The sequence below is a fragment of the Corylus avellana genome, chromosome 8, assembly GCF_965113065.1.
Source record: "Corylus avellana chromosome 8, dhCorAvel1.hap1.2, whole genome shotgun sequence".
Taxonomy (NCBI): Eukaryota; Viridiplantae; Streptophyta; class Magnoliopsida; order Fagales; family Betulaceae; genus Corylus; species Corylus avellana.
In genome coordinates, this window is record NC_142497.1 from 1,621,702 (window position 1) to 1,764,650 (window position 142,949).

General features: G+C 34.8%; 12 protein-coding genes, 1 non-coding gene and 3 pseudogenes across 19 annotated transcripts in view; 9 read left to right on the forward strand and 7 right to left on the reverse strand.

Annotated features, from left to right (window-relative positions):
* Window positions 1-291: 291 nt before the first annotated feature.
* Window positions 292-8,038, reverse strand: LOC132163582 (uncharacterized). Its single transcript, XM_059573921.2, has 12 exons — window positions 6,589-8,038; window positions 5,909-6,111; window positions 5,617-5,814; window positions 4,943-5,014; window positions 3,898-3,993; window positions 3,522-3,601; window positions 3,264-3,339; window positions 2,823-3,033; window positions 2,086-2,282; window positions 1,548-1,653; window positions 1,214-1,303; window positions 292-1,095 (listed from the first exon to the last, which is right to left on the reverse strand). The coding sequence occupies exons 1-12, from the start codon at window positions 7,106-7,108 to the stop codon at window positions 362-364; spliced, it is 2,583 nt and encodes an 860-aa protein (XP_059429904.2). The 5' UTR covers window positions 7,109-8,038; the 3' UTR covers window positions 292-361.
* Window positions 8,039-15,076: 7,038 nt separating this feature from the next.
* On the reverse strand, window positions 15,077-21,537 carry LOC132163506 (MIF4G domain-containing protein / MA3 domain-containing protein). The gene is made up of 8 exons (XM_059573815.2): window positions 21,303-21,537; window positions 19,906-21,022; window positions 19,613-19,802; window positions 18,211-18,314; window positions 17,979-18,081; window positions 17,564-17,871; window positions 16,388-16,693; window positions 15,077-15,663 (listed from the first exon to the last, which is right to left on the reverse strand). Exons 2-8 carry the CDS (start codon window positions 20,962-20,964, stop codon window positions 15,310-15,312), a joined length of 2,424 nt encoding a protein of 807 aa, XP_059429798.2. The 5' UTR covers window positions 20,965-21,022; window positions 21,303-21,537; the 3' UTR covers window positions 15,077-15,309.
* Window positions 21,538-22,944: 1,407 nt separating this feature from the next.
* Window positions 22,945-34,814, forward strand: LOC132164328 (sm-like protein LSM7). The gene is made up of 6 exons (XM_059574820.2): window positions 22,945-23,026; window positions 30,026-30,125; window positions 31,557-31,638; window positions 33,484-33,555; window positions 34,262-34,314; window positions 34,534-34,814. Exons 2-6 carry the CDS (start codon window positions 30,123-30,125, stop codon window positions 34,621-34,623), a joined length of 300 nt encoding a protein of 99 aa, XP_059430803.2. The 5' UTR covers window positions 22,945-23,026; window positions 30,026-30,122; the 3' UTR covers window positions 34,624-34,814.
* A 6,164-nt stretch (window positions 34,815-40,978) lies between these two features.
* Window positions 40,979-42,719, reverse strand: LOC132163960 (serine/threonine-protein kinase UCN). The gene has a single exon (XM_059574347.2). The coding sequence runs from the start codon at window positions 42,598-42,600 to the stop codon at window positions 41,335-41,337; it is 1,266 nt and encodes a 421-aa protein (XP_059430330.2). The 5' UTR covers window positions 42,601-42,719; the 3' UTR covers window positions 40,979-41,334.
* A 10,569-nt stretch (window positions 42,720-53,288) lies between these two features.
* On the forward strand, window positions 53,289-56,519 carry LOC132164635 (uncharacterized). Of its 3 annotated transcripts, none has more exons than XM_088519340.1 (3): window positions 53,289-53,407; window positions 54,909-55,395; window positions 55,501-56,519. In XM_088519340.1, exons 2-3 carry the CDS (start codon window positions 55,003-55,005, stop codon window positions 56,149-56,151), a joined length of 1,044 nt encoding a protein of 347 aa, XP_088375466.1. In that variant the 5' UTR covers window positions 53,289-53,407; window positions 54,909-55,002; the 3' UTR covers window positions 56,152-56,519. The 3 variants fall into 3 exon arrangements, with proteins under 3 accessions (XP_088375466.1, XP_059431158.2, XP_088375465.1); XM_059575175.2 differs by having other exon boundaries at window positions 55,048-55,395; XM_088519339.1 differs by lacking the exon at window positions 53,289-53,407 and having other exon boundaries at window positions 53,824-55,395.
* Window positions 53,712-53,775, forward strand: LOC132168330 (small nucleolar RNA snoR101). The gene has a single exon (XR_009438844.1). It is a non-coding gene; the product is annotated as a small nucleolar RNA snoR101 (small nucleolar RNA).
* Window positions 56,520-64,470: 7,951 nt separating the features above from the next.
* Window positions 64,471-67,292, forward strand: LOC132164624 (AP2-like ethylene-responsive transcription factor PLT2). Its single transcript, XM_059575160.2, has 10 exons — window positions 64,471-64,511; window positions 64,618-64,814; window positions 64,898-65,276; window positions 65,381-65,463; window positions 65,565-65,573; window positions 65,689-65,777; window positions 65,861-65,934; window positions 66,092-66,142; window positions 66,229-66,305; window positions 66,554-67,292. The coding sequence occupies exons 2-10, from the start codon at window positions 64,673-64,675 to the stop codon at window positions 67,276-67,278; spliced, it is 1,629 nt and encodes a 542-aa protein (XP_059431143.2). The 5' UTR covers window positions 64,471-64,511; window positions 64,618-64,672; the 3' UTR covers window positions 67,279-67,292.
* A 1,889-nt stretch (window positions 67,293-69,181) lies between these two features.
* Window positions 69,182-72,035, forward strand: LOC132164626 (uncharacterized). Of its 2 annotated transcripts, none has more exons than XM_059575163.2 (2): window positions 69,182-69,288; window positions 71,122-72,035. In XM_059575163.2, the coding sequence occupies exon 2, from the start codon at window positions 71,138-71,140 to the stop codon at window positions 71,693-71,695; it is 558 nt and encodes a 185-aa protein (XP_059431146.1). In that variant the 5' UTR covers window positions 69,182-69,288; window positions 71,122-71,137; the 3' UTR covers window positions 71,696-72,035. The 2 variants fall into 2 exon arrangements, with proteins under 2 accessions (XP_059431146.1, XP_059431145.1); XM_059575162.2 differs by having other exon boundaries at window positions 71,089-71,987.
* Window positions 71,953-75,095, forward strand: LOC132164625 (uncharacterized). Of its 2 annotated transcripts, XM_059575161.2 has the most exons (3): window positions 71,953-72,014; window positions 73,431-73,450; window positions 74,253-75,095. In XM_059575161.2, the coding sequence occupies exon 3, from the start codon at window positions 74,279-74,281 to the stop codon at window positions 74,840-74,842; it is 564 nt and encodes a 187-aa protein (XP_059431144.2). In that variant the 5' UTR covers window positions 71,953-72,014; window positions 73,431-73,450; window positions 74,253-74,278; the 3' UTR covers window positions 74,843-75,095. The 2 variants fall into 2 exon arrangements, with proteins under 2 accessions (XP_059431144.2, XP_088375435.1); XM_088519309.1 differs by lacking the exon at window positions 71,953-72,014 and having other exon boundaries at window positions 72,862-73,450.
* A 107-nt stretch (window positions 75,096-75,202) lies between these two features.
* LOC132164627 (A20/AN1-like zinc finger family protein) lies at window positions 75,203-79,292 on the reverse strand. Of its 3 annotated transcripts, none has more exons than XM_059575166.2 (3): window positions 79,209-79,292; window positions 78,988-79,072; window positions 75,203-76,136 (listed from the first exon to the last, which is right to left on the reverse strand). In XM_059575166.2, exon 3 carries the CDS (start codon window positions 76,121-76,123, stop codon window positions 75,614-75,616), a length of 510 nt encoding a protein of 169 aa, XP_059431149.2. In that variant the 5' UTR covers window positions 76,124-76,136; window positions 78,988-79,072; window positions 79,209-79,292; the 3' UTR covers window positions 75,203-75,613. The 3 variants fall into 3 exon arrangements, with proteins under 3 accessions (XP_059431149.2, XP_059431147.2, XP_059431148.2); XM_059575164.2 differs by having other exon boundaries at window positions 75,203-76,139; XM_059575165.2 differs by having other exon boundaries at window positions 75,203-76,163.
* A 4,784-nt stretch (window positions 79,293-84,076) lies between these two features.
* Window positions 84,077-88,972, forward strand: LOC148583958 (serine/threonine-protein kinase Nek6-like). The gene is made up of 13 exons (XM_088519262.1): window positions 84,077-84,491; window positions 84,672-84,738; window positions 85,442-85,507; window positions 85,676-85,722; window positions 86,003-86,048; window positions 86,149-86,229; window positions 86,310-86,352; window positions 86,439-86,488; window positions 87,220-87,301; window positions 87,392-87,441; window positions 87,562-87,635; window positions 87,725-87,776; window positions 87,853-88,972. The coding sequence occupies exons 1-13, from the start codon at window positions 84,373-84,375 to the stop codon at window positions 88,726-88,728; spliced, it is 1,653 nt and encodes a 550-aa protein (XP_088375388.1). The 5' UTR covers window positions 84,077-84,372; the 3' UTR covers window positions 88,729-88,972.
* A 205-nt stretch (window positions 88,973-89,177) lies between these two features.
* LOC132164584 (tyrosine-sulfated glycopeptide receptor 1-like) lies at window positions 89,178-91,485 on the reverse strand. The gene is made up of 2 exons (XM_088519261.1): window positions 90,834-91,485; window positions 89,178-90,743 (listed from the first exon to the last, which is right to left on the reverse strand). Exons 1-2 carry the CDS (start codon window positions 91,483-91,485, stop codon window positions 89,293-89,295), a joined length of 2,103 nt encoding a protein of 700 aa, XP_088375387.1. The 3' UTR covers window positions 89,178-89,292.
* Window positions 91,486-98,059: 6,574 nt separating this feature from the next.
* LOC132163247 (serine/threonine-protein kinase Nek6-like) lies at window positions 98,060-102,490 on the forward strand (annotated as a pseudogene).
* Window positions 102,491-102,990: 500 nt separating this feature from the next.
* On the reverse strand, window positions 102,991-105,168 carry LOC148583959 (receptor-like protein 2 pseudogene; annotated as a pseudogene).
* A 9,315-nt stretch (window positions 105,169-114,483) lies between these two features.
* On the reverse strand, window positions 114,484-123,233 carry LOC148583960 (receptor-like protein 2 pseudogene; annotated as a pseudogene).
* A 6,062-nt stretch (window positions 123,234-129,295) lies between these two features.
* Window positions 129,296-142,949, forward strand: part of LOC148583961 (uncharacterized) — a 16,779-nt gene continuing 3,125 nt past the window's right edge. Inside the window, exons 1-14 of the mRNA XM_088519066.1 lie at window positions 129,296-129,393; window positions 129,573-129,639; window positions 130,341-130,406; window positions 130,575-130,621; window positions 137,339-137,465; window positions 137,552-137,594; window positions 137,681-137,730; window positions 137,837-137,918; window positions 138,009-138,058; window positions 138,180-138,253; window positions 138,338-138,389; window positions 138,466-138,735; window positions 142,004-142,223; window positions 142,466-142,583. Coding sequence (XP_088375192.1) covers window positions 129,308-129,393; window positions 129,573-129,639; window positions 130,341-130,406; window positions 130,575-130,621; window positions 137,339-137,465; window positions 137,552-137,594; window positions 137,681-137,730; window positions 137,837-137,918; window positions 138,009-138,058; window positions 138,180-138,253; window positions 138,338-138,389; window positions 138,466-138,735; window positions 142,004-142,223; window positions 142,466-142,583 — 1,352 coding nt within the window. The 5' untranslated portion in view covers window positions 129,296-129,307. The remainder of the gene's footprint in view (window positions 129,394-129,572; window positions 129,640-130,340; window positions 130,407-130,574; window positions 130,622-137,338; window positions 137,466-137,551; window positions 137,595-137,680; window positions 137,731-137,836; window positions 137,919-138,008; window positions 138,059-138,179; window positions 138,254-138,337; window positions 138,390-138,465; window positions 138,736-142,003; window positions 142,224-142,465; window positions 142,584-142,949) is intronic.

Genomic DNA, 142,949 nt, shown 5'->3' on the forward strand with positions numbered 1-142,949 from the left:
GGATCAGCCATAGTAGAGGCCGAATCCCATGTGATTTTATTTCGATGTTTTTCAATCCTTTAGATTGCGAAGATGTTGGGTAAACTCTCTAATATTCAAAAAGAAAGCTTTTTGGGATGATTTATGGTTCTGGACAGAAACTGAACCATTAGCAAAAAAATTACAAAGAGCACTAGCCCAGCATCCCACAATCTCCTTTTCTCAATTTCTACATTCTATAGATTTTTTCAATAATCAAAGAGCCTCAAATCAACATTAAACTAGAAATTTGAAGAAACAACTCTTGAGAGGTAACAAGAAGAGGATATTTATTATCTAAGCAATTTACATGGACTTCTCAGTCAGTCCAGTACATAGATTATTAATCATGAAATTTGAAATAAGCAGTATAATATTCATCCCTGAAGCTCAGTAAGGGTGCCAGAAGAAAATTCCTCCTCACCCCTGTGGCTACAAAGCTCATAGGATGATACTCACTAATTCCCTTGCTCAACACAAAGCTAGCAGCCTGACTAAAATCATCTGATGATGATGAGTCTGATTTGCAGCTGAGCTTTACGCTTTTGCCTGAATTATACACAAAGCAATCCTTGTTGCTTTCCGACTCCAAGGATACCGTTTCAGCCTTTCCATCCAATCCTGCAACCAACCGGAAACCAGAAGAGCCGACACCACTAGGAGAGTCTGAAATTCCAAGGTCTTCATCCTTTCCTTTGTGTACTAGAACCATTCCAGGAAAATCGAATGGTTCTAGCATGACTGATTCGCCAACAGCATCATTTATAGTCCAAAAATTTCCAGAAGAGTCATTTAAGATGAGTCTGAAAGTGGCATGAACAGCAGAAGCAGTGCCGGATTCTGGTAACTTTTGCATTGCGATCGATTGGTTTGAATTAGTTAAGACAACAGTTGAATCTCCAGACTTTTGGGACAAGGAAACCAGATGAGTATTATAAGTAGCAGGGATTGGACTAATCCAGTCTGAAAGAGAGTTGGCTGACCCTCTTTTGAGGTCCCAGTCGTCACTCGTATGACCCGCTAGCAGATATGGGCCATAAAGTATTGCCTGAACAGAAGCATGCTCTGGCCGGTCATCTGAAGTTCATTAGAAAGACATTGTCAATAATATATCATCCATACCAATTCTTTTCCTGATTATTGAAATTATGCAGGGATGTACGAACTGCTCAAGTAGATTATCCCATGAAAATACCTTGAATAGCTTCTGTTCTCAAACTAATGGGCAGCTGAAGAGTTAGTTTGTCACCAGATCTCCAGCTTCTAGGGACTGATAGGAAGTTACCTGCATCAGGATATGATTAATCAAGAAACTCTATCAATCTATATCTGAAGTAAAGAACTACAGTTCTTTTTCAAGAAACTCTATGGTTTGCACCAAAAATACATTATGCAGGTGAAAAGGATCAAAATAGTTAGATAAATACAATTCCCAAAAAAAAAAAAAAACTGCTAAAATATGCTGGGTCCCTTTTTTCTTCTTTTCAAGAAAAGCTAACATATAGTCTATAGAGAGAAGAAATTCACACCTGGAGCCGGTAGAGGCAAATTCTGACCATTTAGTGATGCCTTTGCACCGGCTGTAGACGTCCAACTTGGTATCCGCAAGTTCAAGTTAGATAAATGGCTCGGTCCCTGCATATCAGATCCAGTATAAAAGCTATTCATACCCATGCTGAAACCAAATAAATACAGTGAGCACTAGCAGAAAGAGAAGCACACGTCAATACGAACAGTACTTGGACCAATGACACCTCTCAACTGGAGATCAGACAAAAGAAACAGCACATGTTCATATGTGTTCCATGTTTTCCAGAACTGCCTTCAGATCCATGTTTTACTACCACTAGATCAAAGCTTGTCGATAGAGGGTAATTCCATACTAGAAAAGTATTAAAATGGTGCAATATAGTATAATCATATGATAATTAGCAATTGTGTGTTCCTTGTCCAAGTAAGTGACATCAAAGGGTAAATATATTCAGCAGTGATTTCTTGGGTACTATAATCAAAGAGCAAAATTAACTTCTATGTGGCTTTTAAGAGAAATGTATTCTTAACCAGTACCTCCTTCGAAGAAAATGTCAATGTCACTTGAAGGTAAGGATCCCATGAACCAACAGGATCAACCTTCTGATTGAGCAAACTTTGTCCGGATTTCCAATCAAGTGAGCTTGAGATATACTGGATGATGTACAGACCAGGAACTTCTCCTTCCTCTTCAAAATAAATGGAATCTCCTAACTTTGAGAATGATTCAATTCCTACAGAAGTAGCATGAAAAAATACTTATCAGATGGATGGAGTGCTAAAGAGATGCAACATTAATGGTTACCACTCAGCATTCATAACAGAGATCAAGTAGAAAACCAGGTTAATTGTTCAATCAAAACAATTACAATGTGAGAAAGCAAATCCTCAGATTCCATCAAATTAAGAATGTGGTGAAATCAAAAGGAAAAAAAAAAAGTAGACACCAATTATGTTAAATTATTAATTAAATGATTAAATTCATCATTTCTTATCAACTTAAGCTTTTGGGATAAATAATGATTTAATGTGGTATCAAAGCAAAAGTCCCGAGTTCAAACCCTAATTCCACAGTTTACCCCCATTTTAGTTAAATATTCTACATATTGGACCTCATTTGTTGAGGAAGAGTTTGAGCCCACATGTGAGGATGAGTGTTAAAGTATTAATTAAATTATTAAATTCACAATTTCCTATTAACTTAAGCTTTTGGGATAAGTGGTGTTTTAGCACATTCTAAAGCAATAAATTTGAAATTGACAATCAATTCACACCTGTGCCATAGCAACACCAAAATGACCGATCTGTTGTTCCCCATCCATGGTAACTTACAGCCTTGGAAACTCCACGACCTAGTGGGAGCATGTAAATCATCACTCCAGGATTCGTTCCTCTTTGAATGCTTAGCACGCCATTTGTCAAGGCGCGCTCATAATAGTCCGCATATGCTATTTCCTTGGTCCATGTAAATAGGTGGCGAGAGACCTACAGAATCAGTGAGACATGGTAAAATACTAAATTCCCAGTTGCCATAGTAATGTAGCTTGAAAATAAGAAAGAAAGAAAGAAAAGAAAAAGGCCATACACACAAATCCGTGATATCCAACATATGATGCAATTATTTTAGTTAGATTGCTAATTATAAATCAATTTCCAACAAAAGGACCAATCAAAAATTCCATCATCACTATAAAGGGGAAAAAGAGAAGGCATACCTTCAGCATGTTATAAGTTGTACAAGATTCTTCATTCTCTGTCTGTAGAGTGCTTGCCAATCGCTTGGGGTCTGACCTGCCAGGCGCAAGGGGAGCAAAATGATACACATCAGAAGAGAGTGTGAAAGAAACTAGCAAAAATCATGTAAAAAATAAAATACACATAGGATTTGAAATAACTGTTCTTATTCACTCAGTGTACCATATAGAGATTCACACAAGAGTAAAATGAATAGAAATATGAAGTACTAATATTACCAGAACTCATCGGCTGATGTGCCTCCTGTTGCATAGCTATGAGAAGAGTTGACAATTTCCATGAAGAACGTCCCTATTGCCTGGCACACCATAATTGAATGAACATTATAAATTGGGAGATAAGTTCATGACCATATGTTTATCATATGAACCTTCAAAAGAACAAAAACTAACCCTAAATGGCAATTAAAAGATCAAATTCTTTTGACAACAAAGATGCAAGACAAAATGAGTAGGAAGAAGAGAAAGGTCATCAACAACTCGTGGATAGGGAGGGTAAAAAAGCATATTGTAATTACGCACGAGCACTAGAAGTGATGCCAGGATTGCTGGATATAGTTGTTCAGATGATCTATATTTATATAAAGCAATTTACCTTATAAAGTGGATCACCAGTTACTTCATACCGCATTTGAGATCCTATAACAATTGGGATATGTGTATTGGCATGAAAACCAGATATGTCATCAGCCTACAAGCGAAAGAAATAAACTTTTGTTAAATAATAGTAAGTATGAAAATCAGAGTTTGAAGTAACTTGGAAACTTCAATATGAATCAATCAAGCATAAAATCAATGTGGTGTTCTGAGAGAAGAAGAATGTGTACAATAATTCATCAGTGAATTTACTACCATCATATTGCATTTTAATTTCTAGTAAGATATTAAAGATTACTACTTACATTCCTAAATAAGTATCAAGACACAAAATTGGACAGTCTACGTGCTACTGATGTCGGTTATGGTCACACGTAATTGGCTCCAGACGTGAAATAAATGATAGGCCGGAAATTACAGAATATTTTCCACTGGTTAAGCTGGATTAGCCAGAGAGGACTGATTCAATTTGTTTATGAAATAAAGTAGACAGGATAACATGGACGACACCTGATCATCTGGATTGGATGTCTAGAGTATAAATAAAATTGATTTTTCCTCCATTCTTTTTTCTTATTTTTTTAAACCATTAGTAAGCTATTGAGAAGAATTCAAGTAGAGGCCCTCTCTCGTTATAAATAAGAGTTAGTTGACAACTTTAAGAAACACACTTGAAGTTAAAAGAGTACCTAGAACAAAAGGTGAAGCAACAGTACCATTAGACCACGACGCCGCTGACTATCACTCTAAATCTGAATCCTATATCCAATTCTTGCATTATGTGCATACTATTTGCAACAGATTACAGACCATAATTTATTTTATGCCCAAAGGTAGTAAGAAAAGGATCCACTAATTATAAATTTAAAGTTCAGAGTGCTCCTAATAGTGTTTCTGTACTAAAGAAAGAGTTAGAGATATGGAACATTACTTCGTTTTCTCCAAAGGAGAACATATTAGTTGTTTTTATTTAATATTTGCCAGAAGATCATTGAAAATCCAAAAAATCAACCGAGCATCATTGAACAGAAAATAATGGTTACCTGAACTGCAAGTAATCCTAGAAAGCATGGTTTGTCAAACAGGTGAGCCAACAATAAATGCTTTGGATCTTGCTGCACATAGGGACATGAAGGCTCAGATCATAACCCAAAGTTACAATGATACGAGTACTTTGCAAACCTACAGTAACAACATGCTAAAAGGAACTTACTAAAGAAAATCTAATCAACTAGAACAAGTCACAACTTGTCACCATTCACAGCATGCAAGGCAAACTTCTCTGGTAATGATGGTAATACTCGCCACCATTCAAGACAGTTTCATTTTCTTTATGACTAGCTAGTAGATCATATATTTAGATCTTTAAATTGGCCAACTATTGGAGCATAACGTGAGGTTATTTTCGTTGAATACAGCAGTTACTGCAGGGTGCTATCATACCATAGATATCCAAAATTTCCACAATAATTCCCGATTCAAATAGTTTGTAAGATACATTTTCCAAAGTCGAGAAGAAATGCATGGCATGTGGTATGTGTGATTAAACAAGATTTCTGGAACGGCATACTTAATAAAAGTTCGCAAATGGCTTAACCATCTGGCCATTTCTGCATATAAAGATATCAACCAAATTCAATAGAAGGTTAATATCATGCAAGTAAAGTGGAGTATCAGCGAGAGGAGCTAACAGAACCATCTAGATAAGTTTACTTACAGTTATTCTGTATAACTTGTAAAGGACATCATTCATGCCACCAGTTTCTTCATTAAGTGATAGATAGTGCCTTTCTACACTGTACTTTGTAATCACATTCTGAACACGGTTGTAAAAATACTCAACCATCCATGTCATCATTTTTAAAGCTTGAGCATTACTAGCAAATGTGTATTGATCCAGTAGGCCTGCCAAGATCTGTCAAAATATACAAGTTGAAAGCTGATTGCATAACCTTTTTAACGCCAAATAAATCAAATCCATCTAGTTAAAGAATTGAAATAGAACCTACCTTGTGAATGGTATAATACGGAGCCCAAACAGGTTTTATAGCTTCATAACGATCAAAGAATTCAGATGGAAAGGCAGAAAGGTATCCCGTGCCCATTTTCTCCTGACAGTCAGATAAAGTAGATAGTACAGCTGACATTTTCTGTTTGAGAGTATCATTGTGAGTGCTAGCCCACATTAGTGCCGATGCACTCAAGTAATGCCCTTCAAGATAACAAAAAGCAAGCTATTCATTATAAACCATCAACATTTAAATTTCAAGAACTAAAATTGCAGTAAAACATCTTTTCACTTTGTTGAAAATAAAGGATTCGTGAACAGGAGTAGCCTAGAATATAGAGGAATTAAGCATAAAAAAAAAAAAAGAATAATAAAAAAAAAGAAGCAAATATGTCTAATTTTTTTTAATGAAATGAACTCATATGTCAGATTCTTCCAACAAAAAGCAAAAATGAAACTAAATAGGGCGGCCTGATTACTGTATGTGGAATTATTAAACTTCTTGAAGACTTTTTGGTTTCTTTCTTCAATTTCCTTGCAATTAAAGTAGTCTAATAATGATTTTTCTCTACAGGAAAGAAATAGAATCTAATAAAATACAATCAATTTGCATAGACAATGAGCAAAACAAAAGATGTAGTACAAAATCCATGATTTAGAAGATTCACAAGATAAACTAACCAACAAAATGTCCCCGAAGCTCAGTAGCCGGGTCTTCCCAGCCCCCATATGCTTTGCCAGGTGTTGGCAAACCAGCCGTCTTCCTAAAGCTCCAAACCAATCTATCGACATCCAACAACAATAAATACTCCAAATTTGTTTGCTGCGCTCGCCAATGCAGTGAACTCGAATCCAATCTCACATCATGCAAAGACACCTCCTTAAGAAAATCCCCGGATTGTTCAATTCCACCCTTATTTTTCATTTGCCGATACATTGCTTGCCAACTGTACCCATCTTCTTCCCTCAATGACTTTCTCGGCAGCAAATTCGCCCAAGCAGATTCATCAGTTGGGGTTAAATGATAGTGTGAAAACATCTCTTCCCTCCACGTTTCATTTTTCGATGATAGGAGCTCGTATCGAAAACCATGTGATGAGAGCTCAGTAGGAATGTTTGTACATTCCTTGCCCATGACACAACCACATAACACAAAGACTAAAAGCACAACCAGCATTTCAAAGAACACGAACGCCTTCATCCTTATTAAAAAACCTCAGATTAAAATACCCCAAATTTAGTCAAATTGAGTACAACAAAAAAAAGATGATCAAGTAGACAATCTGATGTCAAATTCAACTAAAGAGAATCCAATATACATTTTGCCAAGAGTCAGAAAGCAAAAGCCTGAAACTTGGATGAATGCAATTGGAACAAAGATTAAAACTGCAAAAACCAGGCAGTATCGAGTTCAAAATCAAGAAAAAGGAATCAAAACATTCACTTCCAACCAAAACCCAGAACACAAAACCTCTAAATTCAGTGAACCCTGTGAGGAACAGACACACTTTGACTTCAAGCTAAACTAAAATAGAATGAAAGCAGTCACTGTAATTTGTATAAAAAAAAACCCAGAACAGAAAACCTCTAAATTCACTGAACTAACACAGTCCAAAACACACCCACATCCCCAAGATCGAATTCAATCTAGAAAGGAAAAAAGAATCACAGGCAAAGCTTGAACAGTGGAAAGCACAATCACATGTGAGGGTGAGAGGGTCTATATATAGAGGCACGCCAAGCTATCAAGTCAGCAAAGCAAGAGTCCAAGAATTCCAGCCATCTCGTGAAAGGTAAGGTGTCGTTTTCTGCGGTTGTGGCTTTGACCGAGAGAATCGCTTGCACATTGATATTTTAAGGCATATCTATTCCTGAAAATACACAGCTTTTTCTTGATTCGTTGTTGAATTGAGTGGCGTTTGTGAAAGCGAGAATTCTGAAGAAATCGCCATTATCTCGCTCCCAGAAATTTGAATATTCTAGACAGGATTTGTAGAAGCTCATCTCATCAACAACTGAGACATTGAGATAACGCTTACCAAACAAAATCTCTGCCTCTCGGAGCTCATCTAGCTGAGTGGCTTTAAATAGATTCCGTCGTGATCTTCGCCATCTGGATTAGCAAAAACGCATCAACATTACTATAAATTCAAATAAATTTGTTTGCTTCTTCTAAGCTGTCTTCGTCCTCTTTGTATTATTAATCTTAATAAAGGGGAAAAAAAAAATTAGACTAAACATGCCAGCTGAGCATATATATATATATATATATATATATATATATATATATATTGAAGGGAATATTCTCAAACTCATTTAAAATAGTGTCAAGTATCTATAAATATTTAAAACACACGTTAAATTTAGTCTAAGTTAATAAACTGCTATTAATAATATTAAGAATTTAATGTGTATTTTAAATATTTATAGACATTTGACACTATTTTAAATGAGTTTGAAGATATTTTCTTTAAACTAGTTTGCAGGAAATTTATATATATATATATATATATATATATATATATGTTAAAATGCTAAAACAATACAAAATAACATTTCTATTTTAAATAGGGCAGTAACCCAACTGATTATTAAATATTTTAGAATATCAAGTGTTCTCCCAGTGTCTTCATGGTTCTAGAGGATATTATTTTCTAAAAAAAATAGAAAAATTGTTCTTATTTTTATTACTTGCTTTTTAGAAAATAATATCTACATACATACGATTAAAAGAACACCGAAAAAACACCTAATATTTACTATAAATTAATATTCAAGCTCCACTTATTTGGTTTGATTTTAATTACTAGGTGAGCTGGAACTTATTATTGAATTAAATAATTTGTTTATAATTAGTTCATTTATTTTCAAATGAACACAATCTTGTTTATGAATTACTCAATTAATAATTTTTTTTATTTGTTTATAAATGCATACTGATTATTATTATTAATTTTTTATCATTTGAGTTAATTAAGTAATTAACTTGAATCTTAAACTTAAACATACACATAAATACATTTGAATATGCATAATCATACATGTACCTATATCAAGATTCACAAAAACAATAATTTAAACTATATTTGTCATATTATGAAGAAAAATCCTAATCTTTTAAAATAATTAAGATGTTTTCATTACAAAATTTAAATAATACTATAAAAATAATATATAAAAACCGTATATAAGTTCATCTCTTTACATATCAATAAAAAGGGAATTAAAATCCTCTCCATTCCATTTGAACTGGATATTATCCGCTCATTTGAACTGGAGATGATATGTTCTCAATAAATGCGGTTATAGTAAGTTATCATACCATTTATTATAATGAAAATGATAATGATGATGAACAGGATTAGACCGCGTAATTTTATTTTTCTTTCAATTTTTCAAATGAATTTATGATGACAATCGATTAATGCAAATCATTTACAAACTAATTACAATACAACTAATTATTTTTAAAATTTACTAAATCAAGATCCTCTTTAATTCACTTAAAATTTAGAGAAAAGTTATTTTATAGTAAAATTTTTTTTGTTATCCGGCTCATTTAAACCGGAGAGGATATGCTCCCAATAAATGTGGATATAGTAAGTTATAGTACCATTTATTATAATGAAAATGATAATGATGATGAATGGGATTAGACCGCGTAATTTTATTTTTCTTTCAATTTTTCAAATGAATTTATGATGACAATCGATTAATGCAAATCATTTACAAACTAATTACAATACATCTAATTATTTTTAAAATTTACTAAATCAAGATCCTCTTTAATTAACTTGAAATTTAGAGAAAAGTTATTTTATAGTAAATTTTTTTTTGTTATCCGGCTTATTTGAACTGGAGAGGATATGTTCCCAATAAATGTGGTTATAGTAAGTTAGCATACCATTTATTATAATGAAAATGATAATGATGATGAACAGGATTAGACCGCATAATTTTATTTTTCTTTCAATTTTTCAAATGAATTTATGATGACAATCGATTGATGCAAATCATTTACAAACTAATTACAATACAACTAATCATTTTTAAAATTTACTAAATCAAGATCCTCTTTAATTAACTTCAAATTTAGAGAAAAGTTATTTTATAGTAAATTTTTTTTTGTTATCCGGCTCATTTGAACTGGAGAGGATATGCTCCCAATAAATGTGGTTATAGTAAGTTAGCATACCATTTATTATAATGAAAATGATAATGATGATGAACGGGATTAGACCGCGTAATTTTATTTTTCTTTCAATTTTTCAAATGAATTTATGATGACAATCGATTGATGCAAATCATTTACAAACCAATTACAATACAACTAATTATTTTTAAAATTTACTAAATCAAGATTCTCTTTAATGCACTTGAAATTTAGAGAAAAATTATTTTATAGTAAATTTTTTTTTTTGTTATTATATCTAATGGTACAAATTCATAACCATAAAATAACCCATCTCCATTTCGAAAGGTCGACAAAAAAATCAAGAGGATGATGCAAAATATCAAAACCAATAAGTATACTTTAAGCAAAAAAGTAGTGGTAAAAAACAAAATGTTATCCTATAACTATCTTACTATACTTTCTTTTCTTTTTAATAAAGATTGATTCAAAAGACTAGAGAGAGAAAAGAGAGAGAAAAGACTGTGGAAGCACAAGTTTTTTTGTATCTTTTATGGTCCGGAGACCGATGTTTCAGAATGTTGGATGCCTCCTACCCAAAAAACTACATAGAAGTCCGTTTAGTTTGGAGAAAGCCACTCAGACATTTGTTTTCTTATTCTTGTTCTTGTTTATTACCAGCTTTTTGAATAAGAAAATTTTGTTTTATCTCAAGGTAACGATAGGGCCTCACATGGTTGGAATCACAGGATAGATTATGAATTGTTGTTATACTAAAATAGGCTTTGGACTCACATGGTACTGTGGACCATTACTTTGCAGTCTTTTTCTGGGTATGCACACTCATGATATAGTGAGAGTCATGGTCTAAAACAGAAGTTCGATCTCACTGCAGGAAATTCTCCTGTGGTTACTGAGAAAGTCTTCCGAGATGCGCAAACCCGAGCTTAAAGGGGTTAATAGTGTGACATAAACAATTTTCCTAATCATAATTATAAAAACAATCAAGATGATCATGTGTCGCACTCTTTAACTCTAACCCTCTCAGCTCTAGCAAAGATGTACTAGATGTTGTATTTAGTTCCTTCAATGAGAACTTTGTTTCTTGAGCTGGAAACTAGGTTAGATTGTAAAACATGCTTGCTAGAATAAGTTTGTTGGTATATATATATACTTACCTTTACTCTTCAACTTCACTTGCATTGAAGTTAAGAAAGGAGACCTTACTAGTTACCAACCCAAAAAGCATATGCACGTGCCATACAACATCCAATTTATGACCCCCCGACATATTTCATTAGCTTTCTCTAAAAGTTTACAGTGACTCCCCCCCTCCCACCTCCTGCCTATGTCCTGAAAAGTAATATTCCATGCCATGTTAAGGCGCATGCTGCTTAAGCATCTGAATTTCTTCCTGTTTTGATATTGTCGCCTAGTTGAACAAGAAAGCTAGCTGCCAACAATTATGAACAAATTATTGACTTTGTTTGTACAATGGTTCAACACTAGGCCATAGGGTTCGAACACATGGAAGTGACAGGGCCTTTGGAGCAAGTCTAGTCGGTGAATTCGGATTTTGAATGATTTGCTGTCTGAATTGTTAGTAACTAGAACAGTAAATGTGAATAAAATCTTATGAGATTAACTTGTTCATGTAGTATGGCAGGCCGCTTGAGATCTGGTCTGTAGGGACTCTCTCATATTTGTTGTCCAAATTGCTAGTAATCCGGACAGTAAAATTGTTGAGGTCTCGATCACACTTTGATCAGCATTTTTTTCTCCAAACAGATCATTGCTACTTTTGCTGAAAATGACAGTTGAATTTTATGTTACCTTCTTCTTCCCTGCCCTCGTGGTGGGACAGTGTTGAAATTTTCTCTCTTTACTGGTGGCAACAAGCATGTAACATTGTAGTGGCATCCAGAGTGTGTGACCAATTTTTTTAATGGCCATTAAGAAACAAGTTGCATCATAAAAGTCTGTCATCTCATAGAGAAATAAAAGCTGTCATCTCAGCTAGGTATAGAGAATTCTTGCTTTATGCTTGGTTGTTGGGAAAATGGTAAATATATTGATATGTAACTCAAAAGAAGAAAATAGGAGATAAAGCACACTGGGCTGGGATGGTGTAGCATTAAGATCAATTAGGAGTTAAACCTTTCAATTTACCTTATTTTCTGCTTAAGTGGATCTAAATGGCGGGTTTGAAACGGATTCGGCTAAAGTCTAGTTCCAGTTGGAATTGGACATGTTGGGATTGGGACGTATGTCCTATATCTAAATCTCAACGATTCCAGTTTCAACCAAGGATACAAATAAGGGAGTGAAATTTCAGCTTTGCTTGTCTTCATTGATGATTTTTAACCTATACCATACAATGAGAAGGTTCACTCTTAAATGGAACAAGCAATAGAAAAATTAATTTTTAATGTTGCAAGTGTAAAAAGAGATTGGCTTGGAGCGGCCCTTTTTTCATTTCATTTCTACAAATTAACTTGGAACGAACAACGCCAACTTACACTTTGACTTTAACTTATTAGATTCAGTAGTAGGTTCATTAATTGCACTTGTTACATCAAATGAGAAAGAAAAAAAATATCACGGTCTTGTTTGATAACGCTTTTTTTTTTCCGGAAGTTCTTGTACTTTTTAGTAAAAAGGCAAAAGTATAAGAGAAATGGCTCCTTAAATTTCTCATAAAATCCTCTCCATTTTACCTGATTCAAAGGAAGGAAACATACAGCATGAACCCCATTAAAATATAAAGAGGTAAGTGATGTTAGGTAAGATTAGTTTGGTTTGACTTGTATCTGTCCCAACTCCCACCTAAAACCCAGAGAAACTATTTTCTCATTTCTTTTTTCTTTTGTCAATTATTTTAAGGAACCAAAAGAATGATTATAATATACTTTCATTCATCTTCTTCATGCCGGAAAGTTAGAGAACCTTTTTGAACTTTTTACTCATTTCTTGCTCACAAGAAACAGGGATTGGCTGAGTCTTTTCCAAATCCTTTATTGTTATTTTTGTTTTCTTATGTGCAAGTAGACATGATTATTTTAGTGTTTATTTGAGAAGGGAAAGAAGCTTATCCAGCCAAAATTGACTAACAAATATTATATTTTTACTATGACATACCACAAATTATAATTTAATTTCAAAAATTATAAAATTTGCAATTTACTTCTTAAAATAAATTTAAATTTCACATTTAAATCATTATGTCAATTGGATTGATACAAATCTAATTCGATAATGCAGTTGATCGCACGATTAGACACAGTTAACAAACACCTACAAAAAGGGTGAAAATAGTTCGGAAGCTTGCTGGAGTTTTCTAACGGAGGAACTTTCCGATACTTAAGTTAGGACAAAAATAACGTGAATCGAATCACTCTAAAGAATAAAGCTAAAATTGTGTATGAAATTGGTTACACAACTGTAACTACAACCGTTGATAAATGACCCAATCTTGATTGATAGAGGTGGACCTTCAATGAGATGGAGAAATAAATGATAAGCCATTATAATAATCTAATTCAGTTGCCCCTTTATTGGGCAATGACGGTTGTGACAATTGGTCCTACTCCTGTCATTCAAGATGCATATTCCACCGTCCAGATTAAAGAAGAGAGTTTGATCAATTTCTAGTGATCCAATATGGCCATGATATTCCCTAAACCAACAAGAGGTGAATGGCATCATTGTCATATAATAATGATAAGATTAGGACCCGAAAAGGATGATTTCTTAAACTTTTGGAAACATCTTTATAAAGATCTTCAACATCCTATTCAAAGAAAAGGAAGGAAATAATTGAAAAAGATAAGAACAGTAAGATTATTTGGAAGTTAGTTGTGAAACAAAATTGGTTGGTTTCTATAATTTTCACAAGCATAAATAAGGACCACGACCTTTCGTGCAAGTGGGTATTCATGGCTGATTCTGGACAAATAGATAACACTTGCATCACAGAAGAGGAAATCTCTCTTCTAAGACAAGTAGATTACTGAAAAAGACTCTGTTTTTTCAAGTGTTTGCTTTCACTCCAAAATACTTAGGCCTACCAATCTTCTTGTCTTTTGTGTTTATGAAGAGAGCAGCCATAGTGGTGACATAAGACAATGATAGAAAAGATTATTATACAGTGAGAAGATGATGTCTGGTTCAAATAGATGTGTGCGTCTTGTATGAACGTCGAGATAGGAAGGATAAATCGTTGGGAGATGATGCTTTAGCATTAATGCAGGAAAAGTGGGAAAGGTTGAAGTGATACGTTATGCTCCTGTCGTTACTGCTGTGGACAAGAGAAAGAGTCGTCATCATCCTATAATTTTCCTATCTTCATTATTGTTCGGCAAACTGAAAGCAAACAGGAACAGCCTCCTGGGTTTTGGATCCCTGCAATTCCTTGTCAAATCACTTTTTACCATAACAAAAGCGGGCAAAATGGTGGCCTGCCACCTACCAACCTCCACCAGTAGTTGGCGGCCACTAGGTGGCAAAGAAGTTTTATTTCCTATCATGTTGAGTCGAAAACCGGAATCGTTTTCAAGAAGTCAGGGTTCCATCCCAACTTAACATTGTTTTATTATTATTATTATTATTATTATTGATTGCTTATTTTTCTGAATGCAAAAATATTTTGGAGAGCAGAGGGAACAATCGATTAAACTACAGAAGATAAGGATATGTCTTGGCTAATTTGATTGAAGCTCTTAACAAATCCTTATAATGCAGCTCCAAATAACTTACAAACACATTATGGGAAATTTTAAATGTTAAATTAGATCAAACAAATCTTGAGTTGCTTTAAGATTACAAGATGGCAGGCAAATTAGCCTTGTACAAAACAATAAAATGTAGTAGTCTGCAAAAGCAATGTATCCTGCTCAAATCGAATCCATAAACACCAGATAAAGTAATCCCATGGGTTAGCACGAACCTCACAAGGCATGACGCCTGGTTCTTTCTGCATTACCTAATCACTCGAAGTCCAGAAAGTCGATGGTTAAAGAAAAATGACAAACGCCATCCTCAAAAAACATTCTACCTCTATTTCAGCATTTCAGCTCAACTTAAAAAGTAACAGCAACCTTTGCATATTAAAATAGGGGAATTTGTAGAGAACTGGACAGTAAAATTACAGCGAATCAAAAATATTCAAAAGACGAACAAAAATTGACGGTTCTCTAATGACAGGATTATATAAATACACCATACTCAAAAGTTTACTGTGGTGTTGTCTCTGGTGCAGCATAACATTTCCCTTATTCTCTCCTCTTCCGCTTCCTACGTCTGTCATCTCTTTCACTCTCATCTGAACTTGATGAATCTGATTTGGACTCAGAACTAGCTGTGTCTGAGTCCGAACTATCAGATTCATCATCTGATTCAGAGTCTGAGACAGCTTGTTCTTGTTGCATAATTAGGCGTGGCATATTCTTCAAGTACTCACGTAAGTTTTCAGTGATGCCACCAAGCCCAATGGATGTGAAGAAATTAATTGCAAACCGTGTGTTCTTGGGATTATCCCTCGGGAAGATAGATTCAAAGGACTCCTGCATTGTGGGATCTGTAAGACGCTCATTCAGCAGACGGATGCCCAGATGCTCTGACAATTCCTGCACCAGAGACAACACTACAGTAAACTTAACAGCTTCCAGAAAAAATGGCAGCAGACATTAACACCCAGAAATAATTTAAAACTATCCAAAATCATAATTTTTTTTATAAATGAGGAGCTAGAGTGAGAGTTCACGTATTTGTTCAAGAAGGAGAGCGTGAACTAAACAGATGTGCATTGTAATAACCTGGATAAATCCCACTGGATTAAAGTTTAACAGAAAATATAGCACGGAATAGCACGAAATAAAGTCACAAGAAAATAACAAGGACTACATAAGCCGACATCACTACATGAACCTGGATTCATAATCCTGATGACTGAGTTGTCATGAGACCATTAACCCCACACATAAGCAAACTTCCCAATTATTCTAATTTACCTACACGACACCATTAGAATTTTCTTATCCTTAGCTTTTTTGTTCTTAAACTACATAGCACATGGATTGGTTATCAGACCAATTGATGCCAACATGACCACAGGGCGTTTTAAAACAGCAACTAGTGGAAACAGAACTTCTCTTCTAAGATGATGATAATTATTTACACCATCTCAATTTAGGCAAATGTCCAATGTCAGATGCCTCGAGCTCTTTTTCAAATCGATTTATATTTCCATGTTTCAGAAGGGAAATGAGATTAGCAACATACTATAACGGGATGCCTAGGAAAAAAACAGACAAGAGGGTGTACAATATTGAAATATGTCTCTTTAGTTACCTGAAATAGAATCTTAATAAATATACGAGAAGAAGATGTGGTATCCTCCTCTGTTAAGCGTATATAGGCTAAGACAGGCCAAGGCAGAGCATCTGTGCCCAGTAAATGTGCAAAAAATTTTGCCACATTGCGCAGTTTATTTGTTTCAAGCCGGTGAATCATGGAATACTGCTGGACGAAGCACTTCTCAAAATTTTCCTGGTGTACTTTGTTGATCATGCAGAATCGCTGCCCCAAAAGACCGTAATACCGGAGGTATGTTCTCTCCTGACTGCAGCATTCCAAGAGCATAATGCACAACTCCATCTGAATATGTCATCAAGACAATTATAACTCTGCTAGTAGTATAGAACTAGGTCCCAAATAAATTTTAGAAACAATAAAACTCAACTAGGAACTTAATTTACTTCTTGCACATTAAAGAACAAATTATAGGATAACATATAAGGCATTTCATAAAGGTAGATCACTCGACTCCAATTCAAGAGATCGTTGATTTGCATGTTACCTAGCAATAAAAGTGGGTTTGTCAGACCTCATATTTTTGGATGAAGTTTATTTTAACATATTTTAGTCCAAAGTTTTTAACAAAGATCATGAGAGATGGGACTGGAGTGGGATTAATGAGCTACAGCCACTCACAAGCCCACTGACCACCATGCAAACCAAGCTTAAGCATCTCCTAATGTTCAAATTGAAAACGAGCTGGTGTCAAGCCCATGCGAGTGTCAATGAGCCAAGCCCAAGTCAAGCTGAGTTCCATGTAGCAAGTAACTGAAGTACCCAAACACCAAATAAATTCAATTGGTTGAGGGGGCAGGGATTACAAAATGAAAGCCAAGAATGATGGCTTAATCAGGATATGTAATCATATTTAGTAATTTGAAATGTTTGGAGAGTACTTAAATTGAATCTAAATCATCTTGGTTAGTCATTCGTTATTCATTTGATCTGCAAAGGGGTGAAGAGAAGTTCATGCTGAAAAGAAGACTTGAGCATAGCTCCTAATTGTTATTTTTTCATCTAACCAACTAGCCAAGTACTTCACTTGCAGAAATTCATCAATTGTAAACAAACACTCACTCTACATTTATTCTTTCCCTAACCATCACAAATAAGGAAATACCCGAATAAGGTGACTTTGTTTATACAGCAGGAAAATCTAGTACCACTTACCTCTTGACCTGGCTCTAGTTTAATTTTTAGGAGCTTATGTCCAGCCTCCTCAAAATCAACACTAGACATAATAGTGAGGTAGATGGTCCTCCGAAGATTGACAAGGTTTGTCTCGGTTTCGTCCTTTATCTTCATCTCCTCCTCATCCTCTTCCTCGGATTCATCATCCTCCTCCTCATCATCATCATCATCATCTGATGCAGCATCTGAAGCGTCTTCATCCTCAGACTCTTCACCCAAAAGCGTTTTCCTGAGCTCTTCATATCTCTTCTCATTCTCAGGGAAGTTTGGATCCGCCTTGAATATATCTGAACAAGGAGGAAGATTAAATGAAAAAATTAAATTAAATTAAATAATATATAAGTATAGGTAGACCAATCAAGAAGCAGAAGACAACAGATAGCACAAGGCATACCAAGGGTAATCTCTGGATTTATTTCCTCTTGGAGAGAGAGCTCATGGGTTAACTGATCTTCCTGCTCTACAAGATCCAGTTCTGGACGAACAGCTGGATACCCCTGCAAACAAATACATCACAAAGGGCATCTTTATCCTGGCTATCCTTGGACACTAATATGTCATACCAAAACTCCAGAAAGAAAAATAGTAACAATAATGATAACACCATAAAATGAAAAGTAATTTACCTGAAACTTCGCTTTTCTTATTGCAAAAAGCCCTTCAATCAGAAATTGAACCCGTTTGTCTATCTCCCCTTCATGAAGAATTCCACGAAAACGCTCAAATATTCCTGTTAAATTACAAACCATGAGAACAGTAACTAGAAAAATTTCCAGGAAACAAACAAAATAAAGAGGATAGGAACATTAGGATATATATCCACCAGCACTTTCTCATGCAAACCTTGTTAAGCCATATAACATAATGATCCAAAAGTTTTAGATAGCAGGTTGCTTATTATTTATTTTTTATTTTTTTTATTTTTTTTAACGAGAAACTCCTCAAACCCAGGGCCACTTTGTATACCCATCCCTGTCGGATAAACCTCAGACCCATGTAAAACGCCCCTCTCCAAGGAATCTGGTAATACTCTGGCTTCACTGATGGGCTAGCCCTAAGGGGATTCAAACCTTAGACCACATAAACTCTCTGTTGACTTTTGTATAGAAAAATTAGATGAGAAGAAGAAAAGAAAATGAGGTACTCAGCAATACACTCACACTCTGCACCATATAATACCAGACCACCATCAAAAGTTAGATATATGCCACAGCCATGAGTGGCAACTATTCCTGAAAGTACAAAATAATACCATGACATTGTTTCTCGATCTTCATGACAATCGTTAACTTGGTATTGTCATGGGTAACATGGAATGGCAACTTCTTAGTCCAACCAAAGACACATGATTGATCAGGAAACACTGGCTCAGCCAATGATATTAAAATCATAAACAGGGATCAGACATAAACAGACTTTTTTTTTATTAGTAAACTATTTTTTTTCTTTTTTAAAAGTAATCGAGATATCATTAAAAGCATAAGGCACCTCATGTACACAAAGTACAAGAGAAGCCACCTAGCTAGTAGAGGCAATTTATTAATAAACTATACACATGCACAGAAAATTTTGAACCTAAGACCTCAACTTCCACCCCATTCTTACAATATAAGGAGATGCCATTTGAGCATTGACCAGAAGTAGATTCAAAATTTAGGACAATAACATATCTCTGATCCAAAATTCAATTTTTACATCTATTCTCATCTGTGCTAGTACTGTTGTACAGAATACTCCAAAAAAAAGTAGGTTCATAGATGATTTAGGACCCCGCTTATGACCTGGAAATATTTTTTTACCCACTATAACTAACATGGCCTGAAATATAAGATAAATTGACAGCAAAGAATTAGGGGCATTCCAATTGAAAATTTTCTTCTTCTTCTTTTCCCCCTTTTTCTCACCTTGGTAAGCAATAACACAGCTCCTCCCACAATACCATTTAATTGGAGAATTCCATGATTCAATAAAGATAAATAGAGCTTCATAAAATAAATATATAGTTCATAATTCCAACAGCATACCCACCATGCAGGCCTTTGGGTGAAAGATCTTGCAAAATTGATCCACACTCTGTGACAAATCCAACAGCTACCTCAACACTGTCATCAGTTGGATTCTCAAGCAGCACTGTGAGCAACTCTAATGCAATAATCTCATGAGCCACTTGCTGATTCACGAGATGTGCAATAAATTTAACAGCAGCTAGTAATTGCGGCTGAACAGAAAGCAAACCAATAAAAAAGACAATTAGAATGAAATCAAATTGAAAACAAGCTCCACAGCGGCCAACTGTCAATCAAAACAAGGCAGATACACACCTTGTCATTACGCTTATATGCTCTCTTGAGCTGCAAAATAATCCTTCTCAATAGAAGATCGCCCACCTCAGGAAACTTGGTGTTGACAACAGCAACCAGTGCAGCAAACACATCTGTGAAGCCTGGGGATGACATCTGCGACTTCATACATGACCGGCAAAAAAGACCCCTTCCCCGGATTAGATTCTCTGAGAAGAGCTCTGGAATTATATTCTTTATATTAGCAGCGTTGACCTTATTCACAAGTCCATTTATACTCTTCCGAAGGGCATCCCATGTCAACCGCTGATATTCAATACTGCTTTTGTCTTCAACCTCTTTTATCATTCGAGCCAACTTAAATGGGGGAATGTAAACTCCACCACTCTTACCCAAATTTGATGAATCAGCATTTACATTTCCTTCTTGCAATTTTGGCTGATTCTGAGGTTTCGAATCATCAAGTACTTTGCCATCTCTATCCCTGTTCTTCCCAAAACTCTGACCATCTTTTCGTTGTTCATTCACGTCCTTATCTATTCTGCGACGGTCCTTTTTTCTATCGCCATCCTCACTGTCCCGCTGCCTATGCCCATGCTGATGGGATCTCTCTCTTTCTCGCTTGCCTCTCAACACTCGCCTATCATCTTCATCAGAACTTTGATGAGATTCTTTCACCTTATCAGCATCCCCACTTTCTCGACGTCTATGCCTATCCTCATGTCGATGGGTTCTCTCCCTTTCTGGCCTGCTCCTTTCTCTCTCTACTAACTCACCATCTTCAGCAGAACTTTGACGAGATTCCCTTCGCTCTAGATGCTCGCTTCGCCACCTTCCATCTCTATCCCTAACATCCTTCCCATTCGCTCTATCCCTGTTGTTATCATCACCACTACGCTCATCTCGTCTCTCATGCTGCTTTCTACTTCTTTTATCAGAGTCCAACAAATCCTTACCATTGCCTCTTTCTCTATCTTTATCATCACGTATACGCTCATCTCGCCTCTCATCACGTTTATGTCTAGTTCTTCGCTCAGAATCCGAGGAATCACTCTCATCACTACTGTACCTTCTAGCCATACTAATCTAAAATCTAATCCACTTCCCAATGCACGCACTAATACTCCAACCTATATGTCTGCAATGCAAAAGAAAGAATTCATTACACTGCCACAAATTAAACTAAATAGCAAGCAAAGCTCTAAAACTAAAAACCCCACCAAAAATTCGTCAAAAATGATAACAACAATGAACCTAGAAACAACCTAATCGAATTAGAAACTAGTAAAACCACTTCACAGATTCGAATACGTCAAAAATATAAACCCTAGTTCATAATCTCATCAAGATCATCGACAATACTCCTAATCAAGCTAAACCCAAGATGAACAATTGAATCTTCAGGTTAAATTACATACCTCAGGCTAGGGTTCGTGAGACCCCAAGTTGACACAAGTCCAATAAAAGGGGAGAGAGAATGGTGCTTCGGCTTTGAGAGGAAACAAATTAAAGGAGTTTCTCCGATTCGACTTGGTTCCGCCGAGAAGCAGCTCAGACTAGCCAAATAGGTGGGTTTCCGGTGAGGGTTGGCGACTACGACCGAAACCCTTTAGTACTTCCTTTCTGCGCTAAATGGGTTGATTTCCGTTTAGGGATTCGAAGATATTTCCAATAAGATACAGGAATAAACTTGTCGGTTTCCCTCTATTTTATGATTTTTAACCCACATTTCGTGTAAAGGTTAATTTATGTTTAAAAAGTTAATTTACGAAAACGTATTTACTTATACATCCCTTTTATTACTGCTTTCGATTTCGAATGTAAGATATTGACTGTCCATTATGTTTAGTAGTTTCGTTTTAAAATATAGATAATAAAAATAAAATTTATAAAAATGCAGTAAAAAATTTTCCATTTACAAAAATAATGTTTTAAATTATCTTTAAAATCATATGTCTTTAAAAATGTATTATTGTTTTCTATGCAAAAAACGTAAAATTTATGCGTTTTCAAACTATAATTTTTTTTTTTTTTTCAAATGCACTAATGAACGTGACATTTTTTACAATTTTGTTTAGAATGTGTATTTGCCTACGAAATTACAGGACCAAACGAACCGTGATCCAACAATGTAGTGATCATTAATACATTAATGTGATCGCCCTCTAACCATTAATACTGTACATTTTTTATCTTTTCAAGTTGAGTCACGATGTTCTTCCACGGTTCGACCAACTAAGTAATTCCTTTTATGAGCTATTTGAAAAAGGATTATAATGAATTAAATAAAAAAAGGGAAAAAATTGGTGAATTTGCCAACGAACTCAAAATGAAAATACAATACAAACAATAAAGGTCAAAATTTCTTTCTAAGGTAAGTCTTTTTTTTCTTTTTTTGACATTCGCAAAAGGGGAGAAAAAGGTAGTGAAGGATTTGAACTAATGATCTTTAGCTCATAAAGCGTGGCTTTCAACTGATTGAGCCACCTCTTAAAAGCTACGTCTTATTTCTTAAACGAACGCTCCAACTTTTTTCTTTTCACAAAATTATTGACTTGACCGTCCAAAACTTTCTATTGGCCCGAATTCAACACTACTCCAATAGTTCGCTCTTTGTTTTGCTTGAGACCCATCACCCAATTTGACTACGCAGAATTTGGTATCATCATTGCTTATCTAAAACACAATTTAGATGTTTTCAAAACCTAAATAAATAAATAAAAAACACGTTTTATTTAAAAATACAGAGAAACTAATCTGAAACCAAAAGTATTTTCCTGTTTTTCCTCAACTAAAATAGTTCAATTTTTTTTTTTTTGGTTTCAAAAATAATTTTTTTAAAACAGCAAAATAAAATAAAATAAAATAAAATAAAATAATAAAAAAAAGATAAACTCGTTGGTTGCGTTTTGAGAAAATAATTTTTTAAAAGTGATTTTTTATTTATTTATTTATTTTTTTTAACAAAAACCAAAAGAAAACATGTTATTTCAAAATAGTTTATTTTAAGAAAATAATATTGCACCAATTATTATTATTATTTTTTTAATACCTAGGAACTTTTCATAAGAACATTTAAGGACTGTCCTTCGCTCTGCTGAGGAACGGAGGCGACGCAACAGTTTCCACTAACGACATTAAGGTATTTCTGTTACTCTCATGTATGTGCTTCGTTTGGTTGCTGAGAAAACGAGGTAAAATGAAATAAAATTATAAACTTAAGGTTAATGCTGTTCCAATTTCCCAAAATGGGTATAATTCTAAACAGGTTTCGTGTGGAAATCCAATGGCTTTTGGTAATGGTTACGCTATATTATGTTGTGTTAATGCACAAATCAAACCGTCTTTTTTGTTTCGATGGAAACTTAACTTGGCATCTAATTGTCTGTTTCTTGGAAGTTGCGGTTTCAATTGTAACATTTGAAGCTTCGGTATAGTTGTTTATGGTAGATGAAACTATGAACCAGTATCTTTAAGCTTAAGGAAAAGTTTTCACTGATATATTCTGCCCTTGAAAAAGAATTATTTTTTTGTTTTCAATTTTTAATTTTTTGTAACGGTAATGATTCTTTGAGAGGTTTTCTGTGAAAAATATGCAAGAAGATTTTCATTGGGAAGTTTGTACTTGATAAGTTATTAATGGAAAACAATATGAACTTGAGTGATTCGATATATGAATTCAAGCTCAGTTAGAAACATTTAGGAATTTGAGTGCTTTGTTGGGTGTTTGGTGCTTGAGGATCGATGGGTTTTCAGTGTACTGTCTTATTACTTGGTCTTTTGTTGGTGGCTATTTGATTCGAGTCTTCTGCTTGGGAATCAATGGTTAGTGTCGGATTACTTGGTTTTGATCACCTAATTGGACCAAAAGAGAGGGAAAAAAATGTTCCAGACTCTTCATATGTGTCTCTTTTTTTTTTTTTTTGTTGGATAAAACCTTCATTTCTCCATTAAAATCAATCAGTAGATACAGATTGCTCTCCCCGGATAGTCTCGAGATACAATCAGGGATTTCTCCCAGCCACTGCCTTTTAAAACCCATGCCCGCCGCCAATTTTGCAAGATAATGAGCTGCATAATTGGCATGCCGTCCCACAGAATTAATCTCCCAAGACAAAAAATTGTTAAGAAGAATTTTAACATCTGAAACTAAATGGCCAACACTGCTCCAGTTTTCTTCTCGCGCGTTCACTGCAGCCACGACATTAGTTGCATCGCCTTCCAAACTTATCTGCTGCAGTCCCATTTGTTGACAAAATTCCACTGCATTAAACACAGCCATAGTCTCTGCAGCTGTAGAATTTGCACCCCCTTGCCGAAAGCTGCACTGGGCAGCCACGACACTTCCTTCATGATCACGAATGACCACTCCCATGCCAATTCTTCCGCATTTAGAATTTATTGCTGCATCCCAATTAGCCTTCAACCTACCCACAGGAGGTGCTTTCCACTTGTCTTCGTTACAGGTTTCTTGCCTTTGCTGCTCGTGGCATTCTGTCCGTGTAGCTTGCCCATACTCCTTCACAGCATTGGTTACACGCACTAATAGCGAGTTTGGGTGCCAAAAATTCCCCCCATGAAGCACCTCATTTCGTCGAAGCCACAGTTGCCTTGATAAACCCACGAACATCTTAACTTCGTCCTCATTCCCAATTTGAAATACCCCTTCCACAATATTAATGAAATCTGGCCCCTTCAAGGAGCTCTTCTGAAATTTTTTGCAGCTAGCACCCCACACATCCATAGCTGAAGGGCATGCCCACAATATATGAGTAGTTGCCTCCGCCTCCAATCCACACATCGGGCATAATGGGTCCTCTATAATTTTTCGTTTCAACAAATTAGCCCGAGTTGGTAGGATATCTTGACAAGCACGCCACATGAAGTTTTTCTCTACATTTGGGACTTTCAATTTCCAAATCAGTTTCCACACTTCACTCTTATGCATGCCCATTGAACATTCTGCCTTATTTCGGTCTTCCATTTCTTTGGCCAAGTGATAGGCGCTTCTTACTGAAAATATACCATTGGACGTACCCCGCCAGATCAACACATCCGCTTGATTTGTAAAGCTGGGCGGAATTGATTGAATGGCTTTAATCTCTTCCTTGCTGAAAAGAGTTTCAAGAGTATTTGAGTCCCACCAGCCCCGGTCCTTATCAATCAAGGCAGAAACCTTTGAGTCACCAAGACCTGAGTTTGGAGGGGATTGTATACAATAGCTGTGCGATAATGGCACCCATTTATCACCCCAAATGCGCGTCCTCTCCTCGTTTCCAATCCGCCAAAAAAGACCTTCATGTATAATACTCTTTGAACTAATAATACTCCTCCAAGCATATGAAGGTTTTGATCCGATGGAAGCAGCCAACACCTCACACGTTGGAAAATATTTGGCCTTCATGATCCTTGCTACCAAGCTATCTGGTGACTTCCATAGACGCCATACTTGTTTTGCCAAGAGCGCCTTATTAAAGCAACCAAATTCTCTAAAACCCATTCCTCCCTTCTCCTTGTTGAGCCCCATCCGCCCCCAACTCATCCAATGAATGCAAGAATTGTTTGTTTTTTGACCCCACCAGAACTTTTGCATCAAGGAGTTAATAGTAGAACATAAAGCTTTTGGAAGCAAGAAGACGCTCATACTATATGTCGGAATGGCTTGCACCACCGCCTTTAATAAAATCTCATTTCCAGCCAACGACAAAAATTTTGTCTTCCAATCCTTTAGACGTTTTTCAACTCGATCAATGATAGACTTAAACTCCTTCATCCGTGACTTTCCAACCAATGCCGGCAATCCCAAATAAGTATCATATCTTTGCGTCTCCGGAATAGCTGGGAGAGCTAGGATGGCTTCCTGATCTGCACCCGTCGTGTTTCGACTAAAAAAAATTGCAGTTTTGGCCGCATTCAACCTTTGACCTGAAGCTCGTTCATAGAGGTTCAAAATATTAGTTAAACGATGCCAATGGGTAGCATCAGCTCTGCAAAACAATAAACAATCGTCAGCGAAAAAAAGGCGGTTCAGTCGAGGTCCCTTTTTCGAGGTTGGAACGCCCCTCAACGGACCATCACGATCAGCTTGGGACAACATTGAGCTGAGGGCTTCAGCACAAATTATAAAAAGATAGGGCGAAATTGGGTCTCCCTGACGTATACCCCTAGAAGGAGTAATCGGTCCCACTGGGGTGCCATTGACCAACACTGAGAAATGGGCAGTACACACACACATCATAATAAGCTGGATCCATCTAGTTGCAAAACCCATCCTCCTCATCACAGACTCCAAAAAACCCCATTCCACCCTGTCATACGCTTTACTCATATCTAGCTTAACAGCCATAAAACCTTTCTTTCCGTACATTTTAGAGTGCATAGTATGAAGGGTTTCATACGCAGCCAATACATTATCCGTTATAAGGCGCCCCGGAATAAAAGCGCTTTGAAACGGTGATATAATAGCTGGCAACACCTCTTTTAACCTATTAGCCAATACCTTCAAAATCAATTTATAAATGACATTACAAAGGCTAATAGGGCGATAATCAGACACACACAGAGGGTTTTTAGATTTAGGAATCAGAGCTATATACGTAGAATTCAAATCTTTATTCAAAATTCCAGAGTTTAACGAGTAAAGCACAGCATTGCAAACCTCCGTTCCAATCAAAGCCCAATTCTTTTGAAAGAAATAGGGATTAAAACCATCCGGGCCCGGCGCCTTTAGGGGGGCCATTTGATGAAGCGCAGCACAAATTTCAGCAGCCGTGAATGGTCCCAACAGCTCCTGGTTCATTTCCTCTGTGACTCGTCTATCGATTGCCTCCAAGCATTTCCCCCTGTGATCCGGATTTTCAGAGGTAAATAAATCCCTGAAATACTCCACAAAGGCACCACCAATAGCTTCTTGAGACTCCATACGGTTTCCGGCCAGATCACACACCATTCGGATTGTATTTGAATTACTCCGTTGTTTTGCACAAGCGTGAAAGAACCGAGTATTTTGATCTCCATTACACAGCCAGTTCACCTTCGATCGTTGTTTCCACTGCAGTTCCTCTTGCTCCATGAGGGAGGGAACTCTTTGTTTCATTTTTTCAATTTCTGCCACGTTCTCCGAACCCTCCTTAGTATGTAATTCGGCCAGCTGGGAGCATAAAGTTTTAATGTTTGCTGCTGGCCCCTTTTTTTTCTCCTGCCACTTCTTTAGTTCTACACGGCATCTATCAAGTTTTCTATGTAAATTTTCCCAACATTCAGCCCTTGGGTACTTGATCTTCCATGCAGATTTTATGGTCTCTGTGTAGGTCCCCTCCAAAGCCCATGCAGCATCATGAATAAATTTACGAAATGGTTTTCTCAACTGTTTTGTGCTATGCAGCGTTACGAACAGCGGTAAGTGATCAGAACAAACAGCTCCCTCCACCAATACCTCAGCCTGAGGAAATAGAGAACACCATCCTTCATTCGCCACCGCTCTATCCAATCGTTCTTGTATAAACTTTTCGCCAATCCGACCGTTATTCCAAGTGAATTTTGGACCTCTATAGCCCAAATCCACTAAATCACAATCTACCAATGTGGAGTGAAAATCATCCATTAATCTCCAATGTCTACCATTCCCACCCCATTTTTCGGACAAAAATAGGATCTCATTAAAATCACCTACACAAATCCATGGATTGGGATCCATAGTTGTGAGGTATCTAAGTAGACCCCATGCTTCTCTTCGTTTACTCGCTTCCGGCTGGCCATAAAACCCTGTAAGTTTCCACCATCCCAACGCTGAGTTTATGAAAACTTTTGCGTTAATATGGCGGCAACTATAATTTTGGATTTCCACATTAACATCCTCTTTCCATAGTAAAGCCAAACCACCACTTTTCCCCACACAATCAACAACTAACATATTTGGAAAACCCAACCTACTCCGAATCCGCTCCATCTTATTTTGTTTAAGAATGGTTTCCATGAGGAACACCATTTCGGGTTTCTTTGCCTTTACCATCCGGCAAAGGTCTCGAACTGTCCGGGGGTTCCCAAGCCCCCGGCAGTTCCAACTCATTATGCTCATTGCGGTCGGCGGGGCTGAACACCAGCCGCCGCCATTCCCGATCCGATTTCCTTCTTGCTTAAACCATCTTCAACCTCCTTTCTTGAGACTATTGATTTAGGACTATTACGCCCTTTTTTCCCCGTCATATCTCCCGCTCCCTTGCCTCCTTCCGTCTTCCTTTTCCCCAAATTTTCCGAAGGTAAAGGTGACTTGACCTGTGAAACACCACGGGCTCTCCTCTTCCAGGTAAGAGTTTTAGGTTCTTTTCCCGGACTATTGCGATCAGCTATAGAGGTGTTTGCCATATTTTTTTCCACGTCAGCGATTGTAGGACCTGGACAAATACTGCCTTTACCTCCAAACCCCACGTGACTTTCAAAACAAACCCCTTCTTTATAACTCTGCGCCACCTCATCAAATATTCCCCCAATTAATTTCTCTCCCAGTTCTGATGCTCTACCAAATAAATTCGGTCTCTCTCTCTCCCTTCTCCCACCTTCAAAGACGCCTTTGTAACGCCCTCAACATTTAAATGGGCCGTTACTTTTTTAGCTGCACCGGATTCTTTCCCCGAAAAAAGATTTCCTCCATGATTTCTGGAGTCATCATTAATGCCCTCTTGATCACTTGCCTTTCCCATCTCCATCGGATCTTCTCTCCTTGGTGCAATATCCACCGTTGGATTTGTTGGCCGGCTTTCCTCCTCCGGACCCGCCGGTGTGCCATAGAATGCTCCACTGTCTTCACCGGATCTTGTCTTCGTCACCTCCTCAGCCATACCCTCCGTGTCCCTCCTATGATCATCTCCAGTCTGTGATTGATCAGAATCCATTCTTCCGTGCTTCATCTCTTGTCCTCCTCTGTTTCTCCGGCCAGGTGGCGGCACCCTCAACCATGGGCCATATTCGGTTGCATCTCCTGAATGTCCAGGTCCTGGCCTTTTCATACACCCAGCCCGACCATGGAGGACAACAGCACAATGGAAGCAAAACCGTGGGATACGTTCATACTGGAAAATGATCCAAACCGAAGAACCCTCTATTTTTAATCTCCTACCCCTTGCCAGAGGTTTGGTTAAATCAATTCTGATTTTTACTCGCAGGAATTTTCCCCATCCAATGCCATCTTCATCAGTTCCTACATCCTCTACAACTCCAACCGTGGAACCTATCTGTCTCCCAACTTCATCTCCCATGCATGCAAGGGGTAGTTTATACATTCTCACCCAAAAGGCCACTTTCGCAAAGTCAATCTTTTCTGGAGGCGTAACACCATCAAAATCTGCTATAGAAAAGACATTACCTTCAATCACCCAAGGGCATCCCTCAAGGATTCGCGTTTTGTCCCAGTAGTGTTCAAAATCTATCAAGAAAAGATTCTCTCCCACAACTTTGAGGGTTAACCTTCCTGTTGGTTTCCACCATCGGATCAGTTGAGATTTGACAATCTCTTTGCCAATAAACCTTTCAGTGAGCAGCTTCCCCACTATGCAAGATTTCCCTCTGGTTACGATCCCAGACAGCGCATCACTCTTGATTTCCACCTCCACCTCCTCTTCCTCCATCAGGGATAGATTTCCCCACAAACGAGAAAGGTCTTCTGCCATCTATGCTTCAGCCATAATAGGACTTCTTAGATACTGAAATCACCTTCCACAGCCGCCTGGACTAGGAAAATATTTTTCTTCTCCTCTAGGGTTTTATAGACCTAGAGAGACGTTTTTTTTGAGTAATGTTAGACGTTATTGTTGTGTCTTTTTTGTGTCGCTCCTTCATATGTGTCTCTAAAAGTATGCTCCAAGACCAATTGTGAAAATTTTTCCTACACCAACTCTGTGTTCTATCTCTCTCAGTTACTAAATAGACTGAGGTGATTGTATTTTTTCAATGAAAATAGAAAACACCGGAAAGAAAGTCACAAGAGAAGTATTACTATGTCTTTGTAACATCGTACAAATCATTGCAAATTAATCTGTTTTGATTTTGGTTCTTGCAGTCATAAAGTCATCCTTATTCTTAACTACTAAGTATTTATTTCACTTATGTTGGTCATGCTTGTTTAACAACGGATTTGTGGTTACAGGTTTTGGACTGGCTACTCTTGCCTTTTAGCATTCTGCTCATCCAATTTTAGTCTCATTTACTGGAAGAATTAAGCAGAATTACTAAAAGAGTATAGTATGGTAAGTTTTTATTTCAATGCCCTTCACTATTACCTTGTTGAACATGCTCATTTAGTCTGTGTTTGAAGTTTCAAGGTTTGAATCCATCCTTATGATTAAGATACTAATTGTGGTCAAGTAGTAAGTTTAGACCCTTCTTAGCATTATGCATGTTCTTCAGTATTTTGTTGACTGCAAGACCTGTAACAGATGCTGCTAGTCTAGAGCCTAGAAAGCAATTGAGTCTTGTTCAAACAACTGATCTAGCTAGCAGCAGTGAAGAAACCATGAAAGTTAATAATCACTCGAGCATAAAATGACAATACTTGTGAGTCATGATTCAATATCCAATGTGCAAATTTTAGACGTTCAATGGTTATTAACATCAGGCTAACAAAAGGCTGTTGCACTTTTGCCACTGTGCTCTAGGTCAAATGGGATTTCCTCCTATAAGAACAAGATGGAGGTGAAGTCGTGGGTTCAACACCTATTAGGTTCACGTATAACATACCATTTCTTTTTGGACAAAAAAAAAAGTGTGCTGTCTCATTTCTTCCATGAGTATGATAGAACCAATACTGGATGACAATTACATATTTGAATGTCTGATTTTAGATTGGCAGACTAGAGCGCTTAAGTGTTAAGATAGCATTGCCCAAGAGTGGGCTGGATTCAAAAATTTATACCGGGCTTTGGCATAGCTTACTATTGTCCATTTTTAGATATCATAAATTTGAATATGACATTGAAACTGTAGAGATCACGCAAACAATCCAACAGTCATTCAAACTGCAAACAATTATATATATACTAATTTAGGGCTGGGCTTGTTTCGGTCTAAGACATGCTAATATATCTAAGCTTTAGCCTAGTCAATTCGTTAATGAGGCCCTTAAATCACTTCCATCTTGCCTTGTGAACCTGTAAAGTGTGTTAAAAATTTGTTCCAGTTTTTAATTGTTTAAAATTTATACCAGAATCCAGCATACCTTACGGTGTCCTGTTCGGTGGATAAATGATGATATTCATGTTAAAGAAATTATTGACATTCGAACTCTAGACATCAACTAAAAACTTAACAGCTACCTAAGCTCCAAATAGTTATACATATTCTAATTAAGTGCTTGTTTTGGCTAATATGTGCTCATATGTCTAAACTTCAGACTAACCAAATTGTTTAATAAGGTCTTTAGATCATTCTTATCTTCCCTTGGGACCCTGTAAAGTGGTTTCATAGTCAAGTTTTAAGCTGTGTGAGTTTCAGTAGCTAACTTACCAGGACTATTATTGCTACCTCTATCAGATGCACAAATTGAAAGTGGAAAGTGATGGTTTCTTCCATAGTGACAATGGCTGACGATGAATTGATAGAGTTGACACTTGACTGCTTATTGTGTTCGCTTATTGCCTACCCTGTTGTTCTGAAAAACATGCTATATCTTTTTGTTGCAGTCAGGACGCAAAGAAACGGTTTTAGATCTTGCCAAATTTGTTGATAAGGGTGTCCAAGTCAAGCTTACTGGTGGACGACAAGGTTAACTGTAGTCTCTTTAGTTTATTACTATTTATATTTTCCAATTTGAGTTATTTTCTTATGTTTGTACTAATTATTGGAAATAAGATTGAAGCTGACACATTTTGTATATTGCATTTCATAGTATCTGGTTCAATGAATTTTCCTTCCAATTTGGAATCCCAAATTCTGCTATATTTTAATCCTCGTCAGGACTACAACTTCTGAATGTTAGAGAAGAAACTAGTTGGCTGGCATGCATTCACTGACCCCCAATGCTTGGTTGGGTTCCTGAAAATCAATATGAGCCTTATGAAATATAGATTCCAATTCCAGTAAAGCTTAGAAGTTTTGTGTTAGAGTTGATGTTGGTATAACTGAAATCGCAATTGACTCTGTTTTGGAAAAAATTTCGTCGAAGTTTAGTGTTGGCTCTAGAATGTTCTGTGAAATTGAAATTTATTGCAAACAAATACTATTCAGGTATACCACATATCCTCGTGAGTATTCAACATAAAAATTGACATTTGCATTATGAGTTGTAGACTGTGCATTTTACTGGGTGTTACTTAGAAAGCCAGATTAGGGGCTTCTCATGACTTATTATCTGTTTTCAAGTTAAAGTGCTCCTCTTTAGATGGTTCCAACTAATGCTGCTCTGCCAAACATACATGGAATGGAAACTGGGTCAAGAAGAGGAAGAAGCTGAGGGAAATAATAACAATATCAATTGGTATTTAACAAACTTATGTGCTATTGGGTGTGGTCTGAGATGGCACGGGATATGAAATTTGAATTCCTCAGATAATCTAAATGATTAGAATGGATTATTTCTCTTAAGGAGTTTAAATGAGAACTAGAATGAGGTCAAAGATTGAAAAATGGTTTTCCATTTAAAACTACTTGCTATTAATGGCTGTACAATTCTATGTGATTCTTCATTTTATGTTAGACTGATTAAAATTTTAATAGATACAGTGAAAGTATTGGGCACAATTTTGTATGATGCTTTCTGTTTTTAGCTCCACTCCTGTGTTCTATGCTTCTAGGGGTTTGATTTGATAGGCTTAACTGGATATCACAGTTTCCTTCTTTCTGCTTTGGGATACACATAAAACTTGAAGATGGAAATATGTTCTGTTAATGCTGGAGCTTTAATCAAACTTTTACCTCTATTTTTTTGTTTGCTATGTCTAAACCCTTCTGTGTGGAATAACTGTTATTTGTTTGTTTCAACTTATTAGTTTTCTTTTTTCCTTTTAACTTCACAAGCATCAATAACCCACTTTGCACACATACATGTAAACACATTTTTTCCTCCACTGACTTTCACAATGAGATTGAACTTATGTCCTCAAGTTTGTGAAGCTTTATGCTACATATTTAATCTTTATTCCTGACATAATTTTTCTACTTGACTTGTTTTGGGCGATATAGCCCCTGAGAAAATTGCAGGAAAGACCTTTTGTGAGTGCTTAATTGTTTCAGCAGATATATTCCATAAAGCTTGAGGAAAATATCTTTGTATAGTCAATTAGCTTTGAGGGGAAAAAATCTCTTCAATCCCCTCTCCCCCCACTTTTTTTCAGAAAAAAGAAATAAAAATCTGGAGACAAGCAGATTATCTTTCTGTGCCCTGTATATGCTTTAAGTCGTCAATAATGTGATTAGCCCAGTGATGCAACAAGTTGTAGAGAAAACTTTTTTATCGTATTTTTGTTTAAAAAGTTTGCATCTGTTAATCTGTTATATATTTCGTGGACTTTTCTAGTAGTTATACAGTAATTATGTTCTTTTGGGTTCTCAATTTGACTATGACTTCATAATTATTACCTGATTGAGCTATATATTTATATTTTCTTACAGTCACAGGGACCTTGAAAGGTTATGACCAGTTGCTGAACCTCGTCCTTGATGAAGCCATAGAATTCTTGAGAGGTATAAACTTCTTTCCGCACTCTTTCGAGTGTGTTTGCCTTCTAGCACATAAAGCATACACTCCATTATCTCCATTAAGATCTGCCATGAATAAATTAAGTAATAGCACATAAAATTTTCAATTAATTATTGCAACTACATACTGTTTATCAAAGAGGCCAAAAAGGGATGACAAAGTACAAGGAGCGTCTACTTTCTACAAAAACAGGTCATTTAGAGCCCATTTGTTATCACGTTCTGTCGTTCTGCGTTAAAAGCACACTTTTAAATGAAAATGTGGAAAGCGGGTCGTTTGGCAGTAATTTCAAAACATTGGTTTTAGCAATAAGCAGGTCAAAAGGCATGTTTTTCTCTGCACCACTAAGAGAGATGCTTTATTAAAAGCACGTTTGAAAATCAATTTCTGCATTTCCGTGCAGTGGTTTTCATATAGTGAAAATGAGTGAGTTGCCTGCAATATCCTCACATAATCCAAGAACTACAAAAAGGACTGGTTTTAAAGCTACTCCCCTCAGTGTTACCATGCATAAACATGCAGATCATGCATTATAGTGATTAGCATTTATTTTTTAGCTCAGTTCCCTTTTCTTTTTTTTTATTAAAAAATTACGAATTTGGGTGCTTTATTGACACAATTATATGTTGCTACAACCGTTATTGCACTTCTGCTGAGCTACTTGATAATGTTACTGTGTATATGCTGCAGATCCAGATGACCCTCTTAAGACGACTGATCAAACTAGACTCCTTGGCCTAATAGTATGTTTGCTTTTAACTTATAGTTCTCAAACAAATTTTGCAGAAAATTTTAATTACCTCTGAAGTTTTTAATAAAACAACTGTAACCACATTCAACTACAGCACTCCCTTGGATCCCTTGTGGTCCTTGTTCTTTTGAAAGCAAATGTAGATAGGAAACGACGAGTTCTTTTGACGTTGAGGATAATTTCATTTTTTTCACATGTTATGCTACTGCAGGTATGTCGGGGTACGGCCGTGATGCTTGTTTCCCCAACTGATGGTACTGATGAGATTGCAAACCCGTTCCTTCAGCCGGATGGGGTGTAGTTAATGCCATTGTTATCCCTCAAAGTGATTTCCATAGAAATGGATAGTTTCTTTTTGGACTGATTGCCTTACAAACAGGAAATGCCTATTTCTCTCACATTTGTTTTTGGACTATATACCTTTGTTTTATGGGGAACATGTGAATCTTTACTATATCATATAATATGCAAAGAGTTGTCTATTTCTTAGAAGAGACATGCTAGTTTCCAATGCATGGATCTATTTTGTACACCTACTAAACCCTAAGTTGTACGTGTCTGTTTTGGTAGAGTATGGCTCTGCCCCATGCTTCCAAAACCTATATTTGGTACCATCAAACCTCCAAGGATCAATTTATTTGAACTTCCAAGAATCCAAGACTAGCAACTACGGATCTGTACACGTGATTACAAACCAGCCCACCATTCAAGGTCACAAGATTTGTTGCAAGATTTTTATTTTTTTATTTTTCCCTCGAGGTTAGAGCCTTGAAAGCTTCAACTGCTTTCTTGTCTGTTGCAACATGTCCTGGTAAGGGCTTGCTCGCCAATCAGATGTAGATCAAAACATGTTAAGGGTGTACTCATGTCTTTGGCAAATATACATTAACCTAGCTTGACCACCAACTTTTACCTTTTACCTTCTCTTTTTCAGGTCAGAAAAGTCATCGATGTCCCCTACTCTCCCTTACTGTCCTGATTATGCTAGGCATTGATTGTGAGGAATCACTAATACATATGGGTCTTTGTGTCTGCTTTTTTGAGTTAAAGCATGGTTGGAAGTGAAAGCATTCAATTAGTTTCCCCAAACCATACATGTTATCTTAAACATCGAAGTTATACCTCTCAAAAAAAAAAAAAAAAAAAAAAAAAATTCAAAGTTATACCTTTGCAACCGACCATAAGAAGGAAAATGTTTGGGGTATTATAACTTTTATCATCCCAAATCCCAATGGCTTATCTAAATTTCTATTTAAAATAGCTAATTAGAATCTACTTTTTCTATTTTAGCTAGTTACATTTTCAAAAACATCAAAAATCCGCTTATCTATTTTATTAAAATAATATTTTTAATAATAAGGCAAGCAAGAGAAAGGGCGAAAGAAATGAATAAAGAAAGATAGGGAGGGAGGAAAAGAGAAAGTAATTAAAAACTTATCCACTGCAGATGAAATGCAACATGCATTTGGTTTGAAGAACCAGTTGAAGATTTTTTTTAAATTTTTGTTAACCATTTTACATAGATATCCAAAATGCATATGCCATTACAAACCAACATGGCATTTTATGTAGCACTCTCATGCTAGTAATTATCATGGTAAATATTAAGTGATTAAGTGATCGAACTTACAATCTGACGTAGCAATTCAAGTGATACTGCTACATCAACTACAATCAAATTTAATTGTTTAGTGTTTGATATGATAAGTGATTAAGTATCGGGTAGAGTAATCACTAGTAATGCACTAGTTTAATTGTACGAAACTAATAATAAAAATTATAATTCCCTCGTCAATATAAAAATAGAAAAGCCCCAACTACCATCAGAAAGTAAAAAGTTAATTGGCTGAACAAATATATTTAATGTATATAATATGAAGAAAGGATGAGTCAAAACAATTATGGTGGCCAATATTGGAAGGTATCTTCAAAAGTACCACCGTCCGTCCACGTTTGGAACAAGAGAAAAGGAAATGATAGATTTATTCATTAAAGCCTAAATTCCGCAGAGCTCCCTTGACCATATAATAATTAATTCAAGAAATTCCATGTCGTTAGATCGAAGACCACAAAACAGTGCAGAAAAACCGAAGCTTCATCGGAAAAGAAAGATGCCACGTTGAACGTCAAAAAATTGAAGCAAAACGACATAATTAAAAAGACATGGAGGATAAGGATTCCTATGCTCGGTCATGGTCAGAAGTAAGGAGGGACATATATGCTATATATATATAACATATTCATCCTCAAAAAGCCTTTCGTTTCTTTGTGATTTTGCTTAATGTGGTCCTGGAATCCCGTCAAAGGATATTATTGTTCTTTTCATTGCTTGTAAGTTGTACCCAAGGGCTATTGCTGGTACAATGGTAAATTATCAAGCTGTCATTTCTTATATATACTAAAAAAGACTTAGTTTTCTTCTAAATTGGGTTGGAAGAGCTAGCTTTCCGATCTAATATAGTTTATAAATTTGTCATGTGTCTCTTAGCATGTGACAAATACATATTTTTTTTAATAGCGCACGAGAAGTGCATGCTTTTTCAATAGAATTTTTCTCGATTTTTTTATGCTGTTAAAAAAATATATGTTTCTTAATTACATGCTTAATGGATACATGTCAATTTTATAGACTAAGTTAGAGGAACTTTCTTAAACCCAATTTGAATAAAAAAAAATTATGTCTATACTGAAAAGGCCTATGTTTTCTTCTAAATTAAATTGGGTCGGAGGATATCTTAAAGTATGTGATTCTCATATACATTATTCGAAAATGTATGATGAGTCGATGACAAAGTTTAATAGATTGAGTTCAAAGAATTTCCTATTAAAAATTAGTAAAGGGTTTGGATGGTGGTCAAATTAGCCATTCTAAAAGGGAATATGATTCTAAATCTCAATTTCAAATAAAATGAAATTAATATTGACACGTATTTTAAAAGTATGATGATGCTCATTGAAGCTGAAACATAACGTGAAGTTACATGCAAGGCATGCACGTGTCCCACAGCTTTCAAGGGATCACACTTTACTTTCTTTGAACAAAGTTATCCAAATGGTTGGAGAGGGAGATGCAAAGCGACCCACATTACAGCTCTTTTTGTCACTGTTCTAGTACCCCCCTCGGCCCTCCCTCTCTGTTGGTAGGGAATAATTACTCTCAAGTTTTTTGGGGCATCCCTTTACTCATAAGGTAGTAGAAAAATTTATAATACAGAAAGAGCACATGCACATGGGTATGCATGGTACCTCCTTTTGTTGTTTCTTGAAGAAAGGGATGGAAGTAAGTGGCTCTCGATTGCTTGCTATCCAAAGGCAGACCAAATTGATGATTCTCTGTGAATCAAGGGGGTCATTGTGCTTGGCAAACTCCAATAAGCCAAGGCGTAGAGGAAGAAGACAAAGGGTACATTTGGATTCTAGTAATCAGGTTGTCACGGGAAAAACATCGAACATGTAACTAGCCTTAAATTTGCCGACAACTCGCATAATTTTGTTCATCTTATTGCCTGCTAGGGAACCAATTCCGCCTTCCCTATAATTTCAGCACCTGATTCTGCACACTGGAACGCATGCAACTGCATGCAATTAATTTATATATTGTTGCCAAACTTGCCATGTATATCTATAGCCTTTGTCTGTATATATATAATTTTTTATGGATTCGGATCCTCACAATCCCGGTCCAAAGAGGAGAGAGCAGGAAGAATTGTTTTAGGGTTTAGCTCGGACGTACAGGAGAGTCTCTACTCACATACCCTGTATCCAAAGAGGATGGGATACGGGTAATAACAAGAATTCCCAATTGTAGAGGATCATTTGCGTCCTATTTTTACTGCCCCAAAAAAAGAAAAAAAGAAAAGAAAAAAAAGTTTTCCTTCTCACACAAGTCATAAAATGTCCATCAAAAGTTAAGAAAGAGCCAATAATTTATTTTCTTTTGAGAAGAAGTCATTATTATTCATTTGGGTAGAATTGCTTTAATTTAGGGATTTTTTTTCTTCAAAGAACTTCAAAAGGCAACTTCAACACGTAATTAATCATGTCAATTAAAGTAACCTATAGACTGATACAGGGAGGGTACTATACCCTCTAGCTTGTAGCTTACTGATCAGCATAATCTTATCTGCTAATTTAATCCTATTGAAAAAAAAAATGTAAAACAAAACAAAACAACACAACGAAGGGTATATACATATATCAAAATCGTTGCTCCAATTACCATAGGGCAAGTGACAGATTTACCTGTTCTGGGTAGTGTAAGATATGCCTATTCAGAACAGATAAGCCATACACTTAACCTCTTTGTGAAGTTGTCTGAATTACGTACAATTCGGACAACAAATTTGTTGATCTGCATTATGAGGAGAATAACAGATGAAAAAATATGACCAAAAATAATAATAACAAGAACAAAAACAAAACTCTTACTACTATAGTTTTGTGGAAGATATAGACCGAAGTATTTTAAATATTAAAGGTTGTGTTTCCATCAACTTTGCCGTAAAAGGTAAGTTGCTAAGGTTGATAATCTTTATGTCAAATCGTGTAAACCACGTGCTGATGCACGTTTCAACTTTCTCCTAAATTCTCAAATTCTAATCACCTGTATCCTTTCAAGATTTTTATGTCTCCTTTGCCTTGTTAAATAGATGAAGTGATTGCTATGAAACATATTTTTATAAAATAAAATCAGTATGATGATTATCTTAAGATATTTAGATTAAAAAAAAAATAGCTTTATATTTAAAAATGATTAAGTTTTTATTAAAGTTTTAGAAAGAATAGTGTTGAATTATTTCTATTTTTTTTTTAAAAAAAAAAATTCTCATTTATTTGGATACAACCTAAAAAAAAATCTTTATTTTGAGGTGAAAATAATAATAATAATTATTATTTTTTTTAATGACAAAGAACATTTTTAAGATATGGCCATTTTGTGTACCCACTCTTGTCAGATAAATCTCCGATCCGTATAAAGCGCATCCTATCCACACGAATCGAGTAATACTCCAGCTTCGCCAGTAAACTGACCCTAAAGAATTGATTGCACTCAAAAGGATTCAAATCTTAAACCTAATGGCCGGAGTGTCACCAAAACCAAAACCCTTACTACTTGAACTAACCCTTTGGGATTGAGATGAGAAGAAGAACTTTGCCGTCAAAAGAACGAATCTAATATGATTATTTATATTTTAAGCAAAATGAAAAGTATTTATTTTATAGTTTATTGTACCTAATTGTGCACGTAGCATCATAATTTGACATAATATAACAATATATAAGAAAATTATTATGCAAAAGAAAGAATCCTCATCACAACTCATATAAATTCTTTCTTCTTTTCAAGACTGAAACCATTGATAAATGAAAAATATATAAATTACCATCATCAGCTTGGGGAAAAAAGCTTCAATGGCAGGGTGGTCCATAGAAGATCAAGGTCTGTTGGCACTGAATATCATGATTAAAAATGAGGTTAATATACACCTTGACCTACCCGATCTTTGTTTCTCTTACATAAAAAGTTGAGCAATAGCAATTGTTATTTCTGTGGCCGGAAAGCTGCCATAATTGCTAATTGGGCAACAAATATGAAAGTTAATATGTATTTGGACCAATAACCTCCCATCATTATGCCCCGTAATTTAAGAACACTCTGTCCCGTAATCATAAGAAGCTCATCTTTTTGTATCGAAATCTGTAATTACTAATTAGTGAGACCATCAAAATTAATCTTTCAAAATTAATTTCCACCTACCTTTGTTTTCCCCCATTATCATATATTCATATAAAGATGATTTTTTTAAATAAAATAAAATATTTATCGAATTTCCAGCAAATATTTGGTCACATCGTGTAATTTTCAAATCTGTGAATGTATTTTTTCTGACTACCTTTTTCTCTAACTTATTAAGGCACTAGCATGGGCACGTGTCATAGGACCACCAACTTAACTTTACCTTGTAATCACTTTAGTTAATAGCTAATTGATGTATTACCACTCTTCACGGATCAAGCAGTGTTATTATAATTATTATTATTATTATCTTTTACTGATAAAATGATGTTGATTTTAAATTCTTGACCCTACCATAATAACCTTTTTTCCTTATTGAACATGTCTCTACCGTGGCAGCCAAGGCATCAAACTCTACTTATATTATATCCAAAAAAAAAAAAAAAAAAAAAAAAAACTCCACAAAAATTAAATAAAAAGAAAGAACAAAGTTTCCTCAAACCGGTCTAATATATGAAATTCTTTTAATTCAGTCTATATATTAAACTATGATTCCCGCATATATGTTTAACTTATACATACATTTTTAATAAAGCATGTAATTTTTATATTTTTTTTATTAAAAAAGAAAAAGAGTAATATTATTTATTAGACTGTTATATAACTGTCATATATCTTAATAATGTGACAATGAAAATCAACTCAACACATGTAAAAAAAAAAACCCAAGTGTTTGGTTTTTAGCATTCTAATTGTGTAGCAGTCTATTATCAATATGATAGACTGAATTTGAAGAAATTCTTTAAACACAGTTCGAAGCTTTAGCTTCGTCCAAAAACAAATTGATTATCATTTTCTTTTCAACCAAGCAAGGATTTATTGAGTTAATTCTACAATCAATTGCATTGCAAAAAATGTAAAAAATCAATCATTTTGTACACTCCAAGAAATGTACAAATCCAAATTAAAGAGGCATAATTTTGTGTCCACAAGGAAAAGAAAAATTGTCTATTTCCTACATTTCCTTGCAATTTCTATTCCAGCCAATAGCGGAGCGTGAAATATACGCGCCAAGCACGCGAACAAACTCAGAAAGGTGTAACCGTATGAACAACTGTATAATACAACTCTAGCTAATCATAGCTTAGCGCCAACTAATCTTCACTAACGCCGTTTTCCACGTTCTACCGTTATTTTTTTATATATACACAAAAAATACAGAGACGAAACGGAGAATTTAACTCTTACACGTGCGAGTCCCCGCACGTGGGTGTACTAGAACTCGGACATGGAAACGGTCCTGTGACGCTCTGATGACGGTGACGGCGGGATCGACGGCGGAGATCTCAATTTGTTGAAGTAGTCCCTGATGTCGAACCCTCCGGTGGAAGCCGTCGTTACGTTGTCCGTCAAGACCTCGTCCTCGTCCTCTCTGGACGGAATAAACGGCGGCCGTAAGACTTCCGTCAGTAGGTCCCACCTGAGCCCGCGGAAGAACTTGTGGTCCTTGATCTCGCTCGAGCCCCTGAGGTAGCCCAATCGCCTGGTGGGGTCCTTCTCCAGCAACCGTCCGATCAGGTCCGTGAGGGCCGTGCGCTCACCGATGAACTCGGGGGCTTTGAACAAAACGTTCCGAAACGTCTCCTTGCGGTTCTTGCCCTTAAACGGCGTCGTCCCGTAGAGCATCTCGTATGTGAGCACGCCCAGAGCCCACCAATCAACGGCGAACTCGTGGCCGTCCCCTCGCACCACCTCGGGCGCCACGTACTCCTCGGTCCCCACAAACGAGTGGGACCGCTCGCCGTTGGAGAAACTCGGTCTGCGTCGACTCACCGGGCTGACTCGTGCTGACTTGGCCTTCTTCAACCCCTTCTTGTTATTATTCTTGTTTTTGTGGTTACTCTCGGGCATGATGGATATCCAGCGTGGCAGGTGGCTCCGGTGTTTGCGGCGGAACTCCGGTGGATCCTCAACGGCCTCGGAAGTGTAAATGACGGTTTTGACCGTGGAAGGGGTGAGGCTACGAGAGAGGTCGAAGTCTGTGAGGGTCACGTGACCGGAGTGTTGGATGAGGACGTTCTCGGGCTTGAGGTCGCGGTAGGCGATGCCCATGCGGTGGAGGTGGTCGAGGGCGCAGACGATCTCAGCCAAGTAGAAACGAATAACGGCGGGGGAGAAAACGCGGTCGTTTTGACGGTACCGGAGGACGTTGAGGTCGCCGCCGGGGCAGTATGGGACGGCCCAGGCGAGAAAATCCGGAGAGTCGGAGGAACCGAGGAGTGAAGGGAGGAACGGATGGGCCGGGTCGGAAAGTCTGGACAGGACCTGGATTTCCCACTGGGCCCGGCGCTCCGCGTCGAGCTTGGTTTGGAACGAGGCCTTCTCGACAACCTTGAGAGCGAACGGGCAGCGGGCAGCGGGATCCGCAGTCCGGTCGTGGACGAGGAAGACCGTGCCCATGGCGCCTTTACCCAGGACTTTGATGGCTTTAAGGTTGTCCAGGTCTAGCTCCGGCGAAGGTTGTGCTGGTGGTAAATCCATTTCTTGAAAGGAAGAGAAACAATAAGAGAGCTAGAAAACAGGTTTCGGAGAGAGAGAGATGGTTTAGAGCGTTGGTTTTTGGCTTATATAGGCCGCTTTCTCGTCTCTCTCACTCTTTGTTGTTGGTTTTTTTTTTCGCGCAGTATGTGCGTTTTTAAGTGTGACTGATTCTGATTGTTATTGTTTTTCTTTTTCCTTCTTCTTTTTTTTGTTTTTGTTTTTTTGTATTTTTTCTGACGAGCAACAGAAAAAACCTATTATTACACAAACTTTATACTATGCTGCCTTTTAATACCTGGGACACTGTGAATGAGGATTTGTGGTAATTTTGATGAAAGTAGAAGGCTAATTGTGAAGATTTATTAAGTTTTATTTTTTTTTTCCCTCGCTTGACTTGTTCCTTTCTTCCTTTCTGTTCCTCTTTCTTTTTGCCCTTTTTAGTTTTGGTTTTGCTTTTCCAACTTGTCCCTTCAACTAACCCCAAAAAAATAGCAAATTTGAACATAATATTACCACATAATTTGAAGTTTGAATTATGTGAGAAGCTGTCAACCTGACTTCTTGGAGGATTTGAATTAGGATTCTTAGAATAAGGGGGAAAATTTCTGTCGAGATATAGACATAAGATTATATAGATCGATATTATCAGACCCATTTAGTTAAAAAGGTCAAACTTCTTAATCTAAACCCGTATCGAAAATTGCGAATCTTACTTAAAATTGATAGTTTGTCGAGAGTATCTTCTAATTTATTAAGAGTTTGTTTAGGATTTGGATTAAAAGTTCTATTAGTATTTGGATTAGGAGTTCTAAGGATAGATATCATATATTATCCTTTAAAGTTGTAATTTCATTTCAATTTTTCTTATAAAGCCTATATAAGAGTATAAGACCCTACATTCAATAAAAGAAAGATCAGAAGAATAATTTTCTCAAATTTTTTGACCTTCGAGTGGAAGGCCTAGGATTCTTGACCTAAGGTTACTCAAATTATCTTAAAAATTTCTAACACTTTCATCACACTAACAAAACATTTTTAACTAGTAGGCATAGGGACAAGAAGGAAAAAAAATAAAATTAAAAAAAGTGGATTTGTCCGAGAATTTGCTTTAATAATTGCAAGAGTATGAAAAGAAAGATAGAATTAGAAGAAATAAAGTCAAAAAGGGAAGGAAAAATATAAAAAAGAAATTGGGAAATCACATTGTATATACCAATGTCTAGTGCAAATCAAGTAGGCCAATTGGACAATAACACTACCAATTTCAGCAATGCAATTGTCCCTTGTGCCTGTACCATGACAAGCATGATTGAATTAGTCTATTTAAGAGGTAGTGCCAGCCATATGGAGGTTCAAGTGCAATGATTTGGCTAAAGTAGACCCTATTTTTCTACAAAGTAAAGAAATAAAGCCCCACTTTTGTAGCTTTCAAACAATCTATTAATTTTGTTGTCTGAATTGTTAATAATTTAGTCAATAATTATCAAAGCGTTTTTAGAGTAATGTTATGAATAATTTTTTTTTTTCTTTTCTTTTCTGCAGTGCAACTGGATGGGCAGCATACAGGGCAACAAAAGCATCCAATCGTAGACATTAAAAAAAAAAAAAAAAAAAGTTCCTAGCATTACTTGAGTTTTTATGGGGTCATCTATCTGAACAAATCTCAGGAAATCACTTACTTCTTGTAGCAATTCAAACAGTAAATTACTGAAAATTTGAATGCTTATTCCTAATTTGCTACAAGCGCTTTTTGCTATCCTATATGCTGCCCATCTAGATGCATTGCAAAAAAACAAAAACAAAAAGTTCATAGCGTTACTCGGGTTTTTATGGGATCATCTGTCCGAACAAGTCTTTGGAAACCACTCATTTATTGTAGCAATTTGAACAATAAACTAATGAAAATGTGAATCTTTCTTCCTAATTTGCTACCTTGTAGTCTTGTAGCTTTGTTTTGATTAGAAAAAGAAGAAAGAAATAGAGCACACGTGTAGGAGATAAAGAAAAGATAGCATAGAGCCAAACAAAATGACAAATACAATTTTCTGGTACGGTTAATCACATGGGGACTCCCATAATCTAAGGAGAATGCGAACGTGCACCTAGGGTTTGTTGTTGGAATGTTGCCAAATTTAATTCAATGTATAGAATATAACCAGACTTGATTTATTACATTAATTTTTAAAAAATAAATTTATATCTTCAATTTTTTTATAAGTCCTCATGTGTGATGCACTTGTAACTTAAATAATATGGATTTGACTTTTAGTTAGCCCAGTCTAATCAATGATTAGTTTGCTTTTAAGCAAGTTGATGAAATTCAGGGAAGTGTTTGGTTGAATTGAGCTTTGCCTCACGGATTAAGGAACTATTTTAGTTTACTTACATGCACCAATATCTTTTGCTAATATTTCTAATAGATGAAGCGTATTAAACAATTTGGGTTTGGCTTAAGTCCAGTTTTAATTAAAACTAGATCCGTGGTGATTAGGACATGTGTCTCACAACAAGTTACAAGAAATACATGTTTCAATTCTAACACGTCTAGTTTCAATTCTAACAATTTAGTTGCCAATTCATATTTGATTTTGAATGCAATTGGGAAATAGCTTATTTAGGGGTTTTGCTTGGATCCAAGGAATTTGCCCGGTTGGGATTCAAACACGTGTCTCATAACAGGACATACAAGAATATGTATTATAATCTGATCAGCAGATCCAAGTCTAATTGAAACTGGACCCAAGTCGAATCCTTTTTCTGCCCTCTTTTTCTAGTAGCAAACCAGAATATTGAAACCAATTTTCATAAATTAGGGTTCTACCAAAGAAACCTCTTAAATATCATGAGTGAAATGCTAATGGTTTAGAAAATAGGCATTAATTACTAGAGTAATAGCATGCATATTTAACACAAAATACTGCCAAAGTACCAAGTAATCATGGTTTCAAAAATAATATAATGGCACCATATGGTAGTAATTAATTAGGGGATTCAATAACACACTAGTTTTTGTAGCATAGTCTTGACTTTTTACCTTAATGAAAAGTTGAGCTAATGAGTGTTTGATATTGTTAAGAATTATTAGGATTTTACCATAAATATAAGCAGTTCAATAAATTTTTAACCATCCAAATTAAACTGAATACTTTTAACCATATATAGTTTTTTCAGCGAGTAATCTTATGCCACGTGTAGCAGACATAATAATTATTGTTTCCTCACCACATCAATTTAAGAAACATATCTGGATTTCCAAATCTCCCACTTAAAATAATGACTTAAAGTGAAAATAGTAACATGAAATCATTAGTCCTTAAAGTGGGACTATTTCCAAATCTTAATTACACCGTGTAAGAACTTGTTAATAAACAATTATTCGGAGAAAATATTTATTATAAAATAATAAACCATACTTTTATTCAATTTTTATCTTATTTTGCTGATGTCGTATGATTAATAAGCACTTACTAAAAAAAAATTAATGACCGATTGTCAATACCCTGTTAGCTAAATGAGGTAAAAGTGTGATGTGTAAATTTTGAATTATTATTTTTTCTTTGAAATGATTTTTTTTAATAAAAAAAATTATCCAATTTTTACTTTTCATCATTTTTTTTCCTTGATTGTCTCACGTGGCAAATAATGTGACCTAAGGAAAATTAAGGAAAATAGTTTTTGCAAATAGCATTACTTTAAGAAGAAAAAGAAAAAGAAAAAGAAAAAAAAAAAAAGAACAACTCACAACATTATAATTAATAAATGTTGGTGGATGGGATGCATGTTAGGTGGTGCTGGTGGATCAAACCCTTGATAACTTTTGCTACAGAAATGGAATACATTGATGCTCCAAGCTATTTCTCGAGAGTATCTTATTATTCTTTTAATGCTTTTTCCAATCTTTCGTATTTCTCAAGTTTGATCATATTCCTATTTTAGTCTTTTAGAGGACACCAAATCCAGATCAATTAGTTGCATCCATCTTTAGAGATTTTTCTCCGATTCGTAAACAAAGTTTTCTTTCAAATTGAGTTGGAAGAAATTCTTTCGAATCGTTTGCGTTTTTAAAGGAGCATATAAAAAATTGCAGCAGTCCAAATAGTTAATGCTGTCAAATCAAGCGGGAAAAATTAGAGCAGACATGGGCAACTAGTGAAAGATACCCGAGCGACGCTTAAAATGGTGTCTGTTTGGCAAATTCTGCTGCTCATGGTTTAGCCGCTCTAGCTTTATGACAACGCCAAAAGAGAAATTCACCGGGTACCAATTACAAAAATATTTGTTTTGTCCAGTTGCCTTTACTCTGGAATTCCCCATCACTTTGCCTGAGCTCCCCCACCCCACCAAAAATATCTAACATTTGTGTGCAGACAAATATATTGTCTTTTTCAAATCCATATATATCTTTGTTCTGTAGTAAGTTACAACCACATCGAAGGATAGATGCTAGACTTTTTCCCTTATAGTAATAATTAAATAATAAAATTTAATATTCTTTATAATTTTAAGCTTTTAAGATAAGTTAAAGAGCGTATTAGAATATTAATTAAATGATTAATTTTTATTTTTATTTTTTATAAACTTTTGAAATATTAATTTGAATGAGGGAATAATTCCATAATAATTGCTTTTTAAAATCATACATTTCTGAAATGGACATGTATAACTCATCAGATTGATCTATCACATGTAGCATTCAAGTGTTGATTGCTACAGATCACAAGCATGGATGAAGCTGTGGTCCTACTTGCAGAGCTGTTGTCGAATGACTCAAATGGCAAATGTTGAATTCCTGAGGATGACACAACAAACACACGAATCCAAACGGGATTCGCGTGAACCGACACATGAATTTGTAAGGAAATTGTAATACTCCAAACATTTTTTTGGCTTGGATTCGTGCGAACCGACATGCGAGTTTGTATGAAAGTTGTAGTATTAATTTCAAACGTTTTTTGTTTCAAAACAATTTTTAAGAGAGAATTGATGGCACTTTAAGCCAATTATGTGGGATCAACGTCTATATATATATATATATATCATTGCAATGGCTGTAAATTCAAGTAATCTCACTATCCTTGGTAATGCATTGAAGATGATGATTTTGGGTACGGAGCAGATGATCAATTATGATCAATACAATCAAATAATATATACCACATCCCATTTGGTAAGATGGAGTCTCAACATGTGACTTTTTTTCAGTTTTCGTAGCCTAAAAGGCCTTGTAATCATCAATTAACCTACTCTTTCTTGTTTAATAATTTTGTAGGATGATTACCCACTATAAACTGCTTCTAGTCAGTGATGTGCCCCCTAAAAAAAAAAAAAAAAAAAAAAAAGCTCTTTGACAACAACAATCTGACTTTTGTTGGTGATTTAACATGGAATTAGAAAAAAAGGACATGAGTTTGAACATTGTTTTCATAATTCACCTCTTGTTTCAATTAATATTTCACGTATTGGATATCGGGTCTCGGTTTTTTTCTTTGAGGGAAATGTTAAGCTTTAATAATTAATTTTTAATCCGGGTTAACGAGTGCTTCACAGCTCTTAATTGGAAGAGACATCATGCACGCTTGTTCATAGAATCTCTTGTGGTTAATTGCATATTCCCTTTAATTAGCTTTTAGACTTTCCTGTATATATAATTAAGGATGCTTATAGGATGGATTAAAGTGGAACAGGTAATTTCATGTTTGTTTAGGAGAAAGCCACCCAAATAGTCATGTGTGCTATAGACCATGGCATGGAAAAAAGCAAAAAAAAAAAAAAAAAAGACATAGTCATGGTACCACCACCATATTTGTATTATTCAATGTTAATATATAAATGTTGTTTCACTTGTGTGTTAGGCCAGCATCACCTACTATATACAAAGGATTCTTTGGAAAAGGATCCACCTACCTAAAACCCCATATATTCCAACTTTAGGTTACACAAAATCTTGCACACTATTTTCTTTTTGGCCATCTTTTGAGCCTATGTTGGAGACAGAAAAACCCCACCAAGGATTTTTTTATTTTTTATTTTTATTTTTAATTTTTTAAAACCCTCTTCATATTTACTTTTGAAGTTTCATAAAATGTGTTCCTGTCGGCCATCATTAGGTGGGAGAAAATGTAAGCTTCCACCTAAGATCAAAGTAAAAGGAAAGGAAAGGAAAAAAAAAAAAAAAAAACCTACTAATTATATTCCTCCACCCATGTCAAAGTTTGGAACATATGTACTTTAAAGGAAAAGCTATGTATACTTTGATGATGCCCTTGTCGGCCATGATGCCACCCTCTAAAAGAAATCCTCTATTTTATGATTTGGAAATTTTTGTTAGAGTATCAAAAGGGGAACACTATTTCTTTAAGAATAAGGAAAAGAGGGTCACTATGTGTATGCCTATAGTGTAAATTGCTCTTAAAATTGATTATCTTGATCGCATCTCCCTAAAGAATTCATTTAAAAGGTGTAGAAAAGATATCGATCTTATTGTTAGCATTTTTTCAAAGATTCTTATTATTGTAATGCCCCAATTTTACATTGTTTACGTAGAATGAGGGAATTAGAAAGGAGTTTATGAGTGCTAAGTGTTAAATTAATGATTAAGTGATTACATTTACCTTTTCCTATCAGCTTAAACTTTTGGGATAATTGGTAATTTAACATAGTATCAGAACCAAAGGTCCTGGATCGAACTTTAACTCTGTCCATTCACCCCCAATTTAAATTAAATATTTCACGTATTTGGTCTCATCTATTAAAAGGAAGTTTGAGCCCATACTTGAGAGAGAAAGGGGGGGGGTGTTAAAGTACTGATTAAATGATTAAATTTACCTCTTCTTGGACAAGTGGTAATTTAACACTAAGTATTCATATATTGGTTAATTTCTTACTAGATGAGATCACGAGATTGTGCTTTATAAGCAATTTTAGGGAGCTCAAATTGCAATTTGATTAGTTTTTTTGAAGTAATAGCATAGATGCTAGAAACGCTAGATGAGATTACGAGATTGTGCTTTATAAGCGATTCTAGGGAGCTCAAATTGCAAGTTGACTAGTTCTTTTGAAGTAATAGCATAGATGTGACTAGCGTTTTTCTTGGGTCATTACAAATGGTATTAGAGCAACCTAATAGCACCAAGTATGTCAAGGATTTAAGGAGGTAAAATTATAAGACCACAATCTTATATTGAGAAGATGATTAGTTCACATAAAGTGGGTGGATTATAAACGAAATCATGGGTGCCAAGTTCCATTTTGGTTCCTTATTATGTCATATATATTGTGCTAATATAATTAAGTGATTATAGGTAACTCCAATTACAACTTAATTAACTATTTGAAGTGGTAGCATAGATGTGATTAGCGCTTTCCTAGTTTCGAGTTTATGTGAGAAAACACTCAGGTCGTCTCATCTAGTCAGGCAGGTGCTTGACCGAATAAATAAGACGACTCAAGTGTCTCCTTATACATAAGATGCCTATATTGTACGTAATACGAATAGTTCATTGCACCCCATCGATTCCATTGAATCAATCTTGATAAACTATTACCTCCACATGCCTCCCAACCAATGAGGCAATCATCAAGCAGATTCTCACCTCTTTGATCAAAAGCAACAATGGAGGGAGGCATGGCATTCTTGGTGAGAAAATGGAAGTGGGTGCCACTGTGCGTCATGTGGTGATTGTGCAGTAGAAAGATAAGGTATATGGATTGGTGGGAACCAAAGCTAGGGAGCACAATCGTGCAGCTTTTACGTGCAAATATACTCAAGATCAATCGCACACACACACACGTATGCAATTCCACAAATGAATAATAACATAAACCCTAGCTAGCTCCTTCCCCATCCTTTTCTTTGTCTTTAATGATGCAAGAAGAAATTGCAAATTATACATTCATCCATCATGTGGGAAAATTATTTTTCTATAATAACTTGTTTGGATTACTTGAAGGCTCCTCCAATGATGGTTAAAGTTAGCCATCACCCCATTTACATTACTTTTTCTTTGTGCTCAAATTGGTGCACCATTTTTGTCAGCAGCAGCAAGGGACCTACCGCATACCTGTAAAAATCCACTTACCTCCTTATTTGTAAGAAAAATCATCACATATATTATTATTCATCATGGTCGGTCTTTTTGGTTTTAGGATATAAACTTTTTCTTTAAATTGAATTTGATGAAATTCTTTCAATTCGGTCTATCAAATTGACACCTTTTTTTTTTTTTTTTTTTTTTTTTTTTTTTTTTTTTTAAACTCTAGTTTGTTTCAGCATAAAATATTTTATATATGTTATTGTGTTGGGCATGACCAAAAATATTAATAGTTAAATAAAATTAAAAAAAAAATTCAGTTTACCCCCTGAAGTTTCAGGAGTTTTTCAATTCGAACCCAAATATTTAAAAATTGGCAATGTACCTCCTAATGTTTCAAAACTTTTCAATTCAGACCCTCTGTTCTAATTTCCGTCTTTTTTTTTTTTTTTGAGAAAAATTTCCGTCTAATTGGACGGAAATCATCCCAAGTGCGTCTCACGTAGGATTTTGATGTCCTCTATTTCAATTTTGCCCTCATTAAAATCTATGAAATTACATAATTACCCTCATTAAAACTTATGAAATTGAGGGTAAAGTGAATTTAACCCAATAAAAAATCTTTTCGGTTTAACCATAAAAACTTCTTTAGTTTTAGAAAATAGTTTTAAATTTCGTAAACTATTTTTCAAGTTTGAACCTCTCTTTTTCAAACTGTCGAACTACCGCCGAAAGTTACAACCCGTTTTTCGCCGTCACTCATTTTCCGCACAAAACTAAGGACAAATTGAATTGCCCAAATTCGACTTGGTTTTAGTTTTGCAATTATTATAATTATTATTATTTTCAAATTTAATTTCCTATCTTTTGTTTTGATGTTTTTATCATTGGCATCCTTTATGGAGCCTTTTGATCAGATTCCGACTACTATCAATCGGGGGCCCGTTCTTGATGGATAACCAAAAATACTGATGTTAATAAAGGTTGTACATTTGTATCCACTACGTGAAAAGGGGTGGAATTTTGCTTTTTTACTTTTTTTATTTTATTTTATTTATTTTCTTTTCAATTATTATTGTGTTTTATTATAGGCATTGATTGCCCAAACGAATTCAAGTATAATATGATTACAAAAGATTGCCAGTGGTTATGCATATAATGAGGACCATATGTATTCTTATGATGGTATAATTACTATTAATTATTACTTTAAATTCTATTATACCAACATAAAGCAATGATATTATTAACCTTTTTGTTAACACAATTAATCCTCTTTGACTTTTGTGTGTGTATATATAGCGGTGTTCACGCAGTTTTTATTAACCGTTTTGTAATCGATAACTGCTTTAACTGCTAACTGTATTAACTGTTAACTGCTTTTAAAAGCAGTTAGTAAAAATCGCGGTTAAGCGGTTAGAGCATCTCCAGCAGTGTAGTTAAAAGGGAGATATTAGCTACATTTAGCTATTTTTGTTTTTTTTGTTCCAACATAATAGCTTCATATTAGCTATTATACCTTAACTGCTACAGTAAATATCTTCATATTGCTATTCACTGTAGCACACTAGATTATTGAATATAATATTATTTTCACATTATTTTCTCTCTTCTCTTTTCTCTCAACGTTTCTTTATCTTCTCTCTTTCCTGTTCATGAATTTATGATACATATTCAAGTCTTTTGAATCACTAAAAACTCTATAAAAAAATTTGAATAGCATGCATATAATTGACAGACTAAAAATGAAAAAATAAAAATAAATAAAAATAACACACAGGTATGCTGTGTGAATCAATTCTATTACAATTTACAATATGATGCAAAAACGGTCGCGTATAAAAAAAAAAGATTAAAAAATAATATTTAATAAAATAAAAAATGAAATAAAAAATCTTTTGGAGTTGGTATTAAAAAATGAGTAGCTAAAGTAGAGAATTGTGTTTTTTGACTAGGTAGAATACCTCTTACTGCTGGAGATGCTCTTAGCGGTTAGTGAGTTTTTGAAAACCACTAACCGCTTTTTTAATATAATATACATATATTTTTATTATATATATATATATATATATATATATATATAGCGAGAGAGAGAGAGAGAGAGAGAGAGAGGTGCAAAATAAGCCAAAAACAGAAAATTGGATCAAAAGAAAAGAAAAGAAAAAAGAAAAGAAAAAAAAAAAACCTGAAAAGGAAAAAAAACAAAAAAAGTGAAAAAAAAAAACATTTAAAGTGAGCCCAAAAAAAGCTTAATTTTCAAATTTAGCCCAAAAAGAAAGCCCAAAAAAAGGGTTAGTAAAAAAAGCAGTTAGCTGGATGCAGTGAACTACTAACTAGGCGGTTTGCGGAAGTGGTTAGTAAAATATACTAATCGCTTAAGTAGTTGCAGTTAGCGGTTTTAGCCACTAACCGTTAACCGTAACCTCATGATCACCCCATATATGTTGGGGGAGGCGAAATGGGCCTTCTCCTTGGATTTTCAGCAAGCCTTTTTGAAAAGACAATTCTATTTAGGCCGGTTTTGAAAAACTTGCAGGTCCAACTTGATAAAAGGGATGTCAATGTAGGTTTTTTTTTTTTTTTTAGTTGTCCACGTGTCCAATCCACACGGAGCCCTTCTTTTACTTCTTGTTCTCTATCCCTCTTTACCCTCCACACTTTCTCACTTTTCTCCTCACCTCACTTGACCCGCCACAAACGGAAACCGCCGCCGAAGGCCAAACTCTAGCGGAAAAATCAACAGTTTCCGCTCTGGGTTTGGCTACTCAAAGAAAAAGGTAAAAGAGCTTTTCTCTTTTTCCCGATTTCAAGATTGGATTCCGTTATTAACTTATTATCATATAATTTGAGGTTTATAGATGAATTTGATCGAATTATATTGATGTTTAAGGGATGTTTAATGTGGGTTTTTGTGGGGTTTGATAAAACCATTTAATTTGATGTGCCGTGTCTACTGGGTGTTATTGATTGCAAATATAATTTGTTTACCCTAGTGACCAATATGTGTATGGTGATGTTTGACTCTTCATGCTTATGCTGTTTCCATTTTTTGGTTGTGGGTGCAAAGTTAGTGCACGTGATGGTTTACACTTGATCTCTGAACTTCAGGTAAGTTCCATGTTTGACAAGCACATCTACTGATGCACTGTCTTTGCACCACTGTTTTTTTTTTTTTTTTTTTGAATACTTCCTTTGTTTATGTGTATGTCTGTGTGTGTATATATGTATGCCTATGCATGTCGAAGTGAAGACAAGATAAGAAAAATGGAGAAGTGAGGGGTGGAGATCATTTGTTTGAAGTCTGGAGTTTGGGTAATTTCTTTACAAGTGCAGAGATTAGTAGAAAATTAGATGTGTGTGTGTGTGTATATATATATTATCTGCGTTAATTGTAGGCTTGTAGCAATCTACCCTAAGCCATGTTCATTTGCAATACCCCCACTAAACTACAACTTTCGCAATCAACACCCTAATTTGAGATTGATTTGTTTTGTCCACCCACCATCTGAAGTGTAAAAAACAAATTAATGGGGGTGGGGTGGACATTGATATTTTATGTGCACTACTTTGTTATTTTTTACAAGTTAATATGACTCACCTCCCCACTTGCCCTCTAATTTGTTATTTCTTTATACTGATTTAGATGCTGGGTGGTCCTTACAAATTAATCTCGAATTAGGTTGTTGGTTGCAAAAATTATAGTGTAATGATCCCAGAGTTTGAGATTCATGGTTATAATTAACCCTTTTTATCTTAGGCAGAATTCACCCATGATAAAAAAAGGCCATTAGAATAACATAAAAAATTTAAGAGCCATCATCATGATTCTTTTGTTTTAAAAAAAATGTGAAGCAAGATTTCCACTTTTTCCTAAATATCTTACCTTCTTTTGGTCTCATAAATCATATTTCAGTTTATTTGTTGAGGTATTACAAACAAAATTTTGTGAAATTTGTGGTTTGTGAAATCTTGTGATGTATATGTACCTTCTTTAAATTACTATTGTGGAGATATTTGGGGAGAAAAGGAAGAAAATCCTTCGAAGGTACTATTGGTGAGACAAGCACATATAACATCTCTTTGTTTCATTCTAATTGGCTAACCAGATAGAAGAATGTGAGATTCCCTCCATTTCTATTCTGTCATCCGAATATTTCCCTGCAAACATTTTCTATTGATTACCTTTCCATCAAGCAATACATAATCTGTTTGATCCAGAGCCTTACTTTTCTTGTAACAAGCAACTGTTGTTTATCTTCTATGTGTTTTACCATCCAGATAATAGAAATGGGTAACAAGAAAAGACTAATGTGGATAAAAGGGACACAGTAAAGTGGACAGAACGGTGGGAACAACTTGTTTGGCTCATCTTATGATAAACAACTGCTGTTTATCTTCTATTTGTTGTGACATGCAGATAATAGAAATGGTTAACAAAAAAAAGACTAATGTGGATAGAAAGGACACAGTAAAGTGGACAGAACGGTGGGACGACTTGTTTGTTGATGCACTTGTGCTACAACAAAGCATGGGAAATAGAATAGATAAGAATTTCACAACAAAAGCATACGATAATACTGTGAAGGAACTACGTGAAAAGATTGGCAAGCCATTTGAAAAAGGTCACTTGAAGAATCGCTTGAAAACTCTTAAACATAATTTCCATGAATGTTATGACATTTTCAAGGACATGAATGGTTTTACATGGAGCCCAGAGACAAAAATGTGGAATGCAAAGCCTGAGGTGTGGAAGGCATTGATAAAGGTTTGTTTCCTGGTCCTAGTTTCATTATATTATTATATATAATTCTTATATTTATAGGAACTGATTTTCTTTTTATTTTTATTATTTACATTTTTAAAAAAATAGGCAAAACCTGATGCCATAAAATGGATGACTACACCCATTAGCAACTACAATAAGTTGTTGTTGCTCTTTGCAAAAAGAAGGGAAAATGCAAAGGGTTTGAAGATGGATGCACACCGAGGTAGTGCCTCAGGAAATGAAGGCTTATGTGATGATATCAATCAAGTGATGTCACAGAATGAAATTACTCTTAATCTGGAGGACTTGAATGGTATGAATGGTGGTACTAATCAGTTACCTCCTCCTGTTGAATCAAATTCTCAGTCAGATTCTCGACCACCTTCTCAATCTGCTACATCATTGAAAGGCAAGAAACGGAAGGCACCAAGGGATGAATTTGAGAGAAATATTTACCAAAAGAAAAAAGATGTTTTTGAGAGAGAGTTTGAAAACATAAGGGAAGCAATACTAGATGTTGCACAGGCGATTAGGGAGGGGAATGTTATTGCAGAAAGAGGTCGACCGCGTGTGTATACAGAACAAGAAGTTTTCACAGAATTGGTGAAAATTGGTGTTGATGTGCACTTGCGCTATAAGGCCTACACTTTCCTTGTTGCAAATGCTGGAAGGGTGAGGGCGTTCTTTGGTTGCCCAGCTGAGGAACGTAAGGAACTTTTGCTCCACATGATGCATAGTCCCCCAGAAGAATCTTAATGATTTTCCATGGTTGTTGATGGGGCTTTTGTAAATGCTGTGAAGGCTGGCGTATGGTAGTACTCTTTGATGACTTCAGAACTCTCTAATACAGCTTAGGATTTTTCTTTTCTTCTTATGTCTCAGTGTGGGAGGGAAATATATTGATAAGTAGAAATCAGGTTGATTTGTAAGTTCAGTTGATGTCTGTACCAGGCATTGAATAGGATACGGTTGTAGTAGCTTTATCTATTTTGATCAATTGTTCTCCTTCTTTACAGTAGAACCGGATACACCACGATATGTGAGTTCGATGTTAGAATTAGCTTTTATAGGGGTTCCTTGTATGATTAATAGAAAATAGAGTCCCCTTGAGTGGCTCATTTGTATGTGTTTGTGTCTGTGTCTGTGTTTTGTATTTTTCTTGTCAATAGTTTTATAGCAAGTTTTGTATAGGGAGGGGATGGGGTTCAGAACCTTGTATATTTCTCTAAATTGGGTTGGATTTTTTTTTTTTATACTAATTTATTTCTCTTGCTCATTTTTAATAAATTGTTATATGTGAGTTTTATTTAATGGAGAGTAGTTGGAGATTGTATTGGTTTACTGGGCTTTCAGGGAATGAGATCATACTTCTGGGCCTTCTTAATGGGATTGACAAACTGTCAAGAAGAAATCAGCTTGAAGGGCTTTCTGATCAACACGAATTGGACTACATGGTTGATTTTATACTTTTTGTGTATTGAAGTTGCTCACTTCGCGCTTTTAGTGAATTATTTTACTTATAAAAAACAAATTATTGAAATCTCATGTGGTTTACCGAAGTTGATTAAGCTTTTCATTTTCTTAATTGATATGTGAGTGATAGAGGATCTTTAATCAACCCTATCCTTAATCATCAGAATAAGATTAGTTAGTTTCGTAAGGAAAATAATCACCAAGTTAAACCTCAAACCGACCTCTACTTGAAAGCCGACGACAAAGTAACGAAGTAATGCAAGCTCTCACCAATGGAGTAAGAATTTTTTTACTTTATATCGCATTAACAAACAAATTTCTTCATTTTTTTGTGAGAAAAAAAATTCAAAACATATTTTTACTTTATATCACGTTAATCAATTTCTTCATCATTTCTCATTTCTTTATTTTTTTGTGAGAAAAAAAATTCAGAACATATTTTTACTTTATATCACGTTAATCAATTTCTTCATCATTTCTCATCTCAAAACTCTCTTCTAAACACAACTCGCAACTTTCTTGATACTTGAGGGTAAGGAGCTGCTACAAATGTTTAGGGCATGATACCCACGTCCAATTAGTGAACCGTGCATGCATGGTTCTCCTTATTATCCAAAAAATGTGTATGCCAACACGAGAGTAATTGTTGTAAGAATAATGCTATTTTCACTGATATGTTATTTCAATTGTATGACAGTCGTGCATATAACAGTTTACTAAATAGTATTAGTCTTAATTTAAATTTTGAGTAATGGGTTTTAATGATTGTGGTCACAAGTTTGTATCATAAACAAATTATTTTCCAATAAAGATCCGAAGTTGTGTACTCATCAAAAAAGAAAAAGATCCGAAGTTGGGGTTAACAAAGAGAAAAAATCCTAGTGAATCGATGGATGAACAAAGTCAAATTTGAGAAAGATATTTTGCTCCCTCCAATCTAGGATCCTTGATTGTCAATAACATTTCTAATGCATACTTTATTATTTTATGTTATATGCTTTGCAGAAAACAAGACAATGCCATGCACATGCCCTCTAAATATCCCTTTCTTTAAATAATCACACACATAATAATCGATCATTCATGTTCATTTTCTGTGGAAATTGAGAAGCTAGCTCCCGTTATCGAGAGTATCCAAGTGCATGGTTGTCTAGATGAACACTTTTTTTCTTTCTTTTTTCTTCTTAATAATATTAATATTAATATTATTATTGTTATAATATTCCTAGTACGACTTATATAATACCACTTGGTCTATAGTGGCAGACATTTTTTCTTCTTTTTTTTTTTGAATGAAGCTTGGAGACGTGGCACCCAACACTACTAAGCACACCAACAGGCCACATGCCTATCGGCATTACTGTTGTTTGGAACTTTGGATGCTAGCTCTATAACTAATATTCTTGATGGTTAGTTTGGGCACCTGATGAATCAATTACTCATTAATTTCTTTTAAATTTTAATTGAGTAATCATCTCAACATTTGTACGTACCCAGATGAAAGCACTTATCGTTAACGTACGTTGTTGGTACTCATGAAATTAATTAAAGCTCATATTATTATCTAGTGCTTTGGATATAGACTGTTTATCTACTTCTATTGTTGTACCAATAATTATCGATCTCTTTTGTGGCCACTTAATATGAATAAGTGAATTCATTAAACATGAGCATTAATGTATTTGTGTATTTTAAGATCATGTTAAGTGATCTTCAAGAGATTTGTTTGTTGCTTCATTTTTGAATTACTTTAAAGATTGATAAACTACACTTATACTCCCTTCAATTTATCACTCAATTTGTAATGTATCCTACTAATCTCCTACTCAATTTACAATGTCCTTCTTCCATTAAGATTATTTGTTAACTTAGATGCCAAGCATATCACACGACCCACACGTGATGTAAAATGTCCATTTTACCACCATGAAATTTTTAAAAATATAACTACACCCTTACTTTAAAAAAGAAATATGTTTTAGTGTGTGTATATATATATATATACCAAAAGGGTCAATTAATATGCATCATTTACAACAGGCAGCGCAATTCATTCTCCTACCAAGCATATATAACAAAAAGCTGCAGTCTAGCTCCCCCTTCTATTGCGCGGATACTCAGTTTCTGTTTCTTAAATTAATGTGTAAATAAATAATAAAGGGTGTGCTTGCTTCACTGCCTAATTAATTCGCAGTCTGTTGGGGCTTGAAGATATATATATATATATATATATATATCGAGGAGGCCAGGTTCTTAAGTATAGAATAAGAATGTCTAGATTGGTGTGATTTAGGGCAGTGAAGCTACCCGCCGGCCGTCTTGGCTATCTCAAAGGCTTGCAACTTTAATTTATGAAGCGCAAACGATGGTGACGTTACCATGCATATTAGGGCACCCTTGTTTCAAGATGAGATATATATATATATATATATGATGATCAATTTATGTTGTGGAAAACAGGAAACCTAGGTACCATATTATCTAATATCTATTGTTTGCGTTCCATGTATGGTTGACAGATGGAAAAACAAGCTAGGCCGTTTGGTTAATTACTACCTGTTTTTAATCCTAGCCGTACTTAATTAAGAGGAATTAACACTCCCCATTACATACGGGCTCAAACTCTCATTTATTTCAAAAGTTTTTGCTATGAAATTATGTTAAATCATCACTTATCCCTAAAAGGTTAAGTAGGTCTAAGAAATGGTTGATTTAGTTACTATTCTAACACCCACTTTAACTAGAAATGTTACACATTTCAAAAAAAAAAAAAAATTTGCTCCCAATGATGTGTCGCAATCCTAGATGTAATCTATTATTTTGGTAAATGTGTCACCATCTAATCATGAGATTGGGACACATTATTTGAGAAGCAAATAAATTGTAGAGAATTTTTTTAGAAAATGTAACAATATTCCTCATGGTGAAATATGGCAAAATTGATGATTAAGTCATTAATTACTTTGTTAAGACTTAAGAGGAATGGAAACATCATCAGTTTTGCCATACTGCACCATTAGGCATGCAAGAAGTTCCTCATGGACCACCCCGTTATGAGAAACCATAGAACACCCGTCTACCTAATGGGAGCATGATATACTCCGTTCAAGTGGATCATCTCCATTTCATAGAGCTATTTAGCGAAAAATGTATAAAAATTGAGAAAAGATTACCCTCATATTTTAAGAGAAAGACAATTATGTCTCACCCTTATGCCTAAATGGTTCTTCTAACTCCATTTCATTTGAAATAGAGATGATCAGTTTCTAAGTGAAATGAAGATGAACAATTTCATTATTCAAATTATAAATTCTACAATATTTAATGGTGTACCTAGTACCACGTGATCATTTTAAAATTTTAAATAACATTAATTATGTTAACTATATCCCAAAAAAATTAGTAAAAACTATAATTAAAGCTTCACAAAATCACACACATAATATAGTTTCACACATCATACAACCATTATGAGACTTGACACATACATAAGCTAAACTTTGTCCTTTTCATTTATGTGAACATATTTAACAAATTTGAGCACATATAACAAGGTAATAAGCTAGAGTAGGTCAGGCAATCCCAATTATATGGAGTTAATTAAAAAGAGTCGATATAATGCTGGCATTGCCTCATCCTTGTTGGTATATAGAGGGTTTTGGGCCATTATTTTTCAAATCTATCCAATAAATTAGCGTGCAATATCCGGAATGTGTCAATAACATTGCCGGCAACTGATCCATAATGAACAAAAGTCAAGAGTGCCAGACAATGTTCCAATCTTTTTCACTGTATATATATATAAATGTTTCTAAACAACAACCCTAAACCCTAACCCTAACCCTAACCCTAACCATAACCAAAAACCAAGTAGCTTGGGTTTGTAGAAGAAAACAAGGGGTTCGCAGAAATACATTTGCCTTTCCAAGTGCTTCAGTTCGAGGCGACACGAGCACTTTCCCGGCGGTTCCTCCCACCTCTTGGAAACTCTCAATTTTCTATCTAGATTCTCGTGAACTCCTTTGCCCCAAAATACCCTCATTTCTTCATTGCATTTACACCTCACTTTCCCAGTCTCCAAACGATACCAAGGAAACATGGATTGCATTTGGACGATAACATCATTTTTTTATGAATATTCCTGATATTCTAAATCAAAAATATTTGAGATATTAGTATTTACTATAATTTTCTTACGAATTAGGTTGACGGTTACTATGTTAATATGCTTTTTAATAGCTGATTGACATGATAAATATCACATGGATTGTCGTCCCCAAGAGGTAGCTCAATCGGCTGGAACCACGCTTAATGAAGCGGAGGTCACTAGTTCGAATCCCCCTCCCCCTTCCTTGTGCGGACATGTCAAAAAAAAAAAAAAAAATATCACATGGATTGTCATATCAGTTTGTAAATGTAATAAATGTCATACAAACTAGTACTACTATCAAATGACAATTTAATAATTTACATTTTAGTGGCTAAAGTAGCAAACGTCAATGTCACATTAATTTGTTATAAAAAAAAAAAAAAACTTGTAATAAGAGTTATAATACATTTAGAAAAACTTCATTTAATTAACACATTAGTTTTTTTAGACTCTCATGACTCCTATATTTTTAAGTGCATACTTCTTGACCTGATTATAAAAGCTGTTAATGGAGTCTCTAAGGAGTAGCTCAATCGACTGTAAATCACGCCTCATGAAGTGAAGGTCACTAGTTCGAATCCCCAATTCCTCTTCCCTTGTGCATGTAAAAAAAAAAAAGAAAACCTGTTAATGAATTGAAAATTAATAATTATATATTAAAAATTTAATAATAATTTTTACTACCATAAAAGTACTGTGGGAGTAAAAATGTATAATATATGATAGACAAGGCAATGTGACAACAGTAAATAAGGGTGTTTTATTTTATTTTATTTTAATGAGAGTTAAAGTTAAACGACAGAAAGGGGGCAATATAATAATAAGACTTAAATACCCATTGGCTTCATGGTCATAGTGTGGTCAAAGTTTGATTTCTTGGTTGTGGAAGCATGCAAACCGGATAATTGGTCCGCCTGGCAGCAGCTTTCAAAGCAGAAGAGGCCAAAAGCCGGAAAGGAACTGACACGTGTCAGTCACATTCCTCCGAATTTGGTCTCTGAACCTGAAACGACGTGCGGGTTCTTATTAAATAATCTCTTACCGCATATGGCCGGTGGCGAATCCCCACGCATAACCCCTGCAAATGCATTTTCGTCGTTCAAGAACAAAATAGTGAGAGTGAGAGAGAGAGAGAGAGAGAGAGAGAGAGAGATTCATGGCTTCTTGGTACACTTTCCTTTCCTTTTCTTTTCTTTTCTCATAATTGCTGGAGGTTGCAGAGTCAAATATTATATATTTTTCTCTCTACAATTTGTTTTAACTTCTTTGTTTTTTATTTTTAATTATGTTTATACAAATTATGGGGTTTCTTCTTCTTCTTCTTCTTCTTCCGATGATGATGATTTGTGTAGGGTTCTAATTGTTTAGAGGTTTTGCAGTTGAAAAGGTTTGAAGAAAGCGTGAGACGAGGGTTGTGCCTCCTTAATGTGGTGCAGTTTAGTCAACGTAGTCTTTTCTTTAATGTACAAGAATTTGGCGGGAACTATGTCCATGCATAGATATATATTATAATGACACAGGTGATTTGATGATTTGTTTCTTTTGTTTTTTGTTTTGTTTTTGTAATTAACTGTTTTGTTTATTCATTTTTGTTCAGATTCTTCGTTTTGGTTCCCTAGTAAGTACATGTATAGTCTGAAAACCCTGACGAGTTCAGTTTGAAAATGATGACTCAAAGATTCATTGCCCTAAAAGAAAAAAAAAAAAAAAAAATTGATCCCAGTCTGTCTAAAATTCAGATATCCAAAACCCTGAAAAAGAATAAATTCTTGCGGCAGATATAGAAATTTTTAATTAAGTACTATCATGGATGCATGCGGCTGGTACTCTTTTGTATTTGCAACTGCTTTATATATATATATATGTGATGAGACAATTGTGGGTGTTTATTATATACATACATAACACACATGCCAATAAAGACACATGCATGCAACTGAGATACTTTCTGTACAGGGCCAACAAAAGTAGCAGATGAATGAAATTAAGCAACAATTTTATGAGAATAATGGATCAATAGATTGAGTATTTTATTTAATTGCTAGATCATTTCAACGATGCACATAAAAACATACCTAACTTTTGGAGAAATCATATATATATATAATGTTTAGCAAGCAATAAGACATGACATTGTAGATGTGATAAGATAACTTTTTTAATGGTGGGTTGGAGACATTTTAGTAATTGGTTAGGTTTTTCAATATTTTCAAGCTTGGACTAATTGTGTGACTGGATGACAGAAAGCATTATACAAGTTTCTAGTGTAATGGACAGGAGATATAACATTATTTATGTGGATGAATAAGTTATAGAAAGACATTTTTATATTAATTTTAATTTGCTTTCACCTTTTGACGGGTGCGAAAATCGATTAGGTGGTCAACAGATTTCTACTTGGGGGAACCAAACGAAATCCTTCAATCTTTCTTATAATCTCTCTTGGTATTATTATTATTTTTTTATATTGGACAGAGTTTGGTGTTATTTGAACAAGAGTCATTCTTACTCTTTCTCCAGTACTTTAATTATTTAATATGTCGGATTTTCGATATATAATATTGCATGTCCGTACACATGCATCTTTAACACATGCAGGACTCGGGGATCCACAAATTGGCTTCTTTGGTGAGCACCCATTTGAGAGAGAGATCTTCTGTACGTGGCTAATGGGTTTGATCGTCTGCTTCTCTAGCTGATTTGGACTTAATTAGAAGATAATATAGAGAAAGAAATAAAGATCGAGAGAGGTCAGTAGCTTTACGTAGAGGGTCAAATATTTGAGACTGAGATGATTTGCAGGGTGTGGGAATGCTGGGCTTTGGGGAGTCATTTGTTGCACAGAACGAGGTCGAGAGTTCCAATGAATCAAGTGGGTAGAGAGAGAGAGAGAGAGAGGTGGGGTTGGATTTTTCCAGTTGGAATTGTGGGTTTGTCTCAGTACAAATTAAAACTAAAGAAAGTTCAACTTACAGTTTAGTATGACACTCGTGTCCTCCATAGTATTGTTTAGATAATAATATCCACAATGACAGGTTTTATTTAAGTATTTAATAGACTGTTATATGAGTAGAATAACTAAAAATTAATATCTGATTTTTTATTTTTTAATATTGTTAAATTGTATGAATAATCCTCTATCTATAATTATTAAGAGTGAATGAAGCGTGCAATGTTAGTTGAATAGACAAAAGAAGGGTTGGATAAAATAATATAATATTGTTGTTATTATAATAGAAAATGAGCTTGTTTGAAGCGTTGGGATATGGTGAATAGAGTTAGACCGCCCAAAAAAGACCTTTGCAAAAGGGGTTAGAAAGGAGGAGATAGCTCATTTGAGCAATTTAAGTACTATGTACCTTACTCAAGCTTTTCTCTTTTCAGCCTCTTCTCCTCCCCCTTCTCCTTTCTCCTGAGCATAACGTTGAGTGAGAGAGAGAGAGAGAGAGAGAGGGTAAGAGGGTACTCCTGACTGCTGCAAACCCTAGGCTTGGTTAGACGCTTAAGAGTTCTTCCTCTTCCTACATGTCTTTTCTTTTCCCTAAATAGTTATTTGCTCCATGTGTATTCTAATTCTGTTTTGTTATAATTACTTGCAGGAGATTCTTGATTTTCAGAATTAAGAACAAGCATATATTGTAATAATCAAAGAATATGGGATCCATGAATTCAAACAACTGGCTTTCCTTTCCTCTTTCTCCCACTCATTCTTCCTTACCACCACATCTGCAAACAACTCAATTTTCTCTAGGGTTAGTGAATGATCATAGCATGGTCAACCCATTCCAGACCCAAGGTATATATTATTCATTTTCCTCTTCCTCCTTCTTCTTCTTCTTCTCTCTCTTTTTCTTATTTTGTAAATATATATATATGCAGAGTGGAATCTGATGAATACCCACGGCAGCAGTGAAGTTCCAAAGGTTGCTGATTTTCTGGGGGTGAGCAAATCTGAGAATCAGTCAGATCTTGTTGGTCTGAATGAAATTCAGGCAAATGATTCTGATTACCTTTTCCAAAACAACAGTCTAGTGGCAGTGGAAAACACTGCTGTAGTAGCAGCAGCCACCTCTAACAATTATGAATTTCAAGAGAATGCAAATAGTTTGCAGTCGTTGACATTGTCTATGGGAAGTGGTAAAGGGTCGACTACTTGTGAAACAAGTGGAGATAATAGTGCAAATACTGTCGAAGCTGCCCCTAGAAGAACTTTGGATACATTTGGGCAAAGAACTTCAATATATCGTGGTGTAACAAGGTTTGCATTTTCCCTTGCATCTATATATTCATAATATAATGCAATGTTTCTTTGTCTTGAATCTTCACCATATATACATGGGTTTTTTGTGCAAATTAATATAGGCATAGATGGACAGGAAGGTATGAAGCTCATCTTTGGGATAATAGTTGTAGAAGGGAAGGGCAATCAAGGAAAGGTCGCCAAGGTAAACCTTGAAAATCTGTTTTTTTTTTTTTCCCTCATCCAATCACCATTTCGAACGTTACTAATTTCATGTTCTCTTTTTTTGCATCTCTTCTCTTGCAGTTTATTTGGGTGAGTAGTACGGTTCTCTCTCTTGCTCACTTCTTAATTTGATACTTTATTTGTATTTTTTGAAAAGAAAAAAACATTTGCTGAACATATAGTTTTATTTATCTATTTTGTGTAGGTGGGTATGACAAAGAGGAGAAAGCAGCTAGGGCTTATGATCTTGCTGCACTGAAGTACTGGGGAACATCCACCACTACCAATTTTCCAGTAAGTTAATGCTGCCATGCCATGTCTACGTACATGTTAATGACACAAAACTATTGTAAACTGATTTGATTGGTGTGTTGCAGATCAGTAACTATGAGAAGGAATTGGAGGAGATGAAGCACATGACAAGACAGGAATTTGTCGCCTCGATTCGAAGGTAAGAGATGGGAATTTATTAATTTGCTCAAATTGTACAGATTTTATTTATAATTTAGTACAATTTTGCTGTTTAGAACAACCATGCAAAGTAGAAGATAGGACAATTATCATCCCCACTAAGTTCTATTTTTTCTTCTCTTGGTGATGCATTTCAGAAAGAGTAGTGGCTTTTCTAGGGGCGCATCCATGTATCGCGGTGTTACAAGGTTCTAAAATCTCTCTCTCTCTCTCTCAATTATAAAAAATCCCTCTCTCCCTCTCTCCAAGTTCTCATGGGAACATGTTTAAGCAGGCATCATCAACATGGAAGATGGCAAGCGAGGATTGGGAGAGTTGCAGGAAACAAAGATCTTTATCTAGGAACTTTCAGTAAGTCATTATCTCCATGCACTCATTGGAACTTTAAAATCAAATGTTACTACAAATAAATTTTTTTATGAACTTTTAGTTGTCACATCTAACTAACTATATATAACGAATTAGTAATGTTATTTAGTAGATTTTTATACTGTACGACTGCAATAACATAGCAATAAAAATTAACCTTTAATCAACAATAATTTGGTAAAAAGACGATTAAAAAGTTAATTTTCAATATCATATCATTTTTCTTAAAGGTACTGAGGAGGAAGCAGCAGAAGCATATGACATTGCAGCAATAAAGTTCAGGGGGCTTAATGCAGTCACCAACTTTGACATGAACCGTTATGATGTGAAGAGTATTCTCGAGAGCAACACTCTCCCCATCGGAGGAGGAGCCGCCAAACGGTTAAAGGAGGCTCAAGCCATTGAATCTTCAAGAAAACGGGAAGAAATGATCGCCCTCGGCTCCAGCTTCCAATACGGCAGCTCAAGCTCCTCTAGCAGATTACAAGCATACCCTCTAATGCAGCAGCAGCAACAGCAGCAGCCATTCGATCAATCCCAACAGACTTTACTAACCTTACAAAACCCTGACATTAATTCTCATCATCAGTACACGCAAGACCCTTCATTTCACCAAAGCTATCTCCAAACGCAGCTCCATCTACACCAGCAATCCGCAGCAGCTTCATATCAAAATCCCCAGTTTTACAACGGTTATCTTCAGAACCATCCGGCTTTGCTTCAGGGTTTGATGAACACGGGTCCTTCGTCGTCTGTGATGGAGAATACTGGAGGATATATGGGGAGTGGGTTGTCAATGGCTTCTAATTCCACGCCGGGAAATGCAGTGGGATCGGCGGATGAACTTGCGCTTGTGAAGGTTGACTACGACATGCCCTCTGCGGGTTATGGGGGGTGGTCGGGGGACTCAGTTCAGGGATCGAATCCTAATGTTTTTTCAATGTGGAATGACTAGGATGTTTGGCGGAAATCAAGGGAACAATTTGCTGGGTTTTTTTTTTTTTTTTTTTTAAAAAAAAATGTTTTAAGTGCAATAGGAGTTGAGTTTGAAAATTCAAACCCTAAGGAGCAAGGCTATGGGTTTTGTTGTGTTGTTGAGGGTTTTTGCAGCTATTGACTTACTGAAAAACTGACTCTAATTACCCCCATGCACAGACCAAATATGATCTAGAGGGTCCTCTTTTACCATGTCACTTTATGAATATGAGTTGAAGCATGACCCAAATTTTGTATGCAAGAAGACCCTTGCTATATTTCTTCTTTGAATCCCTACTGTATTGTCATTTTTTTTTTTTTTATCATTTTTGTACTTCATTTTACCCCTCATAAATTATTCAATTTTAGTTCTATAAGTCCTTTCCGGGGATGAGAACTATATATATAGGATTTTATTTATCTATTTATTTTTGTGTCAAAATGCTATTTTCTTGGCTAGTAGTAGTTGGAAATTCAATTTTAGTTGCATTTTGGTGCAATTTTAGTTTCCACTAAAAAGTTTCCATTTTGACTAGGTTTTATTTTTAAATTGGGTAAATTTCGTTTTAATCCCCTAAACTACATCCTCATTTACATTCACATCTCTAATTTTTGACCATTAATTAATTGCATGCAACTTGCCCCTAAGAACTAACATTTTATTTGGAGTTGGATCTCAGATCAAATTGTGATGTTAAATATAGATGGAAAATAAGTCTCGTGCATGTGGTAAGTTGCAACGAGTTTAAGTTTAAAGGTGTGAGTGCAAATAAGATGATAGTTTTGGGTAGGGGGCATAATTTACCTTACAATGGGAGAAACTTCACTTATTTCGTCAAAATTATTGGAAGTTGCAATGTGGGTGTTTGAATATTTTAGCCCCTTTCAATCATCCTTCTCCATTTTTAGATTTTATGTTAAATCATAACGAACAAAATTAACCAAAATAGGCCCCATTCATATTTTAAAATAATTTGAAAAAAGACCCACAACGACGTCTTGGATCTTAACTCATTGTGTTGATGTGGGTCATCGATCTTTTTTTTTTAATGTTTTTTTTTTTCTCACTTTATATATATTTAAAATTTTAATTTTTAATTAATGATATATTTATATTTTGTAGATATTACAGGAATACGAGACATTTCACTTGTTATTTGTTTGAATTAGCAAAAAGCCCTAACGGTAGGAGAAGTGAAAGTGTCTGAAACGTAGGGGAATTGAAAGGGTCTGAAACATTGAACACCCACATTGCAACTTTTGATAATTTGGCGATGAAATTGCAAAACCCTTGACAATTCAAGGGGGCTAACTAAAGTTTTACCCCTTATTATATATGGTATTACGTATATGTTACTCTGTGTCACGTGAAACTTGTGTGACTGATTTTGTTAACTTCAACAGTTTAATCTAACCCGATGTATAACTCGAAACAAAATGATAGTTCATAAAAGCGAATTAGTGTGTTAAAATTTAGAAGAATGAGTATTGCAAATATGGTGGTGCATAATTTATGAGGGCAAAGTGTAATTTACCATTTTAAATTCAAAGCCAATAGATATATTATACTCTTTACTTAGTTTTTAGTCCTACAAACTACAAATTCTTATAATTTAGAAGAAATTCTACTTGGCCCCATCACATTTTTCATAGTTTTATTGGTATGGGAAGAATATATTGGACCAAGATTAGAGCTTGGGCTGGACCTTTCTTTTTCTTGTTTCATTGTCAATTTCAACCGACCCAAGAGTTCAAAATACCAATAATAATAATAATAATTGAACAAAATGGCTTGCAGTCTCTGCAGTGAATTTGTTACTGTTCCTCCAATTCCAGCCTTACTCAGCTTGTACTTTTAGGACAACCAAAGTCCTTTAATCTAAGCGTTATTACCCAGTTGCATCGAAAAACACCTCTTCTTTGTCCCTCTGCGATCCCTGGACCTTTCTTTCGTTGTCTGCGACAGCTGATTACCGCCGAACTCTCTGAGGTACTCCCCGATTTATAATTATCTCTCTCTAATTTTTATTTTTTTTCTTGTTTGGGTTTTCATTTTAATCTCTATTGTACTTTCATTTCCTATCTCTCTCTTATTTATTTATTTTTTAATTTTTTTTTAAAGTTGTTTTCTTTTTTGTATAAACTGCAATTTAGTTCAAGAAGATCGAAAGCATACATTTGTATATGTCTATGGATTACAATATTGATGGGTTTTTTTTTCTTAGATAACTTGTGCTATTCAAGTTGTTGACTTTCTCTGTTCTGTTTTATGTTTTTTATATTTTTGCTTTTTGGGTATTTTATTGGTGGGTTCTTGGGTATCTGTAAGACCAAAGTGTAGGTTCAAAACGAATTTGAAGCTAGGTGATTGCCTTTATAATCTCTGTTGATGTGGATGAAATAAATAGATGATGGGTTTCTGATGTTTTTCTGAGATCCATCTTGGATTATGAATTTTTTGCCATAATTTTGTTTGTTTGGGGTCCTGAGGATAGAGGAAGGTCTCTACCTTCTGCGCTTCTTGTTCTGTACTTGAAACAATTGAATTTGATATCTTTCCTTCGCAAAACAATAAAGGAGAATGCACTAGAAATTGGTTATGATTAGCTTTCTTACTGATTCATAGATTTCTTGTTGTGTACTAAATACCATGTGATTTTATCTATTGAAAAAAATTGATTTTGTGTAGAGTTGTTTGGTTTCTTGATTTAGAAGCAATTTTCTTGTTTTAATTAAATGAAGAAAATGGGAAAAGAAAGATATTTACTGTCTAATATCCAACAATAATAGTATTGTAGTTTTCAGCCAGAAAAAAGAAAAAGGAAACCGTAATACTATCCTAATGACTAATTAGTTATTTATCTTTGGATAGCTGCATTTGATTCCCCTTTTGTGCTTAAATTTCACGATTTTTTTATTCTTTTTTCTCCTTCTAGCTAGGTGCTTTCTCTTGTATACTTTCTGTGTACTTGGAGTGCCTTTAACTATGTATATGCATCTTGATTACTTATAAAAAACTTTAAAGTAGTGGTTCATGATCAGATTGTATTTGTTGATTGACATGTTATTGAATTCGTGTTTAGAATGATGGTTGCTGTTCTGTCATGTTATGTGTATAATCTGGATATTCCAAAGTGAAAGTGTGAGTTTCCTCCCAAGCACTGATAGGAATAGTGTAATTGATCAAAGATAATCACCAGGACGGAGGCAGAGTTCGGTATGGATAGGGGCCAATTACCAAAAAAAATACCTTATAATTTTTTTTTTTCTTTTTTTAACCTTAAAATTATTATTTTTTCCTTGAGATGGGGGGACCATGGCCTACACCGGCCACCCCAGCTCCGTAACTGATAATCACAGACTCACAGTTGTGCAAGTGCCTCTGGTTTGATAAGCTGTATAGCTACGACTTCTCGTGTGTTCTTTTTATGTGCCTTCTATAATCTGAGCTCGGAGAAGTAAGAGAGCTTCTGAATTGATAATCTGCATATCTACCAGTTCTTCTGAGTTTATTGGGTGTCTTTTTCTTTCAAGGTTTTCTCTTTCAGTTCCGTTTGAGTGCTAAAAGATTTGAAACTGCAGAACCAAATGGGTTGATTTCTGGCCTTTGATTTATAGAGTACACACATGAGAAAAAAAGAGAGAAGATTTTCCAGGGATTGTAGGCTCCCCTATGACAAAAGTGTTCTGGCATTCATTTGTTTTCCTTCTTCTACTAGAAACCAAACTATCCCTGAACATTTGCTCTTAGGTTTTCATTAGTTGGCTAACTTTTTGTTTCTTTATCTAGGTTTTCATTTGATTTCTTTTTATCTGGGTGAAGAGTGACAAAGAAGGTAATGGTTAAAGCGTACGCTCAAGAATACGTTTACAAGCACCCGTGGGAGCGGGTAACTTCTGCATCTTGGCGCAAGTTTGCTGATCCTGAGAACAAGCGTACGTTATCCCACATACTTGAAGTTGACACATTGAACCGAAAGCTTGATCCTCAATCTGGGAAGCTTTACACCACTCGAGCAATCACCATCCATGCCCCAGGACCATGGTTCATTCGCAAAATCATTGGTCAAGATATCTGCCATTGTGTTGAATCAACGGTTGTGGATGGTCAGTCTCGGTCAATGCAACTTTCTACACGCAATATCAGTCTCCAGAAGTTCATAGAAGTGGTGGAGAAGATTCGATATGATCCTCACCCAGATAATCCTGATCGGTGGACTATCTGCCGGCAGGAGACTAGCATTCAGATTAAGCCATTATCAGCACTGGCATCAATGGCAGAAAAGGTGGAGCAACGATGTGCTGAAAAATTTGTGCAGAACAGTGCTAAGGGTAGAGAGGTTATGGAGAGGATCTGCAAGTATCTGGAAGCTGAATCTGGTGGGATTGCTCTCTAAATCAAGTTCTGGCTCTTAGGGTTGTAAGCCCTTTCACAGTATAAAATAACAAAAGAATTTAAGAGTGTCGCACCATGGAGAGTCAGCCTTGATCTTCCCTCTGGATTTGGTTGAAAATTTTGATACCGCTTAAATGTAACTTTGTGACTTTTTGTTCAGGTGCATTTTCCATTTCTCTTTTGGGATTCAGAACTATCTGGTGGTGTGTACTGGGAAAATAGGTTTATGATTAGTTAATCTGTACTGTTTCATACAGCAAATGGACTTCATTGGAAGCCTAGGGGCTGCCCTATTCTTGGGTCTTTTTCAAGCTGCAATGGTAAATCCCATAGCCGCTGCATTCCTATCTTGAAGTAACTTTTGAACTGTTAAGACTGAATTGAAATCCATTAATGGGAATTATGCTGTGATTAACCATAGCAGCAATTCAGTGGGTAGTTCCACTTCTGCCCTAGAAATCGTGGGGTACAAACTACAAAACTTGGCTTTGGGGCAAGCTTGGAGCATGAATTGGACTTTCATTGATTCAGCTATATTATTTGGAGAAATGTTAGAAATCACACTTTTATTTCACTTTACTATGATATGAATCATATGATAGGATCAATGAGTCATTAGATTAGGACTAGCCCCTGTTTAAAGGAAAAAAAAAAAAAAATGGCAATACTAGATCAACAAAGTGAGATAAAAATTTTGAGTGTATAACACTACTCTATTATTTATGCCAAGGACTTGGATTATCCAACAAAACTTGTTGAAGCATATAAAAAAGACCAAATATAATGGTAACTTAATCCTGTCCAAAAGAAAGTTACATATACATTTTTTTTCTTTTTCCTCTATGTCATCTTCCTCCTTCCTTGGTGGGAGCTTTGGAAGGTTCTGACTATTTGTGACATTTGATGTCCTAACACTAAGATGATCTTCCTTCAATAGGATTTTGCTCTTTTATAGAAGAACAAGAAAGAAAAATGTCAAACAATAAAGTATCTTTATTTATTTATTTAATTTTTTTTGTGAAGAAACTTCGTTGTGTTTGCTTTTGTTTAAAGTAACTTCAATTATTATTGTTAGAATTAGAGAATCTTTGTTTTTAACAAAAGAGCCCCTTACGCTTTAATTTGCTTTATCTCATCCTTTTATTTAGTTGATAAAGTTGAGATATTCGTCTTCTATCAAAGGTAAAGAGACATAGCTTTAATTGTTTTCAATATGATGTAAGCAAATCATATGGCAAATCAATATTTTTTTTATCGTTGTGATTTAAGTAATTTATTTAGTAAGGTTATACCTTATTAAAATCATTAAAAGTTGTAGTTTCACTCAACTTTTTTACTAGAAGTAGCCAAGTAGGTGCATCTCCCTCACTGCTTATTGTCTTTATAACCCTTTGTTTTAAAGAAAAAAAGCAAAAGGAAAAAGACACGATTTGTTTCTCAAAAGGAGCTTCTTTCCTCTGTATTTCACACTTTTACAAATCCTGCAACTCTTGCTTCATACAGCTTGTACATTAGGACTGCCGATCGTTGACCTTGCATAAAAGGGTAATCTCGTCTCACATTAACATCCCATTTTGGCAACAAAACTACATGAAATGCAGGGAATTAGTGTATATTCTTCGTTGCCCAATGTATTTATGCTGACATGCTGAGCATATTCTTTAACATTCGCTCTTCTTTTTCTCCGACTTTCTATGAGATCTAAGGGGACTGCCATTCACTCTTTGCAACCGCAGGAGCTTATGAGTATTGTGAGGTATGCTCTGTTTTCACTAATGCATTTCCTTAATTAATTGCTTCTCTGCTTTTCTGGGTTTTCATTCTGTTCTCTGTAGTTCATGTATTTTCTGGTTTGCTCCAATTTGACTGTACTTAGATGTTGTAGAACATCAAACACAGAAAGTGTCAGTTTGTGTGTGTGTGTGTGTGTTGCTGGATGTGTGTTGGCCGGGAGTGCGGTCTTAGTCTTTAAAATGAGTGTGGAAATCATCGTGCAAAGAACTCAGAATTTGTTGTCACTGGAACAAACTGTGACGACATTGATCCTCACCATCTTGATTCATATATATATATATATATATAAACGATGGGTCTTTACAGAGCTTGAATTCATTTGAGATTTTGAAGTAGGTGGCCTTTGTTTCTTTGCGGGGGGAGATTGTTAATTGGTCTTTAGTAATTGTAGGAATGCTTTTCAAAATAAAAAGCTTGATCCAAGGAATATAATATTAATGATGGCCCTCTCTTGATCTGATGCTAGATTTCGACTGCTTGACTGGTTTATTAAAAGGAGGTTCTTTTGAGTTCCCTTTAAGACCCATCTTGTATTGTGAATTTTGGCCATCTCACTGTTTCTTGGAGGTACTAGAGAACGGTTTCTGGATACATAAGCTTTTAAGCATTTTTTTCTTGCAAGCCAGTTTTTATGGGTAAGTTCTATTCGACGATTGTATCAGTTTCTGTGTTATGGATCTACAGTGTCTTCGACCACTAGGCTATACCTAAAAATCTGGTATTTACTCTTTCAGTTGTAATCTAAATTAGTGTTTATTTATCAGGGTGAGGGCAAAAATAAGAAAACATCATGGTTAAAGCATACGCACAAGAGTACATTTACAAGCACCCATGGGAGCGGGTAACTTCTGCATCTTGGCGCAAGTTTACTGACCATGAGAACAAGCGCATACTGGACCATATCCTTGAAGTTGACACGCTGAGCTGCAAACTTGACCCTATATCTCAGAAGCTTTGTACCACTCGTGCAGTCACCCTCCATTTCCCCGGACCGTGGTTCATACGCAAAATCATCGGTCAGGATATCTGCCACTGCATTGAATCAACAACCGTGGATGCCCGATCACGGTCAATGCAACTCACTTCCAGAAATGTTGGTCTTCAGAACTTCATAGAAGTGGAGGAGAAGATCCGGTATGACCCCCACCCAGATAATCCAAATGGGTGGACCATTTGCAGACAGGAGACTAGCATACATATAAAGCCATTATCTGCACTGGCATCAATTGCAGAAATGGTGGAGCAACGATGTGCAGAGAAAGTTGTGAAGAATAGTGCTACGGGTAGAGAGGTTATGGAGAGGATCTGTAAATACCTGGAAGCTGAATCTAGAGAGATTGCTCTGGAATCCTAACTTCCACAGTTTGTAGCTGAGAACCTGTCCCTAACAACTGAAAATAAAATACTGCCATGAAAGGGTATACTTGGAAGGCAAATATGCATATGCAAGAATGGACTAGTAGCGTGTTTTAAGTGATTGATGTAAAAAACCATGTAAGACACGCTATGCTAGTCAGTGTGATAAATAAGTTTGAAGAATATCATCACGCTTTTTTCAAATCAGCATTCTTAGCCCAAAAAAGAAGAAAGATAAGCGAGATGAGAACTGTTGTCCAAGGCCAGATAGGAATAAGAATATCTTTTTCACGACTAATGGCTTTAAAGAAAACTTCAGGGGAAGCTCTAGCAACCACACAATTCATACAATTATACATCATCACAATATAGGTTCCCCAGTGAAATTCATAACTAAGAATGCAATGGATAATTTACAATGCTGCCACAGGAACGTTGACGGATGTTGTCCAAACCGTCTGAGAATTGCACAAACTAGAGAGAGATGCCATAAGGAAACAGAATAGACAAATTACAAAGCTAACCATGACAATGTCCACCAAACCAGCATAGATTAAACTTTAGACACTGGAGCCAACATATAAATTCTCGCCAATCACTAGAAATATAGAGTTCTTCAAAGTGCAGAGATGTCCTAATGCCATGCCTCCACCAGCAAATATAACAATATAAAAGGACACCAATAAGACATGCAGCAAACTTGAAGTCATCTCACGGATGAAGATGAGAATCACTTTTCAAACACATGGCAACTCCACCCCCATCAGATTTAGATTTTATCAAGTTTCTCTGCCTTGACAACCGGGTTGGCTTTAGCTATAGCATCACGAGCAGCAGTGCGATAATCAAAGGGGCAGCCATGTTTGTCCGAATAGCGATGTACCGCACAGAAAAGGTTACCACACCGACAATTAAATCCTGTTAAACCAACCCGCTTGTTACAGCTGGTGCAGCGATTTGGACCCTCCTTCGGCTTTGCCTCGCTACTCTCCCCTAAGCCAAAACCAAAACTAAAGGATGGCTCCACAGAGACGGACTTCGGCTCCACTGAGGTGACTTGCACCTCCACAGCAGCAGCAACAGATTCATGTTCATTACTGCTTGATGATCCATTCACGATACTTGCAGCAAGCTTAGCTTGGTCCTGTTTTAACATCATATCCTTGTGGCACTTGGAACACATGTTCATGGTAGCTGCGCTTCCAAAGAAGCCACAGTTGTTAATGCACAAAATAGGACCTTCAGGGGCAGCTTGGCATCCTGTCTCATCGTGGTCCATGTTTTCAAATCTCCTGCTGCACCAAAAATCACTTGAAAATCTAACAACAATAGCAAATTAACAAGGGTAAGAGTTCATCTGGCTACATCCTCTATATGCACGAATATGAATAATGAGCACAAAGATAAAAGCATTTTAAATCTAATTCTATTTTAAATAAATTGTGCATCACAAATGGCACACGTTTTAATTAAACAAACTATACATAAAAAAATATTCTTAAGGAAAATTTTTACCGCCTGATTCCATTTTAGTACCTGGATTTTCAATTTTTCTTACATATACGCAGTGCTTTCAGACTGTTCTGAAAATCCTTCCTTCCTGTTCACTTTCTTTCACTAACAGAAAAATTATTCTATGCAATATACTCTCCCAACTAAATTCGTCTTTTCTCTCTCTTCCCCACAACCTCTCTCTTCTCTCTATCCCTTCACTCTCCTCTCAAACTCTCTCTACCTCTTTCTCTCCTCTATCAACCCACTGCCACCCATTACAAATCAAAAACCCCAAAAAAAGGGATTGTCAATAAGCAACAGAAACGACATCCATACCAAAGTCCCCTAAGTCTAAAGTATGGAAATTGGCATGTGCTAAGTAAGGAGAGATGGTTGGATGCAATGAAGCCATTATCTCTAAACAACTAAATACCCAGAAACCATTCTCCCACAATCCAACACCTATGTCATCAACCTAATAAGAGAGCTATTTTTTTTATAAGTAAATATTAGCTATTTTATTAGCCTAATAAAAGAGCTAATTAAGTTTTAAGTTTCTAAGGATGGTTATGGGGTTTGAAGAGTCATTAAGCACTGAGTTCAAAATTACAAAATGGGTAGTTCACTTTTTAAAATTCTCATAATTAGTCACTAAGCCAAATGGATTGTTCACTCTCTAAAACTCTCATAATTGGTCACTCATGAAGTCAATCAAGAGAACTAACAATCCATTTTCAAGAATTAGATAAGAATTTCAGTCTTTCAAGTGCCAAACCTAGAAATGGAACATTTTTTTTTTTTTTGATAAGTCAAAAGGATAAGGGGGATAAATGTAACCTTCATAGGGATGAATCCAGGGGAGCGGGATTCTCCCGAACATGACCATTTTTTCCTTTGGATGAGCATATGGAGGTCTGAAGCTCCTTTGAGCGTGGCTTCTTCACGCGGACAATAGCCTTAGGGAAAATCCTCACTATGGATAACCTTTATAAGCATTACATCATAGTGATAGATTAGTATTGTATGTGCAAAAGAAGTGGGGAAACTACTTATCACCTCTTTATTCACTATGATATTGCGAGAAACTTGTGAAATTTGGTTTTTAAGATGTTGGAGTAGAGTGAGTTATGCATGCCTATACGGCTGGTGGAGCTCCTAGTGTGTTGGAAAATAAGGTTTAGTCGGAATGATGTTAATGTTATTTGGAATGCAATCCCTTCTTGTTTAATATGGTGCATTTGGCGAGAAATGAATGCACGGAGTTTCAATTATTGTGAGAAGACGATCTACATTTTGGTTTTCTTAAATCCCTCTTCGGGTGGATCTCTGTTAACGTCCTTCTTGATGTCTCAAACTTTGTATATTTTTATGCTCTTTGCAATTGTTCTTGATATTGCTTGAGTTGCACCCTTTGCAAGTTTTAATAAATTTGCTTTACTTATCAAAATAAAAATAAAAAGGATGGTCAACCAAAAAAAAATTCGAGTACAACCTAGGTCCCTCTAGACTAAATTCTTGCCTTTAACCCTGAGTCTACATAACCTAAGAAAGTAATCTTAAAGAATTCCAAGCCTCTACAAAATGGGTTTTCTAAAAGCATTCAAGACAATGATTGGAGAACTAGTTTCCTTAAAAGCCACGACCTTTTTTTTTTTTAGTGAAATTATTGAGAAAGAAGGGATCATGCCTTCTTCCTTATCCCTCCCTCCCCCACCCGGCCTGATAACTATAAGTTCAAGGCTTCCCTTAAATAATCTCTTTTAGATACAGTCAAGATTGACAAAAAGGTGGGCAGTCTGAAACTAATCACTATCCCCATTATTTGACCCAAAACTTGTCTAATCAATTAACTTCTTTAAATCAAAACCTAACCCTACTGATACAGTTACCATATTCACATTTTTTTTTTACTACTTAGAAAGTGTTCAAGTTATGGATCTAATGGGGGAGGCAATAAAAATCGCATCTTTATCTGTTGGTATTCAAACATAGCAATGTGCACATACATGAAAAACTATTAAATACACATGCATCACATTTAAAAGTCACAAAGCTCTCGGTGAAACACAAGTTTTCTAGCATTACACGAGTGGCAGTTATCTAAGAACCCAACTTCCAAATGATTTCCTATATCTTCCTCAGTGTACCCAAGACTATATACGCATATCCCATATAACACCTTTAAACTTTTACCAAAAATAAACAAAAACTTCACACACAATACTCAAACAAACAAGCCCGTAAGTTCTATACAAACATGTATCCCATATTTACGCATATATGTACAGAAATACTGGAGGATCATAGCACTTCATTAGAAGACTGAAAACCAAGACCTTTTGAACGCAAAACGCACTTAGTTTATGGAATTAGCATCGTCACTAACGACCCATTTGAGATAACGATTTGATTTTTCTCTTCTGTGCCAAATAACGAACATTAAAATCTCAATTTTCTCTCCAAAAAGCAACTAGATGTGCATTTGAAAAATTCAAACTTTAACCACAACACTTGAAAATTTGAACAATTCCACAATCATATGCATCAAAGACCCCAAAATTACATGTTTTACTAAGACCTTAAAAATAATCAGCAAGGAGAAGCTAAAAAAGCAAATACACACACAAACACAAACAAAAAAAACCCAACCTGCTCCCCAGGTGGGCACGAAAATCCTCAGAAATGAAACCTCGGAGACCGATCTCTCACCTCACGGTCGCATCGGATGCGAAACCTGCGTTCAAAAGAAACAAAAATAAGAAAGAAAATAAACGATTCGAATCATTAACGAAAAGAAGCAACAGATCCAAGCGATAACCAGAACGCGAAATCGGAAAACAAAAGCTAGAGATCGAAAACCCTAACCCTACCGGATTTGGGATCGGCTAGGAGAGAGAAAGCAAAGCCGCGAGGAGAGAGAGAGAGATGAAGTTTTGTTTGTGTGTCTCTGTATTTTTGTATTTAAAAGGGCTTTTCGTTCTCTGCCAACGAACGCTCTTTACTGATTAGGGGAGACGTGGAGGGCCCCCATTGGCCGCGCGTGTTTCCCTGACATTCCCGGTTTGTCCCTTTTGGGAGTGCTATTAACGGTTCTGCCAGCTTCGGGCACTACTAAACTCACCCGTGAAAACAAGCGTGGGGAGGACGGGCCAATTGGCATTGAGGTGCGTGATCATGTCGTGAGGATATTAGGTGTGGTGGTCGGTTATTCATAGTGAAAACGTTGATTTTTTTTTTTTCTTAACAAAAACAAAAAAAAAAAGAAAAAGAAAAAGGATTTATTCTAATCATTTTGTTTCTGGTAATCTAGTCTTGTTTGTTAAGTTTTTGACCAAACTAAAGAAATCGAAAACAATCTCATTAATCAAAGTTTGAAGATTAAAAAACTTGATGTATTGTTATTATTCTAAAAAAATGTCTTTTAATTTCTTTTTTCTAAAAATTATATATAAAAAAAAAAACCTTCTTTTTTAAGTAAGGCTGTGTTTGGCAATGGAATGGAAAAAAGGGAGTGAAACGGTATTGTAGCAGATTTGATTGATATAAGAGAGAAAAAAAAAAAAAAAAGAATATTTAGTATAAAAAAATGAAAAAAAATTGTTTAGTAGTAATTTTTTTATTTGAATAATAATAAAAAATAATTGATACGATGTAAAAAGTAAAAATGTTGGGGTTAATTTTGAAAATAATTTTTTAGATTTTTGGGTGCAGTCCGGTCCAGCCCTTTGCCAAACACAGCCTAAGAGTTTTTAGCTTTGTGGGGGTAGTTTAGGGTAATTAAAATTGTATGCTAACATAAGAGGTGTTATGTGAGGTCCAGCCCAGGTGAAAATTTGGACTTTCGTCTCAGCATGTTGGGCCCATGACTACTTTATTTGGGCTCGAAATCAAATAGACCACTAAGTACATGTTGGGCTATAACTACTATCTTTGGGATGGGTTATAATTTGTGTTGCATCCAAATGAGGTGTTTTGGGTTTATCTATGAACTGGCTAAGTACATATACTGTATACGACAAGTCTGGTCTGGTGATAGATATCATAAGTCGCCAATAGTATATACTATTCAAGTGGTAAAGATGTTCAGAACAAAGCACCAAAACAATGAAAGATGTTGAAGCATCCAACCCAGAAAAGAAAGATTTGAATAATTTTTTTTATAAGAAATGCAAAGGGAAATATGAGCAGGTAACTTGGTTGTTTGTCTTTCTTCTGCTTCATATTTGCTAAAATAGGAACATTCTTGATTCTTTTGGGCTGTCTCCTTGGATCATTTATGTGGGCTTTATGGGTTTAATCATGACATACATCCTATGATGAGTCCTATCCCTATTCCAACCGCAAAAGAAATCACCATCATCCAGTGTCCTGTGGGGATGTGACCCCCAAGCTTCTTATTTATTTATTTATTTTTTGGGTTAAATACATTTTTAGTACATGTGGTTTACACCAAATTTAAATAGTCACTTAGGTTTTTAAAAGTGTCACAAATGATATCTGTGGTAAACAAATAAACCTACTTGGTACCTCCATCAAGATTATGTTAAGTTTTATAACTGAGTGTCATGTCACCCTTAATACTTTGCGTGATACTTGTGGTTTCAAGGCACCACGTGGCGAGGTACTTGAATTTTTAGGTGCCACGTCATATTTATAAAAAAGAAACCCAAAACAAAAAGGAGAGCTGGGGTGGTGAAAGAAGTGCCCCCTTTTTAAAAGGGGGCATTTTTCACCGGCCACTAAGCGCCCCCTCTTTTAAAAGGGGGCGCTTCATTCCAAACATCTCATTTTTGAGGTGTTTTTTAGTAAAAAAATGTCCCAAACTTAAATTCTAGTCGCCATAAAAACCAATGAGTCCCAAGTGCCCCTAATCAAGCGTTACGAAATCAATAGGGACCTTTTTTTGGCAAAAAATGCCCCAAATGACCATGTCACTAAACCCTTTTTTTTTTTTTTTTTTGGTGGTGGCCACCCCAAGGGCTAAACCCTGGATTTTGTTTTTGAAGGTTTGGCCCTTGGGGGTGGCGAACCACCCCCTTGGCCCTTGGAGGTGCCCAAACTACTCCCTTGGGCCTTGGGAGTGGTTCGGCCACAACAACTCTTTTTTTTTATTTTTTACTTTTATTTTTTATTATTTTTTTAATATGACGTGGTAGCCAAAAACCTAGGTACCACGCCACGTGGTGTCTTGAAACCACAAGTACCATGCCACGTGTAAGGGGATGATATGGCACTCCGTTAAAAAAACCTAACAGAATCTTGACGGAGGTACCAAGTGAGTTCATTTGCCTACCACAAGTATCATTTGTGACACTTTTGAAAACTCAGGTGCCTATTTGATTTTGGTGCAAACCATAGGTAGTGGAAATGTATTTAACCTTTTTTTTTTTTTATACAATTTTTTTTGAAAATGGAACCTATATATTTGTCATTTAAAATTAAAAAAAAAAACTTGAATGAGAGGCTTGCTTGCTCTTTTGAAAATCAGTGTCTTACACTTTAGCGTATATAATTTATTCAATGATTATATATATATATGTGTGTGTGTGTGTGTGTGTTTGTGTCTACTCTATGATTGTTTATCAATTTGGTTATCTCTTAAGTAATTATAATTTAACTTAAAAAATTTAGGTTTATGAATCACAACGTTAAAATTAAAAACTATTTATTTATTTAAAATAAAAGAAGTTGACATTCCAAAAAGTAATACACCGTTGGATTTTAATGAAGAAACTTCAAATCTCAAAGAGCGCCCTTTTAAATCTTTAAGGATTGTAGCTAAAAAACATCATTCTAAGATTCTAGTTGTGGGAACCTAAGGGTTGCAAGTGAAAAATATATATTTATTTTCTATTTTAAATTGTGTATGTTATATTTTTGATTTGGCCCTTACGTGTATACACATCATCATTGCCTCCGATATCACATGTTGGAGAAATAAACACCCAAGGAATAATAAGACTATTAATATATCATGTTCGGGCACCACTTAACTCAAAAATTGAAGTTGTATTTTTAAACTCAATTATATAATATTATCCGCTCACGAACTTTTTTACGCTCACACATGTATACTTAATAAGGTTTATAACCAAATGCAGATTGCCAGACAAGGATCTACTAGCAATTATTTCTAAGCAGACACATAGTTGGTGGCTATGTTTGATGGACATGAGCCATCTACTGAAACTACTGAAGAAAATTTGAAGCTGCAAAGAGAGCAGTAGAGAGACGAAAACCGGGTTAAAGATCAAATGCAAGCCAACAATTTGCCAATTTCAATCTGTCTAGCGTTCTGGTTTTCTAAAGCTGTGAAGGAGTTTGTTCTTTTTATAGAGAACTCCTCTCATGCGCAATTTTATGTTTCAGCTAAAATATGCTACAATGGAAATGTCTTTCCATGCCTTTTGACTTGGGCAATGACCATTTCATGTAGGAAGAACAGAAGCCAGGTTACCAAACTATGCTATCCCAACAGTCTCCTTGGAAGCATGGAGACTTAATTTACACCCTTTTGGATGGTGTGTTTGTGTGAATGAAAGTGACCTCAATACCACAACTCCTTCAAATTTTAGGAAAAATTTGTAAAATTGGTCTCTAGATTTGTGCTTGTAATATGTTGATGCACGGATCATCACTGTGTCTTTAGGCCGCCCCTGGGGAGGAGCTCCATCTCCTTCCAAAAATGACAAATAATTTTATGGGGTATGCCTACATAACAAATAACTTATCTACAAATTCTAGCTATTTTTTCGTCCGGGTCACTATGAAATTACGAATATACTCTATAAAAAAAAAAAAAGAAAAAAAAAAAGAGCAACCATTGGGGTGTTCCGACCACTCCTAAACCCACCTAGTTCTTTTCTTTTTTTGTTTGTTTGTTTGTTTGTTTGTTTTTTTTTTTTTTTTTTAAATAATTTTTTAAGGTAAATTTATAATTTCATAATGATATGTTAGAAAAATGGCCGGAATTTGTATGGGAGAGTTATTTGTTACTTAGGCTTATCACATAAAGTTATTTATCACTATTAAAATCTCAAAGGAGTTATGTGTCCCAAGCACAAACCCAAGGACCAGTTTAGCAATTTTTCCAGGGTTTTATACAAATCAACAATTCTATGGATTGCAAAGAACAACATACTCCTTGTACTTATTTTAACTAAATTGCTCTGTTGTTTTTTTTAAACCTTGATATATTTAATTATATTTGTGTCACATAACAATCAATACCACAGATAATAATTTATAATCCAAATCATTGTAGGGATATACTCTGCTTGATATGTGGGTCCATCCATGAATCTTGTATCCTTTCTAATCCTCTAACGAGAGGACTTGTTGATGGGATTTGTCCATATTTAGCTACTGTCCGTGAAATGGTTAAAGCAACATTAAAAGCTAACATTATGCAACTGGACTTTGGCCAATTTGGAGCAACATTCTATATATTCTAAGTAGATCTATAGTTGTTGAAAAGTCAAAATCAATTGAAAATTTTTCAGTTATGAGACAATGACATCCCAACAACACTGTAGTAAATTAGTAATGATTTCCCAGAAATCTCAAAATGAAAGCAATGCTTGCTTTTCTTTTCCCTTTTGCTTTTACCTTAAATTTTCTCTCCTGTTCAAATTTTAATTCACATTTATGTTTGGTTGTTTTCCTTAAATCCACCTCTGCCCAACAATCACAGTTTTCTTGAGCTTTCACAATCCCAATAATTCTCTTGGTAGTTTTTGTGTAGGTGATCTTTAAATAGTGTTGCTTGGTATGTAAATGCAGAGTTCAATGCTCTTATGTTTTTCATGGCTGTTGCATGAATCCTTTTTATGACCTCTGCAACACCCAACTTTTACTGTGACATCTTTTCCTGCAAAGAGTTGAGATTTCTGAAATGGTATTAAATTCAATTTAATGACATGGTGGTCTTGTATACATTTATATGCTATGCATGGTATGGAGTACCCACTGAACAAGGATCCAAAGATAGCCATTTCTGGACTTCTGCTACTTTCTTGAGCTTTAAGGGTGCTCATGGAGATTAATGACAAGGAAAAAACATCAAAGATGGATGATTATGAAGTGATAGAGCAGATAGGCAGAGGAACATTTGGAACTGCATTTCTAGTTCTTCACAAATTTGAGAGGAAGAAGTAAGAGAAAATCAATTTCAAAAGTCATATTCCTTATGTTCATTAAGATTTCAAACATGTTTTTACCTCAAAAAAAGCTTTTCTTAGTAACATCTTTACCAACTTACACGAGTTCTAATTCTGAAGTTAGATTTTTGGTTTTTATCTACTGTCTTATTATTATTGCATTGGTAATTTTAGGTATGTATTAAAGAAGATTCGATTGTCTAAACAAACAGAGAAATTCAAGCATGCGGCTCATCAAGAGGTTATCCTTCTGAATAAGCTGTATGCCAGTATAAATTTTTGGCTTTGAAGAATGAAGTTTTGGTTTCTGGCAATCGTGTTCCTATTATATTTTTCATCAAATTGAATTCTCTGAAATTCTCTTACATTTTAGCACGTTTATGTTTATGTTTTCTCTGATATCTTCTTCCATTCAAATTTCAGTGACTGCAATAATTTACTTTATAGTGTAGTTGAGCTTTTAGTAAGAAGACATAATGCGAAAGTAAAGGTGTAATTGTTTCTTGATCTTTTAAGTCTGGCTATGAAAAACCATTCTTTAAGGAACTCTGTTCTGTAGCATTAGCCCCAGGCAACGGGAAAAAAAAGGGGTATTATCATGCAGGAAATTTTCATATTGACTATTCTGTCAATCATTTTAGAGAGAGAAAACAAAAAAAGTTTTCTAAATTTAGAAAAAGGGAATGAATTTAATCATTTTTGTGGTCATGATTCATTAAGACAGAGGTATGAGCTTATAAAACAAATCATGTTCAAGTAAGGTCCTGATTCAATCATTTCTATCTGAAAAGAAAACCAGATTGTTTTTGTTTGTAAACAATTAAATTTCTATTTTGAGAAACATCTGCTTGCTTACTTAAATCCAAGACTGTTTTTTGGTAAGTTACTTAAATCCAAGATGCATACAAAAGCTATGTAACTTCTGACATTTGGTCCTGCTGCAGATGAAAATAATAGCACAGCTAAATAACCAGTATATTGTGGAGTACAAAGATGCATGGGTGGAAAAGGTAGTCTATTAGCAAGATGTTAGTTCAGTAATTTTACCCCATAATCAGAATTAGATTAAAATTTTCCATTTTATTTGCATGAATGTAAGAAAACATTATAATTTGAAAATCATGTCCTAAGAACCCTGAACCTTATTAGCAGGTTGGTTTTTGATTCATGTCTTACAGGAATGCTGTGTGTGCATTGTGACAAGTTACTGTGAGGAAGGAGATAAGTAAGTTAGCACTACTTAAAACCTTGAACTTAGCATATTAAGTATCTAAATTGCTGGATTCTAAGCAAGTTGAGGGCCATTGCTCATTGGTGAAAGAACTTTGACATGGAATTATCATTCATCCCACTATTTCTTTTACTCTTGCCTTATCTTCTGAACTCCTTTTTCCTGAGAATCTAAAGCAAAGCTAATGCTGGAACTAGAAATTCTTTTTTGAACTTTCTACTCAAAGAAGCCTGTATATATACTTTTCTGTGACTTTCTAATACTAATCATACAGGGCTGAGATGATAAAGAAAGCTAGAGGAACATTTCTTCCAGAAGAGGTAGGGAACATAAAATAACTACATGAAATGGAAGTCCCTTCATGGAATTACATATGACAACTTGCACCTGATACACAAAATCTTTTAAGTTTTAATCCAGAAGCTCTGCAAATGGCTGACCCAGCTATTGCTAGCGGTTGACTACCTCCACTCCAACCGTGTTCTTCACAGAGATTTAAAGGTACATACCTCTAGCTGCTATGAGTTATTCTGAGCAGAATATTTGCTGCAGTAATTAACTTTTTTATCACCTAATTTCAGTGCTCCAACATATTCCTTACAAAGAGCAATGACATAAGGCTAGGTGAGGAGGCATTTACATGAATTTTTACACACCATATTTGTTTTCATTTGTCTTTGAACAATGTTTATCCCACATTATATTTACAGGTGATTTCGGACTTGCAAAACTACTCAACAAAGATGACCTTGCTTCCTCGGTAATGGTTGAATTTCCTCTATGCCCCAGTGGTATTAGTGAATTGGCTGCAATGTTTGATATTAAAGTAGCAGTTACAATGATAATTGGTGCATCCCAAGAGGAAATACATTTAAAAAAGTCATACTTGTTTGACAGGAGATCAAAATAAGAAGTAGAATTGATTGAGCCAAAACGGATCAAGGTTTTGACCTACTCCTTCCTCTCCTTTGAGAGCTCACACCAAGATGGATCATGGATATTGAAAATTCTGGATTTAGACCCCAAGTTGTTAAACACACAATTACCAAGAAAATTTCCACAGTGATCAAAACCAAAATCCAAGAAAGCAATAAAAAAATTAACACAAATTTTTTTGGTAACGAAGTGAAAACTTTTTGAAAAACTCTTTAGAAGTAGAATTACTTTGAGGGCCAGCCAACACCAACGGAATACCCTAAACAAGACTTTGTTATAGATTGTTCTACTTACAAAACCTTTGTAATTCTGAAGATTCAATCTTGTAACCCCAGTAAACGAAACAGTTGTCAAATGTGGAAAATCACCACATTTCAGAGCTTCTTTGAGAGGTGTTTTTGGCTATTTAACTAGACCGTATCACTGTTTCTACTAATGATTCTCTTCTTACCCTAAGAGCTGTTTTTTCAATAGTTAATTTTCCTACAATTGAAGTTCTTTTTGAAATCTGACTGCTCATATTAACATATTTATTGTAATCCATATACAATGTAGGTTGTTGGCACTCCCATCTACATGTGCCCTGAGCTTCTGGCAGATATACCATATGGATACAAATCGGATATATGGTCATTAGGTTATATTTATCTTTTGACATTATTCACTAGTCATGTCTAGCAACCCAGTGGTATTACAACTCCAGAAATAACATTGGCTAATGTGACAGGTTGCTGCATGTTTGAAATAGCTGCATATCAACCTGCATTTAGAGCTCATGTAAGTGTTGCCTTGACCTATAACCATTGCATTTTCGACACGATGGAGTTGAGTATTGAACTATATATTTCAATTGCTGGCTAACAAGTAAATTGGATTATTGACAAATTAATGTAACAGGATTTGGCAGGACTTGTTAACAAAATAAACCGATCATACATGTCCCCACTTCCAATTGTGTATTCTTCTGCATTGTAAGTGAATGTTATGATTTTTTTTCTGCAAGTATACAAAAGCCAATATACAGAAAGGAATTATACAACTAAGATTGGATGGAATGCAGGAAACAATTAATCAAGAGCATGTTAAGAAAGAACCCTGACCACAGACCAACAGTGAGTTCAAATTGCCAACTCTTGTCATATCTTTCTGAAAGCAATGTCTTTTCCTGAAACTTTCACCACATTTTAGGCTGCAGAGCTGCTGAGGCATCCCCATTTACAACCATACCTTGCTCAATGCTCCAATATATCACCTGTTTTTATACCAGTGAAGTCTGAGTGCAGCAGCAAAATTAGACCAAAAGGAACCCAACTGTCTAATAAAGTTAGTGTTGGAAAAGACATCAGAGGTGGAAAGGCAAGGCCATCAAAGAATTTGGGAAGTGTTCAGGTAGGAAAAGCACATGCATTCAGTAAGGCCACAGCAAAGGAAACCAACATCTGTGGTTTTCTTAAAATTGAAGTTGAGACAAGAATAGTAGATTCCACTAGCTGTGCTGAGAAAACATCAAAAGCAGTAAAGGGTTCTAGAGTTATCTCTAATTCTGTTGAACAAATTGGAAATGCCCACTCAGAAACAGCCTTGGTGCATATGTTGTCATCACGTGCAGATAGGAAACACGGGTGTACCTCTAAGCCAAGATGCTCTTCACATTCTACAATAAACCTTAGCTCATATCTGACAAATGCTTCCACTGAAAATGCACCATTAGAAGGTAAAGTCACACTTCCGTGTGAAAATGGTCTAATCTCTAGTAAGCAAACAGAGAAAGAAGATATTTACGAATTGAATGGAGGTTCTAGTGACATCTCATCAATGAGTACGCTGACTTTGGATCATGGTGATGAAACAAGGATTGAATGGGACCCCCAAACTCAGCAAAGAGCAGAAGGTCTGGAGTCACTACTAGAGATCTGTTCAGATTTACTAAAACAGGAAAAGCTCGAGGAACTTGCAGGAGTGTTGAGACCTTTTGGTGAAGAAGAAGCTGTGTCATCAAGAGAAACAGCAATTTGGCTGACACAGAGCCTATTGAATATTCGCAAAACTGGCAGTGCAGCCTAGCAGAAATGTAATTTCAATGGTTCTTCACTTGTATTCTCATTAAGTAGACAAAATTTCTAGATTTCAAAAGCTAAGTTCACTTTCATAATCTGAAAATCATTGTAAAACATTTTATCCTTTAATTTCATTTTTAATTTAACCCTTTGAAATTCCTAAACTCATATGTTTCTTGATGGATAATGAGATCGACTTAAATTTATAAAGCCAATCAGTCTACTAATCAGATGCCCTTTGATAGTTGGAAATTTTGGTTGAATTGGAGGTTTAGAGGAGAGAATGATAGAGCATACAAGTGAAATTGCATTCCTGAGGACTGCATTTTTATTATGCTTCGGAAAGCCGTACAACATATAATGACCAAATAAGTTATGGCTTATCATCACGGATCAACAGTAAATGGCATGAGAAACAAAGTAATCAAGATTAATTAATTTTCTCCAAGACGGTGATCATATTGAACGCAAATTGGAAATATGAAAACAAACAAAACCTTAATTTATACAAATTGAAACTCAGGAAACCAAATTGATGACAGACTCTATAACGACCAATTGATAACAGACTCTACAGCGACCAATATGCAATTTTAAAGAAAAAGATTATACACCTATCTTTTAGGTCGTCCATGAATTCAAAATATGCAACTCTCCACTTATAGCTAAGAACTAATGAGCCACAAACTCCCCAAAAACCTGTAATAAAGCCAAGAACCACAGTAATTGGAAACCATGGGATTCTAGGCCCATCGTCCTCATCCCGAATATCTCCCTCGTTGCTAACAATATGGGCGCACTCATGTGGAAGAGGGGGGCCACAAAGTCCAAGGTTACCCTCATATGCAGAGGCATCAAAGCTCTGGAGTTGAGTGCCTGATGGTATTGGTCCATGCAAATTGTTGTTTGCAACACTAAAGGCATTCAAGAAATGTAGAGAGCTTAATGATGCTGGTACTTCACCGAACAATCGATTTGCTGAGAGGTCTAATATTTCCAAGTTTGTGAGCTCTGAAATTTGGACTGGGATGCTACCTGTGAAATTGTTATGACTTAAATCCAGCCAAGAAAGCCGCTTCAAACAGCCGATCTCAATTGGGATGTTGCCGCTAAGATTATTGTTTGCAACACAAAGTAATGGTCGCAGGCTTGAGAAAAAATTGTGCTGGTTAGAAATACCTTTGGTCGTAAATATTGGTAACTCGAATTGATTGTTGTCTACTAGAGCCTTTGGTGACACTAATGCCGTTAATGCACAAAGTTCATTTGGTAATTCACCTGAAAAAAGGTTATCATTTAAGTATAAACCGAAGAGTTTTGGAAGAGTCATCAACCAACCAGGAATTGAACCATTGATACGATTGGAAGATAAAGTTAGAAATTCTAGCTTCTTAAGCTTAGATAGCCATATAGGCAGTTGACCAGTCAGTTGGCACATATCAAGACCCAAATATCGAAGATTTTCAAATCCATCAGAAGTAACTATAATGTCATCACCTGGCATTGCCTCGTGTAGAAAATTCCTACTAAGGAGGACGACACTGAGTGCCTTGCAATGCATCAAAATTTTGATTGTGCCTGTGATATTGGTTAACCTATTGCTAGTAAGTGAAAGGAAAGATAAGAATTTCAATTGAAGCACATCAGGTTGGATTTGTCCCTCTAGTTGATTATCAGATAATCGAATTGCGATCAAGGACTTGCATGAGTAAAGGCTTATTGGTAAATTACCAGAGAAGTAATTAATCCCTAGGTCAATTATTGTAAGTTGATGAAGACTGGAGAAATTAAAGGTAGATATATCTCCTGTGAAAAAATTGGACCGTAGAATTAGTTTTTTGAGGTTTGTGCAATTCGCCAAAGATGGGGGCAAAGAACCTATTAAGGAGTTCGTATCAAGGAGTAGGTGCTTCAATTTGGAGAGCTTCCCGATATCTAAAGGGAGGTTTCCACTCAATTTATTGCCATATAACTCAAGGTTGGTGAGTTTGGCAAGTTTCACAATATCACCACTAATGGGTCCTGAAAAATTATTGAAAGGTAAGTAAATCTCTTCTAACTCAGTCGCATTGTATATATCATTAGGAAGCAATCCTGAGAGAGAGTTAAAACCTGCCCGAAAAACCTTGAGTTTGGAACATGCCCCTAGTCCACTAGGAATATGGCCACTATGATGATTATGGGAGAAATCAAGGAGCTTGACCAATGAAGAGTTGATGCAAGGAAAGGAAGGAATAGGGCCCATGAAATTATTGTTGCTGACATTGAGCTCGATCAACCTCCATGCTCTTTGAAGGAATGAAGATTGGATTGTCTCACTAAATTGATTGCTAGATATGTCAACAATTTGAAGGGAGGCAGGCCAGCCATATATATCTCCAAATAGACGGTTGTAGCTCAAATCAATGACCTTGAGTTGATTCAAGGATGAAAACAATCCCTTAGGGAGAGGACCTGAAAGTAAATTGTGGGAGAGATTGAGGTGAGAGAGATGGGTGAGGTTTCCAAGAGAGGGAGATATGATCCCACTAAGGCCTTTAAAAGGTAACCAAATATGGGTGACTTGACGTTTAAGATCACAAGAAATGCCTTCCCACTTGCAACAATCAATGGAAGACCAATTTAGAGGAGGAGAAGGCATACGGTTGAAGGCTAAGGACGAGAGAGAGTCGCGGTCTATTTGGTTGCAGGCATGGTTGGTGGAGAAAATGCCCAAGAGAAACAAGGTCATGAAGAGGTGATGAAAAGGGGTTAAATCTAGCATGCTTCTTCTTTAATATGTCAAACCAGAAGAAGAATGGATATGAAGTATCCTAAAACGACTAGTATATATATATAATCATAATCATTTCAACTGATAGTTCTGTACACGTCAAGTTTGCCCAAATTGCAAGTCCTGCGGGGCTGGTTTGGAAGCACGCGTAGCTTTCCAGCACGAAGGTTCTTCCCCACATAACTTTCCACATGTGTCGATAAGTGTCTGAACAGCTTTAAAGCTTTGGAGTAATCTACTGAGGATTCGGCTTTAATTTTTTTCAACATTTTTAAATTTTTTATATTATACAGAATATTTTTATCATTTTAAACCCAAAATAAGATATTGCGAGTCTACCATTCAAAGCCTCCCATTGGAAACAAGACTATAGCCACCATGTCATGTCGTGTACAATATATGCTTTAGACAGACATGTGATTCACGACTAAAGCAACAAAAAAGAACCAGAATTTCCTCCTTTTTTTTTTTTTTTTTTTAAAGTACCTATCATTCAAACAAGAAACCAAGGAAACAATTAAACAACAACAAGAAAACGTGCACAACGAAACAGCAAACAAACGAAACAGAAATATGATGGAATGTAAATAAAAGATAAATCAGGATTTTGTGGTTGATGTTGAAACACCAAATATAACATTTGATATTTTAAGTTAGTGAAAACTAAAGTCGGCAAAGTTTGTGATCTCGCCAAAATAGAGAAAGATGCGTTCAGGATTTCTATTACCCCTGTTGCTTCGAGTCGGTATTTAATATTGGCGGTTATGGGTTGGATCATTGTAGAATGCTCTTCACATTCTACAATAAACCCTGTAACTCATATCTGACTAATGCTTCTACTGAAAATGCATCATTAGAAGGTAAAGTCACACTTCCATGTGAAAATGAATTTAATGCAAGGGAAAATGGTCTTTATCTCTAGTAATTGATCTGTAACTTTGTGATAGTTCTGTAGACGACAACTCTGCCCAAATTGTGAGTTCAGTGCCGATATAATAAAGATTGTCAATTATCTTTTGATTTTGGATAGAAATTAAGATTCTTGCGTGTAGTTTCATCTGGTAAGGTTTGGAAGCGTGCATGACTTTCCGGCATGAAAATTCTGACGGGATTGAGTCGTCGATTAAAAAACTTTTCCCTTTCCCCTATGATTGAACCAAGCAAAGTGATAGGAAAATAAAACAGCGACAACTTGTGGGCAAAACAAAAACAGAAAAAGTGTCAGCGACCACTTTAAAAGTGCATGGTTTCAACGACGTTGAACCTTCCTGGCTGCCGAAAAATTTGACCTATATATATATATATATATATATATATATATATATATAGGTGAAATCATATAAGCAAGCTCTTGTAGGTGTGAATATTTATTATTCCTTTGGCCCAAAATGGTTGACCGTTGACCATCGGTGCTGGTGGTGGTAGCTTCACAGAAATTTCCAAAGCTAGCTAGGCTGAAATGTGCACGTTATTTCTTTTGGTTGGAAATTTTTAAATTCTTTTTCCCCGTAACAGTTTTATTTTAACAACGGTGGGACCATGGGATCACATTGAACGAAAATTGAAATGGTCAAAACTAACAAAGCCATAAATTATATATTCAAATTAAAACTTGAGAAAGCAAGTTCGTGACAAACTCTAAACCAACCAATTGACGAAGACTCTAAAGCCACCAATATGTAATTTTAAATTAGAAGATTAAACACTTATTTTTTTAGGTTGTCAAGAAAATGGAAATATGAAACTCTCCACTTATAGCTAAAAATTAATAGACCACAAACTCCCCAAAAACCTGTAAAAAAACCAAGAACCACAGTAATTGGAAACCAAGGGATTCTGGTAATCTAGTCTTTTTTTTTTGTTTTCCTGGTAATCTGGTCTTGTTTGTTAAGTTTTTGACCAAACAACTAAGAAATCCAAAACAATCTTGGATTGTTTTGATTAATCAAAGTTTGAAGATTAAAAAACTTAATGTATTATTATTATATTAAAAAAAGGTCTTTTAATATCTTCTTTCTAAAAACTATGTAAAAAAAAAAAAAAAAATTATTTTTTAAGTAAGGCTGTGTTTGGCAATGGATTGGAAAAATAGAGTAAAACGATAATGTAACAGATTTGATTGATATGAGAGAAAAAAGTAAGAATGTTTTGTATAAAAAGAAAATGAAAGACTTTGTTTTGTAGTGATTTTTTTATTTGAATAGTAATAAAAAGTGATTGATGTGATATAAAAAACAAGAATGTTAGAATTGATTTTGAGAAGAATTTTTTGAATTTTTGGGTCTGGTCGGGTCCGGCCCTTTGCAAAACACAGCCTAAGAATTTTTAGCTTTGTGGGGTTAGTTTAGGGTAATTAAAATTGTATGCTAACATAAGAGGTGTTATGTGAGGTCCAGCCCAGGTGAAAATTTGGACTTTTGTCTCAGCATGTTGGGCCCATGACTACTTTATTTGGGCTCGAAATCAAATAGACCACTAAGTACATGTTGGGCCATGACTACTATGTTTGGGCTGGGTTATAATTTGTGTTGCATCCAAATGAGGTGTTTTTGGTTATCCATGAATTGGCTAAGTACATATACTGTACGACAAGTCTGGTCTGGTGATGGATATCATAAATCGCCAATAGTATATACTATTCAAGTGGTAAAGATGTTCAGAACAAAGCACCAAAACAATGAAAGATGTTGAAGCAACCAACCCAGAAAAGAAAGATTTGAATAATTTTTTTTATAAGAAATGCAAACGGAAATATGAGCAGGTAACTTGGTTGTTTGTCTTTCTTCTGCTTCTTATTTGCTAAAATAGGAACATTCTTGATTCTTGTAAACCATGCATGGTTTCAATCTTTTGGGCTGTCTCCTTGGATCATTTATGTGGGCTTTATGGGTTTAATCATGACATACATCCTATGATGAGTCCTATCCGTATTCCAACTGCAAAAGAAATCACCATCATCCAGTGGCATGTGGGGATGTGACCACCGAGCTTCTTAATTATTATTATTTTTATTTTTTGTTTAAATACATTTTTAGTACATGTGGTTTACACCAAAAACAAATAGCCACTTAGGTTTTCAAAAGTGTCACAAATAATATCTGTGGTAAGCAAATAAATATACTTGGTATCTTTGTTAAGATTGTGTTAGGTTCTATAACGGAGTGCCAAGTCACCCTCACACGTGGCGTGGTACATGTGGTTTCAAGGTACCACGTGGCGTGATACTTGAATTTTTAAGTGTCACATCATATTTATAAAAAAAAAAAAAAAACCCAAAAAATAAGGGAGAGCTGGGGTGGTGGTTCGGCCACCCCAACGGCCAAACCCTCAATTTTGTTTTTGAGGGTTTGGTCCTTGGGGGTGGTGAACCACTCCCTTGGCCCAAGGGGGTGGTTCGGTAATCCCCAGACCGGCCGTCTGGGGGTGGCCGAACCACCCCATGGCCCTTGGGGGTGCCCGAACTACCCCCTTGGGCCATGGGAGTGGTTCGGCCACCCCAGCTCTTTTTTTTTAAAAAAAATATAATGTGGTACCCAAAAACCTAGGTACCACACCATGTGGCACCTTGAAACCACAGGTACCATGCCACGTGTAAGGAATGATGTGGCACTCCGTTAAAAAAACCTAACATAATCTTGACGGAGGTACTAAGTGAGTTTATTTGCCTACCATAAGTATCATTTGTGACACTTTTGAAAACTCAGGTGCTTATTTGATTTTGGTGCAAACCATAAGTAGTGGAAATGTATTTAACCCTTTTTTTTTTTTTTTATAAGAAATTTTTTGAAAATGGCTCCAATATATTTGTCATTAAAAAAAAAAAAAAAAATTAGAGAATATTATAATGAGAGGCTTGCTTGCCCTTTTGAAAATCAGTGTATTTTTTATTTGCTTGTTAGAGAATATTATAAGATTTATATAAAATTAGCTTGTAGAAAATTTCAAGAGATATATGTTTAAAAAATAGTTGGGAAATGTTTATAACCAAAGCAAAAAATTAAACACTTTAGCGTATATAATTTTATTCCATGATTATATATATATATATATATATATATATATATATATATGTTTGTTTCGACTCTATGATTGTTTATCAATTTGGTTATCTCTTAACTAATTATAATTTAACTTCAAAAATTTAGGTTCATGAATCACAAAGTTAAAATTAAAAACTACATATTCAGAAGAAAATAAGTTGAAATTCCAAAAAGTAATACACCGTTGGATTTTAATGAAAAAACTTCAAATCTCAAAGAGTGCCCTTTTAAATCTCTAAGGATTGCAGCTAAAGAACATCATTCTAAGATTCTAGTTGTGGAACCTAAGGGCTGCAAGTAAAAAATATTTATTTTCTATTTTAAATTGTGTTTATTATCTTTTTAATTTGGCCCTTACCTGTATACACATCATCATTGCCTCCGATATCACATGTTGGAGAAATAAACACCCAAGGAATAATAAGACTATTAATATATCATGTTCGGGCACCACTTAACTCAAAAATTAAAGTTGTATTTTTAAACTCAATTATATAATATTATCTGCTCACGAACTTTTTTACGCTCACACATGTAGACTTAATAAGGTTTATAACCAAATGCAGATCGCCAGACAAGGATCTACTAGCAATTATTTCTAAGCAGAGACACATAGTTGGTGGCTATGTTTGATGGACATGAGCCATCTACTGAAACTACGGGAGAAAATTTGAAGCTGCAAAGAAAGCAGTAGAGAGACGAAAACCGGGTTAAAGATCAAATGCAAGCCAACAATCTGCCAATTTCAATCTGTCTAGTGTTCTGGTTTTCTAAAGCTGTGAAGGAGTTTGTTCTTTTTATAGAGAACTCCTCTCATGTGCAATTGTATGTTTCAGCTACAATATGCTACAATGGAAATGTCTTTCCATGCCTTTTGACTTGGGCAATGACCATTTCATGTAGGAAGAACAGAAGCCAGGTTACCAAACTATGCTATCCCAACAGTCTCCTTGGAAGCATGGAGACTTAATTTATACCCTTTTGGATGGTGTGTTTGTGTGAATGAAAGTGGCCTCAATACCACAACTCCTTAAAATTTTAGGAAAAATTTGTAAAATTGGTCTCTAGATTTGTGCTTGTAACGTGTGTTGATGCACGGATCATCACTGTGTCTTTAGGCCGCCCTCTGGGGAGGAGCTCCATCTCCTTCCAAAAATGACAAATAATTTTATGGGGTATGCCTACATAACAAATAACTTCTCTACAAATTCTAGCTATTCTTTCGTCCGGGTCACTATGAAATTACAAATTTACTCTAAAAAAATTATAAAAAAAAAAGAAAAAAAAAAAGAGCAACTGTTGGGGTGTTCCGACCACTCATAAACCCACCCAGTTCTTTTGTTTTTTGTTTGTTTTGTTTTTTTTTAATAATTTGTTTAAGGTAAATTTATAATTTCATAATGATATGTTAGAAAAATGGCCGGAATTTATATGGGAGAGTTATTTGTTACTTAGGCTTATCACATAAAGTTATTTATCACTATTAAAATCTCAAAGGAGTTATGTGTCCCAAGCACAAACCCAAGGACCAGTTTAGCAATTTTGCTAGGGTTTTATACAGATCAACAATTATATGGAGTGCAAAGAACAACGTACTCCTTGTACTTATTTTAACTAAATTGCTCTGTTGTTTTTTTAAACCTCGATATATTTAATTATATTTGTGTCACATAACAAGCAATACCACAGATAATAATTTATAATCCAAATCATTGTAGGGATATACTCTGCTTGATCTGCGGGTCCATCCATTAATCTTGTATCCTTTCTAACCCTCTAACGAGAGGACTTGTTGATGGGATTTGTCCATATTTAGCTATTGTCCAAGAAATGGTTAAAGCAACATTAAAAGCTAACATTATGCAACTGGACTTTGGCCAATTTGGAGCAACATTCTGTATATTCCAAATAGATCTCTAGTTGTTGAAAAGTCAAAATCAATTGAAAATTTTCAGTTATGAGACAATGACATCCCAACAACACTGTAGTAAATTAGTAATGATTTCCCAGAAATCTCAAAATGAAAGCAATGCTTGCTTTTCTTTTCCCTTTTGCTTTTACCTTAAATTTTCTCTCCAGTTCAAATTTTAATTCACATTTATGTTTGGTTGTTTTCCTTAAATGCACCTCGGCCCAACAATCACAGTTTTCTTGAGCTTTCACAATCCCAATAATTCTCTTGGTAGTTTTTGGTGTAGGTGATCTTTAAATAGTGTTGCTTGGTATGTAAATGCAGAGTTCAATGCTCTTATGTTTTTCATGGCTGTTGCATGAATCATTTTTATGACCTCTGCAACCCCCAACTTTTTTTTTTTTTTTTTTTTACATTGCAACCCCCAACTTTTACTGTGACATCTTTTCCTGCAAAGAGTTGAGATTTCTGAAATGGTATTAAATTCAATTTAATGACATGGTGGCCTTGTATACATTTATATGTTGTGCATGGTATGGAGTACCCACTGAACAAGGATCCAAAGATAGCCATTTCTGGACTTCTGCTGCTTTCTTGAGCTTTAAGGGTGCTCATGGAGATTAATGACAAGGAAAAAACATCAAAGATGGATGATTATGAAGTGATAGAGCAGATAGGCAAAGGAACATTTGGAGTTGCTTTTCTAGTTCTTCACAAATTTGAGAGGAAGAAGTAAGAGAAAATCACTTTCAAAAGTAATATTCCTTATGTTCATTATGATTTCAAAAATGTTTTTACCTCAAAAAAAAGCTTTTCTTGGTAACATCTTTACTATCTTACACTAGTTCTAATTCTGCAGTTAGATTTTTGGTTTTTGTCTACTGTCTTATTATTATTGCATTGGTAATTTTAGGTATGTATTAAAGAAGATTCGACTGTCTAAACAAATAGAGAAATTCAAGCGTGCGGCTCATCAAGAGGTTATCCTTCTGAATAACCTGTATGCCAGTATAAATTTTTGGCTTTGCAGAATGAAGTTTTGGTTTCTGGCAATAGTGTTCCTATTATATTTTTCATCAAATTGAATTCTCTGAAATTCTCTTACATTTTAGCACGTTTATGCTTATGCTTTCTCTGATATCTTCTTCCATTCAAATTTCAGTGACTGCAATAATTTACTTTATAGTCTAGTTGAACTTTTAGCAAGAAGACATAATGCAAAAGTAAAGGTGTAATTGTTTCTTGATCTTTTAAGTCTGGCTATGAAAAACCATTCTTTAAGGAACTCTGTTCTGTAGCACTAGCCCCAGGCAACAGGCAAAAAAAAGGGTATTATCATGCAGGAAATTTTCATATTGACTATTCTGTCAATCATTTTAGAGAAAAAAAAAAAGTTTTCTAAATTTGGAAAAAGGGAATGAATTTAATCATTTTTGTGGTCATGATTCATTAAGACAGAGGTATGAGCTTATAAAACAAATCATGTTCAAGTAAGGTCCTGATTCAATCATTTCTATCTGAAAAGAAAACCAGATTGTTTTTGTTTGTAAACAATTAAATTTCTATTTTGAGAAGCATCTGCTTGCTTACTTAAATCCAAGACATTTTTTTCGTAAGTTACTTAAATACAAGATGCATACAAAAGCTATGTAACTTCTGACATTTGGTCCTGCTGCAGATGAAAATAATAGCACAGCTAAATAGCCCGTATATTGTGGAGTACAAAGATGCATGGGTGGAAAAGGTAGTCTATTAGCAAGGTGTTAGTTCGGTAATTTTACCCCAATCAGAATTAGATAAAAATTTTCCATTTTATTTCCATGAATTTAAGAAAACATTATAACCTGAAAATCATGTCCTGAGAACCCTGAACCTTATTATCACGTTGGTTTTTGATTCATGTACTACAGGAATGCTGTGTGTGCATTGTGACAAGTTACTGTGAGGAAGGAGATATGTAAGTCAGCACTACTTAAAACCTTGAACTTAGCATATTAAGTATCTAAATTGCTGGATTCTAAGTGCCATTGCTCATTGGTGAAAGAACTTTGACATGGAATTATCATTCATCCCACTATTTCTTTTACTCTTACCTTATCTTCTGAACTCCTTTTTCCTGATAATCTAAAGCAAAGCTAATGCTGGAACTAGAAATTCTTTTTTGAACTTTCTACTAAAGAAGCCTGTATATATACTTTACTGTGACTTTCTAATACTAATCATACAGGGCTGAGATGATAAAGAAAGCTAGAGGAACATTTCTTCCAGAAGAGGTAGGGAACCGAAAATAACTACATGAAATGGAAGTCCTTTCATGGAATTACATTTGACAACTTGTACCTGATACACAAAATCTTTTAAGTTTTAATCCAGATGCTCTGCAAATGGCTGACCCAGCTGTTGCTAGTGGTTGACTACCTCCACTCCAACCGTGTTCTTCACAGAGATTTAAAGGTACATACCTCTAGCTGCTATAAGTTATTCTGAGCAGAATATCTTGCTGCAGTAATTAACCTTTTTTTTTTTATCACCTAATTTCAGTGCTCCAACATATTCCTTACAAAAAGCAATGACATCAGGCTAGGTGAGAAGGCATTTGCATGAATTTTTATACACCAGATTTGTTTTCATTTGTCTTTGAACAATTTTTATCCCACATTATATTTACAGGTGATTTTGGACTTGCAAAACTACTCAACAAAGATGACCTTGCTTCCTCAGTAATGGTTGAATTTCCTCTATGCCCCAGTGGTATTAGTGAATTGGATGCGATCTTTGATATTAAAGTAGCAATTACAATGATAACTGCTGCATCCCAAGAGGAAATATGTTTAAAAAAGTGATGCTTGCCTGACAGTAGATCAAAATAAAAGGTAGAATTGATTTAGCCAAAACGGATCAAGGCGTTGACCTACTCCTTCCTCTCCTTTGAGAGCTCACACCAAGATGGATCATGGATATTGAAAATTCTGGATTTAGACCCTAAGTTGTTAAACACACAATTACCAAGAAAATTTCCACAGTGATCAAAACCAAAATCCAAGAAAGCAATAAAAAAATTAACACAAATATTTTTGGTAACGAAGCGAAAACTTTTTGAAAAATTCTTTAGAAGTAGAATTACTCTGAGGGCCAGCCAACACCAACGGAATACACTATACAAGACTTTGTTATAGATTGTTGTACTTACAAAAGCATTGTAATTCTAAAGATTCAATCTTGTAACCCCGGTAAATGGAACAGTTGTCAAATGTGGAAAAGCACCACATTTCAGGGCTTCATTGAGAGGTGTTTTTGGCTATTTAACTAGACCCTGTCAAATGATTCTGTTCTTACCCTAAGAGCTGTTTTTCAATAGTTAATTTTCCTACAATTGAAGTTCTTATTGAAATCTGACTGCTCATATTAACATACTTATTGTAATCCATATACAATGTTGGTTGTTGGCACTCCTATTTACATGTGCCCAGAGCTTCTGGCAGATATACCATATGGATACAAATCTGATATATGGTCATTAGGTTATAAATATCTCTTGACATTATTAACTAGTCATATCTAGCAACCCAATGGTATTACAACTCCAGAAATAACATTTGCTAATGTGACAGGTTGCTGCATGTTTGAAATAGCTGCACATCAACCTGCATTTACAGCTTCTGTAAGTGTTGGCTTGACCTATAACTATCGCATGTTTTTACGCGGTTGAGTTGAGTATTGAACTACACATTTCAATTGCTGGCTAACAAGTAAATCCGATTATTGACAAATTAATGTAACAGGATTTGTCCGGACTTGTTAACAAAATAAACCGATCATACATGTCCCCACTTCCAATTGTGTATTCTTCTGCATTGTAAGTGCATGTTATGATTTTTTTTTCTCTAAGTAAGTATACAAAAGCAAATATACAGAAAGGAATTATACAACTAAGAATGGATGGAATTTGGAATGCAGGAAACAATTAATCAAGAGCATGTTAAGAAAGAATCCTGACCACAGACCAACAGTGAGTTCAAATTGCCAAACTCTGTCATATCTTTCTGAAAGCAATGTCTTTTCCTGAAACTTTCACCACATTTTAGGCTGCAGAGCTGCTGAGGCATCCCCATTTACAACCATACCTTACTCAATGCTCCAATATATCACCTGTTTTTATACCAGTGAAGTCTGAATGCAGCAGCAAAATTAGACCAAAAGGAACCCAACTGACTAACAAAGTTAGTGTTGGAAAAGACACCAGAGTTGGAAAGGGAAGGCCATCAAAGAATTTGGGAATTGCTCAGGTAGCAAAAGCACATGCATTCAGTAACACCCCTAACATCTGTGGTTTTCTTGAAATTGAAGTTGAGACAAGAATAGTAGATTGCACTAGCTGTCCTGAGAAAACATCAAAAGCAGTAAAGGGTTCTCGAGTTATCTCAAATTCTGTTGAACAAATTGGAAATGCCAACTCAGAAACAGCCTTGGTGCATATGTTGTCAGCACATGCAGATAGAAAACAAGGGTGTTCCTCTAAGCCAAGATGCTCTTCACATTCTACAATAAACCCTAGCTCATATCTGACTAATGCTTCCACTGAAAATGCATCATTAGAAGGTAAAGTCACACTTCCATGTGAAAATGAATTTAATGCAAGGGAAAATGGTCTTATCTGTACTAAGCAAACAGGGAAAGAAGATATTTACGAATTGAATGGAGGTTCTAGTGACATCTCATCCATGAGTACACTGACTTTGGATCATGGTGATGAAACAAGGATTGAATGGGACCCCCAAACTTAGCAAAGAGCAGAAGGTCTAGAGTCACTACTAGAGATCTGTTCAGATTTACTAAAACAGGAAAGGCTTGAGGAACTTGCAGGAGTGTTGAGACCTTTCGGTGAAGAAGAAGCTGTGTCATCAAGAGAAACAGCAATTTGGTTGACTCAGAGCCTAATGAATATTCGTAAAACTGGTAGTGCAGCCTAGCAGAAATGGAATTTGAATGGTTCTTCACTTGTAATCTCATTAAGTAGACAAATTTTCTAGATTTCAAAAGCTAAGTTCACTTTCATAATCAAGAAATCATTGTAAAAATTTTTACCCTTAATTCCACCCTTAATTTAACTCTTTGAAATTCCTTAATTCATATGTTTCTTGATGGATAATGATAGTTGGGATTTTTGGCTAATATGGAGGTTTAGAAGAGAGAATGATAGAGCATACAAGTGAAATTGCATTCCTGAGCATTAACTTTTCGTTATGTTTTAACATTTTTTTTGAAGAATTTGTTTGTTGTCTCTCTTTTTATTTTGCATAGGAAAGCTGTGCAACATACAATGACCAAATAAGTTGTGGATTGTCATCACGGACCAACAGTAAATGGCATGACAAACAAAGTAACCAAGATTAATTAATTTTCTCCAAGATGGTGATCATATATATTGAATGCAAATTGGAAATATGAAAACTAACAAAACCTTAATTTATTCAAATTGAAACTCAAGAAACCAAATTGATGACAGACTCTATAATGACCAATTGATAACAGACTCTAAAACGACTAATAAGCAATTTTAAAGAAAAAGATTATGCACCTATCTTTTAGGTTGTCCAGGAATTGGAAATATGCAACTCTCCACTTATAGTTAAGAACTAATGGACCACAAACTCCCCAGAAACCTGTAATGAAGCCAAGAACCACAGTTATTGGAAACCATGGGATTTTATGCCCATCGTCCTCATCCCGAATGTCTCCCTTGTTGCTAACAATATGGACGCACTCATGTGGAAGAGGAGGGCCGCAAAGTCCAGGGTTGCCCTCGTATGCAGAGGCATTGAAGCTCTGGAGCTGAGTGCCCGATGGTATTGAGCCATGCAAATTGTTGTTTGCAACACTAAAGTCACGCAAGAAATGTAGACTGCTTAGTGATGCTGGTAGTTCACCGGACAATCGATTTGCAGAGAGTTCTAGTACTTCCAAGTTTGTGAGCTCTGAAATTTGGTTTGGGATGTTGCCCGAGAAGTTGTTATAACTAAGAACCAACAAAGCAAGAAGCTTCAAAGAACCGATCTCAGTTGGAATGTTGCCGCTAAGATTATTGTTTGCAACAACAATTGCTTGTCCCATGCTTGAGAGAAAATTGATGGAGCCATAAATTGTGCTAGCTAATGGTAAATCCAAATGATTGTTGTTTTCTAGATCAATTGGTGACACTAATGCTGGCAATGCACAAAGCTCTTTTGGGAATTCACCTGAAATGAGGTTATCACTTAGGTCTAAATGGAAGAGTCTCGGAAGAGTCGACAACCAATTAGGAATTGAACCTGTGATACGATTGGAACGTAGTGACAAGACTTCTAGTTTTTTAAGCCTAGAGAGCCATATAGGCAATTGACCAGTTAGCTGGCAGTCATCAAAACTTAAAAATTGGAGATTCTCAAATCCATCAGAACCAACTATATTGTCATCACTTGGCATTGCCTCGTTTAGAAAATTGACTCCAAGGAGGATTACACTGAGTGTCTTGCAACGCATCAAAATCTTGATTGTGTATGTGATATTAGTTAACTTGCAGCCAGCAATTGAAAGGAAAGATAAGAATTTTAATTGAAGCACCTCAGGTTGGATTTGTCCCTCTAGTCGATTTCGAGATAGTCGAATTGCAATCAAGGACTTGCATGAGAAAAGGCTAATTGGCAAGTTACCAGAAAAGTCATTAGTCCCCAAATCAATTGTGGTGAGTTGATGAAGACTGGAGAAATTAAAGGTAGAGATGTCTCCTTCAAGGAAATTGTGTCTTAAAATCAATTTTGTGAGATTTGTGCAATTAACTAAAGATGGGGGCAAAGAACCTGTTAAGGAGTTGAAATTAAGAAGTAGGTGCTTTAATTTGGAGAGCTGCCCAATATCCATTGGGAGCTTGCCACTCAATTTATTGCGATATAACTCAAGGTAAGTGAGTTTGGTAAGGTTCACAATGTCACCACTAATAGGTCCTGAAAGATCATTGGAAGGCAAAGAGAGTTCTTCCAACCCCACTGCATTGTATATATCATGAGGAAGCAATCCAGAAAGAGAATTAAAACCTGCCCGGAAAACCTGAAGTTTGGAACATGCCCCTAGTCCACGAGGAATATGGCCACTATGATAATTATGGGAGAAATCGAGGAGCTTGACCACTGAAGAGTTGATGCAATGAAAGGAAGGAATCGGGCCTGCGAGATTATTGTTGCTGACATTGAGCTCGATCAACCTCCATCCTCTTCGAAGGAATGAATATGGGATTGTCTCACTAAATTGATTGCTAAATATGTCAACAATTTGAAGGGAGGAAGGCCAACCAGATATATCTCCAAATAGATGGTTGTCGCTCAAATCAATGACCTTGAGTTGATTCAAGGACGAAAACAATCCCTTAGGGAGAGGACCCAAAAGTGAATTGTGGGAGAGATTAAGGTGGGAGAGATGTGTGAGGTTTCCAAGAGAGGGAGATATACTCCCACTAAGGCCTTTAAAAGGTAACCAGATGTGGGTGACTTGACTTTTATGATCACAAGAAATGCCCTCCCATTGGCAACAATCAATGGAAGACCAATTTAGAGGAGGAGAAGACATATGGTTGAAGGCTAAGGACGAGAGAGAGTCGCGGTCTATTTGGTTGCAGGCATGGGTCGTGGAGAAAATGCCCAAGAGAAACAAGGTCATGAAGAGGTGATGAAAAGGGGTTAAATGTAGCATGGTTCTTCTTTAATATGTAAACCAGAAGAAGAATGGATATGAAGTATCCTAAACCGACTAGTATATATATATAATCATGTCAACTGAGAGTTCTGTACACGTCAACTTTGCCCAAATTGCAAGTAATGTGGGGGCATAATTTCATGGAAAGTATGCAAGCTCGCTATATATCTTTTGATTTTGGTTGGTATGGCTTGGAAAAACATACGTGTAACTTTCCAGCAAGAAAGTTCTTTTCCATATAACTTTCCATTTATGTCGTTGTTCGAAGTATATATCTACTGCTTTCACTCCTGCTCCACTATATAAAACATTGGAAGTAATTCATCCAAAAAAAAAAAAAAAGAGAAAACCTTGGAAGTCTCTTTAAACGGGTAGATGAGTAATCTATAGAGGATTCTGCTTACCTTCTCCCCGCCTTTAATTATCATTTTATTTGCAATGTTACATTCGATATTTCAATTTTTGTACTGTACTTCTTAATCTACCATTAGAGTTGTAATCTCCTCCTTTTGTTCCAAAAAACCATTTTTAACCTTTTGTTTTTCCAGAATTTTTGTTGTTTTTTTTCTCTCTCTTTCTTTTTTGTGTTTTTGTTTACTTTATCTTTATACTTTTTAAAACTTTTTTTATCTTATACAATTTTTTTTTTTTTTTTTTTTCATTTTAATTCTGGGTTGTTGAGATATTGTAACTCCAATGACATGGATAAGCTAAGCTTTGCAGGTCTTCCACGCAAAGTTTCCTATCATTTTCTGCCCTTTCTTTTGTCTCAATAAAGTCGCTTTTATCACTCACAAAATATAAGTCTTCATGCTAAAATTCACTTTTGGGCTGGAAACCTTATAATACAGTCCACCATGTCATATCAGAAAATATCAAACATTATGCTTTAGTCTCATCATAGTCTGAACTAGTTGTCTTGCCAAACAATGTAAACACGAGAAGTGCTAGGTAGTCAAATAAATGAACTTAGAAAAATTTCTAAATAGACGTGGCAAGGGTTTTTTAATTAAAAAAATACAATTTTCTTTTCCTTGTTTGCCACTTACGATCTGCCATGTTAGTTTGAAAATTTTTTTATGTTCTTTTGTTTGGCTCCCTACCACTTCTCATGGAAACACACGACTATATATAGCTATCATGTCATGTCGTACAATATATGCTTTAGATGAGATTCACAAATAACAAAAAGAGATGAGATTCACAAATAACAAAAAGACTAGTAGACAGACATGTGATTCACGAATAAACCGACAGAAAAGATCGATCATTTCCATTTTTTATTTTTTTCTCTAAAAAAAAAAAAAAAAAAAATTATGGTAAAGTCTACATACGTACCTTCCTCAAATTACCATCCAATTGACAATATTTCCCAGAACGTTTAATTGTGACAATGTCCCAGGCCCAAACTACTAAAACATTGTCAATGTACCTTCAAATGACAAAACTACCCTTAGTAAAATAAAAATACACAAACTTCTAAAAAAACCTATATATATATAATCCAAGTGGTGGTCAAATTTAAAAATAATAAAAAATCCTATTTTTTAGAAAAAATTAAAAAAATTCGACTAAAAACAAATTTCGTTTTTTAAAACAAAAATTTTTAAAAACCATTTTTTAAAGTAAAAATTTCCATTTTTTTTTAAATTATTAGTTTTAATAATTTTAAAAAAAATATCGCACGCCTTGCTGCAAGGGCATTTTTGGAACAGCGAAAAAAGGCTGGAAATGGGCGCTGGTTTTGAAGTAAGTCTCCTGTTCACTCCATCAACTCTTAAAGCCTTTTGGCCGATAATTTCAAGTTGATTGAACAGTGTATGCCCAACACCGTTGCCCAAAGACGATTGTCAAACATAGCCTTAGTTGGTGTGTTAACAGATGTGATGGTTTAATGGGACATATTGTATATTTAAAGGAAAGTTAGCTTTGAGTAATCGTTAATTTGGTGTTAGTAAACGAAAAAGGGGGTGAGATTGTTAAATGGGATTATATATAATTTTAATAAGGACCGGGTCCAATGTATTGTTAATAATGCTCATGTTTTATTATATATGATCGACCCCTCATGCATAATGCACACTATTTTCTTATTTCTTTTTTTTCCTTTCCTTATTTTTCCTGCCGACCCTCCACTCTCCCATTTCTTTTATTTTTTTATCTTCTTTTTCTCTTCCTTTCATTCCCCCTTTCACGCCAACATGTTCTCATCTTTCTTTTTCTTTTATTTTTCTATTCTTATTTCTTCTCTTTGAAGAAATGAAGATTGGATTGTCCCCTTGAATTGATTACCAGATATGTTAACAATTTGAATGGTGGTGGGCCAGCCGGATATATATCCAAATAGATGGTTGTAGCTCAAATCAAGGACCTTGAGTTGATTCAAGGAAGAAAACAATCCCTTAGGGAGAGGACCTGAAAGTAAATTGTGGGAGAGATTGAGGTGCGAGAGATGAGTGAGGTTTCTAAGAGAGTGAGATATACTCCTGCTAAGGCCTTTAGAAGGTAACCAAATATGAATGACTTGACGTTTAGGATCACAAGAAATGCCTTCCCACTGGCTAATTTAGAGGAGGAGAAGACATATGGTTCAAGGCTAAGAACGAGAGAGAGTCGCGGTCTATTTGGTTGCAGGCATGGTTGGTGGAGAAAATGCCCAAAACGACTATGAAGTATCCTAAAACGACTAGTATATATATATAATCATGTCAACTGATAGTTCTGTACACGTCAACTTTGCCCAAGTTGCAAGTCCAGTAGGCAGTAGGGACATAATTTTATGAAAATGTATTCAGGTTTCGCAATCTTTCGATCGTTGGTGCAAGTGCTTACAGACATTATCATGTCCAACGGATTTTCCATGTTTCGTTGTTGGAAATGATCACTAATTCGGAATGAATATTTAGAAGAAACACGGAGACTTAAGAAAGAAAAAGAAAAAAAAAAAAAAAAAAAACAATCTACCATGCTCCAACAACGTCTAAACGGAAAATTCAGAAAATAACAAAAATAAAAAAGGAGAATAAAATCAGTAATGAAAAGAAGTATAAAGAAAAAGGAGAATAGAATAAGTAATGAATAGAATCCATGACTTAGGTATTTTTGTTCCCATTTGAGTAGTTTAAAATGAAAAGAAGTATAATTAAAGAAAAAGAAGAAAACTTGAATCAATTTTGATCAAAGTAGTAATACAAAATTAGCCGTAGTCTTTGATAGTGTTTGTACTTGGTATGATACCTATTATATTGTAATACAAATAAAACTTATATAATTCTTAACATTCAAAAAAAAAAAAAAAAAAAATTTCTCTTTTTAGGAATACAAAATTAAGCAAAATCTTTCACTCAACATTTAATGCAATCAAATAATTACATTCTTTTTTGTGCACAACAACAAAATACTTTTTTTCTTCTTCTTTTTTTGCTTTCAAAAGAAAAAAAAAAAAAAAAACTTTCAACAAACGCTTGAAAATCAAGTAAATCATATATAAAGAAAAAAAAAATCCCATAAAACATTCAAATGAATTAAAACATAAGAATTATTATTATTATTTTTTTTTCAGTTTAATCCATATAAATTAAAACATATTAAAATCTTTGTTCCCACTCATAAATAATGGTAGAATATTAGTACTGGAAATTCAATACAATGATCATAATCAGTAATCTGGTATTGTTTTGTTTTTCTGTTTCATAATTTTTAACGGCAGAAAATCCTGAATTGTGAGGTGCATTCTACTGTCTAATGTCAAATAATTACACAATTACAAGTTTTAAGATCCTGTCTGACATCTCTTTTATAAAGCTCCAAAAGAGCCAAAAATGGAGGGGACCGACAAGAGATTAGTAGATTGGTAGGTAAATAAATATAGGTATTGATATAATATAAGTTGAATGATTAAATTTATTAGTTTTAATTAATTTAAGTTTTTTGGATGATATTTTGAACTCCTAATCAGTTCAACCCTTTAATTACAAGCTCTATAGTTTATGTTAGAAGCTTTTGACTATCTCATTTAAAAATTAATTGGTGTTTAGTGAGAGAAGCTAAAGTTTTTATAAAATCTGAAATAGCACCCCGCAAGCAATGACGAAACTAAAAACTATTATGAATAGGGCCCAAGCCAAAAAAATGCTAAGGACCAGTTGGCTAAAAACAAAAGAAAAATAAATTACCTTGTAATTTTTTTGTTCGTAGGAAGTAGGAGGAAGGCCATATGACGTATACCAGTCCCTCATTCCTCCATCCCTGTTCGTAAAGTATATTTTAAGAACAGTTAACGTGAACAAAACGCCACTGTTGTACATCAACAGTTTTTCCAAGTCATCACTTACAATTCAGCGCAACTTCCGTAGTTCTTTCATGATTTTTGTCTTCTGTGATTTCCAATCCCACTTGCACCTTTTTCGAAACACCATTAATTTAATGGCGCATGCGAGTAATTCCTTGTTTAGAATTAATCTTCATCACTCGCACTAACAATGAGCAGTGAAATCACTGCAAGAGAAAATGATTCAACCCAATTGCTTACTTTTAGTGTCGAATGACGACGATATTGATGACAACAGAGCTAGGAAGGGATCATAATAAACGTAATCAAGAACGAAATTAACCAAATCAAATTTGAAGGGGTTAAATTATATATATATATATACTGATTTTTTTTTTTGGAACTTGAATGTCCCAAGGACTAGGTTAGAAGGTTCTAGTTTGCAGAATTAATGCTTGACTTCAGCAGACTTCACTGTATTGTGGAGAGAGTAGGTGTCAAAGACTCATATGCTCTTCAGCAGACTTTGCTGAGACACGCTTTTCCCCTCTTGCATCTTGCTAGGACCAAAAAAAAAAAAAAAAAAAAAAAAAAAATCATTGCAAAAGAAACGTCTAAATTCTAAGGGATTATTTGAATTACCACTTATTTTAAAAGCTCAACCTAATAGTAAAAGGTGATCAATTTAATCACTACTTTAACACTAATAGGTGAAGCCAAACACCTGAAATATTTAATTGAAATGAGATAAATTAACGAAAACAGTGTTCGAACTTACGACCTCTACTCTAATATTATGTTAAATCACTAATTTTGGGATAAGTGGTGATTTACTTCTTTGTCAGATTCTCGTTGTATGTAGCGGTCTCAGATGGTTACATTTTATTGTTCTTGTAAGCCATCTGAGCTATACAAAGATTCTTCCTTTCTCAGATAAGCTGAGAAACGCTATATCTCTCAAGTGATATAGATTTTGGCAGATTTGGAGGTTTATAAGAGAGAATGATAGAGCATACAAGCGAAATTGAGTTCCCGAGCACAACCTTTTTGTTTTGTTGAATTTTCACATTTTTTGAAGAATTTGTTTGTTGTCTCTCTTTTTATTATGCATAGAAAATCTTGAGAAATTGTCACAATAACCAATAATAAATGGCATAACAAACATTTACAGTAACTAGATCAGTAATTATTTTATCCACAATGGTATTACAACTCCTAGTCATGTCTAGCAACCTAGTGGTATTACAACGGACAAAGTTTTCTTCCAAACTGAATTGCTGCATGTATGAAATAGCAACCTAGTGGTATCCATAATAGTATTATAAATATATTCTGACATTATTCACTAGTCCTGTCTAGCAACCCAGAGGTATTACAACTCCAGAAATAACATTGGCTAATGTGATTATGTGACAGGTTGCTGCATGTTTGAAATAGCTGCACATCAACCTGCATTTAGAGCTCCTGTAAGTGTTGGCTTGACCTATAACTATTGCATTTTTTTACGCGATGAAGTTGAGTATTGAACTAGATATTTCAATTGCAAACAAGTAAATCAGATTATTGGCAAATTAATGTAACAGGATTTGTCAGGACTTGTTAACAAAATAAACCGATCATACATGCCCCCACTTCCAATTGTGTATTCTTCTGCATTGTAAGTGAATATTATGATTTTTTTCTGTAAGTAAGTATACAAAAGCAAATATACAGAAAGGAATTATACAACTAAGATTGGATGGAATTTGGAATGCAGTAAATAATTAATTAAGTGCAGGTTAAGAAAGAATCCTGACCACAGACCAACAGTGAGTTCAAATTGCCAAACTCTGTCATATCTTTCTGAAAGCAATGTCTTTTCCTGAAACTTTCACCACATTTTAGGTCGCAGAGCTGCTGAGGCATCCCTATTTACAACCATACCTTGCTCAATGCTCCAATATATCACCTGTTTTTATACAAGTGAAGTCTGAACATAGCAGCAAACTTAGACCAAAAAGAACCCAACTGTCCAACAAAGTTAGTGTAGGAAAAGACACCAGAGGTGGAAAGGGAAGGCCATCAAAGAATTTGGGAAGTGTTCAGGTAGGAAAAGCACATGCATTCAGTAAGGCCCCAGCAAAGGAAACCAACATCTGTGGTTTTCTTGAAGTTGAAGTTGAGACAAGAATAGTAGATTGCACTAGATGTCATGAGAAAACATCAAAAGCAGTAAAGGGTTCTAAAGTTATCTCCAATTCTGTTGAACAAATTGGAAATGCCAACTCAGAAACAGCCTTGGTGCATATGTTGTCAGCACATGCAGATAGGAAACAAGGGTGTTCCTTTAAGCCAAGATGCTCTTCACATTCTACAATAAACCCTAGCTCATCTGATAAATGCTTCCACTGAAAATGTATCAGTAGAAGGTAAAGTCACACTTGCATGTGAAAATGAATTTAATGCAAGGGAAAATGGTCTTATCTCTAGTAAGCAAACAGAGAGAGAAGATATTTACGAATTGAATGGATGTTCTTGTGACATCTCATCAATGAGTACATTGACTTTGGATCATGGTGATGAAACAAGGATTGAATGGTTCTTCACTTGTAATCTCATATGTTTCTTGATGGATAATGAGATCTTTGACTTGAATTTATAAAGTCAATCAGTCTACTAATCAGATGCCTTTTGATAGTTGGAAATTTTGGCTGATTTTGAGGTTTAGAAGAGAGAATGATAGAGCATACAAGTGAAATTGCATTCCTGAGCAATGCCTTTTTCTTTTATTTTCACATTTTTTGAAGAATTTGTTTGTTGTGTCTCTTTTTATTATGCATAGGAAAGTTGTGGAACAAATAATGACTAAATAAGTTGCGGCTTGTCATTGCGGACCAACAGTAAATGGCATTACAAACAAAGTAACCAAGATTAACTCTAAATAAACTATGACCATTACTAACGGGTGTTCTTAAATTAATTGTAATATATAATGTTGCTTTCTTAAGATGATAGAAAAAATGTTGAATTTAATCATTTATTAATATTATAACACTCTCTCTCATGTGTAATAAAATATTGAATTAAAATAGAGGGTTTATCATTCCTGACTGTGACTGGGACTAATAATACTTTCGAAATAAATGGTGGTTTATAAAAGCAGTTAAAGAACTTTCGAAAGGTTTAACTTTTAAGATGACTTGATTTCCAGTCCAATATTCTTCCTGCAATCCTTCAAATTAAAATTCTTTCTTTTAATGATGGTATTTTGAACTTCATGCACAAGAAAACATACTAATATGACTTGGAATTCTGAAGTCTGAAAGAAATCATGATGAAGTGAAAGTTGGGAGGAAAATGACCAAAACTAAAGACTTGGATGGCATAGAAAATAACAAATTCCCCTTTTTTTTTCTTTTTTCTTTTTTTTTTTTAATTTTAATTTTTTTTTAATTTTATTTTGCTTTTGAATTTGTGGCAGAATGCTTGACTTAGACTCAAACGCCTTCAGCAGACTTGTTGGTCACTGGCGAATGGTGATGATCAGTCATTTGACTCTCACATCACCAAATTTGAAAATCTTCTCCATCTGCGCTGGTCAAAGTGCTGAGGTACGCTTAGGGGCCGTTTGCCATTGGATCGAAAAAAGAAAGTGATCTGAAACTATAGCAAGATTTGATTTATGTGTGAAAAAAGTAAGAATATTTGATATGAAAAAGACTGAAAAGTGAAAAATTTTGTTTTGTAGTAATGTAAAAAGTAAGAATGTTAAAGTTGAATTTGAATTTGAGATGAATAGTAGGGGATTTTTTTTGGGTCCATTGGCAAACAACCCCAAATCTCCTCTTGCATCTTCCTAGGAAACCAAAAAATCAGTGCAAATTTGAATCCTTCATGTGATGATTGGCAGTGTTGAGGAGGAGTAACAGAAGAATATTGGTTGCATGCATGAATTGCAGAGAAAAGGCTGAAGAGAAACAAGTAAGGAGGAGAGGATGAGACATCAAGTCATGCTTGGTTCTTGTTTGATAAGCCAAACCAGAAGAAGCAAGAGAAAAATGAAGCACATCTTGTATATATATACCTCTCTATATGCTTGCCCAAATTGCAACTATATAATATATAAAGAGCTAGGAATGTTGTTTTAGTTAGAGGATTAGATTAAATCTTTTTTTATTTACTAGTGGATTTGCTTTGAGTGTTGCTAAGCCTACCTGTTGAAACTTACTATGAATCCTAGCTAGAAAAGTAATATTTTTTATATTATTTATTCTGATATAGATAACAAACGGCCCCTTTTGTTGTAATCCTCCTTTTCGAATTGAGATTTACATTTTTCCTCTCCCCTTTGCTTGGACCCTCCACCATTAATGGACTAACATGAACCTTAGCTTCCACATTTTCCACTTTTTGTGGTCTTGTTTACTTCTTTTGCTACCCTCCACTATCTAAAACCTTGAAAATCTTTTAGAAATCACACAAAAGAGAAGGAAAAAAAAAGAAAGGAAAAGAAAAAGGAAACATTTATTGTTGTGCAGTATATAGGTCAATTTTTTCAACAAAACATGGAGAGCTTCATAAAGGGAAATAAAATCCGCCATGCCATGAATCCAAAAGGTGAACTCCAGAAAATAACAAAAAAGAAAAAGAAAAGAAAAGAAAGAAAGAAAGAAATGTTAGAATACGTATATATATATAGTTTAATATTTGGTCAATTTAATAATCTTGATTTTGTCAAATTTACAATATATATATATAAAACAGAGCCAGCTCTTAGAGTAGTTCTACCAAGGCACATCATAGTTTAATTCATTTTATTATTATTATTATTATTTTTTTTTTGGGTGAAAGGATATATGAAATGACGTACGTTGTTTCTCTTGGTTTGAAATTTTAATTTTTTTTTCCCAATATCAATTTCGTTTTAACTGCAGCCACACTGGGGGGATCAAATTGAAGGCAAATTGAAAACAGGAAAACCAACAAAACCTTAAATTACTCAAATTGAAACATGAGAAACCAAATTGATGATAGACTATAAAGTGACCGACTGATACAAGACTCTAAACCGACCAATATGTAATTTTAAAGAATAAGATTATACACCTATTTTTTATGTTGTTCAAAAATTGAAAATAAGCAACTCTCCACTTATAGCTATAAAGTAATGGACCACAAATTCCCCAAAAACCTGTAATGAATCCAAGAACCACAATAACTTGAAACCACGGAATTCTAGGCCCATTGTCCTCATCCCCAATATCTCCGTTGCTGCCAAAAATATGAGCACACTCATGTGGAAGCGGGAGGCCACAAAGTCCAAGATTGTCCTCATAGGCAGAGGCATTAAAGCTCTGTAGCTGAGTGCCTGATGGTATTGGTCCATGCAAATTGTTGTTTGCAACACTAAAACGAGACAAGAAATTCAAACTACTTAATGATGCTGGAATTTCACCGAACAACCGATTTGCAGAGAGGTCCAATCCTTCTAGATTTGTGAGTTGAGACAATTGCTCTGGAATATTTCCTGAGAAGTTATTATGAGTGAGATTCAGATAATGAAGCAGCTTCAAACGGCCAATCTCAACGGGGATGTTGCCGCTAAGACTGTTGTATCCAAGAAATATTGCTGGTCGCAGGTTCGAGACAAAATTGTACTGGCTAGCACTTGGCAATGTGACAAAAATTGGTAAAACCAAATAACTGTTGTTTACTAAAGCCTTTGGTGACACTAAGGCCGGCAAGGCACAAAGTTTCTTTGGGAATTCACCTGAAATGAGGTTATCAGATAAGTCTAATTGGAAGAGCCTTGGAAGAGTCGACAACCAATCAGGAATTGAACCTGTGAAACGATTGGAATATAGATTCAGGACTTCTACATTCTTAAGCTTAGATAGCCATATAGGCAATTGACCGGTCAATTGGGATTCACTAAGACTCAAAACTTGAAGATTTTTAAATCCATCAAAACCAAGCATAGTGTCATCACTTGGCATTGCCTCATGTAGAAAATTTCTTCCAAGGAGGACTATGGTGAGTGCCTTGCAACGCATCAGAATCTTGATTGCGTGTGTGATATTTGTTAACCTATTGTAAGAAAGTGAAAGGAAGGATAAGAATTTCAATTGAAGCACCTCAGGTAGGATTTGTCCTTCTAGGTTGTTTCGAGCTAGTCGAATTCCGATGAGAGACTTGCATGAGTAGAGGCTTACTGGCAAGTTACCAGAGAAATTATTGAACCCCAAGTCAAATACAGTAAGTTGATGAAGACTGGAAAAATTGAAGGTAGAGATGTCTCCTTCAAGAAAATTGAACCGTAAAACCAATTTTGTGAGATTTGTGCAGTTCATCAAAGATGGGGGCAAAGAACCTGTGAAGGAGTTTGTATGAAGGATTAGGTACTTTAATTTGGAGAGCTTTCCAATATTTACGGGGAGCTTACCACTAAATTTATTACCATATAACTCAAGGTAGGTGAGTTTGGCAAGGTTCACAATGTTGCCACTAATGGGTCCTGAAAGATCATTGGAAGGTATGGATATTTCTTCTAATCTTGTTGCGTTGTATATATCACCAGGAAGCGGACCTGAGAGGTAGTTAAAACCAGCCCGAAAAACCTTTAGTTTGGAACATGCCCCTAATCCGCTAGGAATTTGTCCACTATGATGATTATGGGAGAAATCGAGGAGCTTAACAATGGTTGAATTGACGCAAGGCAATGAAGGAATAGGGCCCATGAAACTATTGTTGCTGACATTGAGCTCGATCAACCTCCATGCTCTTTGAAGGGATGAAGATTGGATTGTCTCGCTGAAGTGATTGCTAGATATGTCAACAATTCGAATTGAGGCAGGCCAGCCAGATATATCTCCAAATAAATTGTTGTAGCTCAAATCAAGAACCTTGAGTTGATTCAAGGACGAAAACAATCCCTCAGGAGGGGACCCAAAAGTGAATTGTGGGAGAGATTAAGGTGGGAGAGACATGTGAGGTTTCCGAGATAAAGAGATATACTTCCACTGAGGCCTTTAGAAGGTAACCAAATATGGGTGACTCGATGTTTATAAGCACAAGAAATGCCTTCCCACTGACAACAATCAATGGAAGACCAATTTAGTGGAGGAGAAGACATACGGTTGAAGGCTAAGGACGAAAGAGAGTTGCGGTCTATTTGGTTGCAGGCATGATTGGTGGAGAAAATACCAAAGAGAAACAAGGTGAAGAGGTGATGATAAGACGTTAAATCTAGCATGGTTCTTCTTTAATATATTAAACCAGAAGAAAAATGGCTATGAAGTAGTCCTAAAATTACACCATGTATATATAGCTATGATCTGTAACTTTGCCCAAATGGTAAGCCACGACCTGATAGTTCTGTAGACGACAACTCTGCCCAAATTGTGAGTTCAGTGCCGATATAATAAACATTGTCAATTATTTTTTGATTTTGGATAGAAATTAAGATTCTTGCGTGTATAGTAGTTTCATTTGGTATGGTTTGGAATCTTGTATGACTTTCCGGCATGAAAATTCTGATGGGATTGAGTCGTCGATTGAAAAACTCTTTCCTTTCCCCTATGATTGAACCAAGCAAAGTGATAGGAAAATAAGACAGCGACAACTTGTGGGCAAAACAAAAAAAAAAAAGTGTCAGCGACAACTTTAAAAGTGCATGGTTTCAACGACGTTGAACCTTCCTGGCTGCCGAAAAATTTGACCTATATATATATATATATATATAGGTGAAATCATATAAGCAAGCTCTTGTGGGTGTGAATTATATATTATTCCTTTGGCCCAAAATGGTTGACCGTTGACCATCGGTGCTGGTGGTGGTAGCTTCACAGAAATTTCCAAAGCTAGGCTGAAATGTGCACGTTATTTCTTTTGGTTGGAGATTTTTAAATTCTTTTTCCCCGTAACAGTTTTATTTTAACAACGGTGGGACCATGGGATCACATTGAACGAAAATTGAAATGGTCAAAACTAACAAATCCATAAATTATATATTCAAATTAAAACTTGAGAAAGCAAGTTCGTGACAAACTCTAAACCAACCAATTGACGAAGACTCTAAAGCCACCAATATGTAATTTTAAATTAGAAGATTAAACACTTATTTTTTGAGGTTGTCAAGAAAATGGAAATATGAAACTCTCCACTTATAGCTAAAAATTAATGGACCACAAACTCCCCAAAAACCTGTAAGAAAGCCAAGAACCACAATAATTGGAAACCAAGGGATTCTGGTAATCTAGTCTTTTTTTGTTATTTTGTTATTTTATTTTATTTTTTTTGTTTCTGGTAATCTGGTCTTGTTTGTTAAGTTTTTGACTAAACAACTAAGAAATCCAAAACAAATTAATCAAAGTTTGAAGATTAAAAACTTCATGTATTATTATTATTCTAAAAAAATGTCTTTTAATTTCTTCTTTTTAAAAACTATGAAAAAAAAAACTTCATTTTTAAGTAAGGCTGTGTTTGGCAATGGAATGGAAAAAAGGAGTGGAACGGTACTGTAGCAGATTTGATTGATGTGAGAGAAAAATGTAAGAATATTTTGTATAAAAAAATGAAAAAATTTGTTTTGTAGTAATTTTTTTATTTGAATAGTAATAAAAAGTGATTGTTGTGATATAAAAAGTAAGAATATTGAAATTGATTGTGAGAAGAATTTTTTGAATTTTTGGGTCTGGTCGGGTCTGGCCCTTTGCGAAACACAACCTAAGAGTTTTTAGCTTTGTGGGGGTAGTTTAGGGTAATTAAAATTGTATGCTACCATAAGAGGTGTTATGTACTTATGTGAGGTCCAGCCCAGGTGAAAATTTGGACTTTCGTCTCAGCATGTTGGGCCCATGACTACTTTATTTGGGCTCGAAATCAAATAGACCACTAAGTACATGTTGGGCTATAACTACTATCTTTGGGATGGGTTATAATTTGTGTTGCATCCAAATGAGGTGTTTTGGGTTTATCTATGAACTGGCTAAGTACATATACTGTATACGACAAGTCTGGTCTGGTGATAGATATCATAAGTCGCCAATAGTATATACTATTCAAGTGGTAAAGATGTTCAGAACAAAGCACCAAAACAATGAAAGATGTTGAAGCATCCAACCCAGAAAAGAAAGATTTGAATAATTTTTTTTATAAGAAATGCAAAGGGAAATATGAGCAGGTAACTTGGTTGTTTGTCTTTCTTCTGCTTCATATTTGCTAAAATAGGAACATTCTTGATTCTTGTAAACCATGCATGGCCGGTTTCAATCTTTTGGGCTGTCTCCTTGGATCATTTATGTGGGCTTTATGGGTTTAATCATGACATACATCCTATGATGAGTCCAATCCCTATTCCAACCGCAAAAGAAATCACCATCATCCAGTGGCCTGTGGGGATGTGATCCCCAAGCTTATTAATTTTTTTTTTTTTTTTTGGGGGGGGTTAAATATGTGGTTTACACCAAAATCAAATAGCCACTTCGGTTTTCAAAAGTGTCACAAATGGTATCTGTGGTAAACAAATAAACTTACTTGGTACCTCCGTCAAGATTCTGTTAGGTTTTATAACGGAGTGCCATGTCACCCTTACACGTGGCGTGGTACCTGTGGTTTCAAGGCACCACGTGGTGTGGTTCTTAAATTTTTAGGTGCCACGTCATATTTATAACCACCCCCCCCCCACCCCCCCCAAAAAAAAGGAAAGCTGGGGTGGTGGTTCGGCCACCCCAAGGGCCAAACCCTCAATTTTGTTTTTTGAGGGCCAAGGGGGTGCCTGAACTACCCCTTGGGCCATGGGAGTGGTTCAGCCACCCCAGCTATTTTTCTTTTTTTTTTTTTTTTTTTTTAATTTTGTTTTTAATTTTTAAATATGACGTGGTACCCAAAAACCTAGGTACCACGCCACATGGCGCATTGAAACCACAAGTACCATGCCACGTGTAAGGGGTGACGTGGCACTCCGTTAAAAAAACCTAACGGAATCTTGACAGAGATACCAAGTAAGTTTATTTGCCTACCACAGGTATCATTTGTGATACTTTTGAAAACTCAGGTGCCTATTTGATTTTGGTGCAAATCATAGGTAGTGGAAATGTATTTAACCCTTTTTTTTTTATAAGAAAATTTTTGAAAATGGCTCCTATATATTTGCCATTAAAAAAAAAAAAAAAACTTGAATGAGAGGCTTGCTTGCTCATTTAAAAATCAGTCTTTTTTATTTGCTTCTTAGAGAATATTATAAGATTTATATAAAATTAGCTTGTAGAAAATTTCAAGAGATATATGTTTAAAAAAAAGTCAGGAAATGTTCATAACTAGAGCAAAAAATCAAACACTTTAGCGTATATAATTTATTCCATGATTATATATATATATATATATATATATATATATATATATATATATATATATATATATGTTTGTTTCTACTCTATGATCGTTTATCAATTTGGTTATATCTTAAGTAATTATAATTTAACTTAAAAAATTTTGGTTCATGAATCACAACGTAAAAATTAAAAACTATTTATTCAAAAGAAAAATAGCTGACATTCCAAAAAGTAATACACCGTTGAATTTTAATGAAGAAACTTCAAATCTCAAAGAGTGCCCTCTTAAATCTCTAAGGATTGCACCTAAAGAACATCATTCTAAGATTCTAGTTGTGGGAACCTAAGGGTTGCAAGTGAAAAATATTTATTTTCTATTTTAAATTGTGTTTATTATATTTTTAATTTGGCCCTTATGTGTATACACATCATCATTGCCTCTGATATCACATGTTGGAGAAATAAACACCCAAGGAATAATAAGACTACTAATATATCATGTTGGGGCACCACTTAACTCAAAAACTAAAGTATTTTTAAACTCAATTATATAATATTATCCGCTCACGAACTTTTTTACGCTCACACATATATACTTAATAAGGTTTATGCAGATCGCCAGACAAGGATCTACTAGCAATTATTTCTAAGCAGAGACACATAGTTGGTGGCTATGTTTGATGGACATGAGCCATCTACTGAAACTACTGAAGAAAATTTGAAGCTGCAAAGAGAGCAGTAGAGAGACGAAAACCGGGTTAAGAGCAAATGCAAGCCAACAATCTGCCAATTTCAATCTGTCTAGTGTTCTGGTTTTCTAAAGCTGTGAAGGAGTTTGTTCTTTTTATAGAGAACTCCTCTCATGTGCAATTGTATGTTTCAGTTAAAATATTCTACAATGGAAATGTCTTTCCATGCCTTTTGACTTGGGCAATGACCATTTCATGTAGGGAGAACAGAAGCCAGGTTACCAAACTATGCTATCCCAACAGTCTCCTTGGAAGCATGGAGACTTAATTTATACCCTTTTGGATGCTGTGTTTGTGTGAATGAAAGTGGCCTCAATACCACAACTCCTTAAAATTTTAGGGAAAATTGAAAAATTGGTCTCTAGATTTGTGCTTGTAACGCGTTGATGCACGGATCATCACATATATAGGTATATGTCAACTGAGAGTTCTGTACACGTCAACTTTGCCCAAATTGCACGTAATGTGGGGGCATAATTTCATGGAAAGTATTCAAGCTCGCTATATATCTTTTGATTTTGGTTGGTATGGCTTGGAAAAACGTACGTGTAACTTTCCAGCAAGAAAGTTCTTTTCCATATAACTTTCCATTTATGTCGTTGTCCGAAGTAAATATCTACTGCTTTCACTCCTGCTCCACTATATAAAACATTGGAAGTAATTCATCCAAAAAAAAAAAAAAAGGGAAAACCTTGAAAGTCTCTATAGAGGATTCTGCTTACCTTCTCCCCTCCTTGAATTATCATTTTATTTGCAATGTAACATTCGATATTTCAATTTTTGTACTGTACTTCTCAATCTACCATTAGAGTTGTAATCTCCTCATTTTGTTCCAAAAAACCATTTTTAACCTTTCGTTTTTCCAGAATTTTTGTTGTTGTTTGTTTTTTTTTTTTTTTTTTTGTTTACTTTATCTAATACTTTTTAAAACTTTTTTTATCTTATACAATTTTTTTTTTTTTTTTTTTTTTTTTTTTTTTTTTTTTTTAAATCAGGGTTGTTGAGATACTGTAACTCCAATGACATGGATAAGCGCTTATCCATGTCATTGGATAAGTCTTCATGCTAAGTCGCTTTTGTCTTCCACGCAAAGTTTCCTATCATTTTCTGCCCTTTCTTTTGTCTCAACAAAGTCGCTTTTATCACTCACAAAATAAGTCTTCATGCTAAAATTCACTTTTGGACTGGAAACCTTATAATACAGTCCACCATGTCATATCAGAAAATATCAAACATGATGCTTTAGTCTCATCATAGTCGGAACTAGTTGTCTTGCCAAACAATGTAAACACGAGAAGTGTGAGGGAGTCAAATAAATAAACTCATAAAATTTTTTAAATTGATGTGGCAATGATTTTTTTAATTAAAAAAAATGCAATTTTCTTCCTTGTCTGCCACTTACGGTCTGCCATGTCAGTTTGAAAATTTTTCAAGGTTAATTTGTTTGGCTCCCTACCACTTCTCATGGAAACACACAACTATATATAGCCACCATGTCATGTCGTACAATATATGCTTTAGATGAGATTCACAAATAACAAAAAGATTAGTAGACAGACATGTGATTCACGAATAAACCGACAGAAAAGATCGATCATTTCCATTTTTTATTTTTTTCTTTAACAAAAAAAAAAAAAAAAAAATTAGGGTAAAGTCTACATACGTACTTTCCTCAAATTACCATCCAATTGGCAATGTCTCCCTGAACTTTCAACAGTGACAATGTCCCATGCCCAAACTACTAAAACAATGTCAATGTACCTTCAAATGACAAAACTACCCTTAGTAAAATAAAAATACACAAACTTCTAAAAAAACCTATATTATATATATATATAATCCAAGGGGTGGTCAAATTAAAAAAAAAAAAAAAAAAAAAAAAAATAAAATCCTATTTTTAAGAAAAAATTAAAAAAATTCAATTTTTTTTTTTTTTATAAAAATTAAAAAGTTTCGTTTTCCTTTTTTGTTTTATAATTTTTTTTTAAAAGAAAATTTTCCGTTTTTAAAACAATTAAAATAATTCGTCTAAAAACAAATTTCGTGTTTTAAAACAAAATTTTTAAAACCTGCTCGGAAAACCTTGAGTTTGGAACATGCCTCTACTCCACGAGGAATATGGCCACTATGATGATTATGGGAGAAATCAAGGAGCTTGACCACTAAAGAGTTGATGCAAGGAAGGGAGGGAATCGGGCCTGCGAGATTATTGTTGCTGACATTGAGGTCGGTCAACCTCCATGCTCTTTGAAGGAATGCTGATTGGATTATCTCGCTGAATTGATTACTAGATATGTCAACAATTTGAATAGAGGAAGGCCAACCAGAAGTATCTCCAAATAGATGGTTGTAACTCAAATCAAGTACCTTGAGTTGATTAAAGGAAGAAAATAATCCTTTAGGGAGAGGACCCGAAAGTGAATTGTGGGATAGATTGAGGTGGGAGAGATGTGTGAGGTTTCCAAGAGAGTGAGATATACTCCCACCGAGGCCTTTAGAAGGTAACCAAATATGGGTGACTTGATGTTTATGATCACAAGAAATGCCTTCCCACCGACAACAATCAATGGAAGGCCAATTTAGTGGAGGAGATGATGTACGGTTGAAGGCTAAGGACGAGAGAGAGTCACGGTGTGTTTGGTTGCAGGCATGATTCATGGAGAAAATACCAAAAAGAAACAAGGTGAGGAGGAGATGAAAAGGCTTTAAATATGGCATGCTTCTTGTTTGATATGCCAAACCGAAGAAAAATGGTTATGAAGTAGTCCTAAAACTACACCTTGAATATATAGCTCTCATCTTCAACTTTGCCCAAATGGTAAGTATGTATGGTCGCAACCAATTTTATATATATATATTGATTTTTTTTTTTCGAAATTGGAATGTCCAAAGGACTAGGTTAGATGGTTCTAGTTGAAGAATTAATGCTTGACTTCAGTAGACTTCATTGTATTGTGGAGAGAGTAGGTGTCAAAGACTCATATGCTCTTCAGCAGACTTCGTGGTCACTGATCATGATCAGCCACTTGACTCTCAAGCAACATCTTTGAAATTTTCTCCATCTTGTCTAAGTGCTGAGAAATGCTTTAATCATTTAATCACTACTTTAATACTAATAGGTGAAGATCAACAAATGAAATATTTAATTGAAATGAGATGACTTAGCAAAAACATGGTTTGAACTCACAACCTTTACTCTAATACTATATTAAATCACTAATTTTGAGATAAATGGTGATTTAACAATAATCTTGTGGCTCTTAGAGTCTAGGTAAATTTAATCAATATTTTAACATGTGAAATATTTAATATTGAAATGGGGTACTTGAGTAGAGAATCCACCTTGTTTGCAATCTGGCCAAATGTTGAAGGTAGCCAATGAACTTTCAAAAGGTTGATCTTTTGGGATGACTTTCCAGTCCAATATTCTTCCCTGAAATCGTTCAGATTAAAATTCTGGCTTTTAATGATGGTGTTTTGAACTTCATGCAATAGACAACTAGGGCTCTGTTTGCCAATGGCAAAAAAAAAAAAAAAGAGCCTTATAGTATTCATCTCAAAATCAACCTCCAACATTTTTATTTTTTACATCACATTATCACATTTTATTACTATTTAAATAAAAAAATCACTACAATTTTTTTTTTTTTTTCATACAAAATATATATATTTTTTTTTCTCACATCAATCACATCAGCTACAATTACATGCCACTTCCTTTTTTAAGGTCAATGGCAAACATAGCCCTAAAGTCCGAGAGAAATCATGAGGTGTATTTGGTAAATAGTTTTGTTGGGGGTAAAGAGAAAGAAATTGATTGATGCAAATAAAGTTAAATGAAATTGGACTTTTAAAAAAATAATCCAAAAGTCGTTTGCCATATTTAGCCATGACGAAGTGAAAATTGGGTTGGAAAAATGACCAAGAAAATGACAATTGATTTTTTTTTTTTGTTTTGTTGCATTTCTATTGAATTTGTTGCAGGATACTTGACTTCAGGAGTCAATAGATTCATGGTGTCATGTTATAGACTGTTGGGTCATGGATCACGTGCCCAACAGACCTCAAGGCCCAAACCCAATGAATAAACTCGCTAAGACTATGCCCATGTGAAGGATCAGTCAGCTAGCCCGACAGCTAGTCGGTCCACATGGCATAATGGTCTTAGGCCGAGGGTAGATCGGTCATCTTACCTAAGAGATATATGTTATCCCTATACAAACGGGATAATCCTATCTCTCATATTTAAATAGCTATCTACTCTCAACAAAGATGGATCAGCTGTGAACATTTAAACACATAGACGTGTACCCGATGAATACTCAGGGTATCACTATCTAGCGCCAACAATGCAAACTCAAAGATTTTAGACTCCTAAAATCATGGAACAGCTAACAACCCATATCCTTTGATAATAATTTGCACAGCAAATATGTAGGGATAGGGGAGTCGAAGCGTAAGGGGAACAAACTATTCCATGCCTATAAAATGCAAGTCACAATCAACTTTGAGGTAATGGCAACTCTTGCTCTCTAGCTCTTTGTTGCTTATATTCTCTTCACCCCAAATACTGACTTAGGCATCCCGCCGGTAGCTTTGATTCTTTTGTTTGCTTTTTTGCAGCCTGACTCCTCCTCGGACATGGTGACAAGGTGACACTTAACGGAGATCGTGCCACGTCATCACTCGGAAACTGTGTATCAACATAGACTATAGAGAGTAGCTATCAAAGACTCAAACGCCTTCAGCAGGCTTCTTGGTCATTGTCAAAGTGCAGAGACACGCATATCCTCTCTTGCATCTGCCTACTTTCTAATCCTTCATGTGTCTTTAGGTGATGATTGTCAGTGTTGAGGACGGTGAAGAAGTGGATATACTGCGTCTTTAGCCAAAACACTTAAAGCAAAATCCAAATTGCACTCCATAAATGGACATGAAGCACTATAGGATGCAATGACATAAGCTAAGAAAAATGAAAAGCAGAATGGAAAGTGGAGGGATTCAGGCTTCAGCCACCCTCTACTAGAATTTTTCAGTATACACTTTTCAAGAAAAATGAAAAGCAGAATGCATGAAGCACCATAGGCTGCAATGACATAAGCAATTGGGTTGAATCATTCTCACTTGTAGTGATTTCCCTGGTCGTAATTGTTATTGGGAGAGAGATGTAGAATTCCAAAGAGGGAATTACTATTGATGTTTTGAAAAGGTGTTAAGTGGGATTGGAAATTATAGGAGGGAAAAATCATGAAACAAGTACGTTTGAAGAATTGTAAGCGATGACTTGAAGAATAACGACTTGAATGGGGTAAAGGCAGTGGAGGACCATCTCCGCTTTCCATTTTGCTTTTCATTTTTCTTAGCTTGACTTGCCCTCTAATTGGGCTCTCACTTTAGTTGAAGGTGATACACCCGGTTTTCATATTTGGAAGATGAGGAGTAACCCACTTAAAGTTGATGATTTATAAAGATAGTCATGAGTGTTAAGTTCCACATTGCTTAATTACTAGGTGAAACTGGGCTTTATAAAGAATTGTAAGAAAATTCTAAAGTGACTAATTCTTTTGAGGTGATAACGCAAATGTGGCTAGTGTTTTTCCTTGGGTGCTTACATGATTCTTCTTATAAGAGCATTAGTAGTGGCTTCCTTTAGATTCTACTTAAATTTAGCGAACCAAACTAATTTTTGCTTTCTTATTCTTTCTCACGACATCTACTCTAGTACTATGTTAAATCACTACTATTGGGATAAGTGGTGATTTAACACTAATCTTGTGGCTCTTAATGTCTAGGTAAATTTAATCAATATTTTAACTCGTGGAATATTTAATATTGAAATGAGGTAAATGATGGAGTCAAAGTTCGAATTCAAGACCTTTGCTCTGATACCATGTTAAATCACCATTTATCCAAAAAACTTAAGTTAATAGGAAAAAGTAAATTTAATCGATATACTATGCATCTTTAGTCAAAGAATATTGGTTAATGCTCTTTTCTTTTCTTTTTTTTGGGGGGGGGGGGGGGGGGGGGGTGGATAAATAATATTGGTTAATACTAGTCAATGTCAAATAATTTACCAACACATTGATCAAGCATTAGGCTCTATACAAGAAGAAAGATGTACTTCTTTGTCAGATTCTCGTTGTACGTAGCGATCTGATAGTTACATTTTATTGTTCTTGTAAGCCATTTGATTCCAGAAATTAGCTATACAAAGATTCTTCCTTTCGCAGATAAGTTGAGAAACCCTATATCTCTCAAGTGATATAGATTTTGGCTGATTTGGAGGTTTAGAAGAGAGAATGATAGAGCATACAAGTGAAATTGAGTTCCCGAGCACAACCTTTTTGTTCTGTTTTCACATTTTTTGAAGAATTTGTTTGTTGTCTCTTTTCTTTATTAGGACAGAAAATTTCTTCCAAACCAGCCTGATAGAAATATCCTCAAACCCATTTAAAATAGTGCCAAACATTTATAAACATTTAAAACGTTAGTCTAAGTTAATAAATTGCTATTAATGACATTAAGAATTTAATGTACGTTTTAAATGTTTATAGACACTTGGCACTATTTTAAATGGGTTGAAGGATATTTCCTCTAGATTAGTTTAGAGGAAATTTCTGTCTTTTTATTATGTATAAAAAATCTTGAGAAACTATCACAATAACCTATAATAAATGGCATAACAAATATTAAAAGTAACCAGATCATTAATTATTTTATCCACAATGGGGATCACATTGAACACAAATTGATTTTGTTGGGAGAGAAACACTAAATAAGAGTAGATTAATATATATATTAGAACACCACTTCTAGCCCAAAAGCCTAAGCTAATGAGCTTGGGTCCACTTATGTAAATTAAGTACTATTAATCAATGTGGAACACAAGCTTCACAAGTGCATACACAACAGATCGAAAATATGAAAACTAGCAAAATCTTACATTATTCAAATCTAAATTTGAGAAACCAAATTGATGACAGACTTTAAAGCGACCAATATGCAATTTTAAGCGACCAATCTGCCAATTTCAATCTGTCTAGTGTTCTGGTTTTCTAAAGCTGTGAAGCAGTTTGTTATTTTTATAGAGAACTCCTCTCATGTGCAATTGTATGTTTCAGTTAAAATATGCTACAATGGAAATGTCTTTCCATGCCTTTTGACTTGGGCAATGACCATTTCCTGTAGGGAGGACAGAAGCCAGGTTACCAAACTATGCAATCCCAACAGTCTCCTTGGAAGCATGGAGACTTAATTATACCCTTTTGGATGCTGTGTTTGTGTGAATGAAAGTGGCCTCAATACTACAAGTCCTTAAAATTTTAGGGAAAATTGTAAAATTGGTCTCTAGACTTGTGCTTGTAACATGTTGATGTGCAGATCATCACCGTGACTTTAGGCCGCCCTCTAGGGAGGAGCTGCATCACCTTTGAATTTCAAAAATGAAAAATAATTTTATGAGGTATCCCTACATAACAAATCGCTTCTGTACAAATTCTAGCTATTTTTTCGACCGGGTCATTATGAAATTACAAATTTACTCTAAAAAAATTATAAAAAATAAAAGAAAAAAAATTGTGCAACTATTGGGGTGTCCCGACCACTCCTAAGCCCACCCAGTTCTTTTGTTTTTTTATAATTTTTTTAAGGTAAATTTATAATTTCATAATGATATGTTAGAAAAATGGCCGAAATTTGTATGAGAGAGTTATTTGTTACTTAGGCTTATCACATAAAGTTATTTATCACTTTTAAAATCTCAAAGGAGTTATTTGTCCCAAGCACAAACCCAAGGACCAGTTCAGCAATTTTTCCAGGGTTTTATACAGAACAACAATTCTATAGAGTACAAAGAACAACATACTCATGTCCCATTGTACTTATTTTAACTAAATTGTTCTGTTTTTTTTTTCTTTTAACCTTGATATTTAATTATATTTGTTTCACATAACAAGCAATACAACAGATAATAATTTCTAATCCAAATCATTGTAGGGATATACTCTGCTTGATCTGCGGGTCCATCCATTGATCTTGTATCCTTTCTAACCCTCTAGGCTCTAACGAGAGGATTTGTTGATGGGATTTGTCCATATTTAGCTACTGTCCATGAAATGGTTAAAGCAACATTAAAAGCTAACATTATGCAACTGGACTTTGGCCAATTTGGAGCAACATTCTATATATTCCAAATAGATCTCTAGTTGTTGAAAAGTCAAAATCAATTGAAAATTTTCAGTTATGAGACAATGACATCCCAACAACACTGTAGTAAATTAGTAATGATTTCCCAGAAATCTCAAAATGAAAGCAATGCTTGCTTTTCTTTTCCCTTTTGCTTTTACCTTAAATTTTCTCTCCAATTCAAATTTTAATTCACATTTATGTTTGGTTGTTTTCCTTCAATCCACCTCTGCCCAACAATCACAGTTTTCTTGAGCTTTCACAATCCCAATAATTCTCTTGGTAGTTTTTGTGTAGGTGATCTTTAAATAGTGTTGCTTGGTATGCAAATGCAGAGTTCAATGCTCTTATGTTTTTCATGGCTGTTGCATGAATCCTTTTTATGACCTCTGCAACACCCAACTTTTACTGTGACATCTTTTCCTGCAAGGAGTTGAGATTTCTGAAATGGTATTAAATTCAATTTAATGACATGGTGGCCTTGTATACATTTATACGCTGTGCATGGTATGGAGTATCCACTGAACAAGGATCCAAAGATAGCCATTTCTGGACTTCTGCTACTTTCTTGAGCTTTAAGGATGCTCACGGAGATTAATGACAACGAAAAAACATCAAAGATGGATGATTATGAAGTGATAGAGCAGATAGGCAGAGGAACATTTGGAGCTGCATTTCTAGTTCTTCACAAATTTGAGAGGAAGAAGTAATAGAAAATCACTTTCAAAAGTAATATTCCTTATGTTCATTATGATTTCAAACATGTTTTCACCTCAAAAAAGTTTTTCTTAGTAACATCTTTACTATCTTACACTAGTTCTAATTCTGAAGTTAGGTTTTTGGTTTTTGTCTACTGTCTTATTATTATTGCATTGGTAATTTTAGGTATGTATTAAAGAAGATTCGATTGTCAAAACAAACAGAGAAATTCAAGCGTGCGGCTCATCAAGAGGTTATCCTTCTGTACTCTGTATGCCAGTATAAATTTTTGGCTTTGCAGAATGAAGTTTTGGTTTCTGGCAATAGTGTTCCTATTATATTTTTCATCAAATTGAATTCTCTGAAATTCTCTTACATTTTAGCATGCTTATGCTTATGCTTTGTCTGATATCTTCTTTCATTCAAATTTCAGAGACTGCAATAATTTACTTTATAGGTGTAGTTGAGCTTTTAGCAAGAAGACATAATGCAAAAGTAAAAGTGTAATTGTTTCTTGATTTTTTAAGTCTGGCTATGAAAAACCATTCTTTAAGGAACTCTGTTCTGTAGCACTAGCCCCAGGCAACGGCCAAAAAAGGGTATTATCATGCAGGAAATTTTCATATTGACTATCCTGTCAATCATTTTCGAGAGAAAAAAAAAAAAAAAGTTTTCCAAATTTGGGAAAAGGGAATGAATTTAATCATTTTTGTGGTCATGATTCATTAAGACAGAGGTATGAGCTTATAAAACAAATCATGTTCAAGTAAGGTCCTGATTCAATCATTTCTATCTGAAAAGAAAACCAGATTGTTTTTGTTTGTAAGCAATTAAATTTCTATTTTGAGAAACATCTGCTTGCTTACTTAAATCCAAGAGTGTTTTTTGGTAAGTTACTTAAATCCAAGATGCATACAAAAGCTATGTAACTTCTGACATTTGGTCCTGCTGCAGATGAAAATAATAGCACAGCTAAATAACCAGTATATTGTGGAGTACAAAGATGCATGGGTGGAAAAGGTAGTCTATTAGCAAGATGTTAGTTCTGTAATTTTACCCCATAATCAGAATTAGATTAAAATTTTCCATTTTATTCGCATGAATGTAAGAAAACATTATAATTTGAAAATCATGTCCTGAGAACCCTGAACCTTATTAGCAGGTTGGTTTTTGATTCATGTACTATAGGAATACTGTGTGTGCATTGTGACAAGTTACTGTGAGGGAGGAGATATGTAAGTCCGCACTACTTAAAACCTTCAACTTAGCATATTAAGCATCTAGGGCAAAATACCTTTTACTCCCCCTAATGTATCCATGGATTTGTGATTTTACTCCCAATGTTTAAAAAGTGACATAAGACCCTCCAAAGTTTCAAACCTTAACACAAAGCCCCAAATGTTTACACTTTACCCCCTTAAGTAATCATATATATTTCATCATATATATATATATATAAAAACCGAGTTTTGACGTAGGGAATGCTTAGAATTGCGACACGTGTCCTCCTAACTCCATCTCCCACGTGTCTCTCTCTCTCCCTCTATCTCAACTTAAATGTCTTAAACTAATTCTATGGTTTAAGACATTTAATTAATTGTGCTAACTCTCACTCTCCCATAATTTGTGTTTCAACCGTTTTTTGTCTCTCTCTCTCTCTCTCTCTCTATCTCTACTTAAATGTCTTAAACTAATTCTATGGTTTAAGACAATTAATTGTGCTAACTCTCACTCTCCCATAATTTGTGTTTCAATCGTTTTTTTTTTTTTTTTTTTTAATTAATTGTGCTAATTCTCTCCCATAATTTGTGTTTCAATCTTTTTTTGTCAATCTCTCTCTCTCCCTCTATTTTCACTTAATTGTCTTAAATCTCTCTCCCATAATTTTATATTTGAATTCTTTTTCTTTTTTTTTTAATTAATTTTGCTAACTCTCACTCTCCCATAATTTATGTTTCTACCGTTTTTTTTTTAATATAATTTTATGTTTGAACCTTTTCTTTTCTCTCTCTAAACTAATTATATGGTTTAAGTGTCTTAACTATTTCTGTCTCCCATAATTTTGTCTATCTCTCTCTCCCTCTATCTCCACTTAAATATCTTAAATCTTTCTCCCATAATTTTATATCTGAATTCTTTTTTTTTTTTAATTAATTGTGCTAACTCTCACTCTCCCATAATCTCTCTCTCCCATAATTTATGTTTCAACCGTTTTTTTTTTTAATATAATTTTATGTTTGAACATTTTCTTTTCTCTCTCTAAACTAATTATATGGTTTAAGTGTCTTAACTATTTCTCTCTCCCATAATTTTGTCTCTCTCTCTCTCTCTCCCTCTATCTCCACTTAATTGTCTTAAATCTATCTCCCATAATTTTATATCTGAATTCGTTTTTTTTTTTTTTTTTAATTAATTGTGCTAACTCTCACTCTCCCATAATTTATGTTTCAACCGTTTTTTTTTAATATAATTTTATGTTTGAACCTTTTCTTTTCTCTCTCTAAACTAATTATATGGTTTAAGTGTCTTAACTATTTCTTTCTCCCATAATTTTGTCTCTCTCTCTCTCCCTCTATCTGCACTTAAATGTCTTAAATCTTTCTCTCTCTCATAATTTATGTTTGAACTGATTTTTTTATTTTTTATTTGTAATGCATTGAATTGTCTTAATGAAGAAAACAAAAGGTTTTCAAATTCTCTATTTCTCTCTCTTTATTTAATTTTCTTTTTATCTTCTCTTGCTTTATATTTATATCTCAATATGAGACAATTAAAATGTATGAGTTTTATTTGTAATATATTTAATTGTCTTAATGAAGAAAACAAAAGGTTCTCAAATTCTCTCTTTCTCTCTCTGTTTATTTTTCTTTTTCTCTTTTCTTGCTTTCTATTTATATCTCAATGTTCCTCTATCAATTTCACACTCAAATCAGGAAAAAGACAAGACTACAAGAGAGAGGTAGAGAGAGTTTCTAATCATTGTTTCTCAATGATTTCTTTTCTTTATTTTTTTTTTTTGCAATAACAGTTCTTTTCAATTTTCCAATCGTTATTTCTCAATGAAAAATTATACTATTCTCAATGAAGAATATAATAGTTATTTTCAATTATATTAGTATTTTCATTTTATTCGTTTTTTTTTTTATCTTTATTTTCGGTGTTTACGTTCTTCCATTTTTGTTTTTGTCCCTTATATCTTTTTCTAATTTTTTTTTTCTTCTCTTACTGTCTATTTATATCTCAATGTTCCTTTGTAAATTTTACAATCAATTCAGAAAAAGACAAGAGAGAGAGAGAGAGAGAGAGATTTGCATTGCTGTTTCTTAATGAAAAATTATACTATAGTTCTTTTTTATATATATATTTTTTTTCTAGAACAGTTTTTTTCAATTTTCCAATCGTTGTTTCTCAATGAAAAATTATACTACAATTTTTTTTTTTATTATTTTTTTTTATCCAGAATAGTTATTTTCAATTAGTATTTTCATTTTTTTTCCTTTTTTTTTATCTTTATTTCCGGTGCTTATGTTCTTCCATTTTTTTTTTGTCCCTTATTTTTTTTTTTCTAATTTATATATTATTTTTTATTCAAATGATTACTTTCCTTTGGTAAATTTTACATTGAACTCAAGAAATAATAATGAGAGAGAGAGTTTCTTATCGTTATTTTTGGTTGATAATTTTTTAGTTTGTACATGTTGTTGTTCATTGAGTAATTTAATTTTTTTTATCTGTTTACATGCTTAATTAATGGATGACATTGATTTTTAAGGTTTCATTGGAATCGGAAAACGTATACAGTAGAAAAAAGACAATTCTTTCAATTATATTAAAATTTTATTTTTAGTTTTTTATTTTATCTTTATTTAATGTATTTATGTTCTTCCATTGTTATCCCTTAAAGTTTCTACTAATTTATATATTATTTATTCAAATTGAATATTTTTCTTTTGTAAATTTCACATTGAATTAGGAAATGATAGTGAAAGAGTTTCCTATCATTATTTTTATTTGTTTACATGCTTAATTAATGGATGTCATTGGTTTTTAAGGTTTCAATGTAATCGGGAAACGTTTACAGTAGAAAAAGACAATTCTTTCAATTATATTAAAATTTTATTTTTAGTTTTTTATTTTATCTTTATTTAATGTATTTATGTTCTTCCATTGTTATCCCTTAAATTTTCTACTAATTTATATATTATTTATTCAAATTGAATATTTTTCTTTTGTAAATTTCACATTGAATTAGGAAATGATAGTGAGAGTTTCCTATCATTATTTTTGGTACGATGTATGCTGCTTTTTTAGATTATGTCAATGTTCATTGTGTAGATTTTTTCGTCTTTGTTTTCCTGTATGTCTTAAAATTAGTTTCATTTACTTTATATATGTGAAGGATGGTTGTTAAAAAAAAAAAGTGGTTATGTTCTTCCATTTTTTTCCCTTAAATTTTATACTAATTTATATATTATTTATTCAAATTGATTAGTTTTCTTTTGTAAATTTCACGTTGATTTAAGGGAACTGATAGTGAAAAAGTTTCCTATCATTATTTTTGGTACGATGTATAATTAGATTATGTCAATATTCCTGCCAGTGTTTTTATCTCTTTCATTTTTAAAAAGAAAAATTAAACTACCAACATTCTTTTGTTTACAAAATTAGTAAACATAACTGTAATAAAATATCAATATGTTTATATATTTTAGAACACTTCTTTATTTTTGTTCGTGTAATAGAAAAATTTCTCAAAAAAATTGTTTATGAGGAGAAAGTTCAACTCCTAAAGACAAAAGTTTACCATAATGGATTGTGTAATGGAGGAGAAGTGGTGTCATTGTTGGAATATAATGATTAATTAATCATTTTGTATAATTGATTAATCTATGTTTTTATTTTGAATTTTTTTCCTTTATGTTTCATTTTAAACTACATATATGAGAACAAATATTTAATATGTTTCAGTTTATAAGAACGAAAATTTATGAATTTTTAAATTTATTAGATATGTATTGAGTAAAACTATGGTTTTAAAGGATCTTATGAACATTTGTCATTTTTGGTAGCTAATTAGTTTATTAAGAGAAGAAAATAAAAATTGTTGTTGATAATCTTTTAAAGACTTTTTGAGTAAATTACAAAATAAAAAAAAAACCCGGCGCGTAGCGCGCGCTCTAAGCTAGTATATATAAAAAGCCGAGTTTTGGCTTAAAGAGTGCGTAAAATTGTGACACGTGTCCTCAACCGGTCCTATTAGAAAGTACCTAGAATTGCGACACGTGGCGTTTTAAATGTTAACCTTTTAATGAGACAATTAAAACATAGGAGTTTTATTTGTAACACATTGAATTGTCTAAATGAAGAAAACAAAAAGTTTTCAAATTCTCTCTTTCTCTCTTTTTATCTAATTTTATTTTCATCTTCTTTTACTTTATGTTTATATCTCAATATGAGATATAATTGTCTTAATAAAGAAAACAAAAGGTTCACAAATTCTCTTGCCTAGAATTGCGACACGTGGTGTTTTAGATGTTAGCCTTTTAGTGAGACAATTAAAACATAAGAGTTTTATTTGTAATGCATTGAATTGTCTAAATGAAGAAAACAAAAACTTTTCAAATTCTCTCTTTTCATCTTCTCTTGCTTTATGTTTATATCTCAATGTGAGACAATTAAAACGTATAGGTTTTATTTGTAATATATTTAATTGTCTTAATGAAGAAAACAAAAGGTTCACAAATTCTCTCTCTCTCTCTCTCTCTCTCTATTTTTCTTTTTATTTTATCTTGCTTACTCTTTATATTATTTGAAATGTATTTATTTGATATCTTAATGAAGAAAATAAAAGGTTCTCTTTATTTAATTTTCGTTTTATCTTCTCTTGCTTTATGTTTATATATATCTCAATGTGAGACAATTAAAACGTATGGGTTTTATTTGTAATATATTTAACTGTCTTAATGAAGAAAACAAAAGGTTTACAAATTCTCCCTCTCTCTTTCTTTATTTTTCTTTTTATCATCTCTTGCCTTCTCTTTATATCTCAATGTGAGACAATTAAAACATAGGGATTTTATTTAAAATGCATTTAATTGATATCTTAATGGAGAAAACAAAAGGTTCCCAAATTCTCTTTTCCTCTCTGTTTATTTTTCTCTTTTCTTCTCTTACTTGCTATTTATATCTCAGTGTTCCTTTTTAAATTCCACACTCAATTCAGGAAAAAGACAAGAGGGTGGGAGAGTGAGAGTTTCCAATAGTTGTTTCTCAATAAAAAAAATTATACTACAGCGCTTCTTTTATTTTATTTCTTTTCTTTTCTTTTCCTTGTTTTTTTTTTTTTGCTAGAACATTTATTTTCCATTATATTAGTTTTGTCATTTTATATGTTTATTTTCGGTGCTTATGTTCTTCCATTTTTTGTTTTTGACCCTTATTTTTTTCTTTCTAATTTATATATTATTTTTTATTCAAATGATTACTTTTATTTTGTAAATTTTACATTAAATTCAAGAAATATTAATAGTGAGAGAGTTTCTTTTCATAGAAACTCAATTTTTCCAATATATTTCACATTCAATTTTCCGATTGTAGGTTTTTTTTGTCTTTGTTTTCCTATGTCTTAAAATTAGTTTCATTTACTTTTATATAAGTGAAGGATGGTTGAAAAAAAAAGAAAAAAAATCTATTTGACAAAACCTTTTCTTATATTTGTGGATTTCATTGGAACTGAGAAAAATATAGAAAAAAGAGTTCTTTTTTATTATATTAGTATTTTTCATTTGTTTACATTTTTTTTTTGTCCTTAATTTCTATTCTAATTTATATATTATTTTTCATTCAAATTTTATTAATTTTATTTAATACAAGTCACAAATTTTCTTTCGTAAATTTAATTGACTTTTGTTGTTCATTTTTGTTTTTGAGTGTTCCAATATTTCTGCCACTGTTTTTTATCTCTTTCTTTTTTAAAAGAAAAATTAAACTACCAACATTCTTTTGTTTACAAAATTAGTAAACATAATTGTAATCATATATCAACATGCTCATTTATTTTAGAGCACTTCTTTATTTTTGTCAGTGGTATCATTGTTAGAATATAATGAACTTTCAGAAGTTGAACTTTCTCCTCACAAACAATTTTTTTGAGAAGTGGTATCATTGTTAGAATATAATGATTAATCAATCATTTTCTATAATTGACTAATCTAGGTTTTTATTTTGATTTTTTTTTCCTTTATATTTCATTTTAAACTACATATATGGGAACAAATATTTAACACGTTTCAATTTATAAGAACTAAAATTTATGAATTTTTACATTTATTGGATACGTGGGTTTATGATATTAATTAAAACTATGGTTTAAAATGATCTTATGAACATTTGTCATTTTTGGTAGCTAATTTGTTAATTAAGAGAAGAAAATAAAATTTGTTGTTGATAATCTTTTAATGACTTTTTGACTTAATTATACAAAAAAAATAATAATAATAACCTGGCGCATAGCGCGGGCTCTAAGCTAGTTTATGTTTACACTTGACCCCACAAAATATCTAGGTTTCGGGGGGTAAAGTGTAAACATAAATTACTTTAAGGGGTAAAGTGTAAACATTAGTCTTTTTTGCTAATGTAAATACTTTGTAGGGGGAAAATGTCACTTTTTAAACATTGGAGTAAAATTGCAAATTGGTAAATAATTCAGGGGGTAAAGTGTATTTTTCCTAAGCATCTAAATTGCTAGATTCTAAGCAAGTTGAGGGCCATTGCTCATTGGTGAAAGAACTTTGACATGGAATATTTATCATTCATCCTAGTATTTCTTTTACTCTTGCCTTGTCTTCTGAACTTCCTTTTCTTGGTAATCTACAGAAATTATTTTTTGAACTTTTTACTCAAAGAAGCCTGTATATATACTTTTCTGTGACTTTGTAATACTAATCATAGAGGGCTGAGATGATAAAGAAAGCTAGAGGAACATTTCTTCCAGTTGAGAAGCTCTGCAAATGGTTGACCCAGCTATTGCTAGCGGTTGACTACCTCCACTCCAACCGTGTTCTTCACAGAGATTTAAAGGTACATACCTCTAGCTGCTATGAGTTATTTTGAGCAGATTATCTTGCTGCAGTAATTAACTTTTTTTTTTTACCACCTAATTTCAGTGCTCCAACATATTCCTTACAAAGAGCAATGACATCAGGCTAGGTGAGAAGGCACTTACATGAATTTTTATGCACCAGATTTGATTTCATTTGTCTTCGAACAATGTTTATCCCACATTATATTTACAGGTGATTTCGGACTTGCAAAAATACTCAAAAAAGATGACCTTGCTTCCTCGGTAATGGTAGAATTTCCTCTATGCCCTAATGGTATTAGTGCATTGGCTGCAACCTTTGATATTAAAGTTGTATTAACACATTTATTATAATCCATATACAATGTAGGTTGTTGGCACTCCCATCTACATCTGCCCAGAGCTTCTGGCAGATATACCATACAGATACAAATCTGATATATGGTCATTAGGTTATAAATATCTTCTGACATTATTCACTAGTCATGTCTAGCAACCCAGTGGTATTACAACTCCAGAAATAACATTTGCTAATGTGACAAGTTGCTGCATGTTTGAAATAGCTGCACATCAACCTCCATTTAGAGCTCTTGTAAGTGTTGGCTTGACCTATAACTATCGCATGTTTTTATGCGGTCGAGTTGAGTATTGAACTATATATTTCAATTGCTGACTAACAAGTAAATCAGATTATTGACAAATTAATGTAACAGGATTTGTCAGGACTTGTTAACAAAATAAACCGATCATACATGTCCCCACTTCCAATTGTGTATTCTTCTGCATTGTAAGATTTTTTCTGTAAGTATACAAAAACAAATATACAGAAAGGAATTATACAAACTAAGATTGGATGGAATTTGGAATGCAGAAAACAATTAATCAAGAGCATGTTAAGAAAGAACCCTGGCCACGGACCAACAGTGAGTTCAAATTACCAAATTCTGTCATATCTTTTTGAAAGCAATGTCTTTTCCTGAAACTTTCACCACATTTTAGGCTGTAGAGCTGCTGAGGCATCCCCATTTACAGCCATACCTTGCTCAATGCTCCAATATATCACCTGTTTTTATACCAGTGAAGTCTGAATGCAGCAGCAAAATTAGACCAAAAGGAACCCAACTGTCTTATAAAGTTAGTGTTGGAAAAGACACCAGAGGTGGAAAGGCAAGGCCATCAAAGGAAACCAACAACTGTGGTTTTCTTGAAATTGAAGTTGAGACAAGAATAGTAGATTGCTCTAGCTGTCCTGAGATAACATCAAAAGCAGTAAAGGGTTCTTGAGTTATCTCCAATTCTGTTGAACAAATTGGAAATGCCAACTCAGAAACTGTTAAGGAAACAAATATGTACAACGGTCATAAGTCAATTGAGAAAGGAAAATCCTCAACCAGTAACGTTAACATTCCCTCTAAATAAACAACTTCCATGTATAGAAGATTACACCATTAATTTACAACGGCTATGTAGCCTAAGCGTTCTGTATAAATACCCTATTGTGTAAATCAATTATCATCAAGTAATACATACTGAATTTCCTCTCATTCATATCTCAGTAGCTATGTTTTGTTTTTCTCATGGTATCAAAGCGTAGCGTTGATTCTGAGAGAAGGAACAAACTCTGTTTCTTCAATTAAAAAACAGAGACTTGTATTTTTTTCATACCTACTGCACTTTGCTGCTTTTCTGTTGCAATATCTCAGCAATATCTTGTCTGATTACTTTGGGTACTAGCCTCACATGTCTTCGTCGGTCAGAAAACATGCTGGCTATTCTCCACCCATCACAGTGGTCCTCGTTGGTCAGAGGCCACCATTTGCATCTTCATCGGTGCACGCCACTAGTTCTTGTTTGGTCTGAAGCCACTACCTATCAGCCTCCACCAGATTCCGCACCCAAAATAGCTGCCAGCTCCGATCTGCGGTCAGATTCTTAGTCGTTGGTGCTGCGGCGGCCAGTTTCATCCCCACCATCACACTTCCAGGCTGTTATGCTCTGGTGGTTCCATCCCCACCGTCGTTCCAGGCTGTTCCGGTGGTGCTCCAGTGGTTCTAGGCTGTTGTGCTCTTGTGATTCCGTTGGACGTAGCCAGCTGTTAAGACCCCTTTTTGTTTTTCCTCATGGCACCAGATGAAGAAAATGATATCCTTTTATTTTTAGGGTAAGGTCAACCCCTTTCCTCCACATTTTTTTTTCCTAAGCCTCTTTTGTTTTTGCCTTAAGTTTTGTTTTAAGTTTGGGCCCACCTCAAAAAATTTTTTTTTTTTGGCTCCTAAAACCCATTTAGCTCACCCTGTAGTAGCCCACAATCTTGATTTTTTCTTTTATCTTTTCTCCCACACATATGTAGGCATCTACAGCACACCCATTTAGCCTTTTGTTATACTACTACAAGTCGAGTAGAGTTCTTTAAAAAAAAAAAAAAATCACTATGGTTGAAACTACAACTCCTAAAGCCTCCACAATTACAACTGCCACATCTTCCACACCTCCTTACCACGATCCTGATCATCATTTATACCTCCATCATTCTGATCATCCTGGCGTAGTATTGGCATCTCAGCCTCTCATTGGAGACAATTATCAAACATGGAGTCGGGCAATCAATATGGCTCTTAGTGCCAAAAACAAGGTCGGATTCATTGACGGAACCATCACTCCACCGGCGAACTCCTCCAAAGATTTTCCACAATGGAGTCGGTGCAATAATATGGTAAAATCTTGGTTATTAAATTCAATTTCTACTGACATTTGCACTAGTCTCATTTATTGCAACCTTGCTCATGACATCTGGTTGGATCTTAAAAAGCGATTCTCTCAAGTGAATGGTCCTCGCATGTTTCAACTCGAGCAAGATGTTAGCACTCTCGTTCAAGGCACCATGCCTATCGCCACATATTTCACAAAATTAAAAGGGTTATGGGATGAACTATCCGCACTTCAGCCCAACCCATCTTGCACATGTGGCGCACTAAAGGAAGGTCTCCAACTACAGCAATGTCAACGCAGCATTACCACCCCACCTACCGTTGAGGGCATTGCCTTGGCTTCAAAAGGGAACCAACCACCACGAAAGGACAACCGATATGGTTTTCAGAAGAAGGAACGACCAAAGTGCACTCATTGCGGTCGTGACGATCATACTACTGAGCGGTGCTACTAATAAGTGCTAAATATTCCATACTTGGACCCCTTTATTTACATTAGTTAATCCTTTAGATGTATCATTATTTAATGTTTTGTGTTTTTAGTATTTTGTAGGTCAACGAAGAAAAACTACAGCTTTAAAAGGAAAAATGCAAGGTTTGAAAGAAAGCATACTTTGAGAAGACCTAGATGATGTGGTTAAGTTTAACCAAATCCAAGAAAAATGTTAAATCAGATTAAAGATTAGATTGGATAAGATTTCGGATTGGATTCAAATTCAGATTCTGTACATGTCTCAGTATTTTAACCACAACTTTCAACTCAAATATCGGATTGAAGTGATTTAAGAAGCATCGAAAATATAACTCAAAATACTACAATTAGTTATGAAATAGGATTTTCATAATTCGAACGATTACTATGCCAAAATCGTCCCGCAATAAAAGGACACAAATGTAGACGAATCCTATTCCGATTTCAGACTTCTATTTTGACTGGGAGACAGACCTCTGAATTATCTAGGTTTACTTGGGATTCTAGGACTTCCCTAGGCTTATAAATAGACTTCTTTGCATTCAAGAAAAGATAGAGAATTCCAGAGACCAAAATTTTATAGTTTTTCTCTTTTTAGTTTAGGTTTTCTTTAGATTTAGGTTTTATTTTTATGTGGAACTAAATTTCCAACTAAGGTGGGGGATGAAGCCTTACCGATGAAGAACATCAATACTTTCATGTAAGTTTTTATTTTATCTGATTTTATTGAGTTTAATATTTCAATTGTTTTACTTCTTTTCAATGTGTGGAGTGAGTCTTGGATATCTTTCGTGATTCAAGGATACACTTGATGATTTAAGATAATTTCACATAATTGATTGCTTGGTTTAATTTGCCTAAATAATTGGATATCCCTTGTGATTTGTTCTACGGATACATTTGGTGTTTCAATTAAGATTTGATATCTTTTGTGATTTACAGATACATCTGATGATTTAATTGATATTGGATTCCTCTTGTGATTTGTGCAATAAATGGATATATGGGATGATTTTGATTAATTGTTTGAAGCATAGTAAAACATATATAAGATTTTAATTGTGAGAACTTCAGATTAATATTGATAAACATGGAAGTATGTTGTTATGATTCAGTGAGTGTGAATTGCCAAACTTTAGTATTTTATCTCTTAGTTTATTTTAATTAGTTTATGTTTGTCTTTTAATTTCTAAAAACCAAAATCAAAACCCTTTTGGAACTAGATTAGGATTTAATTAGTTTAGATATAAATTACTCTTTCAAGAATACAATTCCCTGTGGGTTCGACCTCACACTTGCAATCCATTAAACTACAAACGATTTGTGCACTTGCGAGTTAAATAAATTTGCACAACAGCTACCACTTCACGGATTCCCTCCTACTCGTCGCAAGACTGACTCTGCCTCTATATCCAGCTCAAGCTTTGGTCCTAAGCCCCGTGGTAATCAGGTTTCCACTACCAACAGTTTCCCTTTCACATTTGATCAATGCCAGCAGCTCCTTGCAATTCTGAATAACGTCACTCCACAACAATCCATGGCCTACCAAGCAAGTAGTACCAAATCATCTCTCTCAGGTACGTCTTCTGTCTTCTCTAATGATTTATTATGGATTCTTAACAGTGGTGCAACTGACCATATGGTCAGTTCTCCCACTACCCTAACCAAATTATATCCTGTTCATGGTCGTACTATCCAATTACCTGATGGCTCATATACTTCCATAACTCACAATGAATCTGTGATTTTTTCTCCATCACTTGTTCTCCATAATGTCCTTTGTCTCATTATTTTTTCTACTGACTTCTGCTTCATCCAGGACCTTCGATCGATGAAGATGATTGGTCTGGGCACAGCACGGGATGGCTTGCATTATTTCACCAACACAAGACCCGCACGGTGTCAGGTGGTAAAGTCAACCGCACAGCTTTGGCATGGTCGATTAGGTCACCTCTCCAATAAAGTTTTGTCATTTCTTTCCAATAATGTATCTGACATTTGTAGTTATGATTCAGAACAATGTCTTGTTTGCTCTCTGGCTAAGCAAACACGTATTCCATTTCCAACTAGTCAAATTTCTTTTACTGCACCTTTTGAATTACTACACATTGACATTTGGGGTGGTTATCATAGACCTTCCATTAATGGGGCATGTTATTTTCTTACTATTGTTGATGACTACACCCGATGTACATGAGTCTATTTGATTCAACATAAATCAGAAGCTCGTTTTCTTCTACAATCCTTCATTAATCTTGTCGAGAACCAATTCTCGACTACCATCAAAATAATTCGTAGTGACA

Bases quoted from the DNA above. Each gene is read 5' to 3' on its own strand.
- LOC132163582 (XM_059573921.2), bottom strand. From the start codon at position 7,108: ATGAAGGCGTTCGTGTTCTTTGAAATGCTGGTTGTGCTTTTAGTCTTT. The intron at 3,994-4,942 runs GTAACCATTATT...TTTCGCTTGTAG, and splicing joins TAGGATTACTTGCAGTTCAG to GCTGATGACATATCTGGTTT. The intron at 1,654-2,085 runs GTACTGGTTAAG...TCTGATATGCAG, and splicing joins TGACATTTTCTTCGAAGGAG to GGACCGAGCCATTTATCTAA.
- LOC132163506 (XM_059573815.2), bottom strand. From the start codon at position 20,964: ATGGCTAGAAGGTACAGTAGTGATGAGAGTGATTCCTCGGATTCTGAG. The intron at 18,082-18,210 runs GTAAATTACTTT...ATTTGTTTGCAG, and splicing joins TAAGAAAAGCGAAGTTTCAG to GGGTATCCAGCTGTTCGTCC. The intron at 17,872-17,978 runs GTATGCCTTGTG...CTCCTTGTTCAG, and splicing joins AAATCCAGAGATTACCCTTG to ATATATTCAAGGCGGATCCA.
- LOC132164328 (XM_059574820.2), top strand. The intron at 31,639-33,483 runs GTTAACTGTAGT...ATTTTCTTACAG, and splicing joins GCTTACTGGTGGACGACAAG to TCACAGGGACCTTGAAAGGT. The intron at 33,556-34,261 runs GTATAAACTTCT...TATATGCTGCAG, and splicing joins AGCCATAGAATTCTTGAGAG to ATCCAGATGACCCTCTTAAG.
- LOC132163960 (XM_059574347.2), bottom strand. From the start codon at position 42,600: ATGGATTTACCACCAGCACAACCTTCGCCGGAGCTAGACCTGGACAAC.
- LOC132164635 (XM_088519340.1), top strand. From the start codon at position 55,003: ATGATAAACAACTGCTGTTTATCTTCTATTTGTTGTGACATGCAGATA. The intron at 55,396-55,500 runs GTTTGTTTCCTG...TTAAAAAAATAG, and splicing joins TGTGGAAGGCATTGATAAAG to GCAAAACCTGATGCCATAAA.
- LOC132164624 (XM_059575160.2), top strand. From the start codon at position 64,673: ATGGGATCCATGAATTCAAACAACTGGCTTTCCTTTCCTCTTTCTCCC. The intron at 65,277-65,380 runs GTTTGCATTTTC...AAATTAATATAG, and splicing joins ATATATCGTGGTGTAACAAG to GCATAGATGGACAGGAAGGT. The intron at 65,778-65,860 runs GTAAGTTAATGC...GGTGTGTTGCAG, and splicing joins CCACCACTACCAATTTTCCA to ATCAGTAACTATGAGAAGGA.
- LOC132164626 (XM_059575163.2), top strand. From the start codon at position 71,138: ATGGTTAAAGCGTACGCTCAAGAATACGTTTACAAGCACCCGTGGGAG.
- LOC132164625 (XM_059575161.2), top strand. From the start codon at position 74,279: ATGGTTAAAGCATACGCACAAGAGTACATTTACAAGCACCCATGGGAG.
- LOC132164627 (XM_059575166.2), bottom strand. From the start codon at position 76,123: ATGGACCACGATGAGACAGGATGCCAAGCTGCCCCTGAAGGTCCTATT.
- LOC148583958 (XM_088519262.1), top strand. From the start codon at position 84,373: ATGGAGATTAATGACAAGGAAAAAACATCAAAGATGGATGATTATGAA. The intron at 84,492-84,671 runs GTAAGAGAAAAT...TGGTAATTTTAG, and splicing joins CACAAATTTGAGAGGAAGAA to GTATGTATTAAAGAAGATTC. The intron at 85,723-86,002 runs GTAAGTTAGCAC...CTAATCATACAG, and splicing joins TACTGTGAGGAAGGAGATAA to GGCTGAGATGATAAAGAAAG.
- LOC132164584 (XM_088519261.1), bottom strand. From the start codon at position 91,485: ATGCTAGATTTAACCCCTTTTCATCACCTCTTCATGACCTTGTTTCTC. The intron at 90,744-90,833 runs GTTTTAACTCTC...ATAATTTTTCAG, and splicing joins ACTCAAGGTTTTTCGGGCAG to GACCCATTAGTGGTGATATT.